The sequence below is a fragment of the Diabrotica virgifera genome, chromosome 1 (genome assembly GCF_917563875.1).
Source record: "Diabrotica virgifera virgifera chromosome 1, PGI_DIABVI_V3a".
Lineage (NCBI taxonomy): Eukaryota > Metazoa > Arthropoda > Insecta > Coleoptera > Chrysomelidae > Diabrotica > Diabrotica virgifera.
In genome coordinates this window covers 199,873,357-200,017,535 of record NC_065443.1, presented here as the reverse complement: position 1 = coordinate 200,017,535, position 144,179 = coordinate 199,873,357, and the positions used below count along the sequence as shown (strand labels likewise).

The 144,179-nt window shown below is 33.0% G+C and overlaps 2 protein-coding genes across 2 annotated transcripts in view; both read left to right on the top strand.

Moving 5' to 3' along the window:
* Positions 1–13,391, top strand: part of LOC114332967 (uncharacterized) — a 21,438-nt gene extending 8,047 nt beyond the window's left edge. Inside the window, exon 2 of the mRNA XM_050641893.1 lies at positions 11,745–13,391. Within this exon, the coding sequence (XP_050497850.1) occupies positions 11,763–13,289 (1,527 nt within the window). The 5' untranslated portion in view covers positions 11,745–11,762 and the 3' untranslated portion in view covers positions 13,290–13,391. The remainder of the gene's footprint in view (positions 1–11,744) is intronic.
* A 15,794-nt stretch (positions 13,392–29,185) lies between these two features.
* On the top strand, positions 29,186–88,788 carry LOC114332968 (uncharacterized). Its single transcript, XM_028282776.1, has 5 exons — positions 29,186–29,345; positions 40,466–40,730; positions 53,148–53,386; positions 69,570–70,216; positions 88,314–88,788. The coding sequence occupies exons 2-5, from the start codon at positions 40,481–40,483 to the stop codon at positions 88,723–88,725; spliced, it is 1,548 nt and encodes a 515-aa protein (XP_028138577.1). The 5' UTR covers positions 29,186–29,345; positions 40,466–40,480; the 3' UTR covers positions 88,726–88,788.
* Positions 88,789–144,179: the final 55,391 nt, after the last annotated feature.

The window sequence follows — 144,179 nt, the reverse complement described above, 5'->3', positions numbered from 1 at the left end:
TTATAATGGAGACAAAACGAAAACTACGACGATGGAAAGAGTATATCGAGGAACTATTTCATGACCAGAGAGAAGCTAGTACATCCGTAGATAGCCAAACGGGAGATGTAGGCCCAGAGATAACCAAAGCAGAGGTTAGTCAGGCAATAAACTCTATGAAAACCAATAAATCTGCTGGTCCAGATGAATTGCCTAGCGAGCTGATAAAGTTGGTCAACGAGAAAAACCTGGACATAATAGTAGAACTGTTCAACGCTATCTATACTACAGGAATCATCCCTAGAGAAATCTTGACATCAGCCTTTGTGTGTTTGCCAAAGAAGGTGAATGCAAAAGAATGCAGTGACTACCGAACCATAAGCTTAATGTCACATACCTTGAAAATTCTATTGAAAATTATCCACGCCAGAATACACTCTAAACTGGAGCTGGATATTAGTGACACTCAATATGGGTTCCGCAATGGCATGGGTACCAGAGAGGCATTATTCTCCTTCAACGTGCTGACACAGAGATGTTTGGATGTTAACCATCCTCTTTACGTCTGTTTTATAGACTACAATAAGGCGTTTGATAAAGTAAAACATGATCGACTCATGGAAATCCTAAAAAATAAAAATCTAGATGAAAGAGATTTAAGACTCATAACACACCTCTATTACAATCAGCGAGCAATAGTAAGAATTGAAAAAGAAACATCTGAAGAAATGGAAATAAAGAGAGGAGTCAGGCAAGGCTGCATACTATCACCTCTATTATTTAACGCTTATTCTGAAGAGGTAATGCGAGAAACTCTGGAAGATGAAACAGTCGGCATAAGAGTAAATGGAGTCTTAGTTAACAACATCAGATATGCAGATGATACAGTAATAATAGCCGATAGTTTACAACACCTGCAAAGACTCATGAGTAAAATAGTAAGGTGTAGTAGGGAGTACGGACTCTCTCTCAATATCAAAAAGACGAAGTTTATGAAAATTAGTAAAAACAACCATAATACTAACGAAATCTTGATAGTAGAGGGCCAGCAGATCGAAAGAGTAAAAAAGTACACTTACCTAGGAACGCTTATAACAGAAAATAACGACTACACTGCAGAAATAAAAGTCAGAATCGAAAAAGCACGTTCTAATTTTATAAAAATGAAAAAGGTCCTATGTAGCAAAGATTTAACATTAGCTCTTAAAGTACGCCTAACAAAATGTTACGTCTACAGTGTTCTATACTATGGAGTGGAATCATGGACGTTAAATGTAGAGACAATGAGACGACTTAACGCCTTTGAAATGTGGACCTATAGAAAAATTATGAGGGTTTCCTGGGTCGATAGAGTTACAAACAATGAAGTACTGAGAAGAATAGGTAAAGAAAAGGAAGTTGAACTTACAATTAAAGAAAAGAAGCTACAGTATCTCGGACATGTGATGCGGGGCGAGAAGTATGGCATCCTACGACTCATAATGCAGGGAAAGATAGATGGCAGAAGAAGCATCGGAAGAAGACGAATTTCATGGTTGAAGAACCTGAGAGAGTGGTTTGGATGCAGCTCGAAACAACTATTTAGAGCTACTGCCTCAAAAATTAAAATAGCTATGATGATTGCCAACCTCCGTAGCAGAGATGGCACCTGAAGAAGAAGGTATATATTTCTAATTTTTTCTTTATGGTCTTTCCATACAGTCTGCCTATAGATGATTATTATGCTGATTCCTCGATAGTTTTCGCAGTTTTTTCTATTTCGTTTCTTATATATTGATGTCATATATGCTTAAGTCCATTCTGCCGGTAAGTCTTCTCCATTCAGTGCTCTCTCAAACATTTTGTGTATCATGCGGAATAGCTTTTCCGATCCGTTCTGTATCAATTCATTTGGTATTCCGCCGGGGTCTTCTTAATCCAGTCGGGTTAGACGAATAACAGTCCTAACCTGGCATTAGGAGCTGCCCCAAATTTTATTTTTCTAATTTTTAGGGAGGGTCAATGTTAGTATAAATTTAAAATCTCGACTGAATTTCACCGTTGCGTTAGCCGCCATCTTGATTTTAAACGAGAACTGTTTTTGCTCAATATCTCCGCCATTTTAAATTTTTTGACAAAAAGTGTAGAAACTCAAATTGTTGAAAATACGATTTTCTATAATTTCATTAATTATAATTTTTTTCGTGCGGTCGATATTTTCCGAGTTATGAGGGAAAAATAGTGAGAGTTGGAGCATAATTATTGAATTATTGAATTATCTCGTTTATTATTAGTTTTACAACAAATATGTACCTATACAAAAATGAAGGGAATTAAATTCTACACAATTTTGATCTCTTTCATTTTTTTGCTAAAATTAATATTTAAGGTAGTACGTATGCGGTAATGGCGCGAGCGTAAGACCGGATTGATTTTATAGCAATTGTTTTTGTTCAATATCTACGCCATTTTCAACTAAAATTGTGCAAAATAAAATTTCCTACAATTTCTTTTTAACAATTTTGTTCATGCGGTTGATATTTTCCGAGTTACATGGGAAAATAGTAAAAAGTGGTGGGGGAAGCATAATTATTGAATTGAATTTTGTTTCTGAGCTGCCCCAAATTTTATAATTCTATCCTTTAGCAGAGATCAATAGTAGTGTAAATTTAAAATCTCGACTGAATTCCGCGGTTGCATTAGCCGCCATATTGATTTTAAATGAGAACTGTTGTTGCTTAATATCTCCGCCATTTTCAACTTTTCAACCTAAATGGTGGGAAAGAAAATTGTTGGAAATGCAATTTCCTACAATTTCTTTGGCACAATTTTTTATACGATCAATATTCTCCGAGTTAAGGGCGAAAATAATGGAAGCGGAGGTGAAGCATAATTATTGAATTATTGTCTCATTTATTATTAAATTTACGACATAATTGTGCATAAACAAAAATAAAGAGAATTATATTTTATACAATTTTTGAAACTTCCAATGAAACATCAACCAAACTAAGTATATAAATGACATAAAAAGACATTATATCCATTAAGTTCACTTAATTTTATTAACTAGCGGGTTTGATTGGTTGAATTTGTCTGTCGATATTTTAGTTTATATAGAAGTTTTATGTCAGCTAATATATCGTGATGTTTCAACAACTTTTTTTTAAATTTCGGACCCTGTTGGGGGGAATTTTCCCATTTACCCCCTTGTAGACCCGCCACTGGTTCTCTCGAAAAATTGTAGTAAATCGTAATTGCAACAATTTCAGTTTTTACACTTTTTGTCGAAAAGGTGAAAATGGCGGAGATATTGAACAAAAACAGTTGCTACAAAATCAATCAGGTCTTACGCTCGCACATTTACCACATACGTACTACCTTAAATATTGATTTTATCAAAAAAATGTACGGCATCAAAATTGTACAAAATTGAATTATCTTCATTTTTGTATAGGTATATATTTGTTGTAAAACTAATAATAAACGAGATAATTCAATAATTATGCTACAACTGTCACTATTTTCCCCTCATAACTCGGAAAATATCGACCGCACGAAAAAAATTATAATAAATGAAACTATAGAAAATCGCATTTTCAACAATTTCAGTTTCTACACTTTTTGTCAAAAAATTGAACATGGCGGAGATATTGAGCAAAAACGGTTCTCGTTTAAAATCAAGATGACGGCTAACGCAACGGCGGAATTCAGTCGAGATTTTAAATTTATACTAATATTGACCCTCCCTAAAGATTAGAAAAATAAAATTTTGGGGTAGCTCCTAATGCAAGGTCAAATGCTATCCCGACTGGCTATCTGCTTTTTTGTTCTTTAGTGTTTTGATCGTTCTTTTTACCTCAGCTAGGCTTAATTCGATTTCGTCATGTGTAAAGATTTCTATTCCGTCTCTTTCTACTTCTTTGAATTGGGGGCGACTTTCAGTTAGCAATTTTTTATAGTATTCTTGCCACTCGTTTTCTTTGATTTGACCGATATTCTTATTGTTGTGACTTTGAATGATTTGTGATTTGTGACTCGTGATTTTCTTCTACCTAATCTTACCTCAATATCTTAGTTAGACGAGGTTCTCAAACTGCTTTCTTGTGGCATGTCTAATTTAAGTAATATATTTGTATGAGATTGTGCCCCAATTATTGGTACAATCAAAATTACGTTCTCAAAAAAATATAATCAAAAATTCTGAGTAATTCTACAACCTAGATTTATTAGGTTGTGTATGTCTTCAAAAATTGACATATTTGTCCTAGATATTATAGGCTACAGGAAGTCTGTGGTTGAAAAAATTATTTGAGGGTGATGTTAATACCCTAGGGATATCAAACTAGGGCTAAATTTGTGTTATTAAGTTCTGTTATTTTGTGTTAGTTGTGTGAACTTAAGTATTTTTTTTAATTCTTGCACATATAATGTGTTTGTGTATTGCGATTTGCATATGTATTGTATACGAGATTGTCGATGATTTGTTCTTCGACTCAGACTTGTTTATTTTGCTCTTGTTGGTATGTTCCTATTGTTGACTTTTTCTTTTAGAATTGGCAACCAAAGAAAGCATTCTGTTGGTAGATTTGCATATTTTCCCTCCTTAAGTAGGATGAGGGCTGAAAGATCCAGTGATGCTTTCCATTGGACCAACAATTGTGTCTCAATCTCTTATAAATAGACTTACCATAATTACGAAGTCTTAACAGTCTTAGGAAAATTCTGTGCAACTTGTCTTTAAGTATCAGTGTACGCATAAGAATTCTTAGATGTTACGTCTATAGCATTACGCTGTAATTACTATTTTCTGCTAATTTTAATTTTTATTTTTAATAACTTTTCGCAAAACGAAATACCTAATATGTGTCATATAAATTCACATGTACATTCACATGTAAATACAGAGCAGATGTTAAACGAAACGTTAAACAGATTGTATAAGATTAATGTTTCTTTCAAAGAAACACTTCTTAATTGATTACGATGTCCCCAGCCTCATTATGTCAAAATTCTTGAAATCCATAAAGTTTCTTAATTTATGGCTTTCTCTGGTTTATCTAAGAAACCGTAAATCAGTTGACATAACAGTGGGGTTTCGTTAGACCCAGTCAGTCTACTACCAGCGTCTGCACAACACACACCCTTCGATTGTCGATATAGGTCAACAACACACCGCTTGTTCACACAAAATAAATAAACAGATTACCGTTCGTTGTACACATTATTTCTTTGTCGTTTTAATTAAATTCCGCCATACACCAACCGGAATACGTCTTTAGTGTCCTTCTTTATGGAGTTGAAAGTTGGAGCCTGACAGAAGATGCCATAAAACGGTTAGAGGCGTTTGAAATGTGGTGCTACCGACGTATGTTGAGGGTCTCATATATACACCACACAACTCATATAATTATTCTCCAGAGGCTAAGAAAAGACAAAGAAGTGGTTAACACCGTAAAGAACAGAAAATTGGCTTACTTCGGCCACATTATGCGTAATGAAAAATACCGACTGCTACAGTTGATTCTACAAGGCAAGATTGAGGGCAGGAGAGGCCCTGGACGTAGGCGTATATCCTGGCTAGCCAATCTTAGAAAGTGGACTGGTCTAACGTCAACTGATCTATTTCGAGCTGCCGTAAATAGAATAAAATGGGTCAATGTGGTCGCCAACATCTCCAGAAGATAGGCACCTTTAGAAGAAGAAATTACGAAGAGCCAAACCGTGACACAGAAGAGAAAAATGCTTATTTTTGTTTTGCTTTTCTCTTAGTAACGTAGGCGCAAAATTTCGGACCATTGCTTTTTAAATGTTCATTTTTTCGAATCCTGAGAAAACTAATAAATATTTTTGAAAAATTTAAACTCAGAATGAAAGATTACATTATTACCGTGGACCGAAACTCTCTAAGAATAAACAAGAAGTTTCTTTTGAATGAGATATTTGAAATTAAAAATCAAACTAAATTTGACAATGAAGTTAGGTACTGAGTACCTAACAACTATCGATGCCAATTTAACATCAAGTGTGTTTGATGTATCTATTGAAATGCTCAAAAAATTGCATTCTTTTAGCTCGTTGTGTAATTCTTTCATTGTGATCTCTTTCCATCGGTGCGATCCTTCCCGCGATGATCGCTTCTCACTTGGTACGCGCAGACCCAAATTTGGGCTCCAGCATCTTCGATATTAAGAGGAAACAGTAGCGATCAACAGGTAGCGAAAACGCGTTCCAAGATTGCGGCTGTAATTTTGAATATTTTTTCGAGATATTTGGCACACGTATTCGTAATATAATAAAGAATGGCGGTACAGAGCCCAATTTGAAAAATATATTAATATGTGGAAATTACTCTGTAATTAACTACAATATTAAAAGAACGAGCCTGTACCGCTATTAAGAAGAACAAAAAAATACACTTTCTTCAAATAAACTTTTTTATCTGATGCCTAGATTTTGTGTCATTTTGGAACTACTAAAATTTTTTATTTCATTAGTACTTCCAAAATGACACAAAATCTAGGCATCGGATAAAAAAGTTTATTTGAAGAAAGTGTATTTTTTTGTTCTTCTTAATAGCGGTACAGGCTCGTATTTTTAATATTGTATTTAATTACAGAGTAATTTCCACATATTAATATATTTTTCAAATTGGGCTCTGTACCGCCATTCTTAATAATATTACGAATACGTGTGCCAAATATCTCGAAAATATATTCAAAATTACAGCCGCAGTCTTGGAACGCGTTTTGGCTACCTGTTCATCGCTACTGTATCATCTTAATTTTGAGGAGCAATCAGATGTTTTAAACCTTATAGCGCGCATTGCTGTATGGAATGCAAAAGTAGCTTCTTTAGCAGCAATGGAATGTATGATCCACACGGAATGGTTGCTTGCAATGGCACTTGCACTGGCCTTGTGTTTCGAGCACTTTAGATGGCCCTTGATCAATGGCGGGGGTGTAGGTGTTGTTCAGGTTTGACCGGGACGCTAATGCAAACCGGCCGGGACGCCGGGACAGGAATCTCAAACCGGGACCTTCCCGGTCAAACCGGGAAGCCTACTTATAAACATAATATGTACTTTTAAATCTTCGTTAGATTTTCAACCTTCTCATTACCTTTAACCATTATTTACAATTTCTTGGTACTCTTCATTTTTTATTGTTACTTCTAATTAATCGAATTATGCATATTAACACTTTCGAAAATATTAGTCTTAATTGTGTTATGTATCTTAAATTACTGTCCTTAATAATTCGGATTTCTCCTCATAGCCATATTATATTTCGTTTATCTTTCGTCTTTTCACCAGTTATTTGTAATACATAGGTAGGTCTCTTTGGATTTCCTCTCTAATCTTTTAAAAAGTCTTAAGACCTTAAGTTCAGAGGGTCTGTGTTTGATTAAGACAAGATTATATTCTCCTATAGTTTTGCAACGTCGACTTTTTTGTGTATGGGGTATAGGATAACTTCTTTCCACTGCTTGGGTATTTGTTTCTATATCTACAGTGCATGTATTAATTCAGTGTCTTTGGTCACTTTATTTTATAAACTCAGCAGTTATACCGTTTTCACCAGGTGATTTGTTGTTTTTCGATTTTTGAAGATATTCTGCTTTAGGCGCGATTCGATTGAGGGTAAAATTGTACATAAATCTGCGCGCCTGCGCACACAGACAGTATGTAGTTCCTTGCTAATCTTTCAAGATAGCTATTTATGTATCTGTATCCGTGCAAATAAGTCATTAAAAAATATATTAGTGTTTTTAGTAAATGTATTATTTATTATAATTCTTGTGTTTTTATATTTGTGTTTCTCTGTAGTAAAATAATAACATATTATGAAGGCATAACATTTTTACACTATGTCTCGCCGTGTTGTGTAATTATATCCGAAACTTACATGTCAATTAGAAGGACCTCGCTGGTGTAGTTGGTAGGGCGTTAGCTCCGTGTTTGGAATGACGCGGGTTCGAATCCTGGGCGATTCATTTTTTTTATTTTTGGTTGTTTTAATAAAAATTTTTTGAAAGTGGTAGGTAAGAAAGTTAGTTTAATTTTTAAATAAAATACAAATAACCTGTTAAGTATATTTACTTCGTTGAAATTACCTATATAATAGAAGAATTTTTTCTTACGTGCGTACAAAGTACACACACATTTTTTTTATTATACTTACAATTTCTTCGTTGGTGGGTGCTTCTTTATTATCGATTATATCTACTGCTACTTTATCTTATAGTTTAAACATTTTGCTCATTTGCAGAAATATTGACTTACTCAGTCAATAACATATTGAGGAAGGAATAACATACATCATGTACATCATGATCAGGCGTGACCAAAGTAGCTCACTTTTCTTTCCTTCATAGTGTCAAGTATTTCTTTTTCTTTTTTCATCTTTCTTAATATTTCCGTGTTTGTTACGTGTTTTGTCTATGAATTTTCCACATTATCACACCACATCTCAAAGCTAGCAAGTCTTTTTCAGTTACGTCCGTAATTGTCCAGGCTTCAACTCCATATAGAAAGGCAGATAAAATATACTCAATACTTTAGTTCTAATTTCTATTCCCAGTTTTCTATTGCATAATATTGTTTTTATTTCATTGAAAGTGCTTCTGGCCCTCAATGCGTCGTTTTGTTTCAAGGCTGTGGTCCCATTGTTCGGTTCCGTGACATCTCGTAACGCGACAGTTCGTAACCGGACAAATGGTAACTGACAATTCGTAACAGCGACAGTTGGTAACGGCGACACTTCGTAACGGCGACAGTTTGTAACTATACAAATTCGTAACGGACAATTCGTAACGTCCAAATTGAATTATTCCCTTTATTTTTGTTAACGTGGAAAGTAACTGCTATTACAGTTATAAATGAAATTATATTTATCAATTTAACGAATCCGTATCAGGATAAACATTTTTAAGGCATTTCATATTTGGTTGATTGAGTACCCCAACACTAAAACTAATTACAAGGTTTATTATAATAACAGGTAATTATAATTAGACCAGGGCGGATCTGTGAAAAAACGTCTGTTTTTGGATGTGCGAGGTGGCATTCTGATTTTTGCAGATGAAGTTAGGTGACAACTTCAACAATAATAATTGACTTATGCTCCTTCTCAAATATGCCCGGAACATTAATAAAAAAATTAAAATATTTAAAAATTTCGAAAAACATCGATTATCTTCTACTTTTCTTTATTATAACTTTAAAACGATTCATTTTGGAACAAAGTCGTATGAAAATAAAATAAAGATAATTGAATTTTGTATGATAAACGACTGGTTAAAAATGTCTTAAATTATTACCCTTTCTGAAAAATAGCAATAAATACAAAATAAGGGGGCAAAATAAGCCTGTTTTTATTCAATGTTTTTCAACCACTTTGGTTGCACTTAGAACCTTCATAATGAGCTTAAAAATTCTTACAACATACTTAAAACTAGAGAGAGCTATTGCAGAAAAAATTTGCAATCTAAATTTTTTTAAAAAAGTTCAAATTTTTTAAAAATTGTCAGAAGAAAAAGTAGACTATTTAGTAGTTGCTAATTTTTTTACATATAAAGAGGTTCTCTACCTATCTAATATAGTTTACAGAATTAAAATCGGATTATTTAAGCGGTCTCAGCACTGTTTTAGAGCTCTAAACAATTTTTTGGCTTATAAACAAATACAGCGAGGAAGTTTCAATTGGCATAAATTCATTTTCTCGAGAAGAGGCGTCTCTGGAGATAAATCCCGAAACAGGTCGATTTTTACTTTTAAATTCTAATTTTTTGGTATATATATCATACTAGTGACGTCATCCATCTGGACGTGATGACGTAATCGATGATTTTTTTTAAATAGGAATACATAGGTGCCGTGTGCTAGCTCAATCGAAAGGCTATTCAATTTTGTATTCACTAATATAACCATTAACATAAATATTTATACAGGGTTTGAATTAAAAAAATTTTTTGAATTAAATTAATTCCAATATTTAGATTACTTCATCACACCCAGATGGATGACGTCACTAGTATGATATTTATGCCAAAAAATTATAATTTAAAAATAAAAATTGATCTCTTTCTGGATTTATCTCCAGAAACGCCCATTCTCAAGAAAATGAATTTATTCCAACTCAAACGTCCTCATTGTATTTGTTTACAAGCCAAAACATTGTTTATAACTTTAAAACAGTGCTGAGGCCGCTTAAACAATCCGATATTAATTCTGTAAAGTGTAGCAGATAGGTAGAGAGCCTCTTTATGTGTAAAAAAATTAGAAAACTTCTAAATGGTCTACTTTTTGTCCAGAAAGTTTTTAAAAATTTTTAACTTTAAAAAAAAAATTAGGTTGCAAAATTATTAGGCAAAATCTATTAAGTCGATTTTAATGAAATTTGGTGGACGGTTTAAGTATGTTATAAGAATTTTCTAAGCTCATTATATAGGTTTTAAGTGCAACCAAAAGTGGTTGAAAAACATTGAAAAAAAACAGTCTTTTTTGCCCCCTTATTTTCTATTTATTGCTATTTTTCAGAAAGGGTAATAATTTAAAACATTTTAAACCAGTCGTATATTATACAATATTCAATTATCTTTATTTTCTTTGCCGACGACTTTGTTCCAAAATGAATCGTTTTAAAGTTATAAGCAATGAAAATAGAAAAAAAATCGATATTTTTCGAAATTTTTCTTTCTTTCTCCCCTTCCTTATACCCTTTCAGGTGTCGAAAATTTTAAATATTTAATTTTTTTTATTAATGTTCCGGGCATATCTGAGAAGGAGCATAAATCAATTATAATTATTGAAGTTGTCACCTAACTTTATCTGCAAAAATCCGAATGCCACCTCTCACATCCACCTCAAAACAGATCCGCCCTGGTCTAAATTTTTCCTTTACAAAATGTTTACTTAGAAAGTTAAACGTCAAAGAAGGTTGTCGGCTTAAAGCTTTCACGAATTACTTCATTATTCCTTTGTCTAGGTATATGCAAATTTAAGGAACAATAAGAGGGATAAACTTTTAAAAATATTGTTAAAGTTTGTATGTATTTAAAATATTTGTTTGTGTTTAGAGACCTTTAATATATTATATTCTGAGACACGAAATAAAAAATGTGTTAAATAAACATGTTTATCCCGGTACTGATTCGTTAAATTGATAAACATAATTTCAATTATGAATGTAATAACAGTTAGTTTCAACGTTAACAAAAATAACGGAATCATTCAATTTTGACGTTACGAATTGTCCGTTACGAATTTGTATAGGTAGTTACGAACTGTCGCCGTTACGAAGTGTCGCCGTTACGAACTGTCGCTGTTACGGATTTTCCGTTACCACTTGACCGGTTACGAATTGTCGGCTTACGAGATGTCTTGTCACGCCATTGTTCATTTAGTTCAGATCCCAAATAATTATATCTGGGTACTTTCTCTAAAGCTTTTACTTTAACGTAGATTGATTCGCCTTCAATCTTGTTCTTACTGATAATCATCATTTTTTTTTTCTATTCAGAGCCATTCCATACGTCTCGAAGTAGGTGCTGCGTAATGCGATCAACCAAAATTTGCAGCCCTTCTCTGCTGTCCGCAAGGAGTATTGTATAGTCTGTATATCTGAGAATATTCACCAATGTTCCCTTAATCGATATATCTTCATTGTTGTCTTCTAGTGCCTCTTTAAACATTTCTTTTAAGCACATACTAAAAACTAGAGAGGATAGTACAATCCTTGTATCTATTAATTAATAAATACTCTTATTGTTTCTCTTTTTTCTAGCATTTTAATTATCAGACCATGGCAAAACTTGGAGCCAACATTTTTGAAGTAGCCTCCAACAGCAATTCTATCGTAAACAAACAAACGTCTGGCCTCCTCCCCCAGCAACATAAAAGTTTTAAAGTGTTAAACATTGGGAGAACTACCATTAAAGCAGAACTTCTGACGGGCAACAGACTTTGTTGGCATGATTCCCTTCAGTCTCCGGTGGAAATCCTACCAGGTGATGAAAAAACTTTGGACGTTGGCAACCATTTGTACTATGTTACCGCTGTTAGGATATGTAACGATTCTCCAGTAAGAGCTCTAGTACATGTAGGTAAAGTCGATGGTACCAATTGGGATCAAGAAGCTAAAGGCGAGTTAAAATTTGACTTAAGCCACATTGCTAATATTCTGGTTAAATACGGTCCAGGTAGCATACCAGTTGTCGATAATAAACTTGAAACCATCATAGACTTCTTTTGGCCTCAGTTTGAAAGTATCTGGAATTTAACGATAGACGGTGAGTACCAAATCCACGAAAAAACCAAAACCGATATTAAACAGCTAAGGGATAGACTATTATACTTTAATGTGACTTTAAAGTATCTGAATAATAGTCAAACTACTCCATTACATTTCATGCAGTTAATTGACGATATGGTAGGATTTGAAAAAAAGTTTATCTTTAACCCTGAAGAAACCAACTCGGAGTTCTTCAACTACATGTTCCTTCCATACTATTCTTCAGTTATTAGTCTTAAAATGTGTTTGTATCAATTCGGTATTCTAAATAGATTAAAAATAGGTTTATTGAATGAGCAGGTTCGTCGTTTGTTGCTTTTGTCCAAACAACTGATTGAAAGTAGATCAGATGGAGCTATAATCTACATCACACGTATCTACAGGGAAATCTTTAACAAACAATATGCTAATTGTGACCCTCAACAAATATATGAAGCTTTAGCTATGGTTAGGACGTGCTGTGGGGTTTCCGGATTTCAGTTCTTTCCTTACTGGAACGGAATTCTTTCTAACCCATATTGGCAAAAGAAAGCTTACAATGACGTGGTTGTATATTCTAGCTATTATGGTAGATTAAGCCCAAATTTGGCTAAACAACTAGTCCCAGAAGAAGTGGAGGAACCCCTGCAGCCAAAATTGATCAGCAGTGGAAAAAGAAACAATATGACACGCATTGATGTTTTCATATGGAGAAAGAACTACAAGACATCCCCTAAAATTGGGGGTATGTCCATTTATTTTCAGGAGGGTGAAGTACATAATCTTGGTCAAAGAAGTCAAGAAGTACGAACTATCGATTTTAAAGAATTCGCCTTAGTTAAACTAGTAGCTTGGGGTGACAACTGCATTGATTGTTTGGAGTTTATATTTTCTGATGAACGAAAAGAGATGTGTGGATCTAAAGATTCGTTGGAAGGCAAACATTTCGTTTTTGAGCTTGACTACCACTATATCGCAGGAATATATTTGGCCAATGATGTACCAATCTTAAAAGGTCAAGCAGCTAATATTGCTGTCTCTTTTCAACTTAATTCTTGAAACGAAGTTAAATTGATTGAATTATGATATATTGTATACACGCATGCTTTTTTCCGTAATCTATTTTAGATATTGACGATTAAGGTATTAAAAAAAGCAAAAAAATATATTTTAATAATATTATGTACTATGATATAAATTATTTGTTTAATGTTATATTTATTATATTATTCAGTTAATAAATAGTAAGTATTTATAAATTTGCTTTAATTTTGTTGTCAATAATATTTTCTAAAGCCAGTAAAATTTTTACGACTTAAAATAGAATTTCAAACCGCAGTTTTGCTGTTATAACTGATATTTCATACTGGTTATTTGATAAAATTTCTCTTAATCAAAATCCACAAGGAAAAGAAAATGTCTGTATACCATCAATCACAAAATTGGAAAGAAATCCTTTGTAAAAGGTATAAATTTTTTTATTAAAATCCCTTAGAAGGGCTACATCACAACAAAACGTTCTCGATTTTTATAAAAAATCATTATCAGTGTTCGATAAACTGGATGCTAGCTGAGCAACAAAAGAGAAATATCTGGGTAAAAACCCTTTGCATATAATATAGATGCCTTAAAAGTGCATACTTCAATAAAAAGCCCTGTGATGGTCACATGGCAACCAGGATAATGCCCTAAGGTAATGTATACAGATTTCCCAACACGTGGGATCCAAATTGAGTTGATCACATTTCAATGACTTAATGGCAACTTTTAAAAAAATAAACAAAACCGTTTTTTTTTTTTAATTTTCCTTAAGACCAATAGTAATCCAGCTATATTTAATTATATGTTAGCTCTTCTTCGTCAAATGCTAACTATTGTAGTTTCAAAGTCAAAAGACGGCAAACCTGTGCATTTTTCGAGGATAACTTGTAAACTAATTTAAAGTATTTAAGAATATCTATCTCCAGAAATAAAGAAAATTCTCTAGCCTAAAAATTAAGTGACTTATAATGAAAAGAATGCCAGTCCCTATTTTTTTCAGCGAAAAAGTGATCGGAAGCAACCTCCTAATCACCACCCGTATTAAAATTAGTCATTGACCTTATTTAGTCTTCTTTATTTATGTATTATTAATAGGTTGTAGAAGTTTGACCGAATTAGAATAATGAGTTTTGAAAAAAAAATGGAGTTAAAAGCGAATAACGAATTTTTGTATTTTGGAAAAAGATGGCATTTTCTTCAGAATAGAAAGATTAGTAACAGAGATACGAAAAAATGTTTACATATGAAATTGTAGGTTATTTATTTCCCAAAAACATGGTTTGGAAAAATTTTTTCTACGGCAAAAATTGAGTGTAGTGTTGCCCAAAATCGGTCTTGGTCTTGCAGTCTTGGTCTTGTTCTTGCGTTTTCGCAAGACCAAAACCAAGACCAAGACCAAGACCGCCTAATTTTAGCAAGACCAAGACCAAGACTTACCGTGCAAGACTTGAGCAAGAACAAGACTTAGCCTGCGAGACTCTTGCGTCTTGCAGTTAGAACTGAGGGTCGTTTTAGGGAGTATGTATATTAGTTCGGCTATATTCTTACATACTTTATGAGAAGCAAAAAAAATTGTAATAAAAATTTTGAAAATTGGACTTATGTTTACTACGAACAATACCATAAACATACATAGCGAGTCAAAATATCCATTTAAAGAACACTTGACACGTACTCAGGTCATTATTACAATGTAAAAATAAAATATTTTGTACTTTCCTTCCCATCGGACTACTTCTCTGAAATTAGTTGTCCGGGTTATAGGTCTGGATCCCGCGTATGAAAAAAAGTTGATTAATAGCAAGCTGAAAATTTGTTAATAGCTTAAGGGTGTCTAGCCGGGCAAACTTTGATATATGGGAACACTGGAACAGGGGAAGTTTTATTTGTGGAACAGTTTAAAAATTTGGAACGGTCAGACCACGAAAACGTCACGTGTATTTTGTCCGATAGAACTTAAAATTGATTTGTTACCCTGTCATTAAACTCTCATGCAAAAATCAGGCTGCTATTTATCACCAAATGGGCATGATAGTGAGTGGAACACGTAGAACATGTCAAATGACAGGAATTATGACAGGTGATAAATAGCAGTCTAATTTTTGCATGAGAGTATAATGAAAGGGTAACAAATCAATTGGAAATTCTGTCGGATAAAATACATGTGACGTTTTCGTGGTCTGACCGTTCCAAATTTTTAACCTGTTCCACAATTAAAACTTCCCCTGTTCCAGTGTTCCCATATATCAAAGTTTGTCCGACTAGACACCCTTAAGCTCTTAACAAATTTTCAGCTTGCTATTAATAAACTTTTTTTTCATACGCGGGATCCAGACCTATTATGAGAATAGTCGCCTTCTAATCATAACATAACATTCTTGCTTTGCGACGGCGATAGTAATATCAAGAATAATATCGTATCCAAACTTTTTAAAAATGTGTCACCTTGCTGATAAAAAATATACCTAATAAGTAATTAATTTTTGTCATTATTATTTTTCTAGGGATTTAAACACCACCAATTTAATCTTATAGATATATAGAATAGTAAGACTATTATGTATTATTTTTGCTGAATGTGCTATGACCTATGCTATGAGATCACTGGGTTACAGAAAATTTGCCGAAACAGCGCGGCTATTATTTAAAAGTATGAATAGTATGATAACGAGACAAAGGAACAGTGTAAATAAAATACCGAAATTAACGATAATACACTTCTCCAAAAAATTTACTCACAACCTTAAAAACAGGTCATTGTTAATTATCTTGAATTTCCTAAGCCTGTTGTCCGATTTAAGTGATTTTTTTAATATGTTGTCTTATTTTTATAAATATCGCTGTAATATTTTTGTTGCTAGACAGGTCAATTATTATTGTCCCTGTAGACCGGGTGTACCAATAAACGTGTGTTTTTTCACAGAGCTAGCATCACTCTGTGGAATATTCTAGCATTTATAAAATACTGAAATTACAACGATAACCTCATATTTTCGCTTATATTTGACATTACATTCGCTTATATTGGATAATAAAATACACTACCACTACTATTACTATCGGTTTACAGCGTTCTTCGACGCTTTCCGACTCCTAACCGCCATTCTTCTCTGTTTAACCATAGACCTGGACGGATTTCTCTTTCCTCTAGTTCTTTTTCAATTCCCTCCCTCCAGCTTCTTCTCGGCCTTCCTTTTTTTCTTCTCCCTTGTGGTGTCCATGCCAAAATCTGCTTAGGGATCCAGTCATCTGGAATTCTCTGTACATGGCCGTACCATACTAGTTGTTTGGTTTTTATGTCATCAATTATTGTATGTGTGACTCCCATCATTTCTCGTATTCTCTCATTTGGTATCCGATATCTTCTTAATTTGCCTGCTGCTCTTCTCCAGAAGTCCATTTCTGTTACTAGTAGCATTTTCTCCGTTCTTTGTTTCAGTGGCCAAACTTCACTGCCATATGTGATTATACTTTTAAGTATGCTATTGTATATGAGCTGTTTGTTCGCTTTAAATATTGTCTGGTCCCACAGAATGCCGTTCATCATGGATATGGCTTTGCTACCCTGTATTAATATAATAAAATATATAAGTTTCTAATAAACTTTAGTTAGTTAAAACATAGGCACGGATCACTTAGATCATGGGTTTAAACTCCACCCCGTATCAGTTGCCTAGATCAGTAATTCTCAATCTTTTTGAGTCATGAAGCACAAAATACTTTTTATTATTTTTGTTACCAACTAACTGAAATAGGTATCTAGCTAGGTAATCTAATTAAGTATAATAATAATTGTGGTGCTGATTTTAACTGTGTTTGCGTTTTGTGTACCACCGCAAATAATGATATGTACAACCAGTGGTACATGCACCCCAAATTGAGAACCGCTGGTCTAGATATTTATTAATTTGGCTGGTCTTTACTACGGCTATGATATTCTAGCTTAAAATGTACATCTCTGTCACGTTGTTCAAAGATATGCAATAGGCTACTAGGCAACTGCGAGACTTGCAAGACTCTTGCTGCAAGACCAAGACCAAGACCAAGACCGGGAGCGCAATACCAAGACCAAGACCAAGACCAGGTGTACTGGCGCAAGACCAAGACCAAGACTCTCTAAGTCTCGTCTTGGTCTTGCATTTGGGCAACACTAATTGAGTGAATCATAAATATCGAAAAACATTGATTTTTTCGATATAAAACCAACACTTTCGATAACGAATAAGTCGAAAACTATTAATTTTATCAAAAAAATATATAGAATAATTTTTGCTTAAAATGAATGTTTTTATCAACTTTCTCGGTCTTTCCACCCCCGAGATGGGGTGGCAACCACCCCCATGGTAAAAGCACCTTTCGGTATCAAATAGATTTCGATCCTTGGACTATCCGCTACCTATTCCCAAATTTTCATGTAAATCGATCCCTTCTGTAAAAATTGCGAGGTGAAAAGCTTCGGTTCCTGGACTGAAAAGATAAACTGAATAGACTCTGTAATGATATTATTAAAAATAATCATTGTTTTTTATCTTCTTCTTCTTCTTCTTCTTCCTATTTATAAGCAATTCTGCTTGTTCATTGGCGGATTGATACCTCTGTGGAAGGTTGTCACTCCATCTTTTGCGCGGTCGGCCAATATTTCTTTTGCCGATTGGTGATTTATCTCGTGCTATTTTGACCACACGTGTCTCCCCCATTCTGGTTATATGGTTATTCCATTCTTTTTTTTTCTATTTAGTGTCCATTCGTTTATACACTCTACGTTACATTGTCTTCTAATATCTTCGCTCCTCTTTCGATCTCTCAGTGTATTTCCTGTAATTCTTCTCAGTACTCTCATCTCGGCCTTTTCCAATAGTCTTTGTGTTGTGGCTGGATCGGGTCTTATTTCTGATGCATATGTCATTATTGGTCTTACACTGGCTTTATAAATTCTTGACTTCATCTCAGTGTTAATATGTCGGTTTCGCCATATAGTGTTATTAAGGCATCCTGCCAATCTATTTGCTTTTTGTACTTGATTTCTTACTTCTTTGTCTAGGTCTCCGTAACTTGACAATGTAATTCTAAGGTATTTTACTTCCATTACTTGTTCAATACTGATACCATCAATTTCTATTTTGCATCTGATTGGTTCTTTACTTATTACTATTGTTATGGTTTTCTGAGATGAAATTGTCATATTGAATTATTTTGCTCTTATGTTAAATCTGTGGACTAATCCAGTTTTAAAACTCCGCCTGCAGTTTTGTTTGGTGTGATCGAGCAGCTCACAGAACTGTTGCCGGTCCCAAGCCCGGACAAAGGAGGAGGGGGTCTACAGCCAGGTTAGCACCCTACTGATAGACGTTAAAACCATAGCTCATAGAAACAGGATTATGCCTCGGAACAGGAATGATTGTTTTTTATGAAAGCAATAATTACACCTAGGAGACCGGCCACGGCAAGGTATGGTTAAGTTGTACTGATTTTGTACTCTTAGTTTTTAGTAAAAACAAGTGGTATTATTAAATAGTTAAAAAAATGTGTTTATCTACTAGATACGACTGTAAGTTATCCATATGTAACTATTATTTTATTATTGTGCAAAGAAAACGTCAAATAATAAATATACACCATCGTCCAATAATTTTGTGAGGCTAGTTAGCATATGACTGGTTTGTTACTTACCAGAATCGGAGTGAAGCTTTCGCCACCGCAGCTTAAAATGACTTCACACAATGTAAATACACCTTCTGATCTAACCAGTCCAGTAAATCAACGTTCAAAATTCACAAACAGTTATGCATCAGCTGCTTCACATTCTTTTCCGAGTAAGACGCAAGCAATTGTATTTAGTTGTATCGATAATGCTAAACTGCAGGATTATCTTATTTCTTTGGGCACAATCAACAAACCAAAAAATATTATTTTCTCATCTAGATTATGATAGAATTTTCATAATAGAATCTGCATGCATTTGGCAAACAAAACCGTAGTAGATAATTTCATGACACAACATGGCTATATAAAAGTACTCGGCGAAGTTGTAACAGCACGAAGACTTGTCTCTCCAGCAGAAAAACTTACCTTATCTTATGTCTGCCCATCAATTCCTCATCAAGTATTAGTTGAAGAATTACAGAATATCGGTTTAAAGCTTATTTCCCCAATAAAATTTCTGAACATTAGCTTGACTCTTCCCGAATATAAACCCTATAACATCATCAATTCCAGATTATATTCTAATAAATTTCGACTAAACACCTTACCGCATATTTTTGTCACAAGATACACTCACCTGCTTTATTTGCAAAAATGCAGGACATATATCATCCCAATGCAATAACAATTCAGTAACGGAATCAACTCATATTGCGCCAAACAATGAAGTAGCAAATCAAACAGCTCCAACAAATATATTAAACAAGGTACCAAACACTCAGGAGTCATCAAGTTATCCATTAACAAATCAGAGCATATCACCTACACCTACAAATCTCCATGCCCAAGAAATTACTAATACTCCTACTTATAGCATTTTCAATAACATTTTCAATCAACCTCATTCAGCGGCAATACCGTTTTCACAAACTTCGGAAGCAAGATCCTCCAATCTATCAGCACCTTTTCCATTAGATACAACTGCATAAAACTCTAATAAAACTGATACATCACCACAATTTTCTGAAACAACCATTTCAACCAATCTTACAAATAAAACTTCAAGCTTGACTTCTGTCACTACCAATGAGTTTGCTCCCACTACCAAAGAGTACTTCCAAATGTAATAAAGCTACAGCATCTAAATGAAAACTCTAATAGCACTTGCGAAAAACGCAAGTTCTTCCATAAAACGCAGTATTGGTAAGATCGATACGCCTTCTTCAGACTCAGCAATTTCATCACAAAATCTGTTTGCAAATCCCAAATCCTCTAAACCAAAAAAACCGCGCTCATCTAGAGTCCCATCTACACGGGAAACTCTTGAAAATTTTATTGATAATTATACCCCACCATTCGTTTTATATTACCACCAATTATCCTTACTGTTTGATAATGTCGAAGGCTCCCCCGACACTAATAGCGTCGTTAAAGAATTTACAACTGATATGGCTGGTTTACTCCATCTTTTACAAAGCAGCTATCAATATGCAAATGATAGATCTACAAAAACCAAGTTTACAAAACTTCAAAAAAGACAAAACCATTTAGGGAAAGAGAGTTCTGAGTTAGACAATTATTCTTCTGTAGACAATTGTTCAGTATCATCTAACTCCGAATCTGTTAACAACATTCAACTCGATACTTCAATGGAACATTGATGGGTTTTTCCATCGTCTCCCTATGCTACAGCTTCTTTTATCTGAATATTCTCCAGATATTATTTGTCTACAGGAGACAAACTTAAAGACCAATCAGTTGTACAATTCAAAATATTTCACTTGTTTCCGCAAAGACCGCACAGAACAATCTTCTTTTCCGTTTACCCCCAGCATGTAGCACATATTCAGTTGAAATCTACGCCATATACCGTGCTGTGAAACTTCTTAACGAGCTTACACTCACAAAAGTCCTGATCATAACAGATTCCCTTAGCTCTCAAAACTCATTAAAACACATTTTTCCGAAACATCCTTTTGAAAAGTTGCTAAAATACCAGCTGTCTCAAGCTCATGAACATGGAAGAAGTGTCCAATTTTTATGGGTTCCCTCACACGCCGGAATAACAGAAAATGAAGAAGCTGACAGGACTGCACGAGAGGAAATTTTAAGTGATTTTTCGGAGCCGATAGGCAAGTGTGTTTCCAGTGACTTAAAAGCTTATTTTAAAAATAAAGTGTTGTGTTTATGGCGAAATGAGTGGTCTCAAAATAATTATAAGCTGAATAAAATCATAGACATAAAATCATGGTAAGACATACCAGGTTAACGCACTCTTACCTTTTCACAAAGAACAATCCACCTATATGTGATCAGTGTAACGTCCGATTAACAGTCCAACACTTTTTAATAAGTTGTAGTAAATATAACCAAGAAAGACAGCGCTATAATATTCCAAACGCTCTACCAGAGGCTCTAGGTAAAAACTGTTCCTATGACAATATAGTTAATTATCTAAGATTGTCTACTTTTGTTATTTATATTTTGTTCCGTCGCTAATAACCTTTTGGTGGTTTCGACTTTTTTCTAATAAAAAAAAAAAAAAATAATAATTACACCTCAATTATAAAAATTATTACTTATTTTTCCATTAGTGCCCTGCAGTATAATTTCCTTCTTACACTTATATCTGTTTATGGCAGGGGCGGCTCGTGATAATGAAGGCGGTGAGGCACACTACACCTGAGGAATTTTATTATGATGGTTAGCTTCTCTTTGATGGCCGGAAGGTCGATTTTGTGACGTTATAATGCTAGGACGAAGCTAGGACAAATATTCCCGGACAAAAAATCCCCACAAATTATCCCTGGACAAAAAATCCCCAGACAAATAATCCGCGGACAAAAAATCCCCACAAAAAATCCCCGGACAAATAATCTCCGGACAAATAATCTCCGTACAAAAAATCCCCACAAAAAATCCCGGGCAAATAATCTCCAAAAATTATTTAGACAAAATATCCCCACAAAAAATTCCGGACAGAAAATCCTTAAGAAATATTTGCTGCCGATTAGTTCTCTAAAAGTTTTACCGTGAATGCGATCGACTCAAATGCTTTCAGCCCCAGTGTATAGAGTTATTTTGATTTCCAATTCCATATCGAAAACTTCAAATTTTACGTAACAAAAGAGTTTGAGTTTTTTCAAAAATCGTGGAAGATATGGGGAATAAGGTAAGGCTGTGAGAATCATGTTCCAATATTATTTGCTTAAATCTTTTGCTCACTCTGATTTGAATAACTATGTTCAAAACATTGCCATTGTCCAAAAAAATTTGTGGGGATTATTTGTCCGGGGATTATTTGCCGAACCCTCGCTAGGGCGTCTACAGAACGGCGCCGTATTTATTTTAATGCTTGCAAACGATATTAAAATATTAGATAACAATTTTATTCGCAAAAGAATAGCAACGAAAGCTCTAAGCCTCCAACTGGCTCACACTCATGCATAGGAGCTGTTTTTTAGCTAAAAATAATTACTATAATACCACATATCAAACCAATATGAATCAGATGTTTCGTCCTTCCTTGGTCTCATCAGCGTTGTACAGCCATATTAAGCAAACTTTACATTACATACCTACTACATGACAACAACGGACAACTGATTCTGTTAATATTAATCAGTTGCCAAAATGAAATTATTGCACGCAAACAATATACCCATTACCCATAAATACGTGATAACTTCATTTTAGAACCAATCTTATCTGTATTGAATATAGGGAAATACAAACAAGAAAGTAAGCAAATTACTGTTTATTATAAGATTGATTTTTATGTTAAGTAAACGAAGGGTTAAACTTTGTTTTTTTGGTATTTTATTTTATGTTTTTTTTTTATAAAAAGCGTGCTTATAAGAAAATAAATCATTATAAAAGAAAGCATGATTTCTAAATTCTTTATTTATTTATTTAATTGGCATTGATAAATGCCACACAGCCAGTATGACATTGATAAAATCTTCTAAACATAATGTAAACTAATATAAAACTATATCTAAAACTACTTTACAAAACTACAATACAAGCGTCCATAGCAAATAAGGGAAGCAAGGTCAAGTACTTAACTTCATAACAAAAAAAAAACACATGTTTAGGCCTGCCTCAAGGATGGATGAATTTTGTTCCCAGAATTGGTGGCACATTTTTCAAATTTTGCCGCTTTTACTGTCCCATTTTAAGAAAGGGTAGTATGCTAGACAAGGAGGTTTGAAGCAAGCCTCATCTGTAATGATTTGAGAAAGTTGGAATGAGATGCATGATGCATATAATACTGGCACGTGGAAGATGGATACAAAGTTAAAGAGTCAGGGCCGTACCGATTTTAATTTTTTTCATAAAAATAAAGTTATTTAGGAAATTTCAAAAAACTAAATTATATTTAAAAAACTGATTATGAAATAACGAAATAACGTAAATAGTCGATTGATATACTGGTGAGGCACTGCCTCACTTGCCTAATAGGACAAGCCGCCACTGGTTTGTGGAACAGTTTTTGTTGTGTATTTGACAAAACCTTGTTGTGATCCAAGTGAACCTCTCGTAGCTGCCCGTAACGATATTTTAGTTTTTATATCGGCTACCTCTAGAAAAGTTTGATGGCAAATGTGGAATTCTGATATGAAAGAAAAATAATTAAAAACGAATTAGCAACCTCAATCCCTTAAAAACTTAAGTTATAATATAGTTATATAACTATATATAATACAGTTATATAATTATATTTTGGGTTTTATTTGTTTCTATTTATTAATTTATCTTTTATAAATTAATAAATAGAAACAAATAAAACCCAAAATATAATTTCTGAAGTACACCAAGTTTGGTGCCAACTTTGTAAAATCCTTCGTCACTTGTCTGAAGAATAACTCTAATGATGTTTCTGAGATCACATTTCTTTGTCCACATTCTGTTATAGGTATCTCCAATGTTTGCTGGTGGATGATTTTTGTCAAAAGTTGCTTTCATTTTGTTGCCTCTTTCACACGATTTTCTACTACACTTCTTCTATATTTTTAAATATCATTGTCAGATAAATAACTTTTTTATGGTTACTAACTTACACCTTATCATTACTGCCTTCTCTTACATTAACATTGCATCAAGTTATCTTCCTCCTGAATTTTATTTACGATTTCTTGCCGCAAAGAGGGCTCTATTCTAAATAATGTCTTGTATGGCGATTGTTTTATACCTGAATTGTAGGCGTGCCTTTTTATGAATTGGACATATCGCAAGCCTTCAGGTCTTTTCGTTGAATCCCTGTCTTTCACTCAAGAACTTATCATATTCTCCATATCTGGATTGGCACGTTCAACGGAGCCCTGGCTTTAATTGTGCCTGGGCTTTCCGCGCACAATTTTCAGTTTATGGATAGAGACTGGAAACTCACTTATAAAATTATTGACAAATTCCCTACCGTTACATCATGGCATAGCACTAAAAACACTGGAATAAATCGATTTTTAAATACAACCCCTAGACTAGAGACTTGCAACCTTTTGCATTGTGTTCAGGATGATGCCAGAAAAAAAGTTTACTATAAAGAAATGGCTGAAACTGCATAACTGCATTTTAAAGTGCATAAAATACATCCAAAAATACATAAAAATGTCGAGATAAGCATATTAGGGCCCAGGTTTTGTTACACTGTGATTTTTGGGATTGCTGAACACAACTGTGCCATCAGAACCAACCTCCGGGCCACCTGGTGCCCAGGGTTACTGATAAGACACGTCATCAGGCGTTTCTGGGGTTATCGGCACTAAATTGATGCAAACAGAGTACTTGGAGGTTTTTGGAGTCGCTGAATATGAATAAGCCGTCATAATCGACTCTCGGAGCACCTGGTGCCAGTGTCACTGCTAAGGCATGTGATCTTCTGAAGTTTCGGGGGTTTTTGTCATTGAATTGATGCAAATAGATTAGTAGGTCGGTTTTTGGGGTTTCTGAAAACAAATACGCCGTCAGGACCGACACCCGGAGCACCTAGTGTCTAAGGTCACGTCATCTTCTGGAGTTTCAAGGTATTTCGGCACTAGGTTAATGCAAACAGATTAAACGAGGGGTTTTTGAGGTTACTGAACATGAATACGCCGTCAGAATTGACCCACGGAGCACCAGGTGCCAACGGTTACTCCTAAGTCACGTCATCTTCTGGAGTTTCGAAGGTTTTCGGCCTTGAATGCATGCAAATAGATTACTAGGTGGTCTTTGGGTTCGTCGAATACAAATACGCTGTCAGAACCGACCTCTCCAGGACTACCTAGTGCCAAAGGTCACTACTAAGGCTTATTATCTTCTAGAGTTTGGACTGGTTTTGGACGCCAGGTGCACTGGGGGTCGGTTTTGATGGCGTATTTTTGCAAAGCAATCCCAAAAATGCCCGAGTAATCTGATTGCATAAATATAGCGCCAAAAAGCCTCTTAACTTTAGGTGACATGCCTCAGCAGTGAACCTGGGCCCCAGGTGCTCCGGTGGTCAGTTCTGATGGCGTATTCGTCTTAAGCAACCCTTAAAACACACAAGTAACAAAATATGGCCCTTAATTCACTTGTTTTGACATGTTTATGCATTTTAAAAAGCAACTATGCATTTTCATCCATTTTTCTATGGTATAATTTTTTCTTGGCATTATCCTGAACAGAATGCAAAAAGCTGCAAGTCTCTAGGTGCTGTATTTAAAATAGATTTATTTTGTGTTAAATGTCCTGTTCTACGTTGTCAGATTAAGGGTCGATTTCTCATTCCTGCGGTAATCTATGGTTCAGTTGAACCAGGATCACCGGTGATCTTCGGTTTTGTTTGGAATGCATTTCTCATTGCACGTTCATGTCAGTGCTCGTTCTACAGCTTTAGAGAAATGCCAATAGATGGCAAAAGGTAAAAAACTGTCGCCATTTTGAACTACCTTTTTTATGCTGATTTTGAATAAAGTTAAATTTAAGTATTTATAGTCAAATAGTCATTTTAATAATTATAAATAAATATTATAAAAACAAAAATAAGGTTATCGTTTATCGTTAGGCTTAATATAATAAAATAGGATATATTTATATTATGACAGCGTTTCGTGTTAATACAACGCATGCGTAGTCCATGAAATCATCTGAACTGAGTTCTGAAATCTTTGAACGGCCGAATTCCACCGTTCAAGCATTACAAGTTTAAACTGCCATCGGTTGAACGTGCGAATTGAGAAAGACGATTTTGACTTTAAACTGACGTTTACTAGAAGTTCAGGTTAAACTGGAGTTGAACTCGATATGAGAAATTGGCCCTAAAAAATAAAAGGCGCTCGTATAGTTAGAAATATTTCATTCAAATGGTACAAATCGTTAAAGAACATTATTTGTAGGCACCAAACATGGAGTTCTTCAGAAACTACACTCACCGGCACAAAATTCCGCCACCCAAAATTTTTGATTAAGTTTGAAAATCTGTAACTTTACTATTTGTACTCCGATTTTCAAAATTCTTGCATCAGTTTGTAGGTACGTGTATTGGTGGTGTTTTTAATTATTCCGATAACAGAAATTTTTTACTTAGATGTCATTATACGGGGGTGAATGGAAGCGTTGTATTTTTTCCTAACTTTAAAACATTCTGTGGAAAAATTGGAAGGCTGATTTTATTTTATAATCCTTTTGTATTATCCTGGAAGTATCACTAAGGTTTTGTTTTTTGAATTATCCGAATATCTCTTTTCTTGTAAGAGTTGTAAGTTAAAACACTGCTTTGAAGGTTTTTTTAATTAAAAATATCAAACGCACTGAAATTAACAAAACAAAACAAAATTAACAACAAAACAAAACAATTCAATAGCGGGTATGTCCACCTCTTGCAGCAACGACTGCTTGCAATCTGTTTGGCATCGAATAAGGATGTGTTATCCTTGCCCGGGAAATAGCCCGCGATATTCCACTACCAGGGCCATAACTGCACCAAATTTTCTGGAGGCCTAGGATGACGGAGAATAGCATTTTTTTAATTCATCTCATAAATACTCAATATGATTAAGATCTGGGCAGCATGCGGGTCATTCTAATCTTATCAATCCAACCTATATTTTATGAGTAAATCAGTGTTTTTAGTTACAAAAAATGGTACAGCTCTTACAAGAAAAGAGATTTTGGATAATTAAAAAAACAAAATTTTAGTGATGCCTCGGGGATACTATGACAGGACTATGAAACAAATTCAGCTCTTCAATTTTTCCACAGAATGTTTTAAAGTTAGGAGAAAATACAACGCTTCCATTCACCCCTGTATATGCAAGCAAAATTTTTGTGTTACCGGAATAATACCAAAAGATGTCAATATATTATGTACAGTTACGGCCAGTGAATAGTTTACAGGCTGGCTTATCTAGGAGCCGATTTTTTAAATTTTTACCTCGTTTAAACGCACCTCTTGCGTCAAAGTGACTTTGCCAGTGGTGTACCTAGAACAGGCTGATTAAAATTAAAAAATCAAAATAATAAAAATAAATTTTACAAAATTTATCAAAATGGAAAATACAGAAAGAAGTTTTTTTGAATAAAATGGATTATGGTCTTAATATGGTTTAGTTTCTTAATTTATTTTTCAACACTCACGAAATTTTTGACAAGCATTGACTTTTTGAAATTTTTTTGACTTTGACGTTTATCAAATCCGTACGACACTGCAATTTTACAGTATTACAATATAAAAATTAAAGTTTAAACTATTCAGTGACCGTAACTGTACCTACAAACTGGTGCAAGAATCTTGAAAATCGGAGTACAAATAATAAAGTTATAAATTGTCAAACTTAATCAAAAATTTTGGGTGGCGGAATTTTGTGCCGGTGAGTGTATATTGTGGGTTTTATTTTTTCTTACTTAATAATTTATCTTCACTCTCTCAAAGTGCCTTACAACGTATGCTGCACCAATATAACATAACCGCCAGAAAATTTAACATGTTAATTTTCCCAAAAAAGACAAAAATTCATGGTTATAACAGCAAATCTAATAAGATGTAAATTGGAGCTGGAGGGTCAAATAATAGAACAAGTGAGGAGTTTAAATATCTAGGCATCATACTATCTAGCTACGCAAGGCTCGAAACAAAAGTGGAAAATCAAGTGAATAGAGCAAACAGAGCAGCAGGTTGCCTGAATGACACAATATGGAGAAATAAAAATATCGGAAAAGAAATAAAAGGCAGAATTTACAAAACAGTCATCAGACCAATAATGACATACGCGGCAAAAACACCACCCGACACAAAGAGGACAAAAAGATTGCTCGAAACAGCGGAAATGAAACCCTCCGAAAAATCGATGGCAAGACTCTATGGGACAGAGGTAGAGGTATAGATATACGACGGAGATGCAAGGTGGACAACATTAATAACTGGGTAAGAAACAGAAGAATAGAATGGAATGACCACATAAACCGAATGCCAACAAATAGAGTAGTACGTACGGCGAGCGACGGTTCCCCAATAGGAAGACGATCAGTGGGGAGACCATGAAAACGATGGAACGACAATTTACTAGAGACTCATTGAAGGAACAGACAGAGGAATGTCGATACAAAAGGAGAAGAAGAAGAATAATAATTTATCCTACGTTTTGGGGCATTAATGTCTCTAAAAGGTTTTTATTTTTTTCTTTCAGATTAGAAATCGACGACAGTCTCCAAACTAGTTGAGGATAAAGTTAGGCTGTGTTAAGTGGTTAAGTGGTTTAAATGGGGAGGAAATAAATACTAACAAGAGAAATCGTTTATTTAAAACCTTAAAAAAGTAATAATAGGAAAAATAAGTAACCCAATGAAAAAAGTAATAAATAACGCATAACATTAACTTTCTTCGAAAAATTAAACAAAAGAAAAAATAAAATTTTAATTGCCCACAGTTGGCTGTTCTTTAGCTTTAGTATCGACGTGTTTCGGGTATTGCCTCATCTACATCTGCGGAGGATTTCAATACGCCTAGGCATACTTGCAATAAGTTGCTGAATTGATTTGGACTAGGAGCAGATTTAAGCTTCTGAAATTAACAAAAAATACTATGATACCTGACATTCAACTTTATTTTATACTTTCATATGTGCATTGAAGAACGTTTCTAGTAATTTAAGAACTTCTATTAATTTATGTGGTTGCTTTTTTAAGATTTTATGCAGTACTTATTGCTCCTACTGCAATATTTTTAGAACTATAGCTATCACGGTTTATTCAAATACAGTATATTAGTATTTTAGTGTTTGTTTATTTGGTCTGTTATCTTTCAAAACGCTATTTAACAAACATCAGATAAGAATGTATGTTCATTGATTAGCAAAATAGATGCTAGTCCTGTTCTATCGGTTTTGATAATCGTTATTTCAACTAGTTGCAATTGTACTGCCAAGTAGTGTTCATGTTTTGTGTGTAGAAAAACGCTAAAACTGTGTGCAGGTAATTAACAATAAATTTAGTAGTTTTTCTCTGTTCATTAACGATACCGCTTAAAACAAAAATATTTACAAATTATAAAATGACAGTCAATGAGTATACCTATTTATTTCTAAACTTATAGTATCTTATCTAAATGATAATTTTTTTATAAAAAATTTATAGTATATAGCTCGAATTAACGTAGAAAATAATATCTTTGTTAACTTTGGTTGTATATTTTATATACTCTGATATATTGTATACCTATATGGGGTGGCAACCACTTATGGAATAAAAATAATCTACATTGTCATTCACGCAAGTCTAGCGTAGTTCATAAGCTTTATTTTTAATGGAACACCCTGTATATTTTTAACTTTTTAAATGCTGCTTAACAACCTGATCTCAACGAACTATATCATGAAGGGTCTATTATGAATAATACATGGTAAAATTTGAGAAAACCACTTATGGAATAAAATTGATTGTGTCATTATTTTAGAAAATTATAAAAAACGCTGGGAAACATCAACTCTTAAATTCAAACTTGCGCTTCATTTTTTTTGCTCCCAAGCAACTCGAGTAGAGCCATGTAACTAACGCATTATGAAATGTCAAAGTTGCTGTTGTTTTGTTATAATACATTAATTTATTTATAACAAGATAAAACTACATATTTGTCCAGTTGTAGACTTTTTTTGGAAAAACCTACCGCAAGTGTACCTTTTAACGTGTAAAACACGAATATTCTCATTTAAAAGCTGTATAATTTTAAACAATCTTTGTTTAAACAAATTAAAATTTTTTGTTATCATAAATAAATAATTTTATTATAACAAAAGAAAAGCAACTTTTCTTTGACTGACATTTAACAATACGTTACTTAGATGGATCTACTCGAGTTACTTGGGAACAAAAAAACATGAAGAAAATTGCTCCATGGGAAGCCGAGAAAATGCATTTTTTTTACGTATACCGATTTTGAACTTTGAGATTCCATTTTCTCCAACCTAATTTTTGATTGGAATTTTGGTATTTTTGGTATTTTTCACTCGTAATGTCGTAATACCAATAGTTTTTATTATTATAATATATGTTACGAGCCTTTTAAAGATATGAAAATTTGTGCGGAGAACAAAATCAATTGTACTATCAAAATCGTCTGAGAAGCTCTAAAAGTGTGGCAAAAGAAACTTGGTCCATAATAAACGATCTTCGAAATAAAACTCACAAAGCTCAAACATTTTCCCTTCCAGACCCAGAAAATCTAAACGAATACGTTGTTAATGTGAGTAAAAATATAACATCAACTATTGTGTCACAATAAGATCCCATTTCCTATCTCCCCAATTCAAGAAAGGTCTCGAATTCATTCTTTATAAGACCTGTTGATAAATCTGAACTGATCCAAACAATCAATAGTATCAAAAGCAAATCTTCCTATAGTACTGATGGACTATCCATAAAAAATTTCTCAAATCTCCCAGACAGTGTGTTGAGAGTCCTCATCTCTTTAATTAATGATTCTTTTGAGAAAAGTAAATTTCCTAGATGGTCTAAAGACGGCCATCATTATTCCTCTTCATAAGAATGGTGAAAAATCTAATGCCTGCAATTATAGACCTAGTGCATTACTACTCCAAAATTATTGAGAGACTCATAAAAGCCCGACTTATGTTCTTTCTCGTTGATAACAATATTTTATCACAAAATCAGTTTGGCTTTCTAAATAATAAATGTACCACAGATGCCATGTTTTCTGTACCACATGAAGTTTATCAAGCATTAAACAATAATCTGCACACTGCCACTGTTTTTTGTGATTATGCCAAAGCTTTTCATTGTGTAAATTACGATATTTTGATAAAAAAACTAGATTTCTATGGAATTCGAAGTATTTCTTCGAACTGGTTTCAATCTTACTTGGATAATAGGAAACAACTGATTAGAGCAAATGATACAGACTCTAGTCTTAAAAATGTTGTATGTGGGGTACCACAAAGCTCAGTATTGGGTCTTCTACTTTTCCTTATCTTTATTAATGACATCACTAACTTAAAAATCGATGGAAAAGTTTTTCTTTTTGCTGATGATACCAGTATCACTTGGAGCAACTCAAATATCGCAACTCTTCATGCTACTATAACTTCTGATCTACTCACAATAAAATATTGGTCCGATTCAAATTGACTCTCTTTTAACGTAGATAAAACAGTAGCATTATCCTATAAAGGAGCTCTTCAACCCTTACCTCTTCATAACAGCCAGATCAGCATCGTTGATTCTGTAAAGTTTCTTGGTATTTTTTTAGATAGCAACCTTAAATGGTCCCTTCATATTGATGTGTTAAGCAAGAAACTATCCTCAGCTTGCTTTGCAATAAGATCTGTTTCGAAGGAAATTAATTTAGCCTCTTCCAAAATAAAATAGTTTTCTTTGTTCGAGTTACATCTTCGATATGGTCTCCCTTTTTGAGGTTCTGGTACGGCTGCTCAATCTGATGTTATTTTTAAATTACAAAAAAGAGCAATAAGATACCTGTTTGGCCTCAGAAGAACAACACATTGCAGAAGCTACTTTAAAGATCACAGGATTCTAACACTACCTTCTTTATATATTTTAAAAACTGTTTGCTTAATTCGTAAACATCTACATGTCCTTTCCAGCAAGACCTAGACATGACTATTCTATCTTTGACATCTATTTATCGATCCCGTTCAGTGAGTTATTAAAGAAATCTATATTATATTCTTCAAAAAACCTTTGCAACCATCTTCCTCTACAACTTAAATCTACAACATCTTTTCTTAAGTTCCGTAAAATGACAAAAGCCTATTTATCTGAAAGACCAAATTATACAATAGCAGAGTTTCTTAACCAATAACTAAGAAATTACAGTATTCTTATGTATAAGTAGAATCTTAATCTATATTTGAGTGTTATATGCAGCAGCTTAACTTTTGGTATAATTGCTGATAGTGAAATAAAAGATAACGTAGAGGAAGTTGTAAGAAAGAGTGATAGAATGATGTCAGTGAAATTTGTAACTGATAAAGAGGTATTGAATGTTGTGTGTGTGTATTCTCCTCAAACAGGTCTGGGTGAGAATGAAAGAAGTGCTTTCTATGACCAATTAGGAGACGTCCTGAGTGACATTCCGTCAGAGGAGAAAGTTATAATAGGAGGTGATTTCAATGCACATGTGGGCCAAGCCAAGGCAGGATACGAAGCAATACATGGGGGATTAGGCTTTGGAACTACAAATGAAGCTGGAGATGATATGCTTGAATTAGCAACAGCACTAGATATGGTAATGGTTAGCACATTCTTTAAAAAGAGAGAAACTCAACTTATTACCTACAAAAGTGGACAACATCAATCCCAAATAGACTATTTCATGATAAAGAAAGAAGACTTACGTAAATGCAAGGACTGCAAGGTATATTTTTGGGAGACAATTTGGAGAAAATGGCCAGTAGTATTAGAGAGACCGCTATTGAAATACTGGGGAAAACGTCAGAAAAAAAGTTTGAGGATAAAGAGTCTTGGTGGTGGTCAAACGAAGTTCAAGGAAGAATAAAAGAGAAGGGAAAATTATATAAAAAGTGGCAAGAAACCAGATCCAATGCAGATCTTCAAAACTATATGGTCGCGAAAAAGGAAGCGAAAGTAGCAGTAGCAAAAACTAAATCAGAAGCGTCTTCAAACCTATACGATCAACTTGATACCAGGGAAGGCGAAACGGAAGATATATAAAATAGCCAAACAGAGAGCAAAAAAAGCAAAAGATTTTAATCAGATTAGATGTATCCTAGATGAAAATAATAAAATACTAGTTCACGAAAAGGATGTCAAAAAGAGATGGAGAAAGTACTTTGACAGCTTATTAAATGAAGAATTTGACAGACAGCCTGTGGAGTCAACGGAGACAGTAGCAGCAATGGTCACCAAAATAACAAACGAGGAAGTGGCTCAAGCGCTTCAAAAAATAAAGAAAAGAAAAGCGGTACCACCAAATGATATTCCTGGGGAAGTATGAAAAGCATTGGGAGAGACAGGAACAAGGTTGCTAGCAGGTTTATTTAATAGAATTATGGAAGTTGGACAAATGCCAGACGAATGGAGAAGCAGTATACTAGTACCTGTCTACAAAAACAAGGGAGATATACAGCAGTGTACAAACTACAGGGCTATAAAACTGCTTAGCCACACCATGAAAATATGGAAGAGAGTAATTGGTAGACGGATACGTGAAGAGACCGACATATCCGAGAATCAATTTGGCTTTATGCAGGGCAGATCAACAACAGACGCAATTTTCATTATAAGACAGTTGATGGAAAAATACAGGAGTAAAGAAACAAACGCTCATATGGTATTCATTGATCTTGAGAAAGCATATGATAGAGTTCCTCGAGAGATTCTGTGGTGGGCACTCAATAAGAAAGGAGTCCCTGGTGCATATGTAAATATTGTGAGGGATATGTATGAGGGAGTAACGACTAGTGTTAGGACAGGTGTGGGAGAGACTGATAAATTTCATGTGAAAATAGGATTGCACCAAGGCTCGGTGTTTAGTCCGTATTTATTCTCATTAATTTCAGCGAAACTACAGGGTAACATTCCATGGTGCTTAGTGTATGCTGATGATGTCGTGTTAGTAGGAAATAGTGAAGGAGACTTAGAACAAAAACTGGAACAGTGGACACGAGCTCTGGAGGAAGAAGGTTTAAAACTTAGTAGGATAAAAACAGAGTATTTGGAATGTTCATTTAAAGATGGAGTTACTACAAATAAAATTGTATCTTTGGATGGTGAAATGATTGTGAAAAGCAATAGTTTTAAGTACCTAGGATCGGTATTACAGAGTAATGGAGAAATAGATGGAGATGCATGCAGAAGAATTAGGGCTGGATGGATGAAGTGGAAAGAAGCGAGTGGTGTGTTGTGTGACAGAAAAATTCCAACGAAGCTGAAGGGAAAATTCTATAAAACAGCCATAAGACCGGCTATGATGTACGGAACTGAATGTTGGGCAGTGAAAAAGAAAGAGGAATAACGAATGCATGTGGCGGAAATGAGAATGCTTAGATGGATGAGTGGAGTGACAAAGAAGGATAAAATTAGAAATGAGTATATTAGGGGAAGTCTAGGTGTGGCACCAATTGATGCCAAAATGAGAGAGCATAGGTTAAGATGGTTTGGTCATGTTCAACGTCGAGACGTTAATCACCCAATACGAAGAATAGCTGAAGTGCAGATTCCTGGAAGGAGTAGGAGAGGAAGTCCAAAGAAGACGTGGGGGGAGACGATTAAGCAGGACATGTTGATAAAGGGGATTAATATTGATATGACCCAGGATATAATTGTGTGGAAAAATGCAATTAGGGAAGCCGACCCCGTATAGGGATAAGGCAAAGAGAATGATGATGATGCAACAGCTTAACTTAACTTATTAAATTTCTTAAGGTACATTATTCAATTTGCAATTTTTTTAAATTTTGCAATAGATTGTTACTGTTTTTGTTTCACTTCATTATATTTTATTTATATTGACGATTTATATAATTTTAGTAAATTGTATTTTTTATTGTTCTAATTTTATGTTTCTTGCAACTTTGTCTATAAAATTGTTAAATTTTTCATGACAATAAAGCATATTTCTATTCTATTCTATTCTATTCTATTCTATTCTATTCTATTCTATTCTATTCTATTCTATTCTATTCTATTCTGTTCTATTCTATTCTATTCTATTCTATTCTATTCTATTCTATTCTATTCTATTCTATTCTATTCTATTCTATTCTATTCTATTCTATTCTATTCTATTCTATTCTATTCTATTCTATTCTATTCTATTCTATTCTATTCTATTCTATTCTATTCTATTCTATTCCATTCTATTCTATTCTATTCTATTCTATTCTATTCTATTCTATTCTATTCTATTCTATTCTATTCTATTCTATTCTATTCTATTCTATTCTATTCTATTCTATTCTATTCTATTCTATTCTATTCTATTCTATTCTATTCTATTCTGTTCTATTCTATTCTATTCTATTCTATTCTATTCTATTCTTTTCTATTCTAGTCTATTCTATTATATTCTATTCTATTCTATTCTATTCCGTTTTATTTTATTCTATTCTATTCTATTCTATTCTATTCTATTCTATTCTATTCTATTCTATTCTATTCTATTCTATTCTATTCTATTCTATTCTATTCTATTCTATTCTATTCTATTCTATTCTATTCTATTCTATTCTATTCTACTCTATTCTATTCTATTCTATTCTATTCTATTCTATTCTATTCTATTCTATTCTATTCTATTCTATTCTATTCTATTCTATTCTATTCTATTCTATTCTATTCTATTCTATTCTATTCTATTCTATTCTATTCTATTCTATTCTATAAAAAGGTGATGGTTCGAAAATTACCATCCGATTGTTTATATCTATGCCGTACATGCCTGTAAACTTTGACAGCTTGTATCTCAGGAATCACTCATCGTAATTAAACGCTTTTCCTTTCAAAAGAAGTATACTACCGCGTTATTTCCAATGTCTTTTTCATAATTTAACTTAATTTAATGGTTGCCGAGATATTCTATTTGTTTATAAGCCAAAAAATTGTTTATAATTTTAAAATATTCCCGAGGCTAGTTAAATAGTCCAATTTCAATTCTGTTATGTAAGTTAAATAGGTATAGTGCCTTTTTTTACAAACATCATAGTTACTCCTATGTATCATAATTATTAGTGTGGTTATTATAGCGACTGTCAATTGTTAATTCACAATTTAATTGTTGCTAAACTGTTCATTCAATTTCCATCGACTTCTGGAAATATAATCTATACCAAAAGGGCTTTATGTCACCAAGTTATTTAATTATTGATAAATAATTACTGACCTAAAATTTTAGTTGAAAATTTAAGATTTTGTTGAAAAAACCCGCATTTTCCGAGGAAAGTTTCCGTCAAAGTAAATCGAGAAAAACATGTTTCTATGTAGAATTTAATTACGATGAATTTTATTGGGAAGTTTTTGGTGTAAAGTTAAAATCTTTGGAGGTATAGAGCAATAATGGAAAGAAAACACGATTTGGGGGCGCCATTTTTTTTATAAAAAAAGTAGCACACCATCTGAGGAATTTTGCATACCCATATTATTAATATATAGGATAAGATTCGATTCCAGCAATAACATTGCTGGTATATAACTTTTCTTTTATTTTGATAACTTGCCCAGAGTATAATATATCCCTCTTTAAATAATGGTATTTTTTAAAATAATCTAAACTTAGTCATCAATTTTTTAAACTAAGTATCAATATATTCCGTTATGTATTTAAGTCTTTGACGACGATTATACATGATTTTAAAATTTCATCTGACTATTCATAATAGACCCTACATAATAAGGTTTTTTAAGATCAAGTTATTAAAGAGCTTTTTAAAACCTAAAAATATGCAGGGTATGCAGTTTTATTAAAAATAAAGATGATGGACCGTGCTAAACTTGCACGAATCACACTGTACATTTAAATTTATAAAATCAAAGAGAAAATCCCAATAGTTGGCTGTATACCATAGTTTAAAAAACTTATACAGAAGTAAAAACTTCAAATTGTATTCTGGTATAAAACTATCAAATCGATTTTATACCGGAATAAAATTTGAAGTTTTTACTTCTGTATAAGCTATTTAAATTTATGTTTAAAAAGTGCACATTTAAAATGACATAATATTACAATTAATAACCACCGTTTTTTATAATTTTCTAAAATAGGGACAAACAATTTTACTTTATAAGTGGCTTTCACACTGTAAAATTTTAAAATTTCGTCTTGTAGTATTCATATCCATAATAAACCATGCATCATATAGTTCGTTGATATCTGGTTGTTAAGGACATTTTAAAACTAAATATACAGGGCGTTTCATTAAAAATAAAGCTTGTGTACTACGCTAGACTTGTTAATGCTAATTAATTGTGCTTTTCGTTTTATTTCAGCATCCTGATTTGGTTTGCCTATCTTGATGATATGACTTAATTCAGTGTTCGCAGTTCTCGATATGAGTTTGTATTTTTAGATTTTTCTGTTTTAGGTGGTTCCTTTTGTTGTTGTGTAGTTCATATTTAGAATACTGTTCCAGATACTACGTTTAGCTATTGAAACATTTATTTGTTCTTTGATATTATTTTCTAACTATGTCATCAGTAAATCTGAGGTAGTTTAATAAGTATATCTGTATGTCTATAAAGTGATGAGCGCGCTAATAAGCGATAAAATAACGCAAAATCACGTTGTGAAATAAAAACAGATGAAACTAGTTGAGGTGGGAAATTATCGGTATAATCCTATAAGTATAAAGGACTCTCAACAATGGAAAAGTGGCCCCGGTCAAATTTTACGAAAGTTTGGCCAATGACAGTTCTCAGTGCGCAGATTAAAAAAGTTTATGGGACCTAGGTGTGAGAGAGTATTATTTAGAAGCTACAGCTTTCTGCTGTCTTATTAATAAAAATTGCTTACTCTGAAGTTAGTCTCGGATTAGTTAGTCCGAGATTAAGCGAGTACTAACTTCATTTTTTAAGAATATCATTAATAAACAAAAACTACGCTCAGACTAACTAAACCTTCCTTATTTGAAAACGTATCTACAATATTTGCCATCTGGTTTTGACGATATTAATAATTTTTCCTGACAATATTCAAATAAACCGAGGAGTAAGACAAGGAGATACCATTTTGCCCAAGCTATTCAACCAAGCGCTAGAAGATGTGTTCAAACAACTACACTGGGATGGCTTGGGTATAAACATAAATGGGCAATATCTGAATCACTTACGATATGCTGATAGTATTGTATGAATAACAGAAAGAAGTGAAGAATTACAAAGAATGATGGAAGAACTAGATAGAGAATCGACAAAGATAGGACTGAAGATGAACTACAGTAAAACAAAAACCATGACTAATCAACAAGAGGAACTAATAATTACAGTGGCATAAACAAGTAAAAGAGTATATATAGGGTGAGGCAGATAACTGGCCTATTAGAAATATCTCGTGAACTAAAGGCAACAGAATCATGAAAATTGGAATAAAGGGGTTTTGAGGGATGATCTATTAAATGAAAATATTTTCATCTCTTTGCAACTTCCGGTTATACCGGAAGTTGCTTATAACTTAGTTTTTTTAAATGGGATACCCTGTATATTTTTACATTTTTGGATTCTCCTCAATATCTTCTTTCTTAAAATATGAGATTTTGTAATATTATACAGGGTATTTTAAAAGATATTTACGTTTTTTTATTGATTTCGTAGCAAAATTCACACCCTGTAGAATTGTAATAGTTTGACATTAAAAACTCTGCTTACGTTCAAGTGAATTTTAATATAGTCTATTATTGTTTAGAATCATTAGTATAGCTAATTTTGAAATTTTAGTATACAGGGTTGGTCGAAACTCAAAATGAATATTTTCTGAGTTTTCTTAAATAGAACACCCTGTATTTTAGTATTGTAATGAAATGATATTTCATAGTAATTTTTTATTTTGTAAGTATTCCCTATACCTAACTGCTTTAATTTGTGAGTTATTGGTGATTCAAGCTAAACATTAATTGCAACAAAAAATACGTAAAATTTTATTAGGTTGGCCGTGAAAATATTCAATCACAAATAATTTTTCTGAAATACATACATATTAATTCAGACTGATCCTTAAAATTACCAATAATGGTTTAGCTATCAAAATACCTATGTAGTTAAGATTGTTGGTGCGACTAACAATTAAGCACAAATTAAAGCAGTTAGGTATAGGGAATGCTTAAGAAATAAAAAAGTACCATAAAATATCATTTCATTACAATACTAAAATACAGAGTGTTCCATTTAAGAAAACTCAGAAAATACTCATTCCGAGTTTCGACCAACCCTGTATACTAAAATTAAAAATTTAGCTATACTAATGATTCTTAACAATAGTTGACTATATTAAAAATCATTTGAACGCAAGTAGAGTTTTAGTTGTTAAACTACTACAATTCTACAGGGTGTGAATATTGCTACGAAATTAATAAAAAAACGTAATTATCTTTTAAAATACCATGTATAACATTACAAATCCTCATATTTTAAGAAAGAAAACATCGAAGAGAATCCAAAAATGTAAAAATATACAGGGTGTCCCATTTAAAAAAACAAAGTTATAAGCAACTTCCGGTATAACCGGAAGTTGCAAAGAGATGAAAATATTTTCATTTAATAGATCATCCTTCAAAACCCCTGTATTCCAATTTTCATGATTCTGTTGCCTTTAGTTCTCGAGATATTTCTAATAGGCCAGTTATCTGCCTCACCCTGTATATCTCGGACAAATCACTAGATTAAACAAAGAAAATCAGACCTAAGAAATAAAAGAAGAATAGGATTGGCCTGGGCATTATTCGGAAAACTGTCTTATACTCTAAGGAACAGAAAATACCCGCACTACCTAAAAACAAGAGTCTTCAATCAATGTATACTCCCTGTTCTAATATATGGCTCTCAGACATGGACGTTTACAAAAGAAAATATGAAAAAAATAGCAAACACAGAAAGATCCATGGAAAGACAAATGCTGAACATTAAACTATCAGACAGGAAAAGAAACGAATGGATCCGTAACAAAACAAAAGTGAAAGATGTCTCTATCCAAGTAGCAAAGCTTAAATGGAAGTTCGCCGGACACACCCTACGGCAGAAGGATGAAAGAAGGAGAAAAAGGGGAAGGCCACAGATGGGATGGTCAGATGGCCTGAAGAAACACACTGGGTCAAAATGGATGCAAATTGCACAAGATAGAGAGGCATGGAAGAAGTGAGAGGAGGCCTATATCCAAGGATGGATGTTTAGGGCTGATTAGATAGATATAATAATTTTTCCTAGTTGAGTTTTTCACTTTTCTCCAAGATGGAAGAAAACCTAATAAAAACTGTTCCGGTTGACTTCCTTGTATATTCACATGAAAATTATTTGAAAATGAATCGAAATACGACAGAACTTATAGAAAAAAGCTATTGTAAGGTACTCTGGTATATTTGTGTGTTGGTATTTTAAAAGTTTTAATATTTTAGGCACATCCTTTCGCGATGAGTAGACCCAACACAAACTGTTTTCAAGTCTTACCGAACAATAGCAGATGGCTATCGACACAAGATTCTGGAATTTTTCCCAAACGTCACACTGACTACTATGTATTTAATATGGGAAGACAGGAAGTGTTAGTGGAAGGATGGTGGGGAACAAAACTGGGATGGACTGGGGTTTTGGATGGAGTGAACCTGGCGCCTGGCAATGGTTACAGAATTGTAGTCAGTGATAAACCATATTTTGTAACAGGTTAGTATCCTTTTTTTTTGTAACTTAGACATTCTTAAGACTTAAAACTCTTTTCTTGTCTCTTTATATTAGCCAACCTTGCTTTTAATTGTTAAAATTTAATTTATCTCAGACAAACTTTATATATTTATCCTAATACTTTAAAACACGAGGCGATCAGTTGTAGTGTATCGTAGTGTCGATGTTAATGGAAATATGTATCAATAATCATGAAAAAAACACATGAAAAAGAAGCAGCCAGCAGAAGCGAAAAGTCAAAGAAGCAGCCCTCATCCTACTAAACGAAGACAAATGTGTAGCATACCCATAAGCAGAATTCAGCAGGCTTTGATTGCTAATACTAAAAGAAAAAGACAAAAACAGGAACATACCAACAGTAGCGGAATAAGAGAAAGACGTTGAAGAACAAACCATTGAAAGTACATACATATATTACACATTACATATGCAACACACAACACCACCATGAATAAAATTAAAAGTTTATTTTTTTAACGATCACATCTACGCTACAGTACTCAAAGTAATTACCACAAAATAACATACCAAACAGTCAGGACTTTATGCTCCTAGAGCAATAACACAATTTTCAAACAATTTTTTCATCCACAGATTACTTATAGTCCATACGATTGAGACCAAAATTTAGTTGTTTGAAAATATATAAATATACTAGTCTAAAAAAATCAGTTTATAAAATCTTCCCAGAAATTTTCAGTAGTAATTACACGAGAGCTATAAAAGTATCAATTTGTATCCCGAGTGACACTTTGACAGTTTTAATTTAAACTTTTGAAATGATCAAAAATACATAACTATTTTCAATTTCGTTGCAACACGAAACTACAGCCGCATCATATTCTAGTTCAATCAGAGAGTGATTTTCCCCCTCTACCGGTTTCGAAACTTATTAGTCTCTCATCAGGAGGCACATATGCAGCTCTCTATGACCCAACCAGAATAAACCCCGGCGTGCAGTTACGGATTGCAACGAACAAAATGGCAGGGATGCCCTAGCGGCAACTGCTAGCAAAAGACTAAGATTTCAATCTAATAGCACACAAAAAAATACCAAAAATATTACTCTATGTACATTCCATCAGATTAAAAACAATGGGAACCTTCTCTGGCTACACCTCCTAGGCTTCTAAAATTTGCAAGCCATATCGGATGCTGAAACTAAAGAAGATAAGGGAATTTTACAATTTATAATTCACGTCCCATCTGCTCTGAGCGGTAAAGTTCCAACGAGAATGGTTCCCTGCTTACTCCAATCAGAGTAAACATGTAAATAAAAAATGGATAACCATTTTCAATTTCGTTGCAACACGAAACTACAGCCCCATCATATTCTAGTTCAATCAGAGAGTGCAAGCACCTCTACCGGTTTCGAAACTTATTAGTCTCTCATCAGGAGGCACATATGCAGCTCTCTATGACCCAACTAGGATAAACCCCGGCGTGCAGTTACGGATTGCAACGAACGAAATGGCAGGGATGCCCTAGCGGCACCTGCTAGTAAAAGACTAAGATTTCAATCTAATAGCACACAAAAAAATACCAAAAATATTACTCTAGATCCCATCAGATTAAAAACAATGGGAACCTTCTCTGGCTACACCTCCTAGGCTTCTAAAATTTGCAAGCCATAACGGATGCTGAGACTAAAGAAGATGAGGGAATTTTACAATTAATAACTAGAATATGATGCGGCTGTAGTTTCGTGTTGCAACGAAATTGAAAATGGTTATTCATTTTCGATTTACATTTTTACTCTGATTGGAGTACGAACGGAACCATTCTCGTTGGGACTTTACCGCGCTGAGCAGATGGGACGTGCATTCTAAGTTGTAAAATTCCCTCATCTTCTTTAGTCTCAGCATCCGTTATGGCGTGCTTCGGAGGTGTAACGAGAGAAGGTTCCCATAGGTTTCCTAGAATATGATGAGGCTGTAGTTTCGTGTTGCAACGAAATTGAATTTTATTTACATGTTTACTCTGATTGGAGTACGAAGGGAACTATTCTCGTTGGAACTTTACCGCGCTGAGCAGATGGGACGTGCAATATAAGTTGTAAAATTCCCTCATCTTCTTTAGTCTCAGCATCCGTTATGGCTTGCAAATTTTAGATGCCTCGGAGGTATAACCAGAGAACGTTCCCATTGTTTTAAATCTGATAGGATGTAGAGTAATATTTTTGGTTTAGTTTTATGTGCTATTAGATAGAAAAATAGAGGACAGAATCTCAAGTACTCAATTCGGTTTACGCTGCAACTATTTGCAACCCAAGTTTTAATTCAAAGATGCAGAGATGTAAAGCATGATGTTTTCATGTGCGCGGTTGATTTTGAAAAGTCTTTTGATAAAGTTCGCCATGAAAAAATGCTACATATTCTCAATACTTCCGGTCTGGACGGTAGGAACATTAGAATCATCGCAAATTTGTATTAGGCCAGGATGCATGTGCTAGGGTTGGGAATCAGTGCTCTGAAGAAGTAAAAATCAAGCGTGGAGTTCGACAAGGCTGTATATTGTCACCAATGTTGTTTAATCTTTACGCTGAAACAATCTTGAATGAAGTGTTGGAAAACGCAAAAGAGGGCATACTCATTAATGGCGTGCTCATGAACAATATCAGATACGCAGATGACACCTTGTTAGTGACAGGATCAATTGAATATCTTCAAGCGTTATTGAACCGAATGGTGGGGTTCTGCGCGATATATGGTCTCTAACTCAACACAAGAAAAACAAAGTTTATGGTTATTAGTAAACAGGCAGCCGTAAATAATAATAACTATAACGTAACAATTGGTAATGACTCAATTGAACGCGTATGTTATCTGGCATATTTAAGTACTCATATTAATGAAAGCTGGAACCCTAGTACAGAAATAAAAAGTAAAATTGCCAAAGCAAGAACAAGTTTTATGAAATTTAAGAAAATCCTGTGCAGCCACAATCTCAATTTGGAACTTCGCATAAGAATGGTTCGATGTTATATATTCCCAGTACTACTTTACGGGGTTGAATCATGGAACCTAACAGAATCGCTTTTAAAAAACCTAGAAGCATTTGAGATGTGGGTCTACCGCCGTATTCTGAAGATCAGTTTGGTAGAAAGAGTCACAAAAGAAATGGTTTTGCAACGTTTGAATACAAGTTATAAAGTAGTGAACACGGTTAGAAGGCGTAAATTGGAATACTTTTGCCATATAATGAGCCACCCTGAAAAATATGACATACTTCACCTTGTCATGCAAGGTAAGATAATGGGAAAAATATGTGTGGGTCGCCGTACAACTTCTTGGCATAAAAACCTACGCCAATGGTTTGCGAAAACTAGCACTGAACTATTTCGTGCGGCTGTAAATAAGACAATGATTGTCAATATGCTGGTCAACATGAGAGCCAACGATCGACAAGCGGTCTCGGCACCTTAAGAAGAAGCAAAATATTGAAAACTTAGTCTTTTGAAATTATGTGAAAGTGTCACGAGGAAATAATTCGGTAAGATCATTTCATGAATAAAATTATCTTTTTATATGAATGTATAATGAATAACTCACTGAATGTATTTTTGCGTAGCAATGAAGGGCATCTAACGTAATACTTCTTGATGACGGGAAATTATCGAAAAAAAAATCGTTGTAATTTTTATTTCTGTAGCTTTCTATTGGTCAGAATCTATATGAATGAGATAATCAGTAGTAATTGCACAAGAGCTCTAAAATTCTATATTAATTTTAGAGATCAAGTGCAATTTGTTGCGATTATTTCATGAATAAAACTGTTTAAAACCAAAATTTTATTGTAATTTATTTATGTAAGTACAAATTAGTACAATTAAACACACAGTTGTTATAAATATTTGACGGTTGAAAGTCATCACTTTTATAATTTTTAAAACATCAATTGTCATTAATGTCACTGAATGTATTTTTTCAAAGCAACGAAGGGTATCTGACGTAATATACTTGACGACGGGAAACTGTCAAAAATTATCGGGTATAATATCACAAGAGAGTGAGAATAAATTGAAAATAATGCGACAGTTTTTCGAAAATTTGTTGTCTGGCAATAGACAAGAGAGCCCGCAGGGCTCGAGTGGCTATTGCCCAATGACAACAAATTTGAGTAAAAATGAAGCATTATTTTCTTATTTATTCTTACTGTCGTGTGATAGTCGTAAGATTATTTTATAATACGTATATTATGGATATTTTCTTAAATGTGACAGTTGTCAAAACTAGAAAACTGGTTGCCATTAAACAGAAACAATCTACTTAAAAAAATTCTATCGGTAATTTTCTACAGTAGATAATTCTAAGTATAATTTTAATCTGATTGGACAGAATTAAACACGTGATCAAATATCTTACTATACGATTGTAAGTTAAAATCATTAAAAAATAATCAGTTTAATTTTTATTTCTGTAGCTTTCTATCGGTCAGAATCTCCTATGAATGAAATAATCAAAATAATTTATTTTTTATTTTTTGAGAACGATTTCCTCAGTGGAAATCGAAACATAAAACATTATTTATTTAAAAATGTAATTTTAATTACACCAATTATTGTATAAACATAATACGTAAATTAGACATTCTACAAGAAATCAGTATCATCTTCTGATCGTTCATTTTTGTGGTGTAATGTCAAATAATGTACAAGTACTGTTGAATGCATAATTCTTTTGACTTCAAGTTTTTTTTTCCTTACATTACGCATCAACCACGCAGGGTTATTAGCGTGTATGGATTGTGTTACAAAATTATAACTTAAAAATAGATTTTAAACATAACAATAGGAAATTATAAAAAGCTCTAAATCTATACAAAGTAAAGTAAAATACTATATTTTTGGTAAGAGGTTGCAGTCTCTGAGGAATGTGAAGATGCTTTTTGTATCACTGTCTTTTCCGAGTGCACTATTTAATGTTGGTGGTATGTTGCACTTTTTTCGTTGCACTTTATACTTCGGACACTGCAATAAACAATGCTTTACGTTAAGGACACTTCTACACAAATCACACACAGGTTGATCGGCACGTTGGAGTATGTAGTCATGGGTTAATCGAGTATGGCCAATCCGGAGACGAGTGAAGATTACTTGCTCTCTTCTGTTTTTGAATTGTGGAATTTGATTGTGGTTAATGTCAACTTCGTATAGCTTGGTTGATGAGTCCTTCCATGTATCCTGCCATATTTTAAAAGTATTTACTTTGAAATATGCTTTCAAGTCGGTGTGTAGGGTTTTCATGTTCTCTTCTGCGTTTGGGTTATTAGGTGCATTCTTTGCTATTTTGTCCACAACCTCGTTACCTTCGATTCCAGTATGAGATGGTACCCAAATAAAATTAACTTTAATATTCATATTTTCTGCATATTTCAGTTCCTTTTTAATGAAAAGTAGTAGTGGATGATCAGAATAGAGTTGTTTTAATGCCAATATTGAGCTAAGAGAATCTGTGATAATGATGTTTCTCTTATTATTTTTGTTAACTATCAGAGTCAATGCTTTTAGAATAGCAAACAGTTCAGCGGAGAACGTTGTTGTATATGAAGGTAACTTATAAGCTGCTGTGTAATCTGACGAGTAAATTGCTGCGCCAGTTCCGTCTTCGTTTTTGGAGGCATCGGTGTAAACTTTGAAGCAGCTACCATATTTGCTTAATATTTTAAGAAATTCTTGATTGATTTGACTTGCAGGCGTTTCTGATTTGTTTAGTTGCAATAAGCTGGTATCAGTAGAGGGAAGGCGAATTGTCCAAGGAGGAGGGGTTTGGATTGCGGAAATATCGTAGGTGTCTGGAAAATGAATACCTATTTTTGATAAGTAAGTTTGTATCCGGTAATAAAAAGGGTGATCAGTTCTATTTGAGTTTTGGAAACAACTTTTAAAGCGGTCAGCAAATACGTTGTGTATAACTGGGTTATCTTGATTAGAGGATACTGCAGCGGCATAAGAAAGACTTAGATATTGTCTTCTAAACGTGAGTGGGATCTCTCCAGTCTCCCAGTATAGAGTTTGTATTGGACTTGTGTGGTGTGCTCCTAAGGAAATTCGAAGACCTGTATTTTGAATCACATCTATTGTTTTTAAGTACGTCTTTTTTGAGGAGTTGTAAACGATTGAGCCGTAGTCAAGTTTGGAACGTACTAGGGCCTTGTAGATATGTAGTAATGTAGACGAGTCGGCGCCCCATTTTTTGTTTGCAAGTGATCGTAACAAATTTATTCCAGGCTGACATGTCTTTTTTAAATATTATAAATGTATTTTCCACGTTAGTTTTTGATCAAATATCATACCGAGAAATCTAACTTCGTTTACATATTTAACCTGTGCTCCATTTAAGTATAAGTTCTTCAGTTGTATTTGCTGACTTTTTGTAAAACACACTGCTTTGGTTTTAAGGGTATTAAACTGAAGTCCACTTGTGGATGACCATTCTTCAATATGATTTATGGCTTTTTGGACATGGTTATGGATGGTTGTTGGGTTCTTTCCTCTACAAAGTATAACCAAATCATCTGCATATAGCCTAGCTTTTACAGGATGTTTAATTTTTGCGGTAATAGAGTTCATAGCTATAAGAAACAGAGTTGTGCTAAGGTTCGAGCCCTGTGGTATACCATTTTCTTGATTTCTTGTTGAGGAATATACGCCATCTACTCTGACTTGAAACTGTCTATTTTCTAATAAGTTTGATATATATTTGAGTATATTACCTCTAATTTTCCATTCGCTAAGAGTTTTTAATATTGATAATTTCTACACTGCATCGTAGGCTTTACTAATGTCGAAAAATATTCCGATACAATGTTGTTTAATTGCAAAAGCCTCATGTATTTCCGATTCTACGTCAATAAGATTGTCTACAGTAGAACGATGTTTTCTGAAGCCACTCTGTTCTGGTATAATTAATTTTTTTGATTCCAGATACCACATTAGTCTGTTATTTATTATTTTCTCTAGCATTTTGCCCATACTACAAGTAAGAGGTATTGGCCTATATGTTTCGGGATCTGATTTTGATTTACTTTGCTTAGGAATAGGAATTATTATTGAATTTCTCCACGATTTTGGAAATAAACTTTTCGAGAAAATTAAGTTGAAAATGCTGAGTAAGTGTTCTTTAGATCGGTAGGTGAGGTTTTTTTAGAAAAATAGTGGGTATATTATCTGGTCCAGGGCACGAGTTCTTACAGTTTTTTATTACCGCTTCTAATTCATCCATCGATATTGGAAAGTTTATTTCACTATTATTTTGATCTTCATAATCTATGGTATATCTTTCTTCATTTCTTTTGTTCCTTAAGAAATTTGGTGAATAGTTTGCGTCGCTTGAATTTTTTTCATAAACTAATGCCAGTATATTTGATATTTCCTTTTGCGATTTATATATTATATTATTTTGCTCTAACAGATTTATTGACTTGTGTGCTTTTGCACCAGATATTCTTTTTACTTTTTTCCATACAGTTGTCATTGGAGTAGAACTGTCAATTGTTGAAACGTATGTTTTCCAAGATTCGCGCTTAGCTTTTTTGATAGTAAATCTGGCTATAGCTCTTATATATATATCGGGTGTTCTACAGCATTCGCCGTTTCCCGCATCCTATTCGCCATGCTTTTCGGTCACGAATATCTTCCTCGTTGAGTTGTCTACTGTTCATTGCTTTCTCTACATCTTGTATCCATGTTCTCTTCGGTCTGCCTCTTTTTCTTCTCTCGGGTGGTACATACTGGATCATTTTCTTGGGCCATCTTGTTGGTCCCATTCTCTGGACATGCCCGTACCATATTAATCTTTTTTGTTCTATTCTGTCTATAATATCCTTTTCTACTTCCATTCTTTCTTTTATTTCTTCGTTTGGGATATGCTGCAGTTTAGATATTCTGCAGCTTCTTCTAAGCGCGTCCATTTCTAAAGCTTGAAGTCTTTTATTTTGTCGGTCTTTTACTTCCCACACTTCCGAGTTGTACAGGACAATTCCTTCCACGATAGTTTGGTAGATTTTTTTCTTTGTCTGATTCTGCAGTCCTGTACTCCACCAAATGCCATTTAGCTGTTTTATAGCTTTTCTTCCTTGGCTTATTCGATATTCTATATCTTGATCGCATGTGGAGTTTTTGTCAAAAATTGAACCTAGATATTTAAATTCATCACATCCTTTTATGTATTCCCCTTCTAATTTTAAGTCTTCAGTATCACCTCCGACTACAAGGTATTCAGTTTTCTCCATGCTCATTTCCAAACCCCATTTTTGGTACTCCTCTTTCAATTTTCTAATCATGTAACTGGCGTCATCTTTATCAGCAGCAATCACAACTTGGTCGTCAGCAAATAGCAACGTATACAAATAAGAATCTCCTACTGGTATCCCCATTGTTTGGCATTTCCTAGTCCAATATTTTAACACATGTGTAAGGTAAATTTTAAATAAAGTGGGCGACAGACAGCATCCCTGCAAAAGGCCTTTCGAAGTTTCAAAGGTATTTGAAAGTTTCGTTCCAATTTTAATTGCTGTTGTTGCATTAGCATAGAGATCTTTTATTGTTTGGATGTATTTTCTATTTAAAGTGGTTTGTTGTAATACCTCAAACATTTTTTCTCTGGGAACGGTATCGTATGCTTTTTTTAAGTCTACAAATACCATGTGAGTTTCTAGATTTCTAGCAGAACGTTTTTCTAGTAATTGCCTTATGCAGAAAATGTTATCTGTGCATGATCTACCTGCCCTAAATCCACTTTGTTCTTCGGAATCTTGCCACTCCTTTTCTATCCGTTTCTTTATTATTCGTCCGTACAGTCTTCCAACTGAGCTGGTCACACTAATGCCTCTGTAATTATTACAATTTTTTCTACCACCCTTTTTGTATATAGGGGTAGTTATGGAGTTTTTTCACTCAGAGGGCACGCCACTATTGCCTGAAAGGCATCCGTTGAATATTTCAACTAAAATTTCTTTTGCCTGTGTCGTGCTGTGCTTAATGAGTTCAATTGGAATACCTCCGGGACCAGGAGCTTTATTGTTTTTCATTTCTCTTAACGTTTGTTCTAGTTCTCGAATAGTTATATCTTCTAGTTGTTCCAGGTTGTTTGGGGCGATGATGGTTTGCCTTACATATTCCTGTCTATTCTCTTGCAATAGGTTTCTAAAGTATGTTTCCCACTCGATATAGCTCTTAATCGTTTAAATTCTAAAGAGTTTTGTTCATTTTTCTGTCGTTTGAATTTATTAAACGCTTTTTTGGATTGTTGTATTACTTGTCGACATTCATGATTCCACCAAGGAACTGGATGGAATTTACTATTGAAGTTAATTTTTCCAATATTTTTATCTGCTGAATCTACTATTAGTTTTGTAATGAAATCTACCTCTTCGTTCACATTACTATTTTCATTTATGGCATGCAAGTTACGTTCGATATGATTTTGAAATTTCGTCCAATCCGCATTTTTTAAGTTCCATTTTGCTTCTGGTATAGCTGTAGATGCATCTTCGTTATGGATTAAAATAGGATAATGGTCGCTGTCGTATGGCTCTGGTAATACATACCATGAAAGTGTATGCGTTATTGATGGTTCACATATAGATAGGTCGATAGCAGAACCCTCGCCCGTTCTTATGTCGAAACGGGTATCTTGTCCATCATTAAGTAAATTTAGGTTGAGTTTTTCCAGAAGTACTTCTATTTTTCTACCAAGATGTGTTAATTTTTTTGAACCCCATAAAGGATTATGTGCGTTGAAGTCCCCGACAATTAATCGTGGAGTAAGTATTTGTTCTAAAAGATCCGATATTTCGTTATGGTTAAGTTCTTGATTGGGGGGGATGTATATGTTACATACGGAAAAACTAGTTACGTCTTTGATTCTGACTGCAATTGCCTCAATGTTTGTTTCTAGTGGTATTGCTGTGCTATTAATGTCGTCCTTTATGTATATGGCTACTCCTCCACTGGCGATTTGAGCATGTTGTCGATTTTTAAAGAAACAATTAAAGTTTTTTAGTTTATGTGCAGTGTTGTTTTTAAAATTAGTTTCTTGTAAACATAGAATCATTGGTCTGTATTTTGAGATTAGTATTTGCAACATTTCTAAATGGGTGTAATACCCATTCAGATTCCATTGAATTAAACTAGTGAATGATATTGATATTTTAATATGTGTCCGTAGAGGCGTCGCTTTCTGGTTCGGTATGGAAGTCCGGATCAATCTGTCGTAAAATTTTATTTCTTATTCGGGTACATGTACTTTTAATTTTTCGGTCAATTAGTTTAGGATAAATTTTTGTCAGTAGGTCTGTAACTTCAGAAATTTCATTGGTATACATTTTTGTAATGCTTATTGGGTCGGAAGAGCCTGTACAATTTTCGAAGAAATCTATTAGTTGATCATAGTTTAAGGGATAACTGGAATTTTGGTCTCTAAATAATTCTTCTGTAGGTTTCAGCATTTCCTCTAACGTCTTTTTTGGTTTATTGCCTTGGTTTAATTTAGTCTTTTTCTCTTTGTTTTTTGGTACTTCAAAAGCGTGTTCTGATGAAGGAGTTGGAGAGCGCTCAGAAACTGTGCGTTTTTGTGATATTGTATCTGATTCTATTTGGTTAGTTTGGAGTTCTGTGCTTAGTGTTTCATTTTGTACAACTTGATCGTTAAGTTCGGTTTTATTTTGTGCGATGCCACTCGTTAGTTCTTTAGTCGCCTGATTGTAATTATTTTCAATAGAGTTCTCACCTGAATCTGTATTTTGAGGAATTGGTGGTGTCACCTGATACAGATGCCTTTGTTGGACAGTCTTTTGCTGAATGCTTGGTGTTTTTGCATATATAACAAGTCTGGTTGTCTAAAGATATCCATATTCTATATGATGTCTCCTCGTGGGTTATAATAAAAGAATCGGGTAAGGTATGGCTGGTTAAAGGGGATATATAGGTTTGTCGCCTAAAGCTTAATATATGCTGGAACTCAGGACTGGAAGTCCCTATACGGAGAAATGATAAGGGTGACAAAAGGTTGACACCAAGTGCTTGCAATTCGGATTCTAAGATTGAGTGTGGAATAGATGGACATACGCCTGAGAGTACTAGTCGTTGGCTGGGTGTGATTAGTCGTCGCGCTTGTAAGAGTTGTTGATTAACTTTGATTTTTCCGTGGTTGGTAATAAAGTCGTCCACTAATTTTTCATTTGCTTAGTAAATGCACATTCTGTTGTTGGATAGCTTTGAACAGAAAATAATATTTATTGGTCGAATAATTTGGCTTAAACTGTGGAGGTAATCTTCAATTTTGGTGTTGTCAATTGCGTCGAACACAATTGCTTGGTTTCTTGATGGGAAAACATTAGCGGTTGGTTGTCTGGTTACGGAAGAGTAGCTTTTAGGTTCTAAAGATTGTTGATCTGGTGTAGAACTAGGTTTAGTTGACGTAGATGAGGATGCCATGATGTAGAAATTGATATTTTGTATGCCAAAATATCAATTATTTGGGGCCAGTAAATACTGGCCTATTTTTGAAGTCGTCTATAATATGTATTTAAATAAAATCACGTTACCAATGTTTATCGTTAAAATAACACATTCACAAAACGCGTTTTTAACTTTTGCAAAAACTGTAAGCGAATATTAATTAGAATTTAACGTCTTTACTCGTAGGCTGGTATGATAAGACTCTGACTTCAAGTTTGACTAATGGTATTTCCGACATATTCTGATGTAATATAAAGATATTCCGTAATCTGCTCGTATAATTTTAAGCATATCGTCGCGTTAATGTGAAAAATGTGTAATTCCAAAATAATCAATTTTAGAGTTGGATAGCATCCAAATCTATATACAACTCTGATTTCTTCTAATATAGTTTGTTAGATTTCTCATTTTTATGTGAAAATTACATTTAATGTGAAAATGAAATCTGCACATGTCTGTTAATTTTGACAATCAAATCTGCATAAGTCCAATATTTTTTGGTTACCAAACCGTTCAAATATATTGCCGATTTTCGCGGTTTATAAAATAAAAATGGTTTTTATTGCAAACATGTGAGTACACGTTCATTCGATTGACTCAACAATTAAATTGATTACTAAAAACATGAGTTTAAATTATTGTTTAGGGGAGTTGTGCAATTTTCACATTATATTTTGTTTTTATAAAAGTGGAGTAAGACAGAGTTGGTTTTTTGTCTCTCCTGTAAAATCGGGTATTTTAGACTTAGTCATTTTTCACATTAAGCCGACAATAAATATAATATAAATGAAAACAGTTGAATTTTAATTACATTTCATTATTTACGGCACAGTTATTGCAACGTATTTTCTAAATTTATAGCATCACCTACATAGTCTGATGAAGGTTTACTAGTAGGTATAAACACTAGCATATCATATTTTTTTGAATATTTTTAGCTGTGAAAATAACAAATAAAACAACTGTAAGGGCTCTCATGCATTGTTCTGAGATAAACGGTTATCCTCTGCGGAGTCAAGGAACTGACAGTATCAGACCAGATATAAGTTCCATTGCAAAATACTTTATCCCTTTTGGGGTAGGAAAAATTTCCGAAATCAATATGGGCTTTAAATCGCTGGAAAATTTCTTTTGGCCCAAAGGAGGTGAAAGTGTTTGGGACAAAATCGCTAAGCAGGTATGGTGTCAATAGTTCATTTAGATTCCGAAATAGTACTAAATTTAAAAAAAAAACCACACGGAAAAAGTTTTCCTGTAGTTGGCTGTATACCATGTAATACAAAAAACAGTAAAATCCTTTATAAAAGGTATATTTAAAATCCCTAAAAAGGGCTACATCACAATCACATAACTAGTTTTCGACTGGTTTACCAGTCATCATCAGTGCTTATCTAAAATGAATATAACCTGGTAAAATAGTGCAAAGATATTGAAATTTTGACTACGGTTAAGAAAAGTTGTAGGTTATACTCACGTGAAATGTACATGCTAACCACCAAGATATAATTATTAACAAGAATATGTGGGAAGAATATAACAAAAATATATTATATATATATATATATATATATATATATATATATATATATATATATATATATATATATATATATATATATATATATATATATATATATATATATATATATAATGTGTGAATTGTTCGTAAGGGGATTTTTCCACATTCTCTATTTCATCTGTTTTATATATATATATATATATATATATATATATATATATATATAAGATTATGGTATTCTTGACTGTATATTCAAATATCAAGCAGTGATTCTTGAGGATGCAGTCTATTTTGGCTCACAAGACAAAGAAAACTCTTTGACTTACTGTCAAGCTTTCGAATTTATTTTAATTCTTTTTTTTTTTTTTTTTCAAGACATCTGTTGACAAAAATATACAATTATAAAAATTATGTAGGTACTTACAATTTTTATTTATTAATTTTTTTTTCATAGATCAATCTAATAAAATCTAATAAAAAAAATAAAAAATATGTTGTTACTAGTTTTACTTTCCTCCTATATAAAGTGTATACACTTTACATATTTCATGACATATTTCAAACATGACAACATAACTGAAGTTTTTAAAAATAATTTTTCATACCTATGTGCATAATTGTCCTTTTAGTAAAGTTTCAAATTTTTTCAATGTAATCTCATGACTAGTAAGTAATTAAGAAAATTGTAAGTACCTACATAATTTTTATAATTGTATATTTTTGTCAACAGATGTCTTGAAAAAGAATTAAAATAAATTCGAAAGCTTGACAGTAAGTCAAAGAGTTTTCTTTGTCTTGTGGGCCAAAATAGACTGCATCCTCAAGAATCACTGCTTGATATATATATATATATATATATATATATATATATATATATATATATATATACCCTACAACTTTTCTTAACCGTAGTAAAAATGTCAATATCTTTGCATGATTTTACCAGGTTATATTCATTTTAGGTAAGCATTGATGCTGACTGGTAAACCAGTCGAAAACTAGTTATGTGATTGTGATGTAGCCCTTTTTAGGGATTTTAAATATACCTTTTATAAAGGATTTTACTGTTTTTTTCTACTAAATATTTATTTATGTCTATTTAGGTTAAAATACTAATATTCAACATCTGTTTTCTCTAGTAGCGTCTATGCTATGCTTTCTTGTGATGCTAAGCTATGTTCCTGTGGTATTCTCGTATTTATATTCTTTTAATATCCTCTTTTGTTTGCCGTATTATACCCGATTTCTGTATAAATTTATCTCCATTTTTCATTTCCTTTTCAGTTTTTGGTCTAATTTAAATTTATTCGAATCATTATAACTATCTAAGGTATCTTCAACTTCAAAATTTTTTTCCATGTCTGCAAATTTTGGGTTTTTTGATTTGTTGTACAGGTTCTCTCTAATGTATATTAGATCATCATTTACTGTTCCTATTATCCAGTATATCATGATTGGGCATAGTATAGAAGATGACACAGAACCCTTTTAAGCCGCTTTTTATGGCTGTTTATGCTTATTCTTACTTCTTACTTAAGTAGTACCATTTTTAGTCTTTTTAAAACGATTTTAGTTATTTAAATGGGAGACTTAGTGTCCTGTCTGTAAGGCCAAAAATAAACGAGAATTATCTAGTAGGTAACTGTTGGCGAACCAAGTCACAGTACTTAATGAGTTGTAAAATAAAAATGGTTAATTTAAGGGGAAAGGAGCATAATGCAAAATTTTGACGCCTGTCAAAATTTTCAATGTGTTTTAAATGTATTCATTTTTTTTCGAATCCTGATAACTAATACGTATTTTTGAAAAATTTAAACGCAGACTGATAGATTACTTTATTACCGAGGGCCGAAAGTGCCTCAGAAAAAATAAAAAGTTTCTTTGGCATGAAATATTTGCAATTAAAAATCACACTTAATTTTCACTTTTATTTTCACCCCTGTAACTTATTAAAATAAACATTATAGAGGTTCTCAGGGACTTTCAGTCCTCGATAATAATGTAATCTTTCATTATGAGTTTATATTTTTCAAAAATACTTATTAGTTTTCTCAGGATTCGAAAAATATTAATGCATTTGAATAGCGTTAGTGAAAAATTTTGTACTCATCCCCTTAAGTGAAAAAGATAGTACATATTGAGTATTAGTAAGTGATAGAAAAGCATCCAAAAAGTTGAATATATTGATGGAAGTTGCATAAAATAGGCTTATAGGCCCATTTTTGATAGACAGAGACTTAATAAGTATGTATTTAGATTCAGTAAATAACCACATGATTCATACAGTTGAGGCTACACATGCAAATGGCCAGACCTGAAAAAGAATGTGGCCAGTTACCACAAAATTTTTGGTGTCCACAAGACCCAGACTTCCCCACTATTATCGACAGTAAGAAATTTTTTGAATGCAAATTATTCCGAGTATACCTTTATTAAATAAGTTGAGGGCATTTCCGGTGAATCCGGAAGAAGAGTAGTTACAACAAATATGGCATCATATGCGTCATATGTCATTGTACTTGTAGACAAAGATTTATGAATGGCATTGCTTTTGTTTCAAAGATATTTAGTTGTATCAATGTACAATGTTTCTCGTCCACCTTTCGATGTTTTGTCGTGCCACGTATCCTGTCCAGTTCCATTTCATTTGCGCAATTCTTCCAATTACATCTTCCACCTTCGTCCTGCTTCGGACGTCCTAGTTTCGTATATATGTTTTCTCAGAGATACTCTTAACATAGCTCGTTCAATGACCCTCTGTGTTGTTCTTTATCTATTGGCTAACAACTCTATAAATGTCATGGTCTACATTCCATAAGTAATAACTGGTAGCATACATCTGTTGAATACCCGTTTTTAGATTTATTGGTAAATTTTTGTTTTTCGACACTGAGTCTTGCTACTGCTGCCCAAGTCATTCGGATTCTTCTAGTTATCTCTGCCGTTTGATTCTGTTTGCTTAGTTTGATCATGTGACCTAGGTATAAAAATATACTCTTCGACAGTTTTGATCTCACTTCCATCTTCCAAGTCGATTGTGATATTTTGATTTGCCATCACTTTTGTTTTATTTAAATTAATTTTTGAACAGATTTTCTCAGATTCTCGTTTAAGCTTTTGTTTAGCATGTAGATTAGTTCCTTTGTATTGTTGCTTATGAGTACTCTGTCATCGGCAAATCTTAGATGACTTAATAGTCTGTCATCAATTTTAATTCCACGTTATTCCCAATTTAACTTCTTTAACACATCTTCTAATGCAAGGGAACATAATTTTGGAGATATGGTCTCCCTGTATAACACCTCTTTCCGTTCTTATTTTGCATCTTGTTAGGCCTTCTGCTACATTAATATGCATAGTTGCATTGTCGTATACGTATTTAAGGAGTATTCCCTCTCTTCAATCTGGGAGACCCCCCGGAGGGAGTGTAGTGATCGACGTGATGTCGTGTATTGTTCTTCTCCATAGGTCTTTTGCATATTCCTGTAATTTCATCGATATATCTTGTTGGGATCTTCCTCGTGATCTTCGGCCTTCTACTTTTCCTTGTATTTACTTGACTATTTGCAAGAAGGGCTGTGTCATCTGCGAAACGTAGGTTGTTTATTTTATGACCATTTATTGAGATGCCTTTTTCCCATCCTTCAAGTGCTCTTCTCATAATATTCTCCCCATATATATTGAGTAATTGTGAAGATAGTATACATCCCCGTCTGACACCCCGTTCTGGATGAAATTCGTTTGAAAGTGTGTCAAGCACTTTAACTGATCCAGTAGTCAGTAGTGTGTTCGTATAGTTCAATAGGGAACTTGCATACATTTTTAAATTCGAAAAAAATGTTATAAATCACAACAGAACATAATTTAAAACATGTATCAAAGATAAAAAAGTTTTGTTTGTCTTTCGTTTGGCCCCTAAAGACGATTAAAAATTCAAATTCAAACAGGTGGTCCAAAACGCATCGTGACGTCACTTGGTTTTACATTTACATTTTTCCAATAAAGTAAACAGAATTTTAAATTAGACGTTATAAACGTCAGTAGAAAATACATTTATGTGACGTTACAAGTGTTTTTGATCGTTTGACCTATTCATAGAAAATTTGTACTTTTACAAAATGGTTTTACTTTCAATAGTAAACCTTCGTTCCTTTCCTTCAAAAACAGTATAAAACTACAATTTTAACAAACTGGTATATATTATTACAATGACATACGATAAATGTCATTAGAATATAAATATTTTTGACTTATTCCACGACGATGAGCTTGCCAAATACCCAAGTAGGTGGAGGCCAATAAACTAAAGAATGAGAAGAAGAATATACCTAAATATAAGGTTATGTCTAGGTATACGCTAACGTGTACGCAAATAAAAAAGTTAGAGTGTCAGTGATTTCTTATTTTTTATTTGTTTAGTGTTTGTTTTTAAATTAACTACGGAGTGCGGACAATTATTTAGTTCTTTTAATGAGTTTAAGAACATTTTAAAACAGTACGCAAAAGATAAGAGACTATAAATTAATATATATTTTTTTTAGTTATAAATGAAATAGTATTACCGTAAAAGATTAAAATAAAAGGAAGAGCTAAAGCTTTCACAATAATAATTAACTTGTTTTAAAGCTATTATCCTTGTGGCATTTTTGTAATCAACTATTCTAAATGGGAACCAAGCCACAATTTAACTAAAAAATTGATTTTATTAACGTTTCGACTTCTAAACCGGATGTCGTTGTCGAAATACAAAATATTATTAAATTAAACAAAAATGTTGTTGCTTAGTAAAATATTTTTTCCAATAATTTATTTAATCTGACTAATTTTTGTATTTTGACAATGACATCCGATTTGGACGTCTAAACGTTAATAAAATATTTTTTTTAGTTAAATTGTGGCTTATTTTGCATTTAGAATAGTTGATTATAATAATTCACTTATGTATAAAAATTATTTTAACAATATTTTGTACCTACATGTCATGTCAACTAAATACATATAATTATTTTGCTAACCTAAATATATACTTTTATATATACACATTGATTTATTACAATTAAGTTTGAAACATCTGAATAGTTCTGCTTCCCGTCTCTTAACAAATATGTTTCCATCAAACAAACACTAAACATATCAAAATAGCATGTACCAAAATATATAGTAACTGCGCAAGCTAAATAATGACGTCACTGGCTTGATGAAGTTTAATTCGCGTCAACCAAACTTTTTTATTTGCGTACACGTTAGCGTGTACCTAGACACAGCGAAATATAACCATAATCAAAACTAATGCAAAACTATGTGACGTCACGTGCCGTTTGAACTATTTTATACCGCTGAAGACTTTAAATATGTATTTCTAAGTTATTACGAGTTTTTGAAGCGTGAAATTTTGGAAATCTCATTTTTAAACAAAACTGAACATTATTATCTAATAAAAAAAATGTGCAAGTTCCCTATTATAAGCGAAATAAGGTGTTGTGGTACGCCTACTTCTTTTAGTATTCGCCATAAGTATCTCCACTTGACCCTGTCGAACGCATTACGATAATCTATAAAGAATATGTACAGGGTTATTCACTATATTTTGACCCCCCTGCAAACTGCTTTATTTACAGAATTAGAAAAAATGTAAAATACAAAAGTTATTCGATTTTTAAATTAGGATTTTTTGACATATATCATACTAGTTACTAGTGACGTCATCCATCTAGGCGTGATGACGTAATCGACTATTTTTTAATGAGAATAGGGGTCGTGTGCTAGCTCATTTCCAAGGTTATTCAATTCTCTATTCAGTAATATAAACATTAAGATAATTATTTATATAGGGTTTCCAAAAAAAATTTTAATTAAATTAATTGACACAAAAAGAATGTATGTAATTTATTTAATTCAAAAAACATTCTACTGCTGTCATAAAACAGAAATAAATGTTTATTGAACGAATAACCATTATAGTATAAGAGCTGTGAGACATTTTTGAGTAGGTATTTTAGGCAACCTGAAAATTTTTCAGGTGACTTTTCCATGATAGCCTAATACAAAAATAGGTCAAAACGGCAAACAGGTGTATGTTTTCAAAAAACTTTTGATAGTGTGTAAAAAATATAATTTATATCAGCTAGTTTTAAGTACTTTCAACACATAACGTGCCATCATCAGAGCTTCCTAAAAGGACATATTTAAGATAAGATTTTTTCCTATAAAAAATGAGTGAAAAACTTACGTCCTCTTAAAATACCTTCATAGAAGAGCAATTGCTTAACAACACAACAAAAAACATGAATACTGGGCAAAAGCCACAGATATAGGGTAATCACCCTTTACAGTGAATAGAATCACATCTAAATTCTTTTATTAATTTATAAAGACAACATGGCTGAGTCAGACCATTTTGAGCCCACGTGACTCAGCCATGTTGTCTTTATAAATTAATAAAAGAATTTAGATGTGATTCTATTCACTGTAAAGGGTGATTACCCTATATCTGTGGCTTTTGCCCAGTATTCATGTTTTTTGTTGTGTTGTTAAGCAATTGCTCTTCTATGAAGGTATTTTAAGAGGACGTAAGTTTTTCACTCATTTTTTATAGGAAAAAATCTTATCTTAAATATGTCCTTTTAGGAAGCTCTGATGATGGCACGTTATGTGTTGAAAGTACTTAAAACTAGCTGATATAAAATATATTTTTTACACACTATCAAAAGTTTTTTGAAAACATACACCTGTTTGCCGTTTTGACCTATTCAGAAGTGTGTACAAGTCTTGCAGTCTTTTCCAATTTAATACAAAAATGCCGGTCTGGATGGAGGGTAGCGGTTATTTTCCCCAAAAATCCCCACCAAATTTAAAAAAAGGGTAAACATTGTTATTACAAAAAATATCATTGACGTGACTTTAAAGTAAATTTAAATATTCAAATATAAAGAAAATAAACAGGCCAGTCGATTTGAGGGCGATTTTAACTCTGCAAGATACTTGCATGGGCGTCCCAGCATTATTTTCAGGGGATGCATCTGAACTTGAGAAGATTTCATCTGAATCTGTACATACTATTAACAAGTGTAAAATATACAACTATACATGCATAGCTATGTACATTCCTTCCGGACAGGGAGGTGCAATTGTTATTTTGACAGGGTATTTTTTAAAATTAAAACTAAATATTCTAAAAAAGACAGGTTTTTTTGGTGAAATTTTCCAACTGCCATGTGATCAAACAAATTACACGTGCATATAAATGAAAAGTGCTATAGATAAACACCAGTGTGACAAAGAGCGTATACCGATAGCTGTTTGCGTCCTCTGTTGTAACTGGGCGAGTCCGTTCGCTCGAGAAAAATCACGTGACCTGGCGATACTCTTGTTGTAAGTAACTTTTTCTTAATTAAAGGAAAAGAAAAAAATACGTACTATACATTAGATTTTGCAAATATAATAGAAAAAGACAAATTTATTATTATAAATAATATATACTATTGTGTTTCAATTTATCAATCAAAGATAGAATAAAAAAATTATTTTTTTATATAACGCGGGCACATAAATTTGGTACACCCTGTATATTGATTTGTAAATATTTATTAGAAGTTAGCTAGCATGTAAGTGGGCTTCTCCTCTAATGAGCTTTTCGATGAAGAACTAAAGACTTTTGTGAATAATTAAAGTGAAAGAAAGATTTATTTAGGATTATAATGTAAAAAGATTGTTTATTACGGAAAAGGTAGAATCTACAGGTAGAGGTAATTATCAGTTTCTAGAAAAATAGTTTAAAAGAAAGTTTGGAATTTTAATCTCTTTTTGTTTAACCTCGAGTAAATGTTGTAGAATTCCCCGAAAGTAATTATGATGGTAGGGATATTTTTGAAAGAATGACTGTTTGTTTTCGAATGAAAAGAGAGGAAGGTGAAGAGATAGATGTTTCTGATTGGCTAGGAAATTTGGAATGGGGAAAGAGAAGCTTGAAAGTTGAGACAGTTTGAAAAAGAAAAGGTTATTATGTTATTGGCATCGCTGAAGAGCAGTCAACGTTTTCGTGGATAGTTAGATAGCAAGTACCAGTGGTTGTTTGATAGTGGAGAATAGAGCTGAAAAGTGAAACGAGAGACAGATCAAATTGAGACGAAATACCTCTTTGATTCTGTATTATTGTGAGAAGGAGAGGAGAGAATTTTTGGAGCTGTTTGAATCGAGTGCTGGTTAAAAGAGGCCGGGCTCGTTGTTTTTGTTGAAGAATTGGTGCTGGTGTGCTGCTAGATTGAAACTTGAGAACGGAGAGGGCTTTGATGGGTAGCCTAACATAGTTAACAAGGGAGAGCTGTTTTGGGTCAAGAGAAGACGTCAGAGTGAGTGAAGCAAAAGGTCAGTCAATTTATGTGAAAGATATTTTTATGTTCGGAAACTAAAATTTTGAGTAAAAGCATATGAATTAAGATTCCAATATTTCAAAACTTAAATAGGAAGTATAAGTAATGTTGCGAATACCTAAATTTGTTTGTTTAGCTTGTTTTATCAAAGTCATCGGGAACAAACCGATAAATTGTTATTTGAACTAGAATAAATTTAAGTGGTAAAAATTTCATTCGGACAGCTGTGTCCACAGGTTTTAATTGGATCAATTTTTAGAGTATTGATTTTGATAATAAAAGACAATTCTGTATGCTTATTTTATATTTCTATTTAATTCCTTTTCCTAATATTTTTTCCCGTTTAGAATCAACTAAAAGATACTGAAACCACGAGAGAAGATAAATATAACCACAGCCTCCTAATTTACAAGCCACGAAGTAAAAAAGGCAACGTCGCAACACGTGATTTAGGTAGTCCTACGAAGAAAAATCGGTGGTCCGTTTGATAACGGAATATTTTAAATAAAATGCATGAATCTCTTTTTAAAATTTTAATTAAATTGAAATTTAAAAAGGAAAGTATGAAATAAATAAGTTAAACTTTTTAGTAATATTATTTATTTTTCATACAAATGTTAGAAATGCATAGGAATAGTCAATATTTTTAATTTTTAAAATCTGGTGTTTTAATAATTAATAATATGTAGTACCTAGTAAATTAAGATAAAATGCGGGTCTGCACTCAATATACAATCCATAAAACTGCATACAGGGAGTCGTAAATCAAGCATTATGAATTACAATATTCTTTAAAGTATTAAAAACACTTTTCATTAGATACTTTTCTAGCTCAGTGCACAACTTATATGTGTTATTAATTTTGTTATGTTATTAATTTATTTTATTATTATTATTACAATAACAAACGGAAGGCTTACGTTCTAACTTAATTTAACGCTGTAATCACTATTGTCACTGAAAATTGTATAATTTTATGGACAAAGCTAACAAAAAAGTGACATAGTATGAAAATATAAACCAACAGAATAAAACAATCTTAAATAATTAGTAAAATTAAAAAGAGTAGCCATTATCAGGTATTTCAGGAAAAATGTTTAGATGCTCGTGAATCCAACAAGCAGTTTCTAAAATGTATAATATACACTATAGAGGAATGCCTCAAAATTCCGCGATTTTTAAGTAGGTCTTGCAATGATTTGTTTTTTGATATCAAATAGATAACGAATTGCTCATTTTTGTAATTTAAAAGTAAGTAGCATCAAATTGGGCAGCTGTACCAGAACCCCAAAAATGATGCCCATATCAAAGATGATACTTAAACAATGATACATATGCCATTTTTGCAGATGATAAATTTATTTCCTTTGAAACAGATCTTATTACAAAGCAAGTTTCTTACTTAAGGGGGAAGTCTACTGTGACAAAGGAAAAACAGGCCGATTTTCCGGATTTTTTTCTAACAAAATATGACTCGTACATTAAATTAAATCAAACCGTCATCTTTATTATATATTAAAGTATTTGTAAAGAAATTTTCAAGTCGAAATATTCAAAATTGCCGTCGTGGCACTCCTTCAAGCGCAGGTCCGTTTTTTTTTGGTGCCCAAACGGTGTACATGAAATCTCACGTCTGGGTGATCTGAAACAAAAAAACAAAATATGGTTATCATCTACATAGTATTGACTCTCGTCTGACGGAGGATTTTGTCGATTAAAAATTTCGGGGCCGAAAAAAAATTCTTGAAATTTTTTTCTATTTTTTTGCCCAAATTTTATGTTATTATTGTTTATAACAATTCAACAAAAAACGATATCAAAAAAATTCTCCGTCACACGAGAGTCAGTACAATGTAGATGATAACCATATTTTGTTTTTTGTTTCAGATCACCCAGGCGTGATCAGGCCTGGTTTCATGTACACCGTTTGGGCACCTAAAAAAACGGACCTGCGCTTGAAGGAGTGCCACGACGGCAATTTTGAATATTTCAACTTGAAATTTTTTCACAAATACTTGAATATATAATAAAGATGGCAGTTTAAATTAATTTAATGTACGAGTCATATTTTGTTAGGAAAAAAATCCGGAAAATCGGCCTGTTTTTTCTCTTGTCACAGTAGACTTCCCCCTTAAGGAAGGCTAGTTACTGAGGTTAGTTTCTTTCTAGGGAATCAGTATGCAAGGACCATTTACGATTATTGTCGATAAGAATACCTAGTAAATTTTACAAAGTTAACGATACTGATTTGAAACATTATATTGAGAGATAACAATCAGTCTGAACGCCACTTAAGTTGGACTTGACTAAAAATGACTATTATTTTGTTAATGTTGATAATTTCCTTTTTTTTAGTACAGTTTCAACAGTTCCTTTTATTTTTTTTTTATTTTTGTGTTTACCTATCTGCTTTTTTTGCATGTTCACTTATTATTTTCATTTTTAGTAAAATTATTTAAAATTATATTGCTTAAGATTTTTGATGCAACAAAATAAATATATTTTGCGCTTTGTTCACAAATACATTTTTTTGTAAAGTTTACATAATACTGATCACTTTCAAGATTTGCCATAGAAATGTTTTATGATCTATATTGTGCTTTCAGGCCCTTCCAACTTCAGAATGCTGGTGTATAGACCTGGTGTAATTAAGCTTTCGTGGCATTTCGACTATTACGATATTAACCGCAGAACAATATAAAAAATATTTAAACATTGCGCTAATAAATACCAAAGATTCTTTGTAAATACTGAGAAAAAAATTCGACACAGAACGTAACAATGTTGATGTTATTTGTTTTTACTTAGGTACTTTGAGTTTATCTCAACCTATAGTACAATATCAATAATATTAGTCCAATAAGATAACTTAAATAACTTCCTAGACACATAAAAACACTTAATATTAAGTACAAAAATATAATTTACACATAGCTGCCACACATTTACAATGCACTGCAATCAGCTGGCCACATTCGAATAGGACTACCATTTGACGTTGCCAAATTTCTACTTCATGGCTTGTAAATGTAGGAGGCTGTGGTATAACATAAGATAATTTAGATATTTTTTTTTTATTATAAAAGGGCACCCTGAGATTTTTTCTTAATTTTTTTGTATGATTTGTGACAAATGGATAATTGATTAAATAATTAATTGGAGTAATCAAATAAAGACTAATTGATATAAAAGTAGATCATAACAATACATAGGTAGAGAAGTATAAAACTATAAACTAAATTAATTCTGTGTCCGAATCTTGTACTTCTTCTTCAAACTCCTCATCTGAGCTTAAATATTCATTCTCTTTTTCTTCGTCAGACTCCCCTCGAGACTCAGATTCCTCTTCTACCTAATCTGTAAATAATTGTAATATGTATTTAGAGTTAATTAAAAATTAATTGGTGATTAATAAATTGAGTTGCTACGTATTCTTACTTAGATAACCAATACTTAATACTTTTCATGATATAACCAATCACATCAGGTTTTTTATTTCTTAGTATATGAGTAGCTCATTTTTTTTCCTTCAGAGTGTTGAGTATTTCTTTTGCCTTTTTCATCTTTCTTAATGTTTCCGTGTTTGTTACGTGTTGTGTCACTGATATTTTTTTACATTATTCGATAACACCACATCTCAACAATGATAGCAAGTCTTTTTCAGATGCGCCCGTAATTGTGCAGGCTTCGACTCCGTATAAAAGGACAGAAAATACGTAGGAACTCAATTAATTAATCACTAATTAATTTTTAATTAATTCTAAATGCATATTACAACTACAGTGGAACCCCGTTAACTCGGATTAATCGGGACCGCGGCCGATCCGGGTTATCGAAAATCCGGGTTAGCCGGAGAAGATGGTAAAAATTAATAAAATATGGTATGCTTACAGATAAACTCCGTTATAATTGTCACACAGACACTGGTAAACCACATTCGCATTCCACACAAAACCACACATACAAAGCGTCGTCAAGAGTCTCATTCTTAGCTTTATTAGCTTTGCACCGATTGTCCAAACTGTCTTTTGTTATCATTTTGAAAAAAAAATTCTTCGATTTTAGTTCTGTTTTTCTTCCAATCCGATATTGTAGATGTACCGACACCATATAATGCTGCAAGATTCACCTTTATCAATTCTACTTAATGCTTCTAGTTTCTTTTCCATTGTCACTACAACATTTTTACGTTTTGTTGCCCTTATAGACAAAAAACACGCAAACAAAATCTGAATAGATTTACGAACGATTACAGAACGGAAGCGAACAATACGACTTTACTACACACAATACCGTCTCTGATGTTATGTTATTTAATAACAGTGATGACTAAGATCATTGTTAAAAACATAATTTTAATAGTCTTTTCTAAACAATGCTAAGACAGTTTCAAATAAATAAAGGATAATACAGGTGCCTGTTGTTTTCGATAACACGACAGTGAATGTGGTGTGCCATGAGTCATTTTTACTATGGTATATGTAGTTCAAATTACACAAATACCCATTATCTCTCAAATACTATATTACATAGAGTTGGTACAAAACCTCGTGAACCTTGAAAATGCGTATGTATAACCGAAATAAAATGAAGCCAAAAACATACGACCATTTTATTTGCTGCGAATTGCGCGACAGGGTCCCATCTCCACCCTGATATTTTCAGTAATGTCGGATTCAATCGTTTCGTTCGTATATTGACGTCACCAAATGAATGAATTAGGTTCACGAGATTTTGTAACAGCAATACATTTTTATTGTTGAAATGTTTGTCTGATAAAAATCGGTCCGGGTTAGCCGGAGTTCCGGGTTAACGGGGGCCGACTTATCGGGGTTCCACTGTATTTACAGATCATGTAGAAGAGGAATCTGAGTCTCGAGGGAGTCTGACGAAGAAGAAGAGAATGGATATTTAAGCTCAGATGAGGAGTTTGAAGAAGAAGTACAAGATTCGGACAAAGAATTTATTTAGTTTATAGTTTTATACTTTTCTATCTATATATTTATAATAATAAATTTGTCTTTTTCTATCATATTTGCAAAATCTATTGTATAGTACGTATTATTTTCCTTTAATTAAGAAAAAGGTACTTAAAAAACTATAATAATTACTCTAACGTTTCGAGGTACAACAGCATGGGTATCGCCAGGTCACGTGATTTTTCTCGAGCGAACGGACTCGCTCCGCTAGAACAGAGGACGCAAACAGCTATCGGTATACGCTCTTTCTCACACTGCTGCTTACCTATAGCGCATTTATATGCACGCGTAATTTGTTTGATCACATGGCAGTTGGAAAATTTCACCAAAAAAACCTGTCTTTTTTAGAATATTTATTTTTAATATTAAAAAATACCCTGTCAAAATATCAATTGCACCTCCCTGTCCGGAAGGAATATACGTAGCTATGTATGTATAGTTGTATATTTTATACTCGTTAATAGTTTGTACAGATTAGATGAAATTTTCTGAAGTTCAGATGCATCCCCTGAAAATAATCCTGGGACGCCCATGCAAGTATCTTGCAGAGTTACAATCGCCTGGCTGCTTTATTTTCTTTATATTTGAATATTTAAATTTACTTTAAAGTCACGTCAATGATATTCTTTGTAATAACAATTTTTCCCTTTTGTTTAATTTTGGGTGGGATTTTTGGGGTAAATAACCGCTACCTTCCAGCCAGACCGGCATTTTTGTACTAGGCTATCATGGAAGAGTCACCTGAAAAATTTTCAGGTTGCCTAAAATACCTACTCAAAAATGTCTCACAGCTCTTGGACCATTACTTTTCACTTAAATTCAATGTTCAAGCAGCCACCCATCTACCTCTTGGCAGTTTGAACATTGAATTTTAACAAAAAGCAATGTTTATTTGTGCGATAAACTATTATTTCTGTTTTCTAATAGCAGTAGAAGATATTTTAAATTAAATAAATTACATACATTCTTCTTTTTGAGTCAATTAATTTAATTAATTTTTTTTGAACACCTCGTATAAATAATTAGCTTAATGTTTACATTACTGAATAGAGAATTGAATAAGGTTTCGAATGAGGTGTCACACGACTTCTACTCTCATTTAAAAAAATTGTCGATTACGTCATCACACCCAGATGGATGACGTCACTAGTATGATATATATGTCAAAAAATTCTAATTTAAAAATCAAATAACTTTTGTATTTTACATTTTTTTCTAATTCTGTAAATAAAGCAGTTTACCGGGGGGTCAAAATATATTGAATAACCCTGTACAGTGGAATATTGAATTCCCTAGATTTTTTGATTATTATCTGTCTTATATTCAACAGGTGTTCTCGAGTAGGTACCTCCATACCTACTACTACCTTTGGTAAATCCAGTTTGCTCTTGTGAAATTTCTCTTTAAAGGAATGTTTTTAGTCTTTTATTGATATTATTATGTAGTATTATTTTACTAGCATGTGATATGAGAGAATATAATAGAAATAATTCTATAATTGTCGAATTTATGGAAGCTGCCTTTTTTATGAATTGTCGTTATTGTAGATTTTGTCCAGTCTTCAGGCCACTGCTTAGAATACCATATTTGGTTACAGAGACGATGAAGTAATTTTATGCCAGTTTCTTCTGTGGTTTTGAGCATATCTGCTGTTATCATATCTGAACCTGGTGCTTTATTATATTTGAGCTTACTGATCGCCAGTCTTACTTCATTTTCAAGTATATCAGGTTCTTCCTCCACCGCGTCAGGGATTTGGTTAACAAGTTTAGGAGTATTATGTATCTGGAATCAATCCTTGCGTTATTTATTCCGCCTAATATGACACAGAGTTCTGTGGAATCGAATGCCTTATTGTAATCCACAAATCCCAAATAAAGAGGTTCATTGTATTCTTCACACTTTTCGATAAGTGTCCTTATTGTCTGTAGGTGTTCTATGTTTATAGCCTTTGCGGAGACCCTCTCGTTCAAGAGGCTGTTAACTATCGAATGTATTTGATAGTCTATTGGTAATTATTTTGGTAAGCTGTTTGTACGGATGTGGTAACAGGGTTATTGATATGTAATTTTCGAGTTTGTGTTTGCCTAATTTCTTGTGTAGTAATAGTACCTGCGAATTTTATCATAATGTTCTAATAGCACCCCCAAAGGAGCACTCGTTCATTACAATTTTAACTGCCTCCAAAGTGAAATATAATAACAGGATGTATTTAGAATTGCTGAGACTATCCACTTTGGGAGCTTAATTGTTTATTTGGTAAAAATTTTAATTGGTCAAAATCCTTTCTAAATTATTAAAATAAACATCTGTAGCTACGTAAGGAGAAATAAGTAGGCTTTTTGCGTCAAATCTCCTTATTTTTAATCAAAGCCTCCATTTTAGATTACATATTCTAAAGAAATATCGTGTACAAAAATAACTAAATCAGTTCACAAAGCATTTCACATCATAAAACAAGAACTACATAACTTATTTATAATTATTTTTTAGATAGTTTTTTTACTAAATGAAGCGACGCAAAAAAGAATCAAACAAATTCTAAGAGAAGATATTTTGCTTGTACAAGAAAATTTGAGTCTACTCCAATCGCAAATAAACTCCTTCCAACCTTCCGTTGTAAAAGCTGAGTTTTTCATTAAAATGGCAGAACAACTCGTATTCTTGGAAAAGAAGTTCTCTGATTGCGGAGATTCAGATATTGACCTTAACTTCCACTTGTTACCTTTATACTCGGCAACAGTTAACTTTAAGGTTCTTTTATATACCATTGCTTGTGAAAGACATAGAGAGGTTGGACTAAATGACGAACAGATCGGAAGAATTATCCAGTTCTCCGAAAAACTGATCAATGATCCCTATCTTGGTTCAGTGGCTCATATAACGAAAACATTTGAAGACAAATTTCATCTTGAATATAGAACTTGCGACCAGGAACTTATTTATAACATCTTGGCAACTATTCGCACTTGGTGTGGCATTAACGGAGAAGAATATGTTCCATTCTGGAGGAGCCTACTTGATAAGAAAAAAATTTTCTATAATGGCGTCATTACCTATTCTGCGTACTTTGGTACACCCAGTCCACAGTTGTATTATCAGCTAGTTACAGATGACGTATCACCACCACTACAGCCTAGGTACGTTACGATGATTTCTTTTATTTATATCTATCTCTACATTATTTATCGATTAATCCTTATTCGAGCGATTTTTATGTTTAACCTCTTCAGCCCCAAGAAAAAAGTTTTTATTATTTTAACAATATTTTCTATTTTCTCTCCCAATTTGTGAAAACAATAAACGAAAATCTATAAAAACTATAATAAAATTATTTGACAAACACAATATGACATGTCCAGCATAATGGACATCAGGACTTAGCTTTCATATAATTTAAGTATGAAACTGAAAAAACATTCTAGTTCAGGAGAAATACACATATACATTTTGCATTCTGTACCAAAGAATCTCGTCTTCTTAGTTCATCCAAGAGGTTTAGGCAACGCGATAAGAATTTCTATTGCTGACATAGGATATTGGCAAATGGTCATGGCATCTATAGGCGGTAACTGGAAAACTGTAGACCTTTTTACAAGAATTATGGGAACCTCATCTTCAGATGTCTCCGGTTTTCTTGAAATAGACGCACCAGCTTATCTCCCACTTGCAGGCTTACCACCTAGAGCTAGTGACCTTCCAACATACAGCTTAAATTCCTGTTAATCCATTTCCTTTGATCATTATCGCTATCTTCACTGACGAAAAAATCGTTATCTGTCAAAATAGCTTCCAATGCACTTTCCATCAATATCCTTTTACTATCTGTAACTAAACTTAAAAAATGTGAGTATGGTAACATATTTGGCTAACTAAGTCCCAATGTCCAACATGCTGGACAAAAAGTTTAGAGGACCGCTAACGTGTCCAGTTGTAATTATTTTCAAATATATATTTACCACAAATACGTCCAATCATCAAGTAACATACAGTAAAAACAATCAATACTTTAAAGTACAGAAAAACACTACAACTTACTGTATTTTTGTGGAGCCGCCATCATAACTTAAAAAGTTTCACCACATGTAACAACAAACTACCGAGGTAGGCGCTGTTGTCGAATTTTTCAAATGAGTAAATTTGACTGATAAATAGGAAGTCTAATATGCTGCAATATAGGACGCAGCGATGCCCAACCCGTATAGTAACCGTGTAATAAATTAGTAAACATTGTCCAGCCGGCTGGACCTATGGACCGAGGAGGCTATAACTTATTTCTAACCAACGATTATGTTATCCGTTATATTCTAAAAATTTCGTAAGCTATCTGAGATTTTTCGCTTTCTACTGTTTATTCCCAGGATCTATCGGTATTCCCATCTCTCATTATTTTGTGTTACAGAATTAACATTATCATTACTATGACTGATATAACAAACGCAATTGATTGTTTACTTTGTTTTGTGTTAATATTCTGTAAAATATCAATATGTAGCCGTTTCATTTCACTTATGGCATTATCCATCAGTACGTTCTTTATGTAGAAATTTCTGCTTCTTAATTTTGTTACAAAAAGCCGGTAATACTTCGCTTCCTCTGTAGACCATAGCGCACCTGTAAAAATATTAGTACATTTGGACGTTGAGACGTGACTCAATTTTTTTGCAGAAATTGCTTGAAAATAACTCAAGTAATAATATTTGAGTTATCCTCCCTCTCAAAAAGGTCCGGAACATTATCAAAATGTCAAAAAATGAAGGAAAAATTCGATTTTTTTCTTCGTTTTTTGATTATAACTTTTAAAGGTTTCATTTCCGAGAAAAGTTGCATAAACATAAAAGTTGCATAATTAAATTTCCTACAACATAGAGTTGGTTAAATATTTAAAAAATAGTCAGCGTTGTTGCAAAATAGCAATAATTGCGAAAAAACCATACAAAAACAAGTATTGGCATTTTACGTTTTTCGACCATTTGTGCTATACTTAGGACCTTCATGTTTCATCCAGAAAAATTTTATGATACAGTAAAAAAATACTGTAAATTTCATTAAGATCTGTTCAATAAATTTTGCAAAATAAATTTTGCAACCTAGCTTTCGCAAAAAAATTCATTTTTCCAAAATGTTACAGAACTGAAAATAAAGCAGATAGCAAGTTGAAATTTTTTTTCCTTATAGAAGTGTACTGTACCTTTCATTTGCAATTTGCAAAACTAGAATCGATTGTCTCCACGGCGTCAGGAAATTTTTTAAAATAAACATTAGTTATTGGTGCTACGCGCAGGACAGTGGATAGTTTGCTCTGATTGGGCATTCCAATGACCTTTGATAATGATTGATACATTTTAATTTTTATTACATTTCGATATAAATAAGTAAATTTGTTTATTGCAAAATAAAACCACATACCCTATCCTTTGGAATAACACTTTTTTTAGAAAAAACTTTCTTTGTTCATATATTTTAACTTAGAGAATAAAAGTTTATTATTTTTAAATTGTTTAAACAATATTTCACAAACAATAATAAAATTAGTTTGATTTTTGTGGACTTAAAATATTAAAATACAACAAAATATAGAGTAAGAAAATAATATAATAGATAAAATTGGAAGAAATTTTGGTGGAAATCAACTTGTGTGAATCGAACACCGCTGTCCTGCAGGTAGCACCAAAAATTTATGTTTATTTAAAAAATTTCCTGACGCCGTAGTAATTATTCGACTTTAATTTTGCATTAATAAAAGGTACAGTACACTTCTATAAGCAAAAAAAAATTCAACTTGCTATCTTTTTTATTTTCGGTCCTGCAACATTTTAAAAAATGAATTTTTTTTGCAAAATTTATTCTGCAAAATCTATTAAACCGATCTTAATGAAATTTACAGTATTGTTTTAGTATATCATAAAGTTTTTCTGGGTAAAATATGAAGGTCCCAAGTATAGCATAAATGGTTGAAAAACGTAAAATGCGAATACTTGTTTTTGTATGGTTTTTTTCGCAATTATTGCTATTTTGCAACAAGGATGACCATTTTTTAAATTTTTAACCAATTCTATATTGTAGGATACTTAATTACGCAACTTTTATGTTAGTACAAATTTTCTCAGAAATGAACAGTTTTCAAGTTATAATCAAAAAACCAATAAAAAAATCGAATTTTTCCTTTATATTTTGACATTTTGATTATTTAAACAATGTTCCGGACTATTTTGAGTGGGAGGATAACTCAAATATTATTATTTGAGTTATTTTGAAGCAATTTCTGCAAAAATGCGCCCTGGACTACTGGTGATTTAATACCTTCCTGGAACCGAGAAACGTTTTTCATCTTTTCTTGATATAATAAAATACTATTGGCGAATTAGGAGAAGAAACAGGATTAATTGAGTAGTCCCACTTTGCTTTCTTACTGTAATTTCAGTCGATCCTGTGAGGAATACCGCTGCCCATTCTTGCCCATAATGTTGCTGTGCTTCTTTACTACGCCTAAAAGCTGGATCTGTCGAAATTGCTACCGAACCAAAGAGCTTCTATACCGTCACCACCCTTGTGATCTTCACCCATATCCCTTGACAGAATCTGTATATACACCACTAAACGGAGTCCCAATCAGGACTTCTAAAGCGGTAAATGCCTGCCTCCGCGATTTGGATGCGCCAGATTAAAATTACCCACGCAGGCGACAGAGAAGATGGCTCTCTGATGACTGTGTAACAATATAGAACGCTAATATTGTGTCTTTAAATTGTGTCATAAATTGTGACAGTTTAAAATTCTTCTTTTTTCGAAGAAGTTTCAGCGTAACGTATCAAATTGACTATACTACTGTTACTACTACATGTCGATTGCCGTTTTAGTATTTCCTTTGGTATTCGTCGTTAATACATTCTTTGTATATGTCCGAACCAGATGAGTTGTCTCGTTGATAAGTCATCCGTAATTGTTAGTTTGATTGCCATTATTTCTCTGATGTGTTCGTTGGTTTCCTTTCACTTCTAGATCGTTCTGCTGCTCTTCTGCCAAAATACATTTCCGTTGCTCTCAGCGTTGCCAGTGTTATTTCTCTCAGAGGTATGTATGATATGGACCTCACAGCTCTGGAGAGTGATACTTTTCACTATAGTCTCATATATCCTCTTTTTATTTACTTTGCTGATGGACTGGTCCCTTAAAATGCTGTTTAACATTATTTGTGATGGCTTTCTTACCTGACCTATTTTTTCTCTTACGGCTTTGTCTACTGTTCCACCATGCGAAATATTCATACATGGATTTGTAGTCTTAGCAGGGCTTTATCGTGGTCATGTCGTCTAATATGACATCTTTTTGTCCTGCTTCAATGCACAAGTAATAGGTTTTCTTTTTATTCACCTCTAGATCCAATATATCATACTATTCAATTAATTTTTGGGCCATATAGTCTAAATCGTCATAATATTGAGCCATTATTTATCGTCTGCAAAGTTGAGCATATACACCAAAGTGTTAGTGAGTGGTATCCCTGTTCTACATTTTTGTTTCCATCTTTTTAAAGTACTTTCGAGGTATATTTTAAATAAAGTTGGGGACAGGCAACATCCTTGCTTTAATGCGTTTGATGGTACATATCCTGTTGTCATTATATTCCTGTTTTTATTTTTGGTATGAGTTGAATGTATAGTACTTTGACATCTATATTAATTTTTGTGATTTCCATTGATTGCCACAGCTTCTTCAGTAGGCTTTCCGTAGATCGACTAACAACATATTAATTTCTTGATTCTGGGTTATGGAGATTCTGGATCTGGGTTATGTAGAAAATGTGGTCAAAAATGGACCGACACGTTTAAAATCCTGCTTGATTTTCTACTTCAAAATCTAAATATTCTTTCCCGATTCGATCCTTCAAAACCTTTCCATGTATTTCTACTCATAGATCCGGTTACACCTATTCCTCAGTAATTTTCACAATTATTGTTTTTATCACCCTTTTTTTGTATAGTACTGAAATATGATTTTTTCCATTCCATAGGGATTTCTCTTGTGTTTATGGAATCTTGAAATATTTGCAGAAGATGTTCGTACAATTTGTTCGTCCCGTTCTTAAACAATTTTCCGGGTATATCCCATTATCCAGGTGCTTAGTTCCTCTTCAGCTGTTTACATACATTTTTAAATTCTTTTGTTGTAAATCTTATTGCTCCAATGCTCCAATAACGGACTTAACATAAATGCAACAAAGACAAAGTTACTTGTGGTTAGTAAACAAGACGTCGGCCCTATGCAACTAATTGTCAATGATGAATCAATAACAAAAGTTAACCATTTTAAATACCTAGGATGTTGGATAAACGAGACACTAAATCCGGATGAAGAAATTAAAACTCGTATAGAAATTGCAAGAGGAGCATTGATGAAACTTAGATATATTCTGAGCAACTCTCAGCTGAACTTACAACTAAGAATCAAGTTCCTAAAATGTTATGTGTATCCTGTATTACTATATGGATGTGAAACCTGGATCATGAAGGTTAACATGATGAACAAATTAGAAGCCTTTGAGATGTGGTCGTATCGTAGAATGCTCAGAATATCTTGGGTTCAACGCATTTCAAACAGAGAAGTCTTAAACAGAGTAGGTCAAGGCGAAGGTGACTTAATGAAGATGATAAAAAAGAGAAAACTTGAATATCTGGGGCATATAATGAGAGGTAGCAGATACAGGATGCTGCAGTTAATACTCAATGGAAAGATCGACGGAAAAAGGGGAATTGGTCGAAAGAAATATTCATGGCTCCGAAACCTTCGTCAATGGACTGGCTTTTCAGCAGATCAATTGTTACATGCCGCACAAGATCGAGAACGATATCGGCAAATTGTTATGGAAGCTACCCACGCCTAAAAATTTGGGCACGGTACTTAAAGAAGAAGAAGAAATCTTATTGCAATTCTATCTTTGCTTTGGTTTTCCTATTCTCGAAGTTTGACTCTATTCTCTACCAAAAGTTCTTTGAAATAGTTTTCCCAGTCATCAGGTTTTATGCTTTTTATTACGTTTTTATTATTATTTTTTTCTCAAATTTTTTATCAATTTCCAGCTTTCTGTGCTTCTGATTTCCCCTAGATAAGTATCTTTTCTTAGATAGTAGTTTCTTTCCCAAGAAAAATTTCTTCCTTTCTTACACATTTTTCTTCGTACATCTGCTTGTTTTTCTTTATACTTAATTTATTTTATCTTGTAATGATGTGTAGCTTAAATATTAATGGTATAGTTATCTTCTACATTTTATTTCTTCCTCTACGTCTTTTTCCATCAGTATGGTTTGTTGATTATTTTCTTCTGCAGATATTTTCTTGTTGCATACTTCACACTGAATATTGTATATTTTGGGAGTAAAATTATTATGATAACTAAATTTAACGTTTTTGTGTTAATGTTTTCATTTTTAATATTTCCTTGATGTCTCCTTGTAAGATACTAGTACACTTTAGAAAACCAAAAATAAGCATTTTTTCAAGAATTTTTTGCTTAGAAGCTTTATTAAAAATGAAGTTAAGACTTTTTACATATTAATATGTAACTCTTACAGAGTACAAAAAATATAAATTTTTTTATTTATGCACGTACACTAATATTGTAGAGGGCGCCAAACTCAAGGCTTCGAAAAAAAAGTAGTTCCGATGGCGGACAGTTAATCTCATGATTGGGATCACTGAAACAAAAAATTCGTACAGCATTTGAAAAAGAAAAGTATCTTACTTAAAAATTTACCACCGTTAGTAAAAATTCCTCAAAAAAATTTTTACGGAAATTTGAAAAAAAATTTTGAAAAAATCGAACTTTTTTTTTAGTTTTTCATGGTTAAAAAATAATATTTTTTTTCCAAATTGTGGTAAATTATCACGTAAGAAACCTTCCTTTTTCAAATGCCGTACGGTTTTTTTGTTTCAGAGATCCCAATCCTGAGATTAACTGCCCACCATCTATTTTTGAGGACTCCACTTTGGCGCCCTCTACAATATCAGTGTACGTGCACAAATAAAAAGATATATTTTTTGTACTTTCTAAGAGTTAGATATTAACATGTAAAAAGTTTTATGTTCATTTTTAATAAAGGTTATGAGAAAAAAAGTTTTGAAAAGAATGCTTATTTTTGGTCTTCTAAAGTGTACTAGTACCTTAAGAGCACACAATAGCGATCAACAGGTAGCAACAAACGCGGTCCAAGATTGCGAAAGTTCTGCGAACTTTTAAAACTGAGGCAACAGTGCGTCGGTAATTCGACACTGACAATGACGTTTATACTATCGAAAACAATAATTTTTATACACATAGGCGCGAAATGTTGACAAGTCAACGACGTTCGATTTCTTGTTATAAAAAAATCGATTTTTAGTAGTTCCAATGTGACACAAAATCTAGGCACGGAACAAAAAAGTTTATTTGAAGAAAGTGTATTTTTTTGTCTTTCTTAATGGCGGTACAGGCTCCTTTTTTCAATATTTTATTTAGTTATAGAGTAATTTCCACATACTAACATATTTCTGAAATTGGGCTCTGTACCGCCATTCTTTATTATATTACGAATATATGTGCCAAATAGCTCGACAAAATATTCAAAATTAGAGCCGTAATCTTGGAACGCGTTTGTTGCTACCTGTTGATGGCTACTGTTTCCTCTTAACTAATAATTATAAAGATGGATAATGAAACTGTCTTGTCACAAATTTACTGTTGTTCATCGTAGTGGTTCTTTGAATGTAGTAGCTGATTCTCTTTCAAGAATTCCTGAAGCATCTCAAGTTTCTCTATTGAATTTGCCTGATTTAAAAACAGATGCTTGGTATAAAAATATGATAGCAAAAGTTACAGATAATCCTGATTTATATCCTGCTTTTAAGGTTCAAGATAATGTACTTTATAAACATGTTTTTTCTAAATCTAAATTTTCTGAATCTACTCCAGAATGGAAAATTTTTGTTCCTGCTCCACATAGGAAGGAAATTTTACATATGTATCATGATGATCCTACAGCTGCTCATTTAGGTGTCTTTAAAACCCTTTCTAGGATTTCAGAACTTTATTACTGGCGTAAAATGAGATCTTTTGTTGTGAACTATGTTCATAAATGTGAAGTTTGTGCTTCTTGTAAGCCTAGTAACTTACCTCTAGCTGGTTTTATGGGACAATATCGTGATATTAATTTTCCTTTTCAATTTTTATCTGCTGATTTACTTGGTCCGTATCCTAGATCTAAAAGTGGAAATCGTTTTCTTTTAGTTGTTGTTGACTGGTTTACAAAGTTTATGTTTGTACCGGGTGTCCCAATAAGAATGGCTCTCGGCCATATCTCAGGAACCGTTTATAGTAGAGCTTTGAAATAAAAAATATAATAACAAAAGTTGCCTCAGGAAAAGCCTGGAAATTATTTTCATAATTGTGGGTCCACCGCTAGAGGGCGTAATTGAATATCAAAAATAAAAAAATCTAAATTTTACAAAATTTTCCTAATGAAGGGGCACTGGAAATCCGATTATTGTATTCTTCATCAAATTCTGCGCATATTTGATTTAACAAGTTTAACTCTACCTTTGCAAATAAGAGGTGGGGGTGAGTGGGAACCTTGTTATGAAAAAATGGCTATAAGTCCGGTTCTGCTAAATCAAATTTTGAAAACTGGGTCTTGTTGAAGACAGATCTTTTTCTTCAATGTAATCGTGATAATTTTGAACTATCCTAATAAGTAATAAACCAGCTGGGAGGCGTTATTTAATTTTTTTCAGAAATCTAGTTTTCTTTGGAAAATATTAAATACATGTATGAATTTTTAATCATACTTTATAAAATTAGATTAAATTCGCAATAGAATAGTGGAAACCGCATGTCGATACCTTTTTTTTATCTCAAGATATCTCGAGAAACGTGTAAATTTTAAACATAACTGTTACTATCACCGGTAAACTAAGTTAATGAAAAGTAGTGCTGTGGAAAAAAACAAAATAACATTTTCCAGATGTCAACGTATAAAAATAGAATTAATTAAAACAACAATATAAAGAGAAACAATACTATTAAAATTAAATATAACACAGAACAAAAAGAACTACTTAGTGACGACCTAAATATTCAAATTGTTGCCCATCATACACTACTCTAGAATACATTATCAAGAGAATACTAAACGCCATTCAAAGCATATCGAGAGCAGAAATTGAGACTGCTGTTCAATCTACTCTTGAAAGAGTAAATGTTTGCAACGAAAATGATGGGCAAAAATTTGAAAATTTATGTCATCACTAAATAGTTGTTTTTATTTCTTTGTAATAGGGCTTTTCAACGCTTCTCATTTGTTTCGATCCTCTGTCATATGCCGTATAATCCGTGTATAATATTAATATACGAGATATGAACGAGGCTCGAAACAAATGAGAAGCGTTGAAAAGACCTAATATACGTTGACAGCTGGAAAATGTTTCTTTGTTGTTTCCATAGCATACTACTTTTAATGAATTTCGTTTACCGGTGACAGTAACAGTTATGTTTTTAAATTTACACGTTTTGTAAGATATCTCGAGATAGAAAAAAGGTATTAACATGCGGTTTTCGCTATTCTGTTGCTAATTTTGTCTAATTTTGAAATGTGGTATTAAAAATGCATATTTGTATTTAATATTTTCCAAGGAACACTAGATTTCTGAAAAAAATTAAATAACGCCTTCTAGCTGGCATATTACTCAGTAAGTTGGTTCGAAATCATAACTTTTACATTGACGAAAAAGATTTGTCTTCAACAAGACCAAGTTTGCAAAATTTGATTAAGCAGAACCGGACTCACAGCCAGTTTTTCATAACAAGGTTCCCACTCACCCCCACCTCTTATTTCCAAAGGTAGACCTAAACTTGTCAAATCAAATATGCGTAGAATTTTATGAAGAATACGACGATCGGATTTCCAGTGCCTCTTCATTGGGAAAATTTTGTAAAATTTAGATTTTTTAATTTTCGATATTCAATTACGCCCTCTAGCGGTGGTCCCACAATTATGAAAATAATTTCCAGGCTTTTCCTGAGGCAACTTTTGTTATAAAATTTTTTATTTCAAAGCTCTACTATAAACGGTTCCTGAGATATGGCCGAGAGCCATTCTTATTGGGACACCCGGTACATCCTTTGGCTAATGCTACTTCTAAAGCTATTGTCAAGTTTATTGAAAATCAAATTTTTCTAATTTTTGGTGTACCGCAAATCTTTGCAGTTGATAATGGAAAACAATTTGTTTCCAATGATTTTAAAACTTTGATGGAAAACTACAAGGTACAAAAAATTTGGTATAATGCTAGATACTTCCCTCAGATTAACCCTACTGAACGAGTTAATAAAACGATTGTTACTGCAATCAGATCTTTCATCCAAGACGATCATAAAGATTGGGACAAGGAAATTTTTAAAATAGCCCAAGCCATTCGTCTAGCTAAACATGAAGTAACTCAATTTTCTCCTTCATTTTTGACGTTTGCTAGAAACATTCCTGTTGATGATTCATTCTTTGGTGCTATTAAAGAAACATCTAATAATATTGTTAACATCAATAATAAATTGTTTGATCCCAAGCCTTTAGAGAATATGTCTCCTATCTTTGATGAGGTTCAGAAAAGAATACGTCACTCTTACAATATCAACACTAAACGCTACAATCTTCGTAGACGTGATGTAACATTTCATGTAGGTGATAAAGTCTGGAAGAAAAATACCATTCTTTCAAAAGCTGTGGATGATTTTTCTGCTAAATTAGTTCCCAAATTTATTCCATGTATTATAAATAAAGTTTTATCTCCTTTGGTATATAATCTTAAGGATCTAGATGGTAAAGACCTTGGCAATTTTCATGTGCAAGATATTAAGTTGAATGTTACTGATTCTAGTGATGATGAGTCTCAATAATTTTGTTTAATATGGTAAAGCAATATTTCTTATTGTATATCTTTATATTATAGCATTTTGTCTGATTATGATAAACATATTAACCTTTTTCATTTGACAATACCCTTGTTTAGATTGGTATTATTTCACCTTGGGTAATTTTTTTGATATTGATACAATTAAAAGCCTCATCCGGCACTTGTAAGTTGTTTATGGCATATATATTGCTGCATAGACACCTAGTGTTTTTATTTTCCTAGGATACATGATATTCTGAGGATATTATGGGCCAGATCACATGAATCTGTGTAGTGAGAATAAGATTTATTATGTATCCATTATCTTTCTTTCATTACTAACCTACTTTTAGTCTTTTAGGCCTTGTTTTATGCAGTTACTGTAACTCTTTTGTGTAGAACTTAGTCATATTTGACATATCAGTACAGTTAGTACATTTTTTTGAGGTGTTTATCAATAATTACATTTGCATTTTATTATTTATATGCTTTTACTCATATCGTTATGTGATTATTATCCAGATTTAGCCATACGGCTCACACTCCCTCTGAGGGGAAAATTGACTCATCCCAGATACCTACGGTATCAAAAGGATTGAGCTCTGGTGGGACTCTTTCCGTGTTATCGAGCCCTAGGTGACTTGGAATGCAGGTGTATCTCCCAAAAATTTTCTTACACTTCTGGCCGTCGCAAGTAGTACAGCTTTCTGCATGGTCTTATAGATATGTTCATTGAGACCCAGCTTTTTTATGCTTTCGAGGAGGGTCTTCGGAATGACTCCAGTAGTAGACATAACAATAGGTATCGTCTGCGTACTTTGCATTCTCCATTGTCTCCGTATTTGAATTTCCAGATCTCTATACTTGGCGATCTTTTCAGTAAATTTACTACGTAAATTATTGTTGTTAGGTATCGCCACATCAATTAGTGTTGTTTGTCTTGTTAATTTATTAACTAGTACGAGATCTGGTCTATTATGTGCCACTGTTTGGTCTGTGAGCACACTGCGGTCCCAGTATAGCTTGTAGTTGCCATCCTCAAGCATACTCTCAGGAACGTATTGATAATATGGGAGATGGTCCGTTTGGAGAAGTCCCAGCTTGTTAGCTATCTCTTGATGAAGGATTTTTCCCACTGCGTCATGCCGTTCCTTGTATTCAGTTGCAGCAAATGCCTGGCAGCCCCCTGTAATATGTTGGATGGTTTCTTGGGCTTGACATCCATATCGGCATCTGTCGTTTTGAACCTGAGGGTCTTTGACGATATATTTCAGGTAATTACTGGTTGGTATAACCTGATCCTGAATTGCCAGTAATGAACCCTCCGTTTCAGGGAACATCTTTCCTGATGTCAACCAATAGTTCGACGCTATATTGTCGACATAGTCTTGGCTAACTTCATTGGGATGTCGCCCGTGCAGAGGTTTACCCATCCAGGTGCGCAGTTTTTCGTCCTTAGTAAGGTGGTTTATGCGCATTTCTGGTTCCCTCAATTTGACCGGTGTTGTGTCATCTACTGCGCAAATTGCGCGGTGTAGAGTAGATGTCTCAGCCTGCATCTGAAAATAAGTTCTTAAATTAGCAATCTGTTTATCTAATTGCTCACCTATATCCATATGTCCTCTTCCTCCTAAATACCGGGGTAATGTCGTTCGCGCTACTGCACTTTTAGGGTGGTGTTTTTGTGCCTTTGTGAGGTGTGTTCGTACTTTTCGCTGAAGATTTTCTATATCCGTTTTTGTCCACTTAACAATACCAAATGAATAGCTAAGCGCGGAACAAGCGTAGGTGTTCAGTGCCTTAAACAAATTTTTACTGTTAAGCTGTGAACGAAGTAGCTGTTTTACCCTTCTTATAAACTCAGTAGTTATCTCAGTTTTCATTTGCTTATGGTCAATTTTCCGCGCCTGCTTTACTCCAAGATATTTGTACATATCGTTATCGCCCATGGCCTGAATGTTCTGGCCATTTTGCATATCGAATCCACCGGGCTGTACCTTTCCTCTGACTATATTCAAAACACGGCACTTGTCTAGACGGAACTGCATACTAATATCATTAGAGAATGTTTCTACAGTTTTTAGCATCTCTTCTAGGTGTTCTCGAGTGGAAGCCATTACTTTCAAATCATCCATATACAACAGATGATTGAGCTTCGCTACTACAGTATTATTGCTTTTAATGCTAAAACCTGAGTCAGTGGAGTTTAATAGCTGGGAAAGGGGGTTCAAAGCTAAACAGAACCACAGTGGACTCAACGAGTCTCCTTGAAACAGGCCCCGGTTGATTGCGATATTTTCGGTTTCAATATTTTTTTCACCAGGTATTTGGAGGTGAATTTTAGTCTTCCAATCTCTCATTATATGCCTTAAAAAGGTCACTATGTTATCATCGACTTTGTATATTTTCAAAATATCTATTAGCCATTCATGCGGTACTGAATCAAAGGCCTTTTTATAGTCAATAAAAGCAGTAAAAAGGTCCCTTTTTTTAGTGAATGCCTGGTTAGAAATGACTGAATCGATGATAAGCTGTTCTTTGCAACCCATGGAACCCTTAGCGCATCCTTTCTGTTGAGGCTCTATGATATCGTTTAGAGCACAGTGTTGGTAGATACGCCGGGTTACACAGGATGTGACCAATTTATACAAAGTTGGAAGACAAGTAATTGGGCGGTACTTGGATGGATCTTGGGTGTTATTTTGATCCTTGGGTATTAAATAAGTAGTTCCCTGAGTTAGAAATGATGGTAATTCCTGCGGATTAGAAATAACATGATTAATTAACGTTGATAAGCACTCATGAATACTCCAAAACTTTTTAAGCCAGAAGTTCTGAACTCCGTCTGGTCCAGGAGATTTCCAGTTATGAAGCTCTTTGATGACATTTGAGACTTCTTCAGTCGTGAATGGTTCGTAGTTAGCAGTGACGTAGTGGTGACAGTTGTGCGTCGTATCTTCTATCCAGCCAGCATTGTTGTTAAAAGCAGCTGGCGTGGAAAGTTGATTTCCCCAAAACTCATGAATTTCTTCTTGGCTTGGGTAAGACTTGTCGACACTTTCTACGGTGGAATTGAGTTTTCGGTAAAACGCCTTCTCAGAGTTCTCAAAAAGTGCATTGTCACATTTTCGGTTGTTACTAACTTTATACCTTCTTAATCGTCCTGAATAGACGGAGAGTTTTTGTTTTAATGTATCCAGACACTGTTGGGCTGTGTTATTTTCTGGATCGTATCTCGAGTGTCTTGCAGTGCTCCGCATTATTTCTTCAGCTCTCTTAATGACTTTTCTACTTGTTACACCTCTTATATATTCTGTGACTTGACCAATATCCCTACGCAGTAATTCAATTTTTCCGAGAAGTCTTTTTTCCCATGGTGCAATTCTGTTACCAGTCCTTCCGTTATTAGTACCCCGTCGTGTTCTGATCTTAACGCCCATTACATTGGCAATTGCTGTTGCTGCACAATAGATTAGCATATGCAGATATTCCAATGTGTGGGCTTCTACGACATAATTGGGTAGGACTTCAGTGTTCACAATTTGTAACAGCGCACCTAGTTTCTTACAAGAGTTTATTCGTGGTAGCGGTGGTCTGCTAAGTGGATTTGTTCCATTAAACTCTTGTACGGCACGAGCCATTTCGTTTTCTAGACTATGGCGCCACTCGTTGTTTTCCTGCTGTGTATTGTCAGGTTGAGTTTCTGGTATGGGAATCTCAGGAATCTGCTCCTCAAGGATTTCATTAGGGATTTGATCTAAAACTAGCTCTTGGTTATTAATCTCCCGTTCGACTTCGCTTTTGATGGCATCGCGTCTAGTCTCTGGGATAAGATTATTTCTTATGATTACCCGGTATTGATCTGATACTCTTTGCTCCGATACTTGAATATCTGGGTACTCCCTGTAAAATTCGGCATACAGCTGTTGTCTGTAGCCGATCGTTTCTTGACCGAGGTTTGTCACCTTATAATAGAAGCGCAAAATGCTTTCATTGATGGACACAGTCCATTTCATGCGCTGCCTCGGTCGTCCCGCTTGAGTGAGCGCCGGCTGATGATCCAGCGCAGCACCTTCGGCGGGTGGAGCTCTTGTTGTTATTTGGCTCGCTTGTGGTTGTGGTTGGGCTGTAGCTGATTGTATGACAGGGGCCCGCCTCCTCAACACCCTGCCACCGACGTCCCGCATGCTGTCACGTCCAGCGCCGGCTCCAGACGTGCCCTGGCGATCCCCAGGCAGCGATCCTAAACACAAATTATTATTCTCCATTCTCATGGGTGTGCATTTTATACCTACTGCCAGGTGTCAGTTTTTGTTCCACGGCAAGTATTCCTGCTACTCTCTGGGTATTGGCGCTACGAATACCCAGAAAGCATCCCCCATTCGCAGGGGGCCGCGCCTGATAGAAGAACTGACAAAAAACTCCCACAGGTAATTATTATTATTATTATTATTATTATTACCTGACTTTAGGTACTCAACCTATTCAGAGTACTTGGTATATTCTTTGAGATTCATTCAACATTTTGTTTCGACAGTCTTCATTTTGACTATTCCTTTATTTGCGATATTATCTCTATTTTATATATTTGCCTTACTTTATGTATTTGCCTTTAACGTATATACTTATTTGATTTGACTTTAATAAATATAAATCAGACTTCATACTATGTGTATAGTATGTTGTCTTGCAAAGGAAGTCGTTGTACTTCCGAAGAAGAATTTCTGAAGACAGAATTCTTCAGCAATGCATATCTGAATATGTCAGATGCATTGTCCCCTTTGTTATTATTTTTTTTTATTGTGGGCCTGAGCTTTGGTGCAGATGTACATTCGTACCACTGGATCTTCCTTCAATGGTAGATTGTCTCCAGGGTATGGCGTCGGGGGGTCCATGGCACCATAGGATTGTCGTCTCTGAGGAGCGCTGTCGTGGTTTAACCGTGGGTTATGGGCTACTGCGTTCGTGCCAACATGGTTTCAATCGCTCCTTTGGTATGGTCCATGTACAGTACCAAGGTCTCCAGATTCTCCGATTATTTTAAATTTATCCCTCCAATATTTTTAGTTTGATGGATACTAAAATCCATTGGGTAATATTCAATGTTGGATAATTGAATATTCCCCTGAGCGTTTCCCTCAAAAACTGTATATTATATTAATTATTAAATTTTATTAAAAAAAAAAACATACTGTACCATTTTACTGGTTACGTTATAACAGTACCTTATTTAATTTCAGTTTAATGAATACTAAAATTCATTGAATAATTTTTTATTTTGTTTTTTTTCTCTCCAGAGATATTCTCTGTAGTCATTATTAATTATAAATTACTAATTTTAGTGTGATGAATACTGCAATTCATTGGGTAATGTTTTTTATTTTCCCCAGAGTAACATCTGAAAATTATCTTTATACTTTAAAACTTTTTGATTCATAATTTAAATTCAATATATTCGTTAACTTAATAAATTTATTATGAGTATTTATTTTTGATTTGTTCTTAACGATTACTACTATACAGTGCTAGTCAAAAGTCCGTACCCCCCTCGTATCTTTTGAACGGTTATACCTATAATAGTGAAATTTGGAGGGAGGAAACAAACGGACGTAAGCTTCTTAACTAGTTATGACAGGTGACGTAATAGTGACAGATGACTTTACAGCGCCACTGTCACAGATAATTTTAAATGGGATCTTATGACAAGTGACACATCATTTGAAAGGTATTGAAAATACCTATTCAGACATACTAATTTTGTTTGAGTTTAAGCTAATTTTGATGAATAAATGAAATAATATAAAATTGTAGTTTCGCATTTAATAAATAAAAATTCTAAATTCCAACCATGACTACTTGTCAAAAAGGTTGATGTTGTCGTAAAAACTACTAGAGAATTGAAAAACGTCAACTTTTTTGACAAAAAAACCATAGGCGGACATTTGAATTTTTATTAATTAAATGCGAAACTACAATATTATGTTTATTTAATTTATTCACCAAAATCAAAATCAACTTAATGAAAATGCAGAATGGAGCCAATAAAACAATAATATTTAACTAATCGTGTTTATTTTTCATAAAAGACATAATTAAAGTATCAAAAAATAATTTACAAAAGCTTGCCGAAACTTTACAGATCAGAGATTATACTTATCGATGGCACTTGGTATCTGTCTGCGGGTTCTTGGTGTCTTGCTGTTGTTCTGCAACGGGCTCTGGCGACGTGGATGTTCTGGCCACCAGGCCCACAGGTGTTGGATGGTTGTTAGGAGTCTATACCATGTACTATCGCTGCATCGCCGGCGACATTGGGGGCTCCAGCTTGAAGAAGTCCTCCCACGGAGTAAAGGGTTGTTCAGGTTTCTATTATTTGTCCAGAAAACTAGAATACATACAGGTACATTAGACACCAAGAATAAATGAAAGATGTCCTTGCCATTCCAAGAAATAATCCAGAAATGTTGCAGAAAGGCAAGGTTAAACAAAATGAATAGTATAAAATAATGTTAGTAGTTAAATAGTTGTGGATTACTACATACGAAAAGTAAGGTTAGATAGGAACATAAAAAAGATTACGGATATAAGCTTAGAAAAATGTGTACATTTATATTTAAACACTTACCCCAATTAAGAACGTCTGTTTGAAAATGTGGCTATGAGGCCAGACATTGCCTTAAGTAGATTTTAGAATTTAATGAAAAAATATTCTTCATTTTGACAAAGAGAAAGGGTTCACTTGACATTGACAGAGTTGGTGAGTGGGGGCTTAAAATTTGAAACGAGAAACGACAGTGCGAAGTCACTGTCATGAATCACAGAACGATTGAATAAGAATGTGAATTCTGAGATAGAACAAGAATGTTGAGATATACCTATAAATACCGAAAGAGGGCGCCAACCAATTTTTAACGGGAAAAAAAGGTAAAACAAATAGAAGAGGATTATTATTAAAGAACTATTAAAGAAAATAGAATAAAATAATTATTTGAAAATAAAATAGCAAAGATGTGACGTTTGTAACGTTACAACGTTAGTCACTGAATATTTAATACTATAAATCAACCACAATGAATTGTAATAAAAATAACCTATCTTGTTTTGACGTTTAGATTTTCAATCTGGAAATCGTTTTCAAAAAAAATCTAAAATAAAATTGTGAATAATAATTGATAACAGTGCTGTGTAAACCTGTTTTTTTATTATAGCTAATGCATTTTAGTGTTGTACCTAATTGTTTTTTTTTGTAAAAACTGATCTGTAACCATACAATCTTATTTATATTATTTTTATATTAATTTCTCCCCATTTTTTTAGAATAATTAATGAAAAGAGGAACGTCATGAATGGTATCTACGTATACATCTGGAGAACAACAACCAATGAAGGGGCAGCAAAAATAGGAGGACTCAAAATAATGTATCAAAACGGTGACAGTGTGGAAACTGGAAAAGCTACCGGCGAATCAAACTACGTGAATCTTAAAAAAACCTTCTTAAAGAAAGTTATCGTTTGGGGTGGAGAAGGAATCAACTGCATAGAGTTTTATTTATCAAACGGGAATGTAGAGTGTTTTGGAACGAAGGAAGGGTCTCCAAATAGTGCTAAATTTAAATTGTTGGGACACAAGATTGTTGGATTGTGTATGAAAACTGACATACCTGGATCAAATGGACAAGCAGTTAATATATCAGTAGCTTATCAGGTGCTTGAAAAACATGAATGTTAATTGAACAGTATTTTTAATAATTTGTAATACATTTTACAATGTAAATATATTTTTCAAAATTTTCTTCCTTGTTTATATTATTTTTCCAGTTTGCAATTTATTCCCACCTTGATAGCATATCCTTCTCCAAGAAATTTACGCACCACCTTAAAAATGGATCATTATTGATGTCTCGAATTTCCTAAACCTGCTCTCCGATTTAAGTGATGTTTCAATATTCCTTATTCTTTAACGATATCGCTATTATAATATTGATGCAAGACAGGTAAATTGTCATTGTACATAATACTTGTAATAACATAACATTGTAATAACACTTGATCATTAAGAAAAATACACCCATGGGTGTAACCGGCAACTCTAATGAAAATCTCATTAGAAATGCTGATTATACTCATGGGTGTAAGTCAAATTTACAGTAATTTTTGGCGATATGGCATTAAAAAACAAAAAATACAACACTTAAATCACAGGGCGAATGATATTTAAAAAAACACTTGACACAAAAACCAGTAGATCCAGTGCAAGCGTTGCAAACATAAATAGTTGCTTTTCTTATATTTTGCCTCCTGCGTACTAGGCACTCCTTCCTTAGGACTCGTTTTACCTTTTTTGAAATATCTCCTGTACCGTAATTTGCTTCAATGGTTTTTTCTATTTTTTCCAATTTGTGCTCTGTCTCATTTATCTGTTTACATTATGACTTAACGTACATAAGTTCGGCAGTCTAACAATCAAACTGTGTTTTTTCTTAAAGTTTGCAACATCCGGTGGAATGCTCTAGCATTTATATAATACTGAAATTAAAACCAAACTATAGCCTTACGTTTTTTTAATATTTGGTTTTTCGATTGAGTCGCTTATGTTGGATAATAAAAAAGTTAGGTACTTTAACAACTAGCCATGTTTTTTATCATTATATCCTCATTTTCAGATTAGTTTAATAAACAAGCATAAATTAGGCTATAAGAAATTAACAAGTTAAAAAATATCAAGAAATTAACAAATTAAAAGCCTCAGGTTTTGACAATATTCTTTCCGAATTCTAGATTAACTGCGGCAAATGTGCGAGAGAATGGATAGCCCACTTTTTCACGGACATTATGAAGACCGGTATCATACCACAGGAACTCAAACGCACGAAGGTCATTGTCATATTAAAACCAGGGAAACCAAATGATAATAACCCTAGGAATTACAGAGCAATAGCCCTACTATCGGTGACGTTTAAGCTTCTAGAGCGCCTTATCTACAATAGGATTAGCCCAAAGATGCTTGAAACAATACCGGTTGATCAGGCAGGTTTCCGACCCAAAAGAAGCTGCGCAGATCAGGTTCTTTCACTTACCACGTTTATTGAGGCAGGATTCCAGCGAAAACTTCAAACTGCAGCCGCATTCATAGACCTAACAGCGGCCTACGATACAGTCTGGAGAGAAGGCATGATATACAAGCTCCTCCGTACAATCCCCTGTAAATCCACCGCTCGAATAATCAACAGCATGCTAGTCGACCGAATGATTCAAGTGGTCATGGGATCTGACATCAGCACCACAAGGAAACTGAAGAATGGACTGCCTCAGGGATCTGTCCTGGCCCTTCTTCTCGTTAGCCTATACATCTTTGATATACCAGAAACCAGATCAAGGAAGTTTGGTTACGCCGATGACTGGGTCCTTGCAACAAGGTGTAAGTCATTTGAAGAAACAGAAGAAATCCTCACGGCGGACTTACACATAGTGGGAAAATATTTCCGTAAAGGGAGGCTCCAACCAAACGCTACGAAAACAGAGGTTTCCAGTTTCCACCTAAATAACAAGTTTGCAGGAAGAATACTCAATATTCAGTTCGAAAACACCACACTCGCCAACAATAAAACACCAAAGTACCTTGAGGTGACTCTTGACAGAACCCCATCATTCAAGGAACATCTGACAAAGACAGCGGAGAAACTTAAATCCAGAAACAACATCATCCAGAAATTGTGCGGCACAACATGGGGAGCATCGGCTTTCGCCTTGCGATCATCTGCCCTGGGCCTAGTCTTCTCAACTGCGGAATACTGCTCTTCAGCATGGCTTAACAGCCCACATATACACAAAGTAGATGCCCAATTGAATAATACAATGAGAATGATTGCTGGAGTTATCAAATCCACCCCTACGCAATGGCTCCCAGTACTGACCCACATTCCACCACCCAAACTACGACGTATACACGCACTCACTAGTGGGACGCAACAGCAAGTGACAGTAAGTGACTTGCTCTTGCGTTAAGTAAATTTCAATTTCCGACTTATCATCGACTTATTTCGTATGCTTTAACATTAAATGATGACGCACGGGTAAAGATTCAGGGACTCAACTCTAGAAGGCCCAAGATCACGAAGAACAAGATTGACCAAATTACAGCAATATGCAAAAGACCTATGCGTGGGTTGAAAGAAATGAGCAGAGGTGAGGACTGAAGAGTGAGAGAGATATGAGGTTGAATCGTCCTGTAGTTTCTCTGGGGTTAATGTTTCCTTTAATACCTCGTTAGTTGTTACTATACTGATTCCCCACTTCTCTTAAATTAGGTGTCTCTTGCTGGTTTGTTGCTCTTCGTTAGGTCTAAATGTTTGTTTCAGATTAACTAAGAATCTTTAAGACTTGCGATTAAGTCAAATAAATAAATGATCCCTTGAGGTGTTTGGTTGCTTTCCAGAGTAAACATTTGATGCTGTTATCATTTGTTAATTGACTTTAACAGGACATATTCATTTTTGATTTCCCTTACCGGTCATAATATTACTCAAAATTAACATTACTTAAATCTAGTTTTATCTTGTATGTTTTACTGAATTGTGTTTATAAAGTAAATTTTAAAGACTGCAATTTAACATATATTGGCCAAACACACCAATATATCCTTAGAAGGATTGTTGCGCACAAACGTATAATGCACAAACCAACAAATTAAACAACCTTACAGTCGGAAAAATTAAAGAATACCCATGCACGTTATAAATAACAAACGTTTGTTATAGAAAAAGACAGCAAATACAAAATAAGTGATTGATGTGATAGTTCATGGGTATTCTTTCATTTTTCCGAGTGTAGCTAAGCATTCTGTATAAAATATATATGCTTTCGACTTTGAAAATTTACGGATTTTGCAGATTGCGACGATTCCGCGGGAGCTGTATATGCTTTCTGTGGTTTTCCGGGTTTGATTCCGCGTTGAATAATTTTGGTTTTTAGAACAATCATTATTTTGACGACGTTTCGGCACGGTCGCACTGGCCATTGTCAAGTCAGGTAGTTCCGCTGCTCGCTGTGGCTTGAAGTAAACCGACTCTACTTTCATCATCTCATTGCTTGATTTGCTTGTCTAGAAAAATGCTTTAGAAGAAATGCGAACAATGTGTTTCCCTGTTTAGGATTTTGTCCTCTTCAGGGTTTGAATGAATGTTTAGTGTTGGCAGCAAAAGCAAACAGTCCGAAAAACACACTGGGGCAAGCGCCGTGTCCTGGTGTTCTTGGATCCTTGGTTATGCCGGACGGTGGTGTCCAGAAGGCTAAGAAGTCAACAGAGAAGAAAGTTTGATGGATTGTTGTCGGTTCCATAGACATTTACGTGTACTGTCCGTGCTTTGCTCTCGACCAGTCTCCCTAGAAACCATTGTACAACGACAGGCGAACCTGCGTCCCTCGTCGGCGGTCAGGAGGTGGCTTTGAGCGCAGCGTGGACAGTGAGCGTTCGAGTGGAGAAAATAGTTGCGGCTATTTTCTTGGGACGAACAGGTATAATTGTGCAATGAAGTTGGGAAACCGCAAAAAACCAACTTCTCCCTGTTCGGACTCTACTTTCTCGATACGGTCACTTATATAGTCGATCCTGACGCGCTTCCTTTGAACGGTGCTTGACTCTTGTTATATGTACGCCCTATATAGATTGGAGGGGCAAAAGGGATAAGATTCGTCGATGTCGTTGCCTGATTTATTTTGGTCTTTTTATTCAGCACCGTTTTCTATGTTGTAAGAAGCCTTTGAGCATCATCTTTTTGGTTTAGTTAGACTGTTAGGAATTTTTTATATTTCTATCGATTCTCTGATTTCATGTTTTTTTTATTTCTACGTTATCATCCTAGCTTGGTTCATTGCTTGGTTATTGTATGTCCTGTATTTGCGACATGTTGTGAATTGGATGACGTTTTTCTCCTTGTGATGGCATGTCAGTGTTCTTCTTGTTTAACATGGATTCTTCGGTTGGTCTGTCTGATGTACGACTTTTCACAGTACCCACATGAAATCTCATATACCCTTTGATTTTCTAACCATATTTGGGTTTTTGTTGTTGGTAAAAGAGTTGAGATTTTTCTTGTTAAATATCGTTTCTATTATCTCTCAACACTCTTCCTATTTTTAAACGCTTTTCTTTAGTTTAATCGTTTGTGTCAAATCTTTAGACGTTAATTTGACTGCCTTTTCTTCAATGCAAATGAATGAAAATTTGCAGACATATGCATTCGCGGGAACAATACACGAATAGTCAATAAACATTTTTTACGTTTATTAATTGTTTAAATAAAAAAAAAAGATTTTAATGGAAAATGCTTAAATTCTCTCGTTTTTTACAATGAAGAAACCTGAAACTTTTAAAGATTGTAGCCAATTATATGAACTATACATAATTTCACTTTTTACGTTAATTGCTTATGTTATGTTTCATAAATAAACAATAAAGTTTTACATTTTTTGCCGATTCCGACTACTTTTTATGTTTGTACATCATATGTTTTATACATATATTTTAATAAACATGACGATATATTTTAATGTTTAAAAAGTGTAAGACTAAAAAGTAAAAAATAAGAAAATATGAAAAAAAAAATTATGAAACGCTTTTCTTAAGTTACGAGTGACTAAAATTAAAAATATTATAAAAAATCAACTAAAAAGCAAAAAGTAAAAAAAATTCAACCTCTAAAAATCTAACACATTCGTTAGAAAAGCGTGGGGCCAAAACCATTTATTCGATGAAGGCGCGCCCCACGCTTTTCTTTAACCAATGTGTTAGATTTTTTAGAGTTTGATTTTTTTTTTATTTTTTGCTTTTTAGTTGATTTTTTATAATATTTTTAATTTTAGTCTCTCGTAACTAAAGAAAAGCGTGTCTTAATTTTTTTTTTCATATTTTCTTATATCTCTTGTACCCTTCACATATGGCAGAATGGTTTTGCCAATCGGTTTTTCGTCTTCTGGTGGGTCTTTAATTTTTCTTTAAGCGTTTTAAGGGTTTTCAATGGTATATGTTAGAAAGCCGTTTTTCTTAACGCTGTTTTCACATTATGCATTTCTTCATTTTGATGTTCTTGGTCTGTCAGTCTTTCTGATCTTTTAATCAAGGTTTTGATGACTTAATGTAGTTGTGCAGGATGATGATGTGAAGCAGCATGCATATATCTGTCGGTATGTATCGGTTTCCGATACACTGTATGGCATTCTGAGTAACTAAAAAACTTTGACGTTTCGATTTCCACTCCGGAAATCGTTTTCAAAAAAAAGATTGTTTAAGAATTGTGTTGAAACGATATAACCCCCGATATTGCTATTTCCGCCGAATTAAAAATCTGGTAGAGCAATATAATTTTTTAAATCTCAAAGAACAATAACAAGAACTTGGCAGGCCTTCATTTCAGAAATGAAACGCATTTACGCAAAAATTTCGAACTGTTTTCCCTATTTGTCACAGTCGACATTTTTCATAAAAAATACGCCAAAATTACGCGATTACTAAAAATGAAAAATCGCCCCAGAGCACTCTGACCCTTTCGTCGACCAAGAAAAATGAAAACCCATGTTTCCCTTCACTTTCCAGCGCCGCTATTCTTCACAGCCTCCATTCAGGCTTCCCTGATTCATCAGTCGCTTTATCATCACTTTAAAATGAGTTTTGGTATATCGTCCCATTCTTCCACCCTCCCCATACATCGCTTCCTGTTTTATTATGTCTTGTATAAATCCGTTTATTCTGATGGCCGTTTTATTTCCCGACTTGATATTAAATGAATTATTTGGGTTAGAGTTTCCGTATTTGAAATTAGGATTTGCATTGAGAGGACCGAGTAAGGGGAAATGCCCAGCAGATATTTCTTTTTGTCTGGACAGAACTCATCCAGTTTTAAAATACACTGTCAAAAATATGTATAGAGGGTGATTGATTAGTGGGGTAAAGCTCCGTAGATCCGTTATAGTAATACATAGTAGATATATGTAGATAGCGATAACAAAATTTGTAGTCAACTTTGAGCTTCCCATTACAAACTTAGTTAGAATATTACAGGGTGTTCGATAACATAGTGGCGGACCAAACTTATGTTTTTTAAATCGAATACCCTGTATTTTATTTTATATTCAAAACCTTTTTAACTTCTCCATTACAAAAATGTATTGGTGTGTTATACAGGGTATTTACAAAGTTATAACCAATTTTATATGAAAATCGTAACACGTTCAACTCCCTGTATAAATAAAAATAAGCACAGCGGCAATGGTTAATTGATGCCATATTTTTTTATTTATTGTCAAAATTTTCACAAATGATTGATATTGCTAATTTTTTTATATTGAATACAGCGTGAGTCAAAACGCAAGTACATTATTTTCTCAGTAATTTTAAATGGAACACTATATTGTATTGGATTTTATAATATGTATTTGTATTTTATATGTATTTTATATCACTATCGAAAAGTACCCTTACCGTACTTTAATTATTTGTATACAAAATTCCCTATGTCTAAATTTTGTAGTTTTCGAGATATTTTCATTTTTCCATGGACCAGTAGCGTGGCCACCCACGCTAAGGTGGGATGAAGGCTTAAGAATGAAGGTTATAAAATGCCTCCAACAACAACAAGATATGATATGAAAAATAGAATTCAAAGTGTATTTTGAAGTGTTAATTTACAAATGCTTCGTAGTGTAAGTAACTCATTCAATGACCTTTTTAGGCATGCATAAATGTGCAAGAAGGCCATTTTGAATATCTTATGTAATTAAATATTCAAAATATTTCATTAAAAGTAGCTTATAACTTTTTCAAAAATGTTGTATTTTGTGGTCATATTTTTTTTGTAAAATATTTCGCTCTTTATATGTTACATTGTTACATTTACATACAAAAGTTTTTAATTTATTTTACAAAATGTTGTATTTTGTGTTTGTGTTTTTTTTTGTTAAATTTATAAATAATAAATTGTTTTTCTTTCTTTATTTGTTACACTTACATACAAAAGTAATTTTTAATTGTTTCAAAAATGTTATATGTTGTGGTTGTGTCTTTTTTTTGTAAAATTTATTACTAATAAATTATACTTCTTTCTTAATTTGCTACATTGTTACATTTATTACCAGATTGATAATCAGTAATAGTAAATTGTTAGTTTTAGACAATTCAGTCCTGGCTTACTTAAAATTTGGAAAGATTTAGACCCGTAATTAATAATTTGCTTTGAAAAATGAAAATATCTCGAAATCTTATAAATTTAGACATAGGGAATGTTATTTAAAAGTTAAAATACGGTAATGGTACTTTTCGATAGTGTTATAAAATATAGGGTATTATATATAAAATTACTGAGAAAATAATTTACTTGCGTTTTGACTCACCCTGTATTCAATATAAAGAAAATTAGCAATATCAATCATTTATGAAAATTTTGACAATAAATAAAAAAAATTGGAATCAATAAACAATTGCCGTTGTGCTTATTTTTATTTATACAAACAGTTGAATTGGTACGATTTTTATATAAAATTGGTTATAACTTTGTAAATACCTGTATACTGTATAACATACCAAACCTTAATATTTTTGTAATGGAGAAGTTAAAATATTTTGAATATAAAATAAAATACAGTGTGTTCCATTTAAAAAACATAAGTTTGGTCTGCCACTATGTTATCGAACACCCTGTAACATTCTAACTAATTTTGAAATGTTAAGCTCAAAGTTCTCTACAATTTTTGTTATTAACTTTTATTGCTATCTATTACTATAACGGATCTACGGAGCTTTACCCCACTAATCAATCACCCTATATATACAGGGTCTGCACAAATGATATTCACAAAAGAAAATTTAAAAATCTAGGTTTTTTTGTGAATTTAACGTAAATCATCTTATAAACAAATGCTTCCTAAGGGAGCTAGGTCTCTTTAAAATTGCGCATTATCATTAGTTTAATTCAAATATCTTCAAAACGATAGACTGTTAAGGGCAGCTTTATAATATATGTATAATGTACAGTGTGTCAATTTGAAAAGGTACCACCCTCTATAATTTGTGTCTAGAAAATCTAAGCATATGCAAAAACACGTCAAAATTATTTGTGAGGGGGACATTTTGTAGACCAGTTTTCAACTAAATTATATCAACCCTCTAGCGGGGGCGAACACAACACCTAAAAATCTTTAATGAAAAGAAAGGTTGAGTAATACCTCATTTTAAAGGTCGTTAAATTACCATTTCAAAGATATCACACACATTAAATTTCTTTTCAGTACTTTTAGAAAAATCTTGTACTCAATACTATAAAATTTTTTTGAATTTCGAACTCGTCTTCTTAATATCCTTACGGTTTTACTTGATTTTTCCAGAAATACTCAAATAAAAAAATACTCAAAATACTCCAATATTCCAAAAATTATTCAATTTGAAGTTCAATACTAAAAAAAAAAAACGTTTTAAGTTATGAACTCGAGACTTTATCTTTACGGTTATATGTGATATTTTGAAGGTGGTTGAAAGACCTTTCAAATTAGATATCACTCAACCCCCTTTCCATTAAAGATTTTGGGAGTTGTGTGATTTTTAACACCAAAGGGTTAATGTAATTTAGTTGAAACGTAATCTACAAAATGTCCCACTCACAGATAAATTTGACGTATTTTTGCATGGATTTTCTATAGGGATGTAAGCACAGAGGGCGGTACCCTCTATTTTTGGAGCTCTGAACTCGACAATTAATATCTTCACAGTTTACTTGACTTTTCCAAAAATACTCAAAATACTCCAATATTCTCAAAAATTCAATTTATAGTTCAATACTCTAAAAAAAAATTAGAGTTCTGAACTCGAGACTATTTGTACGGTTTCACTTAATTTTTTCAAAAGTACTGAAAATAAATATAATGTATGTGATATTTTTGAAAAAGTGGTTAAACGATCTTTAAAATGAGGTATCACTCAAGCCTACTTTCCATTAAATATTTTGGGGGTTGTGTTCGCCCCCGCTAGAGTGTTGATGTAATTTAGTTGTAGGTCTACAAGACGTCCCCCTCACAAATAAATTTGGCGTGTTTTTGCGAATTTTTATATTTTCTATAGGAACCAAATCATACAGGGTGGTACCTACCTTTTCAAATTGACACACTTTATATTTAGTCGAATATAGCCAATCGTTTGACAAAAATACGCTTTTTAATTTTATTCATAAGCGGCTCGTTTAGGAGTTATCATTTTGATATAAAATTTAATTCATTTCGATTTCTTTTTTATAATATGCTCTTATCTGATTTCCTTGTGACGTACGATTTTCGAGAAAATCAATTTGTACTGTTCATATATCAATATAAGTTTTCATTGTCAAACATGTTCATTTCTAATTGTAAAATATGAAAATATATTTATATGGGATTAAGCCACAATTAGTTGTAAAGAAAAGTACATTTTCAGAGATAACGGGCCACCAACAAAATTTAAGAAGTACCCCGCACAAACCTTATGGAAATTAGGTCCCAGTGGATTTAATTCATACTTTGGGAAAATACTCTTGCATCCTGATAAAAAGTTCTCAAGGGCACATCTCGATCGTATGGGGGATTTTCAAGATATAGAGGCACAAACCCGGAAAATTATAAAATTTACTCGGTATTCCAATTCCCTGAGTTACTGGTTATCTGGAAACATGCAGAAGTTTGGATCAAAGAAAAGTACTAAAAGTCTAGGATTTTTTCCTGGCTATCCAATGGCGACCTTTACTTTGACCTTGACCTTCAACGGACGTCATCTTCTAGAGTGTCGAGGGTTTTCGGCATTAAATTGATATAAACAGATTACCCATGGGTTTTTGGGATCGCTAGATACGAATACTCCATCAGAATTGACCTCCGGAGCACGTGGTGGCCAGGGCCGCTGCAAGGGACGTCATCTTCTAGAGTTTCGATGGTTTTCGGCATTTAATTGATGCAAATGAATTAGTGGAGGGATTTTTGAGGTCGCTAAAGACGAATATGCCACCAGAACCGACTCCCGGAACACCTGGTTTCCAAGGTCAATAAAAGGGGCTCCTGTAGTTTCGAGGGTCTTCGTTACTACATTAATGCAAACGGATTAGTTTTAGGTTTTTGGGGTTACTGAACACGAATACGTGATCACATTGTGCCTTAGGCACAATGTGATTCGTGGGTCAGATCTGATAGTGTATGCATGTTCAGCAACCCCAAAAACCTAAGAGTAATCCATTTGACTCCTCCATTTGACTCCTCCGAAACTCCAGAAGATAACCTGTCTTAGGCAACAGGTACTCCGATGTCTGTTCTGATGGGGTATTCGTCTTCAGAAACTCCAAAAACCTATGAGTAATCCGTTTGCATCAATGTAGTACCGAAGACCCTCGAAACTCCAGGAGCCCCTTTCATTGACCTTGAAAACCAGGTGCTCCGGGAGTCGGTTCTGGTGGCATATTCGTGTTTAGAAACCTCAAAAAACCCTTCTGTAATTTATTTGCATAAATTAAATACGGAAAACCATTGAAACTCTAGAAGATGACGTCCCTTGCAGTGGCTCAGGCCACCATGTCCTCCGGAGGTCAATTCTGATGGCATATTCGTGTTTAACGATCCCAAAAACCAATGAGTAATCTGTTTATATCAATTTAATGCCGAAAGCCCTCGAAACTCTAGCAGATGGCGTCCGTTGAAGGCGAAGGTCAAAATAAAGGTCGCCATTGGATAGCCAGGAAAAAATCCTAGACTACTAGTACTTTTTTTAATCCAAACTTCTACATGTTGCCAGATAACCAGTAACTCAGGGAATTGGAATACCCGGTAAATCTTATAATTTTCCGAGTTTGTGCCTCTATATCTTGAAAATCCTCCATACGATCGAGATGTGCCCATGAGAACTTTTTACCAGGATGCTTCAAAGGGTATTTTCCCAAAGTATGAACTAAATCCACTAAGACCTAATTTTCATAAGGTTTGTGCGGGTTACTTTGGTATTATTTTATGTTTCTCCATTTGATTTTAGTTTGTTTATTTTAATTAAATTAAATCAATTGTCACGTGTAGAGAGAAGCTATCTATATAATACTGAGCCTGTAAAGAGAATCAACAAATTGGCAAATCGTATTAAACCTTACAAATCTCAGAACTCATTATTTACGAATCAACGAAGCTTCGCGGAAGTGATGGTTTGGAGAACTGTGTTAACTATTGTAGTGTTAAAGAGTTTCTGAGATATCTTAGTGTGACATGGCCTCCTTACTGTGAAGTGTATTCTTAAAATGATGGAAAGATATCGAAAATCTGTTCAGCTTGTTACATTGCTGGAGAATGGAACAAGACAAAGAGCTGTGGCAAGACAATTTAATGTTGTTCATTCAACTGCGTAGAGAGCTTACCAATGATTTTGTGAACAGTGACCCGGAACGGGTACCAAAAAGGAACACAATAGTCAGAGTGGATCGCGTTCTCGCTATTGCTGCATTGCAAAACCAGACGTAAACTTCTAGAATACTTCAAAGACATATTCAGCAAGCCCAAGGACCATTGATCAGCGATTCTACAGTTCGATGAAGATTAAGTGAACAGGGTTTGATAGCTTACAATCCAACAAATGGGCAATATTTGCTGATGCTCACAAATGACGCAGACTTGCATTTCCCCAAAAGTCAATTGGACAAAAGACGGTTGGAAAAAATATTGTTTACCGATGAGTGTAAAATATCGATTTATGGTAAAGCTAGTTTAAATAAGGTATACACTCGGTCACACCGGGTTGCTTTTAGTGGTGACTCAGTGTCACGGATTCATTGAGGCACACATGCAGGGGCGTCATTTGAAATTTTGATTGGGGGAGGCAAGCATTATATATACAATACATTATACAATACTATAGTAATAAAATTGATGTATTTTTTGTAAATTTGAGTCATTTTCAGGGTCAAGGGGGCAAATGGCCCCCCTGACCCCGTCAAATGACGCCCCTGCACAATGGAACGCATCTTGACTGAGAGGGACGTATTAGCAGCACACAGATACATAACGAAGATCCTACAACATCATGTGATACCATATGCTTGGTTTATTGGCAATGTTGTTCTGTTAATGCAAGATAATGCGAGACAATACACGGTATGGATAACACAGTATCTTGAAGATAATGGTATTCTAAAAATGTACTAACCTTCTCGAAGTCCAGACCCCAATCCTATTGAGCATATATGGACTCTTCTCAAAAGGCGTGTCAGACGTCGCGTCGTATACCTGCTCATACATGTGAAGAAGTTAGAGTGGCTCTCATTGAGGAATGAACCACTCTTCCTAAAAGGAACATCCAAAACTTGATCAGTTCTATGCCAAATCGAATGAGGAGTGTCATCCTGAACCGTGGTGGTAATACACATTAGGTCTGTTCTTTTGTTTTCTAATGTAATACCTTTCAGTGTAGGCTCAATGACGTATAATAATGGTTGAATCCACAACTGCTGTAAAAGGTGGGATCACCATTATTACCTCGCCGAGGTAATTTTCGTTTCGTTCGTTTCGTTTCGTTTCGTTCGAGAAACGAAAATCTACGAGCTAAGACCAAAGTCATAGACGTCATTGAAAGAAGCTGTAATTTAAAATGGAAATGCGCTGGACACGTTGCCAGAATGAAGGACGGAAGATGGACTCGCAAACTAGTTGAATGGAGACCTAGCCGATAAACGTAGCAGAGGAAGACCGAAAATACGATGGCAAGACGACTTACGAAAGACAACAAAAAACTGGAAGCACAAGATAGAACACTTTGGAGACAAACAGGGGAGGCCTATGTCCAGCAGTGGATTGAGAGAGGCTGATGATGATGATGATGATGAGGTAATTTTGTTTATTGTTTTGATACCAAATAGGAGCAATCTTTACCTCGTAATAATATGACCAATATAACAAACCATTTTTTACTTCCGTATAGCTGAACATCTTTTAATTGACAAAATAGGTCAGGTAAAAATCAATATTTTTGATACTTACTAAAAGATTGATTTACAGCTCATATATTAAATCGTTTTATTTACCTTTTTCGAGTACTCGCAGTCGTTATCCAACCAAAAACAAACTCGTCTGTTTCTGCTAACGATGGCTTGAAAAGTTAATGGAAGTGCTTTGTAAGAGCACTTAGCTGCATGGTTTTATTGTTGTAGAGAAAATAAGTAAGAATTTGAAAAGGAAAAATGGTGTTTTTCTATATTAAAAATTGGATGTAAAACATAAAACTTTATACAGGGTTCATACAACGTTTCCCGGGCCGCAGGACTATATCACGTACGTACTCTGCGCTGTGCAGACGTGAATGATTTTAGTGTAAATTTTTCTCTGCCAAGAAATTTTTTTGAGAAAAATACTTCTTCTTCTTTTTGTGTAGACTTGACTGTGTCTGTTTTTTCAATGTGCCTCCAGTAAGTTGTAGTTCCATGATTTTCATTATCGTCCCACTGATCGTCTTCCTATTGGGGAACCATCTTTCGCCGTCCTCTATTTGTTATCATTCGGCTTATTTGGTGATTCCATTCTACTCTTCTCTTTCTTACCTAGTTATTAATGTTGTCCACTTTGCATATTTGTCGTATATCTGCACTTCCAGATCTGTCTTACCGTCGATTTTTCGAAGGGTTTTCATCTCCACTGTTTCGAGCAATCTTTTTGTCCTCTCTGTGTCATGTCGTGTTTTTGCCGCGTATGTCATTATTGGTCTGATGAATGTTTTGTAAATTCTACGTTTCATTTCTTTGCGATATTTTTATTTGTCCATATTTTGTCATTCAGGTAACCTGCGGCTCTGTTTGCCCTATTTACTTGATCTCCCGCTTCTGTTTTGAGCTTTCCGCAGCTAGATAGTGTGATGCCTAAACCGTGTATATCCGATTATGACTACGTAGGCACCATTTGAAAGCTTAAATCATGCGCTATTGATTTGGCATATTTGCGGTTCCTCTCTCTCTTCGAACCTAAGTTACATAGCCCCAAAAAATATGCCGTGTTGTACCTACCCAGTTTATAGCTGTCTTATGGGTGGCCATAAGTCACAAACTACACCGGTTTTGAATCGGTACTGATCCCCTCTTGAAACATAAAAAAATTTCAGATCGGTGTAACTTTTGCACAGACATACAAACATACACACATACATACACACAAACATTTCCCTTTTTTAAATAGAAATTAAGTCTTTCTGAACTCGGTAACTTTTGAATAGCATAAATGTAAAATTAGACATACGTTGGAAAGCTAATAATCAATACTGTCAGAAGCCGCAGAGGTCGGACTAAAATTTTCGAAATTTTTGGGAGTATGGGGGACGAGAACGAAAAACAGACCCCAAATGGGTAGCGCGTAAAACCCGCACCCTTTGACCAAAACGGATATTTGACATATTGATTGACTGGCTGCTGGCCTTTCCTGAAATTTAAGATGATATTTGGCCCATTTTTCAATTCAGTCAGGTTGACAGAATAGAAAATTCGCGTATACAGATAGTGTCGCATGTAGAGGGGTGTGCACCACTGGCGAGAAATACCGTTCTCTGGGATTAATCCATATTTTGCAACATTAATTATAAATGTTATTAAGAAGTTATCAAATATTTTTTGTGTTTATGCCTGTGCGGGCCATAAAGTGCTCTTTATGAATGTAAGGGCACTTACTATTACATAATATGTAGTTGGCTACAAAGCAATAAAAACACAATAATGAACAGATATGACATAAATAGTATATTGTGCAACAAGTGCAGGGATGTACTAATTCCTCACGAGTTTCACAATTCAAACGAGTGAGAAATTACCTTTCTGCACGTGTTACACACTATCCTTTTTCTACAATCACAGTTTTTGCCAAAAATAAAAACCACAATTTCCAAACGAAGATTTATTATAATAATAAATTATAAATTTTAAACTGTATGTAATTAATACTAATCAATTTAAAATTTTTATACCTACACAAATTCCACAGAAATCAGTTAAAAAATAATACACTGCCTTAATTTGTTTGAATTTAAACCAGATTTAATAGTTATTTATGATATAAGTATTAAAAGTACACGTTTAAGGCACGCATGTGAAAGTTTGCAGTATGAGCGATAGCGAGTTCTGCAATTCACATGAGTGCCTTAAAAATGTACTTTTTAACACGCATATCATACAATATTTTTTCTACAAACGTAATTACAGGACAATATCTACAAAGACTTTTACTTGAACTTGACTGACATTCCATTTTTATATTTTTTTGACATTACATCAGAATTGCCTATACGGACAATACGAACTGCAGTGCCTTAAATTTTTTTTAAAGCACTAGTGCCTTAAAGTAGCATTTTTAACGCTCGTATGGAGTGCTAAAAATTGCATTTTTAACACGGTTGTAGAAAAACTATTTTAAATAATTATTATAAAATAATATCATGTTATATTATAAATAATGTTATATTCAGACACAGATTTCCACTATACCTACTTCATTCGATGTATCTTGCTGAGGTTGCTACACCCTTATTGGTTAATTGATAATTATAAAATGTTTATTAAGAATCAAATTGTAAAATAAAACAGTTGTAACATTCATAATTTAATTTCTATACGATAATTAAGTATAATAACTGTCTTACAGGATATATATTTTTCTACCACAGATGTAAACAGAAAATATAAAGCTACTCAGAATGAGGTAGTCATTTGCAGAATACTAAATTTAAAGTTCAAAGATAATGTGTTAAATTAGCGAATTTTCCAGATTTCTCGGACATGAGATGAAGTAAATCGGTTCTTTTTTGAAAAGTACTATCAAATCTAATATCTCAAATAATACAATTTCATCAAAACATGTTATAATTATATTTTTTGTGGAATGTAATGGTACTGTGCAGAAACGAACTTTCCGGCACAGAAACGTCACTTTTCTGCACACTAATGTCATAAATCTTATACTCTGAGAAAATGTCAAGTTTCTTAACATAAAACTGTGCAGAATAGTTATTTTTCTACAACCACTATTCAAAGTGCACTTTTCTGCACGGTTTTATGTTAGCAAACTTGATATTTTCTCACAGTATAAGATATTTGACATTAGTGTGCAGAAAAGTGACGTTTCTGTGCCGCAAAGTGACGTTTCTGTGCCGCAAAGTTCTTTTCTGCACAGTTGACTACCTCATCCTGAGTAACGTTATATTCTGTTTACATCCGTGGACTACCGCATTCTGAGTAACGTTATATTCTGTTTACATCCGTGGTTAAACTTTAGACAAATATATAACCTATAAGACAATTATTATATTTAACTATAGCATAGAAACTAAATTATGGATGTTACAACTGTTTTATTTTACAATTTTATTCTTATTAAACATTTTATAATTATCAAATAACCAATAAGGATTTAGCAACCTGTGCAAGAGACGTCGAATGAGGTAGGTTTTGTGTAAATCTGTGACTGTATAAATATAATGTCAATAATGTGTAATAATTGTTTAAATTTAAACAAATTAAGGCAGTGCATTAATTTTTTAACTGATTTCTGTGTAATTTATTTAGGTATAAGGAATTTAAATTGATTAGTAGGTATTAGTTAAATACAGTTTAAAATTTATCACATAGGTACCTATTATAATTAATCGTCGTTTGGAAATTGTGATTTTTATTTTTAGGAAAAACTGTGCTTGTAGAAAAAGTATAGTGTGAAACACGTGCAGAAAGATAATTTCTCACTCGTTTGAATTGCGGCACTCGCTTGCGCTCGTACCGCAACTTTTCAAACTCGTGAAAAATTAGTATCTTTCTGCACTTGTTGCACAATATACTATTATAAAACAGTTCGTGAAGTATGCTTTTTGCGAACGCACGCGATATTTAGAGCACGACCGACAGCGGAGCGGGTGCTATACATCGCGTAAGTTCGCAAAAACTACTTCACGCACAGTTTAATACAATATTTTATCTCTACGATAGACAAATAAAAAAAAACTGTAACTCTTCGTCACTGGAACTCATTTCTATTCTACAATTTTTAGAACTTTGGCATTTAAAAATTCTAACTTCTTTCAAATCACAAAACCTTCAAAACTTTTGTTGTAATTTATTGCTCACATGTCATCACCATGACAACGTGAAAGTTAAGGATATTTGATTATATGAAAGTGTGTCAAAAACAGTGCGAAAAAGTAAATCCCATTTAAAATACATTGTTACTTCACGGACACTTTAAATCCTTCACGCACTACTATCTACATATAATGACAGTTTTCACAAACTAAAAACTAATACATAATATGAGATAGAGTAGATAAAAGTACATTTTGAATAGTGCTTGTAGAAAAAATTCCTTTAGACACTAACAGACATTCTTCATAAAAATATGCCATGAATTGCATACATCATTGTCAAATGCTAAAAAAATCTTTGACTATGATTTATGCAAAAATCACAGTAAACTTGATTTAACCACATCCCATCCATATTCAAAAGCCCCTACCCGCAACACCACCCCTCGACTACCATACCCATTTCTTCTCGCCCAACCGATCCTAATTTATGCTTTATGTTTTCATTTCGTGTGAGATTTGCACTAAGGTATAAAAAAATTTAATTTGAGGGGTGATACACCTTTCAGGGTGCTTTAGGTCTCGGGAGAATAATAAATAAGGACTGTAACAGAATTGGAATTCTTCGGGGTCCTTCAACGGCTCAGGATGAGAAATTGGGATTTATTCTTGTCACACAACTGGCGTCACTATTAAGAACACCCTCGAGAAGGGTGGATAGAATGGAGTTTAAGTTTCGAAATAACGCAATTTCGTACTATAATTGGTCGGTATAATGAAAGCCTTAACGTTTTTTGAGATAAGTATAGGAAGATGCGTAAAGAACAATATATACCGGTTGCTATTTGATATTTCGATTTCTTAAGTGCAGGGAGTATTGAAAATATTACTTTTTGAATAACCTAAACTGTACAATATAGGGCAGTCAATGAGGGTATTTGGCTCCGAATTCCATCCTACTACATCGATTTACTTGATATTTTCACAGTAAGTAGGGAATAGCTCAATAAACAAAGCCTACACCGAGAGAAAAAAATTCTTGACATTAAGAAACTTTATTAATATTTAAGAAAGATCGACTTGGTATATTGCCTAAGAAATATATCTTTGTATGTAAGATATAATTTTCTAAAATATTTCAAATAAATTCTACTATAGCCAAAGAAATATATCTTAAACATGATTGAACTATCACTTTCTGCCAAACTTTAAACCCATTTATCAGAAAGAAGTTACACTTGATGTTAATTAATTTTATTAGTCATAAAAATATATTTTCTACACATTAGAAAACTATTCTTTCTGAGCAATAATATTTCTTAGTAAGGAATATTATTATTTTACTATTAATAATTAATTTATTTAATGTTAAGAAATATATTTCGCAGAGATAAACGTATATTTAGAGTTAAGTTAATATTTCTTGAAAATAAAGTGATATTACATACGGCGAAATAAATCATTGTATTGAGGTAAAATCATTATTTATTAATAAAACAAGATATAAAACGTTATTATTACATACAAATATTTTCTCCACTCTTAAACCACTGGCTTCTACACAACAATAAAAGGATGGAGAGGCAAATCCAACTTCCTCAAATTTTCCTTCTTTTGTTAATAGCACTTTGTATATCAGCAATTCACTAAAACAAAATCGTTATGAAGAAAGAGTTTAATTTAATAAAAATTTTTTTATAAAGATATAGATATTTATTTTGACAAATTTAGGAAATACAAAAAAAAACAAATACACGGCCCCACATAAGAACTATTAATACTAATAATAATCAATCATATTTAGTTCAAACATGGCATTATTTAACCTACACATCTTTGTTTATTTTTTCTTTTTGTTAATGAAATATTAATTATTTATCTGTATAATATTAAGTCACACAATAAACATTGTTTAGCTAAAACAAGAGGGAAAATACAACCAATGTAAAACATTGAAGCAAACATAATAATATGTAATTTTCTTAATTTTTATAATCTAAAAGAGACAGCATACCTAATCATTAAGAAATTTTATTACGTGAAAGTATTATTAGTTTACATCTAAGTCATTTAATACATATTAACTAATTCACGGTTTTCGGCAATAACATTTCTTAACCATAAACATATATTTCTTTTAGACTAACCGATTTTTTTATCTCAAATAAATTAACAGAAAAAATCCTCAGCGTTGCACCCGCCATGTTTGATATAGCGTTGTATTGTATATTTTTATAGAAGACGATACATTCAAGAAACCTATTATAGTTAATACATAAGTATACACATTTTTAAAAAGGTACTTACATGTATGAAGTTCTACCATTTCTGGAAGGCCCCGCAGTCAGTTAATAACTCCTTTCTTAATATTGTTCTGAAGCTATATATTATATCATTCTGTCCCAGCTTTAAATTGTGGCATAGTTCCCAGTTAGAATAATAAGCTCCTTTATTTCAGAGTCGTCCATCATTATACCTAAAAAGCATATAAAGATACTATTGTGTTTCTTTTTTAACCATTCGGATACGCAACAATATTATTATTACATCTTAAATTACTCAATTTACTTTTATTTAATACCTATATATGTACGTACCTTCAAAATATCCGTTAATTTTTAAAGTACACCAATAAATCCAACATCCATCTATATGAACATGAACATATCACGCCATCTTGACAAACACTGACGACTAAATCATAAATAGTTAAATCTGCGCAATTCTTTTGTGGAAGAAAATCTCTTTGCAAGTAACATTTCGGCATTAATGACAAAGTTTTTATTTTATAACCACAGTTACTACAGAGGGTATTTCTGAAGAATTATTTCTTGTGGTTTAAAATATTTATTTGATTGCAAGAAAATTTCTTGTTCACAAATATAAATATGGATTAACTTAACATTATATTTCTTATACTGCAAAATATTTGTAGTTTTCAATTTAAGAAATAAAAACTTTAGTATAAGAAAATTAAATGTAACCATTAATGCATTTCTTAGTATTGAAGAAATTATCTGTAAGAAATTATTGAGTTGTGTTTAAAAAACTCGTTTCTTTATAGGTGAACCGGTATGTTTAAGTTAATAGGATATGTTAACTTTTAAGAAATATTGCTCAAAGAAATCGGTGTTTTAGGAGAAAAGAAATTGTTCTCTCGGTGTACAATATGCCGATGTGCGCCTTTATCTTGGGGGTGGTTCTCACCCCTTCTCGGGGATGAAATTTTTTTTGCGTAAAATAGCCACAGAAGAGGCTAGAGAATTTAATTCTAAGCAAAAACTGCCCCATAATTATTTCTTGAAAACTCAATACTTTTTGAGTTATTGGTGGTTGAAAATTGGTCATTTTCATTGAAAAATGATACCCTTTCGGATGGATTTTTGCGAATAACTTAAAAACTATGCATCTAACAAAAAAACTATATAAAATATTTTTGTAGCTCATAAAAAAACAAAGAGACTCGTTCCTTCATAAATCTTCTAGTTATAATACAAAAAGGGGTATGGTAGGTGAGAATAGTTAGTTTTTTGGTGCATGCTCAAATCGGTGTATTCAACTTGAAATAACCGATAAATGGTTGATTTTAGGTGTATAATGGTACTAATACCATTATGGTAACTTTGATAATAACTAATAATAATAATAATGGTAACTTTGATAGTACTTGAAAAGGCCTTTAAAATGAGAAGTATTAAATGTCGATTACGTTCAAACTAAGCGAGATGCTGCAAAAATTTTGAAATGTATTTTAAGAAGAAATGAGAAGTATATTTAACCCCTCATCCATCAGAATTTAAATACATCGTTTTCCTTCTAAAATACTTTTTTTATAGTGCTATTTCTATGTTCCAAAAGTTGGACTGGTTTAAAATAAAGGATTTTTGAAAAAAGTAAGAACAAATTATTGAGCGTCTTTTTAAATTTCCTTAAAAATCTTCTTTTTCTCCATGTAACTCGAAAATGATAAGAGATACGAAAAAAGATGTAATACAAAAATGTAGAGTTTTTTAGATACAAATTTCGTTTTATTTTTCATTACTGTATCTGTTATCATTTTCAAGTTACATGGATAAAAAGGAAGATTTTTAAGAAAATTTGAAAATGCGCTCTATAATTTGATCTTATCTTTTTTCAAAAACCATTCATTTTAAACTCGTGTAGCTTTTTGAACATAGAAATAACACTATAATAAAAGGTATGGTAGACGGAAAATGATGCATTTATATTCTGGTGGATGGGGGTTAAAATTACTTCTCATTTTTTCTTAAAATACATTAGTTATCAATTTTGCAAGATATCTCGCTTAGTTTGAACGTAATTTACCTTTAATATTGCTCATTTTAAAGGTCTTTTTAAGCGCTACAAAAAGTATTGGTAGCATTATACACATAAAATCGACCGTTTCTCTGTTATTTCAAGTTGAATACACCAATTTGAGCATGTAGCAAAAAAACAAACTTTTTCACCTACCATATCTCTTTTTTTATTATAACAAGAAGATTTATGAAGGCAAGTGTGTCTTTGTTTTTTTATAACCTACAAAAATGTTTAATACAGGTTTTTAGTTAGATGCATATTTTTTAAGGTATGGGAAAAAAACCGTTCGAAAAGGTGTTATGTTTCAATGAAAATGGCCAATTTTCAACCGCGAATAACTCAAAAAGTATTGAGTTTTCAAGAAAAATTATAGAACAGTTTTTTCTTAGAACTAGGTTCTCTAACGAATTCCGTGGTTATATTACCAAAAAATTGTCCACCCCTGAGAAGGGGTGGGAACCATCCCCCAAGATAAAAGCACACATCGGCATAGGGTAGACTTTGAATTAGGAGATAAGTAGAGGCTAGGCCCAAAATTTCATTAAAATCCATGCAGTAAGATAGAATTCGGAGGTAATATCCTTTTCTTGCTCCCATTGACTGGCGTAATAATAAAATTTAATACAGTTTTTCTACGACCGTTTAATAACATTTTCCTAATTCTGTCACTGAATAAAAATAAATTTTTGACTGTTTGGTATCTTTTTTGTCGGATAGTAAAATATATATATATATATCCGGGGTGTCATATCGGCTGACGCCGCATCCCCACACCTAACCGCCATCTATTTCTATCCTGGGCATCTTCCTCTTCCAAATCTCGGTGTTCCATGGCCTTCCTTATCGTGTCATTCCAGGATAGTCTTGGTCTTCCCCTTTTCTTCCTACCTGGGGGTTTCCATTTCAGGAGTTTCTTTGGCCATCGTTGGTCGTCCATTCTAAGTAAGTGACCGAACCATTTTAGGCTTCTTCTCTCGAGCCTGTCTACCGCTGTATCGTGTGCCTGCATCCTTCTTCTTATTTCTTCGTTACGTATTCTGTCCAATCGGGAGATTCCAGCGCTTCTACGTATGTAGTCCATTTCCACAGCATTGATCCTTCTTCTGGACTCTGCTGTTAATGTCCAGACTTCGCTTCCATACATGAGTACCGATTCCACAAATGTCTTCCCTATTCTTAATTTTGTAGTTCTGGATATATTTTTATCCCACCACACGGAATTCAAGCAACCTACTACCTTCCTACTTTGTTCAACTCGCCTTTGAATTTCTTTGTTGCCTAGGCCTTCTCTGTAAAATATTATTTGTAGTAAAATATTATTTTTATATATATCGGGTGTTCTACAGCATTCGCCGTTTCCCGCATCCTATTCGCCATGCTTTTCGGTCACGAATATCTTCTTCGTTGAGTTGCCTACTGTTCATTTCTTTCTCTACATATTGTAACCATGTTCTCTTCGGTCTGCCTCCTTTTCTTCTCTCGGGTGGTGCATACTGGATCATTTTCTTGGGCCATCTTGTTGGTCCCATTCTCTGGACGTGCCCGTACCATATCAACCTTTTTTGTTCTATTCTGTCTATAATATTATTTTCTACTTCCATTCTTTTTTTATTTCTTCCTTTGGGATATGCTGCAGTTTAGATATTCTGCAGCTTCTTCTAAGCGCGTCTATTTCTAAAGCTTGTAGTCGTTTATTTTGTCGGTCTTTTACTTCCCACACTTCCGAGTTGTACAGGACAATTCTTTCCACGATAGTTTGGCATATTTTTTTCTTCGTCTGATTTTGCAATCCTGTACTCCACCAAATGCCATTCAGCTGTTTTATAGCTTTTCTTCCTTGACTTATTAGATATTCTATATCTTGATCGCATGTGGAGTTTTTGTCAAAAATAGAACCTAGATATTTAAATTCATCACATCCTTTTATGTATTCCCCTTCTAATTCTAAGTCTTCAGTATCACCTCCGACTACAAGGTATTCAGTTTTCTCCATGCTCATTTCCAAGCCCGATTTTCGGTACTCCTCTTTCAATTTTCTAATCATGTAACTGGCGTCATCTTTATCAGCAGCAATCACAACTTGGTCGTCAGCAAATAGCAACGTATACAAATAAGAATCTCCTACTGGTATTCCCATTGTTTGGCATTTCCTAGTCCAATATTTTAACACATGTGTAAGGTAAATTTTAAATAAAGTGGGCGACAGACAGCATCCCTGCAAAAGGCCTTTCGAAGTTTCAAAGGTATTTGAAAGTTTCGTTCCAATTTTAATTGCTGTTGTTGCATTAGCGTAGAGATCTTTTATTGTTTGAATGTATTTTCTATTTAAAGTGGTTTGTTGTAATACCTCAAACATTTTTTCTCTGGGAACGGTATCGTATGCTTTTTTTAAGTCTACAAATACCATGTGAGTTTCTAGATTTCTAGCAGAACGTTTTTCTAGTAATTGCCTTATGCAGAAAATGTTATCTGTGCATGATCTACCTGCCCTAAATCCACTTTGTTCTTCGGAATCTTGCCACTCCTTTTCTATGCGTTATTAAAATATTATTATAATTAGTTATATTAGTAAAATATGTTTAAAAAATATTAAAAAAATTAAAAAAAAATGACAAAAATGAAACAAAAAACAAATAAAAAAAAATTAAATAAAAAAAGTCTACTACATATCTAAAATAATCTAATATCTAAAAAATACAGAAAAAAACAATTATCATAACGAAAACTTTGTTTATATACGTATTTAAATTCATAATATAGAAAATTGCTATTCCGAAAAGCTGTTCAGAATTAAAAATTATGTTTTAATGTGCAAACATATCATTCTAATTTAAATGTTGTGAACTATAAAGATACTTTACTCGAAATTCATATTTTTTTACATACCTCGCATAAAATTAATAAAATTTGATTCATGATCATTTGATCATAAATCTTAGACCAAGAAGAGATTTTTATGAAGAATAACTTTTCTTCGTCAAATTAAAAATACAATAGTTATAAGTTATAACTGAAAATGATGTTGGTATCCATAATTTGAGAAAATTCGTCAAATATTTTTTTCCATTAGAAGGATGTAATTTCATCTATCAGAACATACTTTTTTATTCCAAACCACACTTTAAATAACAATTTTCCAATATTGTAAAATAAATAATACATACATGATAAAGATACTTTTTACTGATGAACTTTACTTGGATGTACAGACCGAGCGAGTCTCGTAAATTCCACGGCTTTGCGCCACGCTTCACGCAACCGTATTTGCGTACTTGTGTTTCGGGTTGTGTGGTCTATAATCGTTTCTATTGATTCATTATTAATATAGTATAATATGTATTATTGCTTTCAAAATATACTCAAATTGTATTTTTATACATTCATTACACATATTATTTTATATAATAATTAAATTCACTATAAAATGTCATTTATATTTTATTAATAGCTAAATAATTTAAAATTTAGTTTGACATTCTCGAAGTGTTAAACTCAAATGTAAATAATAACATTTGCTTTGCTTAACAAATTCAGATTAAAAAAGTAGCCTACTTCCTAATCAAAGATTTCAGCTGACGTTTAGTGCTTGGTAGGAGATAACCGGATTGTGACGTCAAATTTTAGATTTTGAGGTCGATTATCTCGAAGACGGTTAGAGATATCGAAATGCCGTTTTCAGATTTGGATTCAGAAGACAAAACTACATAGGAATCCATCGACACATCTGCTCTAAGTATTGCAGGAGCGGCAACGCAATAACACACAGACTTTTGCAAATTTATAAACGAAAAATTTTCGTTGAATATGAAAAAAAAATTAAAGAAAAAAAAATCACTAAGAGGATCTAAACCTCCGTGGTGTTGAACCGGGTTGACATCTTATCGTAATGACAAAAAAAGTACAAAAAAGGACGCAATTATTTTAAATATTAACATTAATATTTTTATCTCTAAAATGTATACCCTATGAGTTCTTGATAACCATTAAGTATAATATTCTTCTTCTTCTTCATGTGCCGTGCTCGATTATCGAACGTTGGCTATCAAATTGGCTATAGTAATTTTGTTAACGGCAGCTCGGAAAAGGGATGCAGAGGATCTGTTATACCATTCTCTCAGGTTTTTAAGCCATGACGTTCTTCTTCGACCTGGCCCTCTTCTTCCGTCTACCTTGCCTTGTATTATTAAATGGAGTATATTATATCTCTCTGGGTGTCGCATAACATGGCCAAAATATTCAAGTTTTCGATTTTTAACTGTTCTGACGACTTCTGTGACTTTTCCCATCCGGTGCAAAACAACTTCGTTACGAACTCTATCCACCCAACTTATTCGTAGGATTCTTCGGTATACCCAAATTTCAAAGGCTTCCAATTTCTTGAGAAGAGTATCTGTTAAAGTCCAACCTTCGACACCGTACAAAAGAGTAGAGAACACATAACATCTCACTAATCTAATTTTAAGATTCAAAGTAATGTTGTTTCCACATAAAAGTTTCTTTATCTTAAAGAATGCAGCTCTGGCCTTCTCTATACGTATTCTAATTTCTTTGCTCATGTCCCAGTTCTCATTTAGATTACAACCAAGGTAGGTGATACTGTTAGTTCTTTCTAATTGTTCACCATAAGCTGTTACTACTTCCGGTTGTATTGGCGTCTTACTGACAACCATCACCTTGGTCTTTGCGGTGTTTAGCTTGAGTCCATATTCATCACACGTTGTGGTAATCCTATTAATCAGATGTTGAAGTTCTTCATAATTGCTCGCAATTAACACCGTGTCATCCGCATATCTCAAATTATTAATATTGACGCCATTCATTTTGATACCACATTGAGCATTATCCACTGCTTTATTGAAAACAAACTCAGAATAGATGTTAAATATTAGTGGGGACAAAATGCAGCCCTGCCTTACTCCTCTTCGTATTTGAAGTTCTTCAGACGTGTCCCAGCCAATCCTGATGTTTGCACGTTGATGCCAGTAAAGATTTTTGATAATGCGTAGGTCTTTATCATCAATACCCACTTTCTGAAGAATAGCAATCATTTCCGTATGTTTTACCCGATCAAAGGCCTTCTCAAAGTCAATGAAACACATATAAACCGGATGTCCGACATCTCTGAATCTCTGTACCATAACCTGAATACTAAACAGTGCTTCTCTGGTCCCAAGGTTATTGCGGAATCCAAACTGTGTATCACCAAGCTGTTCTTCTATTTTTTGGTACATCCTAGAGTGCAAAATTCGTAGAAATATCTTTAAAACATGACTCATCAAGCTAATGGTTCGGTAGTCACTACATCTTTTCGCGTTTGCCTTTTTAGGTATCGTCACAAAAGTCGACAGCAGCCAATCCGTTGGTATATAGCCAGTTTGATAAACTTTATTAAAAAGATGAAGGAGAGATCTTTTACCTGAATTTTCGAAGAGCTTTATTATTTCATTCGGTATTTCGTCTGGTCCCGTCGCTTTTCTGGTCTTTGCTAATCTTATTGCTTGTTCAATTTCGTCCATAGTTATGTCAGGTCCTGTAACTACTTCGTTAATTTCAAGCTCGGGCCTTTCATCATTAAACAGTTCCTCAATGTATTCTTTCCATCTGTCTATTTTATCCAAATCAGTGATAATCAGTTTTCCGTCTCTATCAACGATGTTATTTGCATGTTTTTTGTTCTGACCGGTGAGTTCTTTTATTTTTTTATACATATTAAATGAATCATGTTTTCTCTGCAACTCTTCAATTTCTAAACATTTTTTTTCAAGGTATGTTTCTTTTGCCGCTCGTATTTTAGTCCTTATCTCTTTATTAATGCGTTTATACATTTCGATGTTTTGATTCTTAAATTTGCGTCTTTTTTCCATCAAATTCAAAATCTCATCGTTCATCCACTGTTGCTTCTTTTGATTTTTCTCTTTGAAGTTTGGAGTTGAGTTGTTTATAATCGTTTTGATTTGGTTCCAATGATCCTCGATGGATTCTTGTTGTTCGCTATTCTCAAAATTGCTCTCTAAATTGTTTGAAATCCCCTGACTGTTGTTTCTAATAAAATCGGTATCCAGTTTGTTAGAGGATCGTGGTTGTTTTATCCGTTTAAGTTTTAATTTTATTTCGGCTAACAATAGATTGTGATCAGATGGCACATCGGCGCCAGGATAGGTTTTTACAGACTTTACTGCATTTCTGTAACGCTCACTGATGGTTATGTAGTCAATTTGGTTTCTTACGATATTATTGGGGGTATCTGCTGGAGATTTCCACGTATATAATCTCCTTTTAGGTAATTTGAAAAAGGTATTCATTATACATAGATTATGTTCTTTGCAAAAATCTGCGAAATAGTCTCCCCTTTCATTTCTATCGCCCAGTCCATAACAGCCAATAATATTACTTTGTCTGCCTTTTCCTATCTTAGCATTAAGGTCACCCATCAGAATGGTGAGATCTCTAGTCTTGAGTTTTTACATCGGCGTAGAACTTGTCAAGTTCTTCCAGTTCACTTTCCGCTGTCGGTGCATACACTTGTATTAAATTTATGTTTCTGGGTTTCGCGTTCAACTGAATCATTATGACTCGTTCAGATACCTGGCATACCGCTCTAACACATTTGCTAACCTCGTTTGAGACTATGAATCCTACACCATGACGATGGTAATTACTCTCTTCTCCTGCATAATATACTTCATGATCATCCACATGGCATTGGCCAGATCCGGGCCATCGCATTTCACTGATACCCAGAATTGATATTTGCAGCCTTTTCATCTCATTTATGGCATTGTGTGTTTTTCCTGGTTCATATAAACTCCGCACATTCCATGTGCCTATTCTACAACTTCTCTGTATATCAAATTTGGCCAAGCGGGAGATTCTTCGCACCCCTGCCCCATTTAAGAAGCGCCCGTACTCGGGGCCATCGTTTATTTCCTCAGCCATATTGATTAACCTGGGAAAAATAGTGTAGTAGTCATTCCCTTGGCTTTCTACACCGCTGTGTACACGCTGTTTAAGTGGTTGCCACCGCACCGAGTACTATTCTGTATTGACCGTTCTGGCCTAAATGACTTCCGCTCAATACAGATACTGAAAAACGAGCTGCCGATTTCCAGGTTCGATTTTATACAAGCCCTAAAACCAGGGGGCTGCCACCTCCGTCCTCCAGACCGTTGTGAAGACCTTCTTCTCCGCCCTGGATGCCGTTGTGGGCTTCATCCGTGACCCTGGACAGGGGACCCTTAGCAGGTACTAGTTTACCGGGTCAGGAAACACCTGGAATCTGCAGAAGGCAGGGATTGATTCAATTTCCCTGATAGGACTATCCAAAAGGAGTTCCTACCTGCTAAATATAATATAGGTAAAGTATTTATGAATATACTTAGTATGTACATTAGCTGTAATGAGTAGGTAGAATAAGAAGTAACAAATTGTATTATTATTATAATATACCTAATAACCATGTTTCACTAATTGACAAATTCTTTATTATATTTACTTTTGATTGCAACTGGCTGAATGACTATAGTCCAAGCCAAAAAAACATGCTCATTATTCACTATTTTTGAACAGATAATAACACCCATTACCTTAACCGTGAGTAATAGTTCATTAGTCACGGGTCATTACTCACCGGCTGAAGTTAGGTTTAAGTTGCGAATATCACTTTTAATATTAGTCTAATATAAACTGCAAATAAACTTACTTAAACTTGTTTATTTAACATAATAATTATTGTAATTAATATCAATAATTAATTCGAAAATTTTTTAAAGAATTTTTAACTGTAACCATGGATCAATATAATTTTTATTTTTATACTTACCTGGTTTACTATTATGAACGTTGACGTTTATCATTTTCAATGACAGTGACATTTCGGGTAGTATTTATCGGAAATGAATATAACCTGAAATGACTAAGTAAGTAAGGTATGCTTTATTGTCAAAAAATTTTACCAATTTGTGGACAAAGCTTATACAAAATAAAAAAATACAATAAAAATACAATACTATTTGTTGCTGTATTTTTTACAATAAATTAAGACAGCATTTGCTAATAGTAAGCAACCAATTATTCAGCCGTGCACTATTGGGAAACAAAATTTATTTTTGTAAATTATAATTTTAATCTAGAGTAGTTGATAATTATATTTTTTTACTAATTAAAATAAAAAAGGTCGTAGAAAAAGTATAGTATTCTACTTGCATATACTGACGGCTCGTGTAGCAAACTTCATCATCGTGAGTAATAGCCATCATTACAATGCTCGTTGAATAATATACTATAATTCATCTAAAATCATGAAAACAAAATCATGATAAATACCATATTCTAACAATAAAACACTGAAAACCTTAGTTTTCTATACTTCCACAAAATTTATTACAACTAAGTGACTACAACTGTTTCGGCATATACTGGCAAGATAACAACAAAAATAGCCAGATACATAAAAAAGAAAGGAATAACACCAGCTTTCAGAACTAACAACGCAAATATATTAAGAACAATAAAAAACGAAAGAGAAAGCAACTACAGAGTGGTGTGTACAAACTAACGTGTGGTGACTGTCCGAAAACTTACATCGGTCAAACTTGCAGAACCTTTGACAAACGGATAGCAGAACACAAAAGGGCTTTCAACAATAGAAAAACAGACACTTCTACTTACGCACTTCACCTTCTAGATCATAATCATTCTTTCAATGAAGAGTTTCAAATTCTACATATTCAAAATAAAGGCCTTAAGCTATCTTTTTTAGAATCTATGGAAATTAATAAATTGAAAAATACGGATATAATTCTGAATGACCAACTCGAGACAAACAGCTCTCCACTCCTCAACCTCTTCAGTTAAAGACTTAAAAAGGCAAAAACATTGTAAACTATATCACTTGAGAAAGGCACTCTGCCGAAACAGTTGTAGTCACTTAGTTGTAATAAATTTTGTGGAAGTATAGAAAACAAACGTTTTCAGTGTTTTATTGTTAGATAAAATGAACTTCCATCAAGTAACGGTCGAATCCATCAATAATTTAAATACCATATTGTTAATAATTCATCAATTAAAAATTACACAGTAAATGAGATGAAAATCTCTTTACAATTGAGGTTATCAGTCAATGAGAGATTATAAAACTGAAGATACCATTTCAGTCTATTAATACAAAACGTTTTGTGCAGTATCTCTGCACTTCTTCAGTTCTAACGACTTAGAATTAACATATAGATATAAAGCAATGTCAATTACAATGGTTTTAATTGTTAAAAACTTATTAGTTAAAAAATACATTTAAAATTATAACTAAAATACAAAAATGTCACAAAATCTTTAGTGGTATAATGTTCTACTTAGGATAAGTTTATATGAAAAAAAAAATCGGAAAATGAAGCTAGGAGAAAATAGTATCTTGTTTGAGTTCGTAAGCAGTAATAGAACTTGACAAAATATTTTATTTTATTTTTATATATACTATGATATGGTTATGTAGATCAATAATTATAATTACAAGGAAATAACCAAGATTCTCTTCAAAAAGCACTCTGGTTAAAATTTCACACAAAACACATGAAAATTAAAATGGCAATTACCATTAAAATGGCAGCAAGAAATGGTAATGACAAAAAGCTATTTCCTGAGAACATGGCTGAATAGAATAAATATACCCACTCCACGCGGTAAGGCAGGCATGTAGGCAATCAAAAGGAAAGACATTTAAGGTTACAAGCCTAATCTAGTCATTCTATAACTTAATTTTAGTCATATAGGAAAAACAAAATAAAATCAAAAATACGTTTATCACTCAGTGCCAAAAGGTACATAACCTTATAGGGACCGTAAACGTTTAAACTTCTTAAATATTTTGTAAGAATGTCCGACTGATGTGTGTACTTCTTACAATTAAAACATATATATATATATATATATATATATATATATATATATATATATATATATATATATATATATATAGATATATACATATATATATATATATATATATATATATATATATATATATATATATATATATATATATATATATATATATATATATATATATATATGATCTAAGTCCGCCGTTTCATTGAAAATATCACAAATATAGTTATCAATTATTGTTATTTTGTATAAATGTGCCGGATAGCAAGCATGTCCAAACTTCATCCCAGATATGGTTGTTATGGAACTTCTCGGATAATCGTAATTTTTAAACCAGTAATTTTTTCGAATATTGGGTTCTAGCAATGTATATCTTGTGCCTTTTGTCAAAATGAAATGTTTTTATTGTTTAGACCATTTTTTATATAAATTATCCTTAGCAATATTTATTCTCTCCCAACTGTATGCTTTCTTGTAATATCTTCTCCCAACTTTATGCTTTCTTTAGTCGCTTTATCAACTTGTTCATTGAATGTGCTTGAGTGTGCTTTTACCCACACAAAAATAAGTTTTCTAGTTTTTATTTATTATAAGTTTGTATTTTGGCTATGTAAGGATGACTATATGCGGAGTTGATTTGTAAATGTGATTGTAAACTATTTAAAACCGAAAGTGAATCAGAAAAAAATATGGAGTATGAAATATTATTTTCCATTATAAATTCTATAGCTTTCAAAATACCAAACGCTTCTGCTGTAAAAATGCATGTTTTTCTATCCAATTTAAATCTGCGTTGTACTTGAAGTGGGACAATAAACGCCGCACCTGTGCCATAAGGATCTTTTGATGCATCTGTGTAAATAGCAGTATACATTTGATATTTGTTTAATATCTGATTGATTATTTCATTATTAAGATATCTTAATTCAGAATATCTAGGTATAATTACCTGAATGTTCAAAATAAAACATCTAAGATGACTTTATCTGTTATAGGGGAGTAGTCTATTTTTCAGAAACATGTGAGTGTTTTACTGTAACATTTTTTCCCGTACGCTTTGGACTACGTTCGGCTGTCAATAACTGATTGAGTCACTAAACATTACATTACTGTTTACATTAAGAAATAGCTATTTGTATAACAAGGGAGGAAAGTGCTACTTTTCCTCCCGAGAATGAAGTTTACTGCCCGACGCGTAGCGGAGGATCATTCAAGGGAGGAAAAGGCACTTTACTCCCATGTTATACATATGGATTTTCCACCTTCCTCAAATAACAAGTAATTTTTTCATTTTTACTTAATTTATTTATGTAACTAACCAACAAAATTTATTAGAACTGAAACTAACAAGTAGGTACAATATAACTGTCAACTGTCAAATATAAGTCAAATTATTAATGTAAACATTGTTGAATTAAAATAACAATTTACTGTTTTTTACCATTCTGCAAAATACAGGGTGTTTTATAAATAAACGTTAAAATGTATAGATACTTACGTAATAGAAAATAGATATTTACAGGGCGTCAATAAGTTATATTTCATGAATGAAATAATACGACGTCACTTTTACTTTTCCTCCCTAGGGAGGAAAAGTACAACTTTGCTCCCTACAATCAGGTCGGGAAAAGTAAAATTTCGGTAGAGGTAGGTGGAAACCACTTTTTCAAAGAAATTTTACAAATTTAAATGATTGGTTTATAAAATATTATAGTTATTTTAAATCCTTGTGTTTGAGAACCAATGTTTTATAATATGAACATTATAAAATCGAAATATGAGAAAAATAACTGAGACCTAAGCGTTTTTAATTTTAGTTTTTTTTTTCAAACATTTATCTCAATATTAACGTTCTGGTAAAAAAAGCGTCGTTTCAACTGCATGAATTGGCAAACAAAATTGTGCAAAAATCCATATCCGAATGATTTATACAAGCGGGTCGTGTTACATTTTTTACTCTTTGAAATAACACAACAGGAGCTTTCTCAATTTTATGAAAAGTGTTAAATTTTTAACTTAACCGAATTTGAAAAAAAAAATCAATTTAGTGGGATGTTATGCGCAGCCACGGAATAAAAAATCTACATTAATTAAACACTGATAGCTATGATACTGTAAAAGCCTTGTGTATTAATTAACTATAATTTTATTTTACTCTATTATAATAATATTACCAGTGGCACACAATACCCCTACATGCATATATATATATATATATATATATATATATATATATATATATATATATATATATATACATATATATACACGAAATTTTCGATTTTATAAATCTGACTGAATTGAAAATTGGGTCAAATCCCATCTTAAAGTTTAAGGAATGACTCGCCCATCCATATGTCACCTCTCCATTTTGGTCCAAGGGTGTGGATTTTACGGCCCTTTCCATTTAAGGTCTGTCTTTTCGTTCTCGCCCCCAAAAGTCCCACATTTTTAAAAATTTAAGTCCGACCTTTGCGGCTTCTGATAGCACTGATCATCGTCTTTCCAACGCATGTTTAATTTTGAAAATCGGTTATACCATTCAAAAGTTACCGACCGGCGACCTCAGAATTGTAACTAAATTTTTATTTAAAAAGGGGAAAATGTTTGTGGATATGTGTTACGTATGTTACATACAGTGAGGACGTTTAAGTTGGAATAAATTCATTATCTCGAGAATGGGTGAATTTGGAGAGAAATCCTAAAACAGGTAGATTTTTATTTTTAAATTACGACTTTTTGGCATATATATCATACTAGTGACGTCATCCATCTGGGCGTGATGACGTAATCGATGATTTGTTTAAATGGGAGTAGGGATCGTGTGATAGCTTATTTGAAAGGATATTTAATTCTCTATTCAGTAATATAAACAATAACCTAATTATTTATACAGGGTGACCAAAAAATATTTTTTTGATTAAACTACTTGACACAAAAAGAACAATATTAGCAATTTATTTAATTCAAAATACATTTTACTGCTGTCAGAAAACGGGTAAAAATATCTATTTCACAAATAAACATTGCTTTTCGCTTAAATTCAATGTTCAAACTTCTAAGAGACATTTGGGTGGCAGCTTTAACATTTAATTTAAGCGATTATTTTTTGATGGTTTTAACTTCCAATCATATAGTAAGATATTTAATTACGTGTTTAATTCTGTCCAATCAGATTAAAATTATACTGAGAATTATCTACTGTAGAAAATTACCGATAGATTTTTTTTTAAGTAGATTGTTTATGTTTAATGGCAAGCAGTTTCCTAGTTTTGACAACTGTCACATTTAAGAAAATATCCATAACATACGTATTAAAAAATAATCTTACGAATATCACACGACAGTAAGAATAAATAATGCTTTATTTTTACTCAAATTTGTTGTCACACATTTGTCAGACAACAAATTTTCGAAAAACTGTCGCATTATTTTCAATTTATTCTCACTCTCTTGTGATATTATACCCTAAAATAATATTTATTTGTCAAATAAACATTTCTTTCTGTTTTTTGACAGCAGTAAAATGTATTTTGAATTAAATAAATTGCTTATATGTCTTCTTCTTTTTGTGTCATTTATTTTAACCAAAAAAATTTTTTTTTGCCCATCCTGTATAAATAATTAGGTTATTGTTTATATTACTGAATAGAGAATTGAATAACGTTTCAAACGAGCTATCACGCAACCCCTACTCTTATTTAAAATAAAAACATCAATTACCCCATCATGCCCAGATAGATGACGTAACTAGTATGATATATATGCCAAAAAGTCCTAATTTAAAAATAAAATTCGACCTGTCTCAGGATTTCTCTCCAAATTGGCACATTCCCGAGATAATGAATTTTTTCCAACTCAAACGCCCCCACTGATGTATGTATGTATGTGTGTGGAAAAGTTACACCGATCTGAATTTTTTTTTGTGTTTCAAGAAGATATCAGGGTCGATTCAGAACCGGTGTAATTTGTGGCTTCTGACTACCCATAAGCCAGATATAGGGCTAGGTAGATATAAGATGTCATATTTTTTGGGCGTATATTATATCTTATTTTCAAGGAGAGAAAGGAAAACCGCAAATACACCAAATCAATGGGGCTTTCAGCTTGTAAATGGTGCCTAAGCGAACAAGCTCAGACATACACACGGCTCAGTATAGCCGAAAAACTGAAAAATGAAACTTTGAAAATTTTGGTTTTTCGACAATTACTTAAAATTTAAACCTACGAATTGCGCCAATAACTGAGCGTATGTAGATGCGTCTATCGGTGTATATCTCATATCTGGGAAAATTCGAATTTTTAAGTTATAGGCTTCATAAATATGATCAAATTTATTTCATATGGGCAAAACGGTTCTTCAAGCTCAATAATTCCTGTAATACCTTCAGTTATCATACTTGATCTTGAATGCGTCAGATACTACTTATAAATACGTTTCTAAGTCATGTTTAATGATCAATATCGGTAAAGCCGTTCAGAAGTTATAGAGCTCCAAACGTATAATTAGTCCAGGAACCGAAGCTTTTCACCTCGCAATTTTTACGGAATGGATCGATTTGCTTGAAAATTTGATAATAAGTAGTGGATAATCCACGGATCAAAATCTATATGATGCCGAAAGGCGCTTTTTCCATCGGGGTGGTTGCCACCCCATCTCGAGGGTAGAATTTTTTTATTATATTTTGACCGCAAAAGTCGGTAAAAACATTAATTCTAAGCAAAAAATGTTTTACACATGTTTTTGAAAAAATTAATAGTTTTCGATTTATTCGATATCGAAAGTGTTAGTTTTATATCGATAAAATCAATGTTTTTAATCAGTTTGCTGCTAATACATAACTCAAAAAGTTTTTGTTTTATCTAAACAACTTTACTTAACAAAAATGTACCTTTTAAAAAAATAACCAAAATGGCTTTTTTAGTTTTCTTTAAGACCATTCATAGTAATCGAGTTGTACTTTATTATATGTTAACTCTTCTTCTTCAAATGCTAAATATTATAGTTACAAAGTCAAAGGACGGGAAAACTATGCTTTTTTTAAGGGTAACTTGTAGAAACTAATTTTAAGTATTTAAAAAGGTCTATACTTCATAAATAAAAAAGAAAGTCTGTAGCTCAAAAATTAAGTAACTTTAAGTGACAATACTATTTTGTATTTTGACAACTAAACCCGATTTGGGCTTCGAAACGTTAATAAATTCATTTTTTAGTAAAATTGTGGCTTATTTCCCATAGAAAATACTTAATTTGAAATTATGTTTTTTATTTGGTCTAACGTAAATAAATTGACCTATTTTTTAACTGTAAAGATATTTATTTCTTGTTTTAATAGTTTTTTCTTCCAAACTTGGTATGTATGAATTAAAAATAACAAGTTATTTTAAAATCTGCAAAAATATACAGGGTGTCCCATTTAAAGTAAATAAGTTAAGGGTATTTAAGGTGAAATCGGAAGTGGAGTAGTAACAAAAAATATGGCATCAAATGCCTTTTGCGTCACTGTACTTGCATGCAAAGTTTCATAAATATTGTTCTTTTCGTTTCAAAGATATTTGCTTGGTTCCATACTTTATCCCAACTCTGTATAACACATACGAATACGCACATAGGTTGATTTTAAATAATTAGCCGGCCAAAAGTGAAATTTCAAAAGTGACGTAAAAAATTCAAAACTCATCCTAGAGGCACACTATAGTTTGTCTTAACAAAAACTTATTATCCCCGCTCCAGAACTATTCACCGCGCACGTGTGCACGTGCGAATGTGCGCGCATGTAGCTGTTAGTGAATTTTTGTTCTCTTAGCTTAGTAGTCAACTTTATAAAACTTGTGACATTTTGTAATATTCACCTTCTTTTTCAAAGTGATTGTGATGGAATCGAATAATTTAGGTAAGAATTAACATTTCTTGAAATATTTATAGAAAGTTTACTGTTATTTTATATTATTTTTAGAAAGTCAAAAACAAGCCATTTTATAGTGACATTTCTGTTTAATTTTTATGTTTATAAGACATTTAGTTATATTATCCAATCGAGCAATACTATTTATTTTATAGCATACTGCATATATTTGGCTAATTAATGGCGTAGAATTTAGCTGCGGATAGCTGCGGATGCCCGAAATACAGGGGTTTTTAATTTTGCTATATAGGATGACGTCACAAAAATAAAAGTACCTACTTATTTGTTTTAATTATAATAAGTTACTATTTTTTTTTGTTTGAGCTACATCTGGTGACTGCTCTGGCCTAATAGTCCAAGTAATGAAGCTTAAAATAGGACAAAACCTCGCAATTTTTACAGAATGGATGGATTTGCTTGAAAATTTGAGAATAAGTAGTGGATAGTCCAAGGATCAAAATCTATATGAGGCCGAGAGGCGCTTTTACCATGGGGGTGGTTGCCACCCCATGTTGGGGGTGGAAATTTTTTATTTTATTTTGACCGTAAAAGTTGGTAAAAACATTAATTCTAAGCAAAAAACGTTCTATACATTTTTTTGATAAAATTAATAGTTTTCGATTTATTTGCTATCGAAAGTGTTAGTTTTATATCGAAAAAATCAATATTTTTAATCAGTTTTCTGCTAATAACTCAAAAAGTTTTCGTTTTATCAAAACAACGATGCTTAGCAAAAGTGTACCTTTTGAAAAAATAAACAAAACTGTTTTTCTAATTTTCTTTAAGACCAATAGTAATCGAGCTATACTTTATTATATGTTAGCTATTCTTCGTCAAATGCTAAATATTGTAGTTTCAAAGTCAAAACACGGGAAAACTGTGCATTTTCGAGGATAACTTTTTGAAACTAATTTAAAGTATTTAAAAATGTCTATCTCCAGGAATAAAAAAATAGTCTCTAGCTCAAAAATTAAGTGACTTTTAATAAAAAGAATGTCAGTCCCTATTTTTTTAGCGAAAAAATGATCGGAAACTTCCCCCTACTTACCACCCTAATTAAAATTAGTCATTAACCTTATTTGGTCTTCTTTATTTAGGTATTAATAATAGGTTCTAGAAGTTTGACCGGTTTAGAATGATTAGTTTTTAAAAAAATGGAGTTAAAAGCGAATAACGAATTTTTGTAGTTTGGTAAAAAATGCCATTTTCTTCAGAATAGAAAGATTAGCATCAGATATACGAAAAAATATTTACATATAAAAGTATAGCTTATTTAATTCCCAAGAACATGGTTTGCAAAAAATTTTTTTACGTCAAAAATTGAGTGAACTATTGGCAATTGAATCTTGTAATAACATGCAAAATCCACTTTTGCCAACCCTTTCAAAGGCACCTTTTTTTGTAGCTGAGGATTTTAAAGGTATTTCATATTAACAGCCTTATAGACCTTGTAAGAACCTACAAAATTATTTTTTAACAAACTTTCTAGGATAAAAAATAAAAAAGTTACATTTAAAAAATCAATATTTTTTTTGAAAAAAAAAAGGAGATATCCAATTGTAAGCATAATAATGTAAGTTAGCGGTGTGCCGCTAGCGGTGTATTAGCGGTAATTGGCCTTATTTACGCTTCTTTATTTATGTATTAATCATAGATTACAGAAGTTTGGCTGACTTACAATGATTAGTTTTTAAAAATCTGGAGTTAAAAGCGAATAACGAATTTTTGTAGTTTGGTAGAAAATGCCATTTTCTTCAGAATAGAAAGATCAGCATCAGAGATACGAAAAAATGTTTAAATATGAACTTGTAGGTTATCTAATTCCCAAGAACTTGGTTTGAAAAAAAATTTTCTACGGTAAAAATTGAGTGAATCGGAAATCAGTATAATATCGAAAAACATTGATTTTTTCTAATAAAAACTAACACTTTCGATAGCGAACAAATCGAAAACTATTAATTTTATCAAAAAAATGTATAGAGCATTTTTTGCTTGAAATGAACGTTTTTATCAACTTTTGCGGTCAAAATATAATAAAAAATTTCCACCCCCGAGATGGGGTGGCAACCACCCCCATGGTAAAAGCGCCTTTCAGCATCATATAGATTTTGATCCTTGGACTAGCCACTACTTATTCTCAAATTTTCAAGCAAATCGATCCATTCTGTAAAAATTGCGAGGTGAAAAGCTTCGGTTCCTGGACTATAAACATAGTGCTTCGTAAATATCTTTGCGACCAAATGGAGCTACAAAATTTTCCTAATCTAGAGGACAAATTAAAATATTTGAAAATTCACTAATTGAACTGTTATATCTGATAATTTAATCATTTCAAAACAAAGATTTCGAGATTTTAAAACGGCGATGATAGAGAAATGGTTAAAAACTCACGAAAATATGCTGTATAGTGAATAAAGATTGGTTAGATGGAACATTTAAAACTGATTGAAAACAAATAAATGGAACCAAGTCGGTTTTCTAAATTATTTAAGCACTCCAGTGACTGGATAAAAGAAGAAAAACAGAAGAAATACGTTCTTTGCTTGATGGTGAAGTTATCGTTCATGCAGCACAGACATTAGAGGCTCGTGGAAAAAGGAATGCTTCAAAAATACCAAAAGAGATCTCAGAAATCCCAGCTAGTGCAAGGAAATGCAGAGATGCCAACAGGGAATTAAACTTCTTTTAACTTCTGACCCACTATTAACAACTTTAAGCAGCAAAAAACGTGTACGGAAAAGGATCAAACCAAGCTCATTTAGTTCTGAAACATTTCGAATGCTGTTATTTACCGGGTGACCCCAAATACTGAGTCCGATATGTCAGATACCGACTGAGGTATAAGTAAAAACCTGCATATTTTGTATTAATTTAAAATTTTGATTTTTTCTATGAAAAATAAATGTCAATTAAAAAAAAACAATATTTTTCTTTAATTTATAACAGTTTTAGTAGAAATATGCTTTAAAACAATTTTGGCTGCGTAAATCCACTAAATCGACGTATGTGAAATATACAGGGTGTCCCATTTAAAGTAAATAAGTTAAGGGTATTTCCGGTGAAACCGGAAGTGGAGTAGTAACAAAAAATATGGCATCAGATGCCTTTTGCGTCACTGTACTTGCATGAAAAGTTTCATAAATATTGTTCTTTTCGTTTCAAAGATATTTGCTTGGTTCCATACTTTATCCCAACTCTGTATAACACATATGATTACGTATACATATTTGTGTATGCCTTTATCCGTCATTTTAAGCGAAACGAATATAAATTAATATACCTAATTATTACATAAATCATCCGAATCAAATTTTATCCTCCTTAAGCATTTTTTGAGCAATTCTGAGCAAAGGGCAATTAGAGGTAGTTTGCACCCTAAAAAATGAACTTTTTAAACGGTCGAAATAGTCTATAAATAAAGTTAGAGTACCTATTAGACAATCATTATATGTAATGAATCTGAACAAATTTCACCCTTTTTAATTTTTTTTATAGGTTGTAGCAATAAAGGGTAGTTTTCACCCTTCAAAAATAAATTTCTAAGAGTTGAAATACTCAGAAATTATATTAAGATTATCAAACTATTACCTATTACATAAATCATCCGAATCAAATTTTATGCTCCTTGGACATTTTTGAGCAATTTTGAGCAAATTTGAGCAAATAGTGGTAGTTTGTACCCTTAAAAATCAACTTTTAAAGGGTTGAAGGAGTCAATACAAATAGTTAGAGTATTAGACAATCATATGTAATGCATCTGAACAACATTACATACATTTCAACCTTTTTTAGGTTTTTTTATAGGTTTTAGCAATAGGGGGTAGTTTTCAACCTTAAAAAATAAAAAGCGCCCGTCAGCCCAATATAGATTTTAAAGTAGAAGGTAAGGTGAACTTAATTCCCAATTTTCGTGCAAATCGATCCATTCTGTAAAAATTGCGAGGTTTTGTCCTATTTTAAGCTTCATTACTTGGATTAAATCCATTAACCATTATCGTCGAAATGGTTTAAATAGTTGTAGTGATTACGATGCTAAGTTTGATCCGGCAGTCTGAATTCATTTGCCGGCCATAATTATTAGGATGGCTGGGATATGAACTCGGATTGTCGTATCACAAGTCTGGTGTCGTAACTACTAGATCATTTGGGATAAAATGCGACAAAGGCGACCATTTAATACGCTAACGTGTAATCGAGAAACATTGCGTTCAACTTCATACATTTAATTTACAAAAAACTTTGAAAAACTCCTGATACAAGAATAAAAAACCGCTAAACGCCTTAAAAATGAGTGGTGCATACAACATTCCAGCTACAAAAGATCTGATATGAATATTACGTGGCGCGAAAATGTATTTTAGTTTTGATGGAAAATAAAATTATAGTTTTATTTTGAAAGATTTTTTCCATGATATTTGCTAAATTTGAAGTAAAGTGTGCCACAAAAGAAAATCAAAATGCAAACTGTATCAAAGTTATTCTTTTGTGGCGTTTTACTTCAAATTTAGCAAATATTATGGAAAAATCTTTCAAAATAAAACAAGAATTTTATTTTCATATCAGCTCTTTTGTAGCTGGAATATTGTATGCGGCAGTCATTTTTACGGCGTTTAGCGATTTTTTATTCTTGTTTTTTTATACCGTACACCGAGAGAAAAAAATTCTTGACATAAAGAAACTTTATTAATATTTAAGAAAGATCGACTTGGCATATTGCCTAAGAAATATATCTTTGTACGTAAGATATAATTTTCTAAAATATTTCAAATAAATTCTACTATAGCCAAAGAAATATATCTTAAACATGATTGAACTATCACTTTCTGGCAAACCTCAAACCCATTTATCAGAAAGAAATTACACTTGATGTTAATTAATTTTATTAGTCATAAAAATATATTTTCTACACATTACAAAACTATCCTTTCTGAGCAATAATATTTCTTAGTAAGGAATATTATTATTTTACTATTAATAATTAATGTATTTAATGTTAAGAAATATATTTCGCAGAGATAAACGTATATTTAGAGTTAAATTAATATTTCTTGAAAATAAAGTGATATTACATACGGCGAAATAAATCATTGTGTTAAAGTAAAATCATTATTTATTAATAAAACAAGATATAAAACGTTATTATTACATACAAATATTTTCTCCACTCTTAAACCACTGGCTTCTACATAACAATAAAAGGATAAAGAGGCAAATTTCCTGCTTTTGTTAATAGCACTTTGTATATCAGCAACTCACTAAAACAAAATCGTTATGTAGAAAGAGTAAACTTACTTTAATAAAAATTTTTTTATAAAGATATATATATTTATTTTGACAAATTTAGGAAATACAAAAAAAAACAAATACACGGCCCCACATAAGAACTATTAATACTAATAATAATCAATCATATTTAGTTCAAACATGGCATTATTTAACCTACACATCTTTGTTTGTTTTTTTCTTTTTGTTAATGAAATATTAATTATTTATCTGTATAATATTAAGTCACACAATAAACATTGTTTAGCTAAAACAAGAGGGAAAATACAACCAATGTAAAACATTGAAGCAGACATAATAATATGTAATTTTCTTAATTTTTATAATCTAAAAGAGACAGCATACCTAATCATTAAGAAATTTTATTACGGGAAAGTATTATTAGTTTACATCTAAGTCATTTAATACATATTAACTAATTCACGGTTTTCGGCAATAACATTTCTTAACCATAAACCCATATTTCTTTTAGACTAACTGATTTCTTTATCTCAAATAAATTAACAGAAAACATCCTCAGCGTTGCACCCGCCATGTTTGATATATCGTTGTATTGTATATTTTTATAGAAGACGATACATTCAAGAAACCTATTATAGTTGATACATAAGTATACACATTTTTAAAAAGGTACTTACATGTATGAAGTTCTACCATTCCTGGAAGGCCCCGCAGTTGGTTAATAATTCCTTTCTTAATATTGTTCTGAAGCTATATATTATATCATTCTGTTCCAGCTTTAAATTGTGGCATATTTCCCAGTTAGAATAATAAGCTCCTTTATTTCAGAGTCGTCCATCATTATACCTAAAAAGCATATAAAGATACTATTATGTTTCTTTTTTAACCATTCGGATACGCAACAATATTATTATTACATCTTAAATTACTCAATTTACTTTTATTTAATACCTATATATGTACGTACCTTCAAAATAACCGTTAATTTTTAAAAAAACACCAATTAATGAAAAATCCATCTATATGAACATGAACATATCACGCCATCTTGACAAACACTGACGACTAAATCATAAATAGTTAATCTGCGCAATTCTTTTGTGGAAGAAAATCTCTTTGGAAGTAACATTTCGGCATTAATGACAAAGTTTTTATTTTATAACCACAGTTACTACAGAGGGTATTTCTGAAGAATTATTTCTTGTGGTTTAAAATATTTATTTGATTGCAAGAAAATTTCTTGTTCACAAATATAAATATGGATTAACTTAACATTATATTTCTTATACTGCAAAATATTTGTAGTTTTCAATTTAAGAACTAAAAACTTTAGGATAAGAAAATTAAATGTAACCATTAATGCATTTCTTTGTATTGAAGAAATTATCTGTAAGAAATTATTGAGTTGTGCTTAAAAAACTCGTTTCTTTATATGTGAACCGGTATGTTAAGTTAATAGGATATGTTAACTTTTAAGAAATATTGTTCAAAGAAATCAGTGTTTTAGGAGAAAAGAAATTGTTCTTTCGGTGTAGGTGCTAGTCGCAAAAACGGTATTTTACCCAAAGTTTCAATAATTAGTTTTTAGTTGCACACTCACCGTCCTCAATGTGAAGACGTAGTATTGTTTACTTAGCAACCCACGTGCCTCGTGGGAGTCATATTTCCAATGTAAGACACTTAGTCAACATCTAAATGATTTTAACCTATGCATTTTTGGTGGCTCAGCATGACAAGCCTGTAACAGCACTGATGATGCTCTTTTTAGAGAGCGAAAACGTGCTGTAATAATTGTAGCCCTTTTATGGGTTCTTAAATAAATACACCTTATTTATCAAGGAAACTTTTTCATTAAATTTATCTTCAAAATTTAATTTTTCACGATAACGCCGTATGTTTGATAACCATTGATAATGGTAATGAGGTAATTTAACTAGTAATTGTCAGTAAGTATTAAATAGTCTCCTTCTTTGGTGCCTATTGGTTTCGAATATTGGCGATCATTCTTGCTATAATTATTTTATTATCTGATGCTTTAAATAGATTAGTTGTTGTGGAGAACCATTTCCTCAGGTTCTTTAACCATGATATTCTTCTTCTCCCTCTACCTCGCTTTCCGAATACTTTTCCTTGGAGGATTATTTTCAGTCATCTGTATTTAGTCTTTAGTGCCGTTTCTCATTATGCGTCCGTCTGTATTTAGTGCCGTTTCTCAATAAGTGTTCGTATTAAATAGTAGTATAACAATACAATAATGGTTGTTAGCAAAACGGAGTTACAACCAATAAACACCAGAGCCAGGCGCGGATCTAGAAATTCATAATAGGGTGGGCCACACTTACCTTAAATCTCAAATATTGTATTTTCCAGATTTAGCCACACGACTCACATTTACTCTAAGGATAAAATACACTATATAATCCCAGATACCTACGGTATCAAAGGGAATGATAGACAATTCACGACTATTAATCTCACTGGTCGTTCTTTACCATAAAGATGAACCTTTTTATCATCAATGGGTAGGTACGCATGGATTATCTAGTAAAATACAAATTTTTATATCTTTATTGTATCGCAAATTTGAAACGTGACTTTTCATGAGATAAGGTTTATACCCAGTGTAACGTATTTGCATTTTAAAATATCATTTTTGTTATTCTTTGAATTGAGAAAAATATTTCCACTGTTTATGGTTCCACCGGTACCCAAACAAATGCGCCTGAAAATTATTTTTCAGAGAAGGGTGTTTTATTAGATTTTATGGCTTCTTTCAATTCTTTGGAAGCGGTTGTTGTGTAATTTAGTGTTGTACTGATGGCTTAAAGTTTAGAGTTAACAGAAAAAAATAATAAATAATAAAAAAATACTTATAGACTAAATAAAATAGGGGGTCCATGGACCCGTTGACCCCCCTCTGTATCCGCGCCTGACCAGAGCGTATGGAGTAACGTTAGAAAGAGTCCACAAGATTACCTATTTGGGCGCCAACGTTAACGATAACTGGAATATAAATAGAGAAATAAGAATACGCATTGAAAAAGCCAGAGCCGCCTTCTAGACTGGGGTGCAAAATTAACCGGACAATGGGTTATTTTTGATGTCACTAATTTCCTAAACCTGTTGTACGATATGCGGATGACTCGGTCTTAATAGCAGAAAATATAGAAGACCTCCAAAACCTTAATAAAATTGGAGAGCATAGCGAGAACATGGGATTTAGCATCAACATAAAAAAGACGAATTTCCTTATAATCAGCCGTCAATTATGTCAACATCAAAATTCAAGACTAGCATATAACAACCAAGATGTAGAGCGCGTAAGAAAGTTTAAGTACCTGGGAACCTGGCTATGTGAAGACTGGATGTCGGATATGGAAATTAAATGTCGGATAGAAAGAGCCAGAAGTGCATTCATAAAATTCAGAAATGTCTTTACGAACTCTGACTTTGACCTAAACCTAAGACTAAGATTCACAAAATGCTATATATGTTCGGTGCTCCTATATGGCATGGAAGGATGGACTTTAAAAATAAACACAATGAATAAGCTAGAAGCATTTGAGATGTGGATCTATCGACGAATCCTTAAAGTTCCTTGGACCGCAAGAATAACAAATGAAGAAATCCTGAGAAGAATTGGTACAGAACGACAACTGATGTGCACAATTAAACAGAGAAAAACGGCATACCTGGGGCACCTAATTAGAAATGAAAGATACCAGTTTCTGCAAACCTTAATTGAAGGAAAGATCGAAGGAAGAAGCGGAGTGGGCAGGAAGAAAATGTCATGGCTCCGTAATGTCAAACAATGGACAGGACTAAAAAACATAGGAGACCTAATATATACTGCAAGGGATAGAGAAAAATGGTCAAACGTGATCGCGAACATCCATTAGTGGATTGCATAAGAAGAAGAAGAAGTGGTCCGATTTAAGTGATTTTTTTTAATATGTTATAGCCTTATTCTTTAACAATATCGCTGTAATAGTATTGTTGCTAAACAGTTAAATTTTCATTCTATACCGAGTGTACCGATCAAACTGTGTTTTTTTCTCAAAGTTCGCATCACCCTGTGGAACATTCTAGCACTTATAAAATACTGAAATTAAAATCCAACTATAGCCTCATGTTTTCGCAACGTTTTATTTTTTTGTTCATTCGCTTACGTTAGACCTTTTTACGCTTAAAGTAAGGTACTTTAAAAACTAGCCATGTTTTTCATCAATACAGGGTGTTTTTAAATAAGTATGCCAAACTTTAAGGGATAATTATTCTGCATCACAAATAATGACAGTTGACTATATAAACGGTATGTCCGCAAATGCTTCGTTTCCGAGATAAGGGGTGTTGAATTTTTTATTACAGACTGACGATTTATTTATTGCTTTAAAACCGGTTGAGATATGCAAATGAAATTTGATGGGTTTTAAGACTTAGTTATTGCACATTTTTTGACATTAAATTCAGAATTTAATATTCACCATTGGCGCGCATACGGATAATATGACGGCTCATATAACCCGTATGCGCGCCAATAGTGAATATTAAATTTTTACTTGCATATCAAAAAATGTACAATAACTACGTCTTAAAACCAACCAAATTTCATTTGCATATGTCAACCGGTTTTAAAGCAATAAATAAATTTTCAGTCTGTCTCAGAAAAACTTCAACACCCTCTATATCAGAAACGAAACATTTGCGGACATAGGTTTATAAAGCAAACTGTCATTATTTCTTCATGTAGTTTCTTCACTGCACCTCTTGAAGTTTGCCATACTTTTTTAAAACACCCTGTATTAACCTTCCGTGACTAACACTGGGTCTGTGAGACCGACCAGTTAGAGTTTTTACGATTATATCCAAATCGATCGTTATGAATCTTCGCCGCCATCAGTAGCTGCCTGATTTAGATGCCTGTTTTTAGTGTTGAAGTTTGAGTCTTCAGTGTCAACTATATATATATATATATATATATATATATATATATATATATATATATATATATATATATATATATATATATATATATATATATATATATATATATATAGGGTTGTCTACAGCTAATGCCGTTTCCCTTCCGTCAGCCAGGACTTCCATTTTTTTCGATCTTCCCAGTCTCCGTCTTCCAATCCTTTCTTAGACATGGCTTCGTCGACTTCATTATTCCAAGATCTTCTAGGTCGTCCTCTTCTTCTCGTTCCTCTTGGGCTCCATTCTGCAACCTTGTTTATCCAAGTGTTTTCTGCTCTGCGTACGTGGCCGTACCATTTCAGTCTTCTCTCGTCTATATATTGCAGGGCATCTTTTTCCACTTGCATTCTTCTCCTTATCTCCTCATTTGTTATTCTGTCTCTTCTGGTGAGACCACAGCATCTTCTCCAGTATTCCATTTCGGTTGCCAGAATGCTTTTTTGGGTTTTTTTGTTTATGACCCAAATTTCTGCGGCATATGTCATGATGCTTCTTACTATTGTTTGGTATATCATTCTTTTTGTTTTTCCCTTGATGTTTTTATCCCAGATTACATTATGGAGTTGTCTGATGCAAGATCTTGTTTGTCCCAACCTACTTTTTATTTCTGCTTCTGTTGTTCCGCTTTTCGACATTATAAAGCCCAAATATTTAAAATTCTTCGTTCCTTTTATTTCAACTTGTTCTTCTACTTCTAAGTTTTTTACGTCTCCTTCCGATATTAATAAGTATTCCGTTTTCTTCATATTTATTTCCAGGCCCACCTTTTTGTATTCCTCTTTTAGTTTTCTTACCATGTAACTGATATCCTCTTCATCTTGAGCCATCACCACCTGATCGTCTGCAAAACACAATGTGTAGAGATAATCGTCCCTTATCGGTATTCCCATACCCCTACACTTTGTCTTCCAAGTTGTTAGTGCGTGTTCTAAAAATATTTTAAATAGAGTCGGTGACGTTGGGCATCCCTGTAGTAATCCTTTTATTGTTTTGAAGTTAGCAGCTACCTTGTTTCCGATTTTTATATTTACTTCATTTCCACTGTACATGTTTTTGATTGCTTGTGTTAGGTTAGGTGGTATCCCTATTTTAGTCATTGCTTTGTACAGTTCTTTCCTTGGCACGGTGTCGTATGCCTTCCTAAGGTCTATAAACGCCATGTGTACATCTTTGTTCTTAGCTCTTTTTTCTCTATTGTCTGTTGTATTGTATGGATATGATCTAGACATGATTTCCCTGCTGTAAAACCTGCTTGTTCTTCTCCGATTTTACCTTCTATATTTTTCTCTATTTTGTTCCTGAGGATCCTGCCATACAGTCTTCCCATTGTAGCGATGACGCTTATCCCCCTGTAATTTTCGCAATCTTTTCTGTTACCTTTTTTGTATATCGATGTTATGTAGGCTTCCTGCCATTGTTTAGGGATGTCCTCTCCATTTATTGCTCTTTCCATGATTTGGCATATCATTCTTCTTAATTTCTGTGTTCCGTATTTGATTAGTTCCGCCACAATTCCTCCTGGTCCTCCAGCTTTATTGTTCTTCATGGAATTTATTGCTTCTTTCATCTCTTTGTCTGTTGTGACTATTTTTTCTTCCTCTGTGGTCATTATTTTTTGTTCGTCTCCATCGATGCTGAATTCTGGTCTTTGCTCTATCATGTCAACTAATCAGTGTCAACTAATTATGCAATTATCGACAAATCTTGTCTCAGAGACCCATGTTGGACCCATGTTGGATCCATGATCTACTCGATGAAAAAAATATTTAGATTAACGAACGACCGTGCAAACAAGTGCTGATAATTTAGTAACCCAATTGCCAGGAGTGAGCTAAGGTTCAAGAAAACAGCAATGGAAATATTGAGGTTGTTTTTGACAAATCAGATGTTATGTGATTGTTTTATTTTCTTTGGTACTTTGCTAATGGTAAAGAGGTTTATTAATTTAAAAATATGTAGCATTTATGTTTAATTTTACTCCTTCAGGGAGTAGACACAATCCTACGCTTGAAAGTGTGTTAATAGAAACATTTTTTTATGTCGGTCTCTGAGACCCGATGTTAACTTTAATGTTCAGAAAACCTATGTTACTTGCGGAAGGTTAATGAAAAACATATCTAATTGTTAAATATCCTAACTTTTTTATGGTCGAATATAAGCGAATGAATAAAAAAAGAATGTTGAGAAAACATGAGGCTATAGTTGGGTTTTAATTTGAGTATTTTATAAATGCGAAGGATATAGAATATTTCACAGGGTGATGCGAAGTTTGAGAAAAAAACACAGTTTCGTTGGTACACCCTGTATACAATGAAAATTTACCTGTTTAGCAACAATATTATTACAGCGGTATTGCTAAAGAAAAGGCTATAACATATTAAAAAATCATTTAAATCGGACAAGAGGTTTAGGTAATTCGAGACATAAAAAATGACCCATTTTTAAGGTGTCCGGTTAATTTTGCACCCCAGTATATAAGCTAAAGAAAATTCTTATTAATAGAGATACGACGTTAAACCTTATAATCAGATTAATACGCTGCTACATATTCTCCACGTTGCTGTAAGGCATGGAGAGCTGGACCCTTACAGAGACACTAATGAAAAAATTGGAGGCCTTTTAGATGTGACTCTATCGACGGGTATTACGAATCAGTTGGGTTGATCGAATGAGAAATGAAACAGTCTTACATCGAATGAATAAAAGCACAGAAATAACAAAAACAATAAAAATTCGAAACTTACAATATTTCGGCTAGGTAATGAGACATCCAGAGAGGTATAACCTTCTAAACCTCATAATACAGAGTAAGACCGCCGGAAGAAGTGGCCCAGGCCGAAGAAGAACATCCTGGCTCCGAAATCTCCGGGAGTGGTATCAAGAGACCACCGCTAATCTGTTTAGAGCTGCCCTAAATAATTACCCCAGGCTGTGGGTGAAAAAACGTGATATAATTCAGGAATTTGTGAAACCTATCAGGTGTTGTAAAGGACGATGCCATGAATAACTTCTACTAAAATGTGACCAAAAATATTGTGAGCTTTTTTTTATTGCGATTTTCATTTGTTAAATTTGCAATGTTTAAAGATTTTTAATTTTGCAGCTTAGGATATTGATTCTAAAGAAAAACTTTTTAAGACAACGTTGTAGTAAATTAAAAAACCTACAATTTGAGCTATGGTAAGTTTAATTTCGTTTATTGGTTATTGCAAAACAGCCTGCGAAAGGTCCAAAATGGCCGTTTTTTACAATTGCGGTATTTATTGTACAAATAATTTTTTTTTATTTTTTAAAGCTTTAAAATGAAGATCTTTCAATTCCAAACATAAAAAAAATTGTAAGGCCGGATTAACGAATTTGTTGCTTAGATATTATAAATTGTTTATCCCAAGAGGTCAAATGTCGAAGGCTATAACTTTTTGAAAAAAAAAAAACACCGTAGAGAGTTGGTGAAACATCCAATCTCCTTCTAAAGAGTTATATTTTCATATTCTAATGTAAATAAATGCGTAAAACATTTTTAAACCTCTAATTTTTGGGTTTGAAAATAAGGGGGCAAATTTCGTTATAAACATTTAGAGCTGAAGCGGCTCTGTACATCCTATGAGTTTTTAACTTACAGATTATTGTTGCTGAAGACGAAACGAAGATTTATACAAAAATAAAAAAATTCTACGACCAACTGAAGCCGAGCTAAATGTTGGGTTTGAAAATAAGGGGACAAATTTCGTATTAATAATTAATAATAAACATTTAGAGCTGAAGCGGCCCAGTACATCCTATGATTTTGTAACTTACAGATTATTGTTGCTGAAGACGAAACGAAGATTTATGAAAAAATAAACATTTTCTGCAACCAACTGAAGCCGAGATAATTGTTTCTTTTTTCTTAAATCGTAGTGCCTTTATTTATAAAAATTAAGAAATTATTTTACAGTCACTGACTAAAGAAAGACTTATATTATCTTAAAATAAAAATTATTATAAAATATAGTTCCATTTAATTATTAAAAATTATTTTTAAAATCGGTGCTTTTGCGAGCGGCCGAATTTTGCAAATCGCCCGGCTCGCTTCAAATCCGCGCTCCGGAAAATTTTTACGTAACTTGTATTAAATTTTGACCGAAAACAATTTAATAATATTACCATTATAATATACAGTCTATTTACCACTGTATTTGTTTTTCTTGATAAACTTTTATATGTGAAATCTGATTTCTGAAGAAATAATATTACAAAAATGATACATATTATATATGAAATATATAACTATATTTTTAATTTTTTCCTTGTTATATAAATATAATAATAATAATGTTACTTCTTATTATACAATATAAAACTTTTTCTTCTTGTAGTGACTCACCGTTTTGGATGTTGGCGAGCATCATGGCAATTTGGCAAAACCCATTTGGAAATTGAGAACCAGGAAGGCGAAGGACCTTGCTAGAAAATTTACGTACGTCGTTCAACACAACTACAAATCATTTTAGAGCAGCAGTACCGATTTAGTGTGCAAGTACAGATTTCCATGATCGTCGCCAACATCCAAAACGGATAGTCACTACAAGAAGAAAAAGTTGTATATTGTATAGTAAGAAGTAACATTATTATTATTATATTTATATAACAATGAAAAAATTAAAAATATAGTTAATATATTTCATATATATGTATCATTGTTGTAATATTATTTCTTCAGAAATGAGATTTCACATATAAAAGTTTATCAAGGAAAACAAACGCAGTGGTAAATAGACTGTATATTATAATGGTTATATTATTAAATTGTTTTCGGTCAAAATTTACTACAAGTTACGTAAACATTTTTCGAACGCGCGGATTTGAAACGAGCCGGGCGATTTGCAAAATTCGGCCGCTCGCAAAATCACCGATTTTAAAAATAATTTTTAATAATTAAATGTAACTATATTTTATAATAATTTTTATTTTAAGATAATATAAGTCTTTCTTTAGTCAATGACTGTAAAATAAATTCTTAATTGTTAATAAATAAAGGCACTACGATTTAAGAAAAAAGAAACAATTATTATCTCGGCTTCAGTTAGTTGTAGACAATTTTTATTTTTTATAAATCTTCGTTTCGTCTTCAGCAACAATAATCTGTAAGTTAGAAAGTCATAGGATGAACAGGGCCGCTTCAGCTCTAAATGTTTATAACGAAATTTGCCCCCTTATTTTCAAACCCAACATTTAGCTTGGCTTCAGTTGGTCGTAGAAATTATTTATTTGTTTATAAATCTTCGTTTCATCTTCAGCAACAATAATCTGTAAGTTAAAAACTCATAGGATGTACAGGGCCGCTTCAGCTCTAAATGTTTTTAACGAAATTTGCCCCCTTATTTTCAAACCCAAAAATTAGAAGTTTAAAAATGTTTTACGCATTTATTTACATCAGAATATGAAAACATAACTCTTTAGAAGGAGATTGGATGTTTCACCAACTCTCTACGATGTTTTTTCAAAAAGTTATAGCCTTCGACATTTGACCTCTTGGCATAAAAATTTTATAATATCTTAGCAACAAATTCGTTAATCCGGCCTTACAATTTTTTTTATGTCTGGAATTGAAAGATCTTCATTTTGAAGCTTTAAAAAATAAAAAAAATTATTTGTACAATAAATAACGCAATTGTAAAAAACGGCCATTTTGGATCTTTCGCAGGCTGTTTTGCAATAACCAATAAACGAAATTAAACAGCTCAAATTGTAGGTTTTTTAATTTACTACAGCTTTCTATTAAAAATTTTTTCTCTAGAATCAATATCCTAAGCTGCAAAAATAAAATCTTTAAAAATTGCAAATTTAGCAAATGAAAATCGCAATAAAAAAAAGCTCACAATATTTTTGGTCACATTTTAGTATAAGTTATTCCTGGCATCGTCCTTTACAACACCTGATAGGTTTAAAAAATTCCTGAATTATATCCTGAAATTGACCTATTTCTCACCCACAGCCTGGAGTAAATGTTATTACTGCTAATATGATCGCCAACGTTCGATAATTAAACAGGGTACTAAAAGAAGAAGATAAAAATACTACTTAATAATAGAAAAAATAGTTATTTATGTACCAAGTTAGTAAAGTGACTCTTTCTCGAACGAGTCTGATATTATGAGCAGAGCGAGCATAGCGAGCGAGGAGAATAACAGACGAGTTCGATAAAGAGTCTTTACTGACGTGGTGCATACAAAATTTTATCGCCAATCATAAAAAATAATAACACTTACTTAATTACATCCTAATGAAAAAATAGTGTGTGTACTTGGTACGCACGTAATACATTATACTTCTATTATTATGATTTCAACGAAATAAATATATTTTAAACAGTTAATCGTATTTTTATTTAAATATTAAACCAATTTTAACACTTAAAATAAAATACCAAAAATTAAAAATACCGTTAATAGTTACGTTATGTTTATGAAGTGTAGCCTCCCGCTGCGCAGTTGCTTTTCCCTTGACGAATAGTAGAAAATCTAAATAAATATATTTGCTAACAAATTATCATTAATATCTGTCACCGTCTTATATACATATAATCGAATTAACAAAGACACCATTAATTTTAGACGAAATAGAAATTTTAGACAGAAAGCTTTTGCATGATGGCCGATTTCGATGTTTAATCGATAGTTGTTATCAATATTGAAAAAGTACCTAATTAGGTACTAAATCTGTAAAGTTTTGATTTATGTTTTATGAATATAATTGGAAAATACTACAGAAGTTCACTTTCTGACATAAATTTAATTAATAATAACGTAAATTTTGTACAATATTTTTAATAATTAAAGTATGTAAATAAATTTTAAGTTCACTCAAATAAATAATCGATTACAGTCATCGACCACTTACATTCAATCTGAGTTTATTTTGATTAATCGCGGCAGGTAAAGTAAAATTCTTCTTTCAGTACAATAAAGTGTTACTTTACTGCCGCAAATGGCATCAAATGAGTACAATAATGAATGACTTTAGTGACGGTTGGCGCTAAAGCTATATTGACTACTCAGTAAGATAAAAAAGCTATGTTTAAATTTTTTATTTAAATTGACGAGTGAGTATTGGATTCTAAAACGATTATCTTGAGGTGATCCATATAAATCAGAGTTCAACGTAACAAAATTACTAACAATATCCATCAATATCAATTCCACAACTCTCCTTTCATTCACTCCTAACTTCAGTAGCATTTTTTAATTTAATCCAAGGTTGCGGTACACCAGGTGGACGAAATTCCCCCATCACTACACAATTGATCAGTCGGAAAACTCATTTTTTAGCTAGTCCACGTTATTTCCTGAAAGTGCCAGTGCTCCCTGTACATCGGCCCAAAGCCAGCGGCTATGTCTACGCCACTCTGGGGCCCAGTGATTCATCTGGGAGACTGTACGGGAGCGTGTCCATGGAAACACTCCTTCTGGAGCTGCAGCCGCGCCGTTCCAGCGTCATCTGCTGCCTCCTGGCGCAGAGGTGGACTCCGGCGGGCAGGTGCATTGGGGGATGTAGTTACCATGGAACGGAAATACAGTTGGTACATAAAATTAAGCTCTGTCTGGCTTTAAGTGTTCCCAGACAATACAGGAATATAATTTATTGTAAATTAAAATTTTTAAATGACACAGAAATATATCGGTTCGAAACTTTACAAATTTACAAAACAATAAAGCAATAGAACTATACGCAAATGCCTATGTAGACCAGGGCGCATCTGTAAAAATATTAGTACATTTGGACGTTGAGAGGTGA

Coding starts and splice junctions, on each gene's coding strand:
- LOC114332968 (XM_028282776.1), top strand. CDS start 40,481: ATGAGTAGACCCAACACAAACTGTTTTCAAGTCTTACCGAACAATAGC. Junction 53,387..69,569: donor GGGACAAAATCGCTAAGCAG/GTATGGTGTCAA, acceptor ATTATTTTTTAG/ATAGTTTTTTTACTAAATGA. Junction 70,217..88,313: donor TCACCACCACTACAGCCTAG/GTACGTTACGAT, acceptor CCATTTTTTTAG/AATAATTAATGAAAAGAGGA.